The sequence below is a fragment of the Salvia miltiorrhiza genome, chromosome 1 (assembly GCF_028751815.1).
Source record: "Salvia miltiorrhiza cultivar Shanhuang (shh) chromosome 1, IMPLAD_Smil_shh, whole genome shotgun sequence".
NCBI classification, from domain to species: domain Eukaryota; kingdom Viridiplantae; phylum Streptophyta; class Magnoliopsida; order Lamiales; family Lamiaceae; genus Salvia; species Salvia miltiorrhiza.
In genome coordinates, this window is record NC_080387.1 from 58486686 (window position 1) to 58630864 (window position 144179).

Sequence of the window (144179 nt, forward strand, 5' to 3'; positions counted from 1 at the left end):
TCTCCCTATATATATATATATATATATATATATATATATATATATATATATATATATATATATATATAGGGGGCGGTTATTCAATAAACCATCCTTATTTTAAGAATTACGAACCAACAAAAATGCATGAATTTTATGTATAACACGCATGAATAAACTGTATAAAGGCATGAATTGCGAAAAATAATTTTTTGCTACCTTTGGGATTCGAACTCAGGACCATGAATTTATCCAACAAGGTGATGAAACAACCGTAGATCTTGATGATCTAAGGGCTGAAAATGGTTCCTAATTTATTATTTAAGAAGTGTTTTTACTGTAGCCCTCCCATATATATATATATATATATATATATATATATATATATAGTATATGGTTATTTTTAAGATAGGAAACAAAAGGCATCTTAGGCATGCATATTACCACAACGAATAGAGTAAGAGTTAAGTGGGAAAATATATAGGTAAAGATAGAGTTTATTTTAGTTTTGTCCTGTTCTGTTTTTTGTTTTTTGTTCCCTTCTCCTTAGTAGTTTCCAAAGCCATCAAATGGGGCGGCCAAGCTTCGGAGGTGTGAGTGAGTGTGATGGAACCTCAACACTTGTGAGGAAAACACTACTCCGATCCGTCACCAATCACCATCACTTTTATATATATATATATATATATGTATATATGTGTGAGAGAGAGAGAAAAAGAGAGATATATATAAAGAGTATATATGATCGATCGGCAATAGATGGTTAGGGTTTGAAGAGCACTGCCCTACAAATGCTCAGAAATACACACTTTCTGACCCACTTATATTATATTGTACCACTTTTACGACACCCATGCCTTTTCCAAATATCAAACTAGCTATATATACTCATTCTTCATAAAATTAATTATAATTGCAAAATAAGAAATTTAAAAGGTCTTGATTTGTTTTCTTGAATATTTAAAGGTCGAGTCGAATACTTATGTTAAGGTCGGGGGTTAATTTCTAAATTTCCTAAATAAAATCTATTCCTTTTTTCTTTTCTTTTTTTTTTCACTTTTTATATTCAATTTTTGGTATTTAGATTTCTAATTTAGATTTTATATATATAAGTGTTACTTAATGATAAAATAAAAAAAATGTTATGATTTTTTTATTTTTCAAAGTCTATATTTAGGAATAAATTCAGATTTTAGGATAAGTAATTTATTTGTTATTTTTAATATAATATAATACTCCCTCCGTCTCATGAAGCGTGACCCATTTCTTTTCGGCACGGGAATTAAGAAATTGATATTTTGTGTGTTAAGTGTGGTAAGTGAAAAAGTGAAAAGGTGAATAAAGGGTAAATTTTTTGCCATTTTTAGAAACAGGTCAAGCTTCGTGGGACAACCCAAAAAGGAAAGTGGGTCACGCTTCGCGGGACGGAGGGAGTATTATTTTTAAAAAATTAATAAAAAAAGTTATACATAACAGTTTTTATAGACGCTCATACATAACGGTTCAAAAATCGTTGTAAATGACTCTTATACATAACGGTTCTTTAACGTTATGAATAATCGTTATAAAAGATGGTCATAGATAACGGTGGCTTAACGGTTTTTTAATACCGTTATGTATGCAACTAATAGATATGCAAAAACATAACGGTTTTTGAAAAACCGTTATCTATGCATATAGACAACACTACATAGATAACAGATTTTTCCAACAAGAAGGCAGTAGTATGCTATATACTGGGGTGGCTTGCTCTAAAAACCCATCGAGGCCTCAGATAATAGCGGGTATCATAAATTTATAGGTTTTTTGCCCAAGCTGAAAGCGACCGACGTTGGCTCCATACTGGGAAGTACCTTGACTAGTTGCTTTGCTTAACTAGTCAAGCTACCCAGGAGGAAAAACAGAGGGAAGCGGAAGCCCTCGTAAGGGAAACCATCGCTTCTTGTTCCTTTAGTCGACGATCATGGAACCTATAAAGTAGATCGGCTGTGCGGACTCGATCGAAAAGCAGGTGTCAGATTAGAGTTCTTTTGTTGACGAATCTCGTAACTAGAAGGAGTTATCTTAGCGGAATCCATGATCGAAAGTAGAGCTAGTTGCCTTTTGTCGACGAATCGTGGAATCAATCAGTAGTAATGTCTTTGCTCTTCGCTGACCTGTCTCAAAGAGTAGGCTTTCGTGAAGCAACCCGGGAAAGAAGAAATCCAGAGTGAGGCTGCTCTTCTTTCCCTTGTCTTTTGTCAGATCGCTTACTTTTGCCACTAGGCGAGCCGTAACTTTATGGATTTGAATTGGCCTTCCCGAGTGAAAATGTAGTTGCTAGGTTTTGCCATTAAGGGAGGCGTATGAATTCTAGCTCCTGAGCTGTATCAAGTGTCAGTAGCGGAACGTTCTGTCAATCGGGGAAGGTTTTTGGTGACAAGACCTGGAGATATCAGAAGTGAGAATGCTGACATGAGTAACGAGAAATCCTCTTGAGTGTTTGTTTTCAAACTAAACTCATGGTTTTCATAGTTGTGTTATTAGCCAATATTCGAAGTATACCGGGCATCAGGCTCAGGTCAGTGAGGACTCATTCACTCACCTACTCCTTATCTATTTAATAGTCTCTTCTCTTCCATCTACTGAATTCAAAAGGCGTTATCTATTCCTAAAAGTGCACTCATACATAACGGTTTTTGAAAAAAACCGTTATCTATGCACTGTTATGTATGTAAACTTTTGTAGTAGTGATATGGTGCCGAAGATGAGTAATCGCTGAGTTTTTGGGCCCTTAATTTTATGACATCAATTAATTTTCACCCTTCAACGAAAATTAAATAAAATAAAGATGGATCTTGGCATGTTCAAATATATTTACAGCCTCTTAATTAAGTACAAGATCCAATATAGTATATTAGTTTCTTCTTAATTATATGTCTAATCGTTTGAGAGTTGTTAAAGATTTAGGGTTTAATTAATATATTTATTTGATTTTAGATCGACCCGTAGCAGTAGGATGTGGGTTCAATTTAATTATAAATTGAGTAATTTGTTGAATCCAATAATCTAACCTACTCCTTAGGATTGGTCGGATAATTCTAATGAGATAATATAGACAAAAAGTAGGTGATTAAAATAATTTTAGTGTGCATAAGATTGGGTTTCCCTTTACAGTTTTAAGGAGTTAATTAAAGATGAAGTCTTTGATTAACATAAAAATTAGGTATTGGATCTTGCGTTATACAGTTGTCTGGTGAGATTGTAATGGGCTATTCCGTATAGTATTGTGCCAAATTGGTATAATTAAGATTGTTCTGAATTTTTTGAGCAGTGAAATGGCATCTTCTTTTATTGTCATTGGCTTAATTAGTATCCGCATTGATGGATTAACAAACAAAACATTTCATTTAGTACTAACAATATGTTATTATATCCTCTTGGAAATTAGGCTTAATGGTAAAATGAGTATTCATGAGATCGAAAATCATAAGTTCAAACTCTACTAATGAGATCTGTCTTGAAATATATATATATATATGAAACAATGTAGTCAAATGGCCATAATGAAGGTTGAAAATCAATTTTTACCCCATAATCTTAAAACATCAAAATATGGCCATTAATTAGGTGGTATGCCTAATTTGCCCTTTTTACTCGGTCGCTGGAAGCTTATGGGTGAGTTGCGCGCTCGCGGGGAAAAGTCAGTGCCCGTTGCTCGTATGGTAATAGATAGTGCCATAAGTGCCATACACATCATTTTATTACTTGGTTTTATTTTGGATTTCCGTTGGCACTTATGACACTAATCTTATGGCACTACTAGTGCCATAAGTGTCAAAAGGACCATTTTAAACACTTCCCCGTAGGGTTTAGATGTTCCATTTAGGATTTAGATTATCCATTTAGGATTTAGATGTTGATTTAGGGTTTAGATTATCCATTTAGAGTTTAGATTATCCATTTATGATTTCTTGATTCTATTATTGTTGTTTCTGTTGCACGTATGCCACTATTAGTGCCATAAGTGCCAAAATGACCATTTTACTTGGTTTTATTTTGGATTTTCGTTGGCACCATAGGTGCCAACGAAAATCCAAAATAAAACCAAAGTAAAATCTTGGCACTTATGGCACTAATAGTGTCATAAGTGTCTAACCCGACCCGGCACGCGATCCGCGTGCCTGATCCTACCCGGTCCGCCTCATTAAGGGTAAAAACGTCCAAATTAATAAAAATGGCCAAATTTTATGTTTTTTCAATGTGTGGCCATAAATTGTGTTTTATGCTTCATTTTGGCTACTTCAAAATTTTACTATATATATATATATATATATATATATATATATTAAAAATTACTTGAAATAATTAAGTGTGGTTTAAGAGCATCCACAATGGTAAGCCCTAAGTGGGTGCACAATGGTGGTCCCCACTACTATTGCACCCACTCTCCACAATGGGAGAGCCCATCCTTGGCTCTCTAATTTAATTTTCATTTTCTATTTACTTTTATTCTTGTTTTTAATTAAAAAATTGACAACTTTTAAATTTAACATCTTAAATTTCATTAATATTAAAAACCTAAACATTACAAATTTAAAAAAAGCGAAAAATATTAAAATATTACATTATTTTCGAAATAATTAAATCTACGAGTTATGGGTCGACGGGACCAAAGCATGCCCATATATGCTCGACTAAATCACCGCGGAGACGAGCGTGTAGTCGATTATCCTTCAAGCTTGCACTCCGGGCCATATAGGCGGCGAATTCTGGTGGTGCTCTTGAATTGAACTGTGTTTGAGGAAGGGAACTTGATCCCTCACCGGCGTCTCCATCCCAATTTGCTGCAATATCTCCTTGATCCTCGATTATAATGTTGTGCAATATGATGCACGTAAAGGGAATGATTTGAAGAAGAATTTGAGGAAGAATGATTTGAAGAATTGTTGGATGATGACATTTTTTTGTAGAAAAAATGAAATGAAAAGAGAGAATTGAGTTGGATATATGAATGAATGTATGAATTGGGGTATATATAGATGGAAATTGAATTAGTAATTTTTAAAAAAAGGGGGAAAACAGCCAACGGCTGCCTCCAACGGTCATCTTCATTTTCATTTTTCAATTTTTTTTTTTAATTTCAGGGAGGTGGAGACACGCGCGGGCGACTGCACCGAGCGCGCAGGAGTGCGCCGACTATGCACACCGCGAGTGCGGCATTGGGGACGGGTGCGGAGGAGGGGGGCTCGCACCGGCTAGCGAGCCCCGATTGTGGATGCTCTAAGTGTCGTATGTGTATTTTTCAAGTGTGACATAACATTCCTTCCTCATATTATAATATTCTATCTTTTTTAAAATATTATAAAATTTATATTAATATCGAATTATCAGCACCACCACCACCACCTAATAATAATAATAATAATAATAATAATAATAATAATAATAATAATAATATTTATTATTATTATTATTATTATAGCTCAAATGTTGAAGTCTTTCTTTAAGAAACGATCGATACAAATTAAACTTTTGTTTATTTTGAAAAAATGCTCAAAATTTGCAATAATTAAGTTTCAATTTTGGTTATCAAAACTCCAATATCTAAAAGTTGAATCAACTCTTCAGGTTTCGTTTAGAGGCAGTACGATTAGAATCCATAGTGAAGTGGTAAAAGAAATTCCACCTCTTTTATTGTATATTCCTAGGGCTGTAATCAAACCAAGCCGCTCGCGAACTATTCGGAGCTCGGCTCGAAAAAAACTCGTTCAAGTTCGTTTAGAGAAGCTCGTAAAATAAACAAACCAAACTTGAGCTTAGTAGTATTCGGCTCGTTAGCTCGTGAACATGTTCGTCAAGTGATTCAGCTTGAAAAATATAAATTATTAGTAGACATAACTTATATTTATCCACTAAAATTAATAATAATTGTATTAAATCTCTAATTAATTTTGTTTGTTATAAGAAAATAATTCATATATTTATTATTTTAAATAAAATTATTTATTTTTAAAATAAAATAATCTATATTTTGAATATAAATATAAATTTAGAAAGTTCGTATAGGCTCGATTAGGCTCGTGAGCCGCTCGTGAGCCTCAAAGTATTCGGTAAGTAAAGTTCGGGATTCGATTCGATACTTAACAAACCAAACTTGAGCACACCATTATTCGGTTCGGCTCGGTTCGATTACATCACACAAGAAGCATCGACCTGATTCAACTTTCGTCACCATAACATTCTCGCAGTCGCGTGCCAATTTTTTTTTTTTTTCGAAATTCAAAGTTTTTAAAAATTAAAAGAAACTTCAAATAATTTTTTAGACAAAAGACACTCGAATTAGAAATATTTAACCTAAGATATTAACCAGTTATGATTGAACATGTTGGTATCAAGAATTAGCTAGGTACCATTATTACAACAAAAGGTGGTCTTGGATACGTACACTCGGGTGTACTTAAGACCACCATTTTTTTTTAATAAATTAACAATATTAAATAAAGAAATTTAAAAACCGTGCCTTGTGCACAGGCGATCACTCTTTACTTCTGTCCTAGGCGTCACATGCCCACCAACTTCCGCTTGGTTCGTCCTCGAATTACACCGTACTGCGAGAGGTTCAGCTTTGATACCACCTGTAACAACTCGGCTCCATATTTGACGGTTGTTCCCACAGACCAACACGAGTCTTTTTCAACGTGGTTTGTCCTCATTCGCACGCTTCCCGAAAAACATCCCACGGGGTCACCCATCATGAAATTGCTTCAAGCCAAGCAAGTTTAACTTTGGAATTTCTTCCACGTGGTCACCCGGGAAAGAAGATGCATCTTGTTGATATGAGTAGTGCACCTATCAAATCATTTAAGCTCTCATCGAATATGCAATCTCATACCTGCATATTCTTGGAATTTCTTTCTTTTTGGTGTGTTTCGATTCATTCATGTACCCCTCCACTTCGAAGCCTTAACATGAGCCGTTCTTTGTTCGTACCTTGTGCACCAACGATCACACCTTATTTCTGCCCCTAACGTCACACGCGAAATATTCAAATCTTATGATTAATATTCTATTTGGATGGACGAAAATATTTACTACATTAACTGAACATGGCTATTTGTGCATTACAAACTATTTATTCATAGGTTATATCAGCTAATTCATTATTCTCATTTTTCACGACTATTCTTAGTAGATCTCAATTACACACAGATAATATTATCATATTTTATTATTTAAATATTTTAAATAATTTAAAATTATATATTTAATATTTTTATCAATTACTTTTTCTGTGGGATAAATGATATTGTAATTGAGACACTGTAATTTCTTTTTTAATTTTTTAAATAAAAATTAATAATAAGATCATGATTTATTCCTTGTGATGACCAGAAAACCTTTAACAATCCCACGCGACGCTACAAATACGAATCAACTAAACTAACACCTTTTAAGGGAGTATATGTTTAAAAGACAAAGGAAAACAACTAAGAGGCTCGTTCTCACAAGTTCGGTCGGTCAAAAGGTTGAGTTGCAATTTTCCACAATCTTCGGATTAACAAATGACAACTTTGCCAAATCTCAAGAGAGTCGTTTCCCTAAAAAAATAAAACACTTCAACGTAATTGTTATAATCTTGAGATTGACTTGGTAATTCAACCACTTTTCAAAGACATCCATGTGGTTTATTTTCTATTCTATTCTCTTTTTCTTTAAAATAAATTATCTTGAATTAATTAGATTTCACCACTTTTATTTAATCAGAACACTGTCGAGTTTTGTTGCTTTTACGACTTAAGACATATTACAATAAAAGTCGTGATCTTATTTTATCAACGAGCTAACAGTATGATCTTTTTTTTTTATCAGAAAAAGGAAATTTATTAGAGAGGAACAAGGTACCAAAGGTACCGAAACGAAATTACAGGAGAGAGCTCACAAGATCGTTAGAGCACCAATCCGGGAACGGAAGCTAACAGTATGATCTTATATTCTTATTAAGTTACTTCTTCTATAACGAACGTCATACGAATAACGTTAATGATTTTTATTTTCAAATTGTTCTACTTTTATTTTTATTAAACTTTTATTATTCATTTTTCACCATTAATTGTTTCAAGCATTTTATAGTTATAAATAATTATTAATATTTTATACAAAATAAAAATAAAAACCATACAAACTTAAATGAGTTTTCATATAACAAATCTCGTTGGTCTACCATCAAAACAAAAGTAAGCCTAACTTCTCCTTCGCATAATGACATAATTGATACAATCAACAATATTCTATATGCAATAAAAACATCAAGAAAGTAATATGAAACAAAATCAAGAACTCAAACAAAGCGTGAGAGAGCATAATGAGAGAGAAGTGTGAGATGAGAGAGCAAAACATAAGAGACGAGCACAATGCAACTTTTTTTTAATGATCGATTCAACATTAATATATAATATTTTTTTTATCATTAATCAAAATATGTTATAGCTAGTGAATTTATTTTTAAAATTTGGGGCCCCTCAATTTTGAGACGGGCTTTAGGCCTTTGCCTCACTTGGTATATAGAAGGGATTGCTATGAGCCCGAGTTTTAATATATTGGTTGAGTATTCTAAGTTGAAATAAGACCGTATTTTTATAGTAATTTTAAATCAATTAATTTGATTATGTGATGAATCCACCAATGATAGTATTAATAAATATATAAGAGGCAACACCGAGGGTTATAATTAAATTGGTCGTGTGAATGAAACAAAAATTTTACTTCTATTGTAATTTTAAGTTGATTAATTAATTTGGTTTAATAGTGCATGGATCTAATAATGATAATATTGATAAATAAAGGGCAATATTGAGAATTATAATTGGTGGCTAAACTTACTAAAAATAAAATTTTGAAAAATGTATATTTTCTGTACAAACCAAAATGTATGAGCATTTTTTTTAATTTATTGAACGAAGGGAGTATTAAATTACTAAATCATATTAAAAAAATTAAAATAAGTAACAATATTGTGGAGTAATTCAATATTTATGAAAAACACATATTTTCATAGTAGCAAGAAATTAGTATATTACTGTAGTATATCATATTATACTAATACATTTAAATTGAACATAGGGTTAATTGCACCAAAATACACGAACTGTAGTCATTTTTTTTATTTTGCACACGAATTTTAAAAATTACACTTTAAATCATGAACTTTGCAACTCATTAAAATTTTCCTTAAAATTCAACTCTGGCGTCCTAAAATCTGACGTGTCATATAACATGCCACACGTATATACACATGTCTTAGTAAAAACAACGTTGTTTTGACATTGGGTAATTAAACCACATCGTATTGTTGTTAAAGATCGTTATTTTGACGTTTTTACTTAAATTATAATCTTCTAATTAGAGCATTATACTGAATTACTCTTTGTTCCTCCCTCTTGTTGTTCATGCACACCCTTATATACCAGTAGATGCAGATTTATGCATATTAGAAATTCTTCATCACCATTATGCAAAGCTTGGAATGAAAGTAGTAAGGACGATGAGACGATTAAGCCAAATTGTCGATGCTCTATTTCCCAACACACAAAACTTATTTAAAGATCCTGCCTTTCTTGGAATGTCTCTACTTGCGCAGCCGTAGCACAATGACCTTTCGCCACCAAACCCCAAAGAATTATCGGCCCAAGATGTCGTGTTCAATAGTTCTCATTTCGATGATATAAATCTCAATACCAGCGGTAGGAGTAGTGAAGGTACCCGCAATCAGGAGTCAACGTGGGTTGAGAAGTACATGAACAAAGTAAAAAATCAAATATTCAGGGATAATATTTCACATTTGAGAATATTGCAAGGGGAAGAGGAGAAGAAAAAGAAGGTTGTGAGGCTAGCCAATGAGTTGCTTGAGAAGGCGTTGGGTGAATGAGGAGAGCGAGGATGATGGGGAGATATAGTTGACGGAGGAGGAGCAGAAATATTTACCTGTTGGTATCACTAGAGCTTCAAAATGCTGGAAAGTCTGCTTGGATATTAGAGAATTCAAATGAAGATGAACCCTAATTCCAAATCATCACTAATTCAAAATGAAGAGGAATGAAGTCTTTCAAAATTGAACCTAAACGACGTCATATTAAGAATTATAAAACTACGTTGTTTATTAATGGGGGAAGAGGGAATTGAATTTTATGAAAAAAATTAAACGAGCTGCAAAGTTCATGATTTAAAATAGTATAAAGTTTTTTCTACTTGGGATTTAAAATATAATTTTTAAAATGCGTTATGAGTAAAAATGGGTATTCAATTTCAGTCAGTAAAATTAAAATCATACTACTAGGAGTATTTAATAAAAATAGAAAAAGGCTGGAGATCCAGAAAATAATTTAGCTTCTCTGCTTATGTATGTGAAGTGACGCCAAGATGGTCCAACCCACGTTCTTCTTTGACCAGTCATACTATATAATTGTAGCTGCAGTTAATAATCCATAACCCAATCAAATGACGCCACATATTTTCCTTTAGATAAACAGATAAATTATAAAATATACCAAATCGATGGCATTGTAGTCATCAAACACAGAAACATATATCTACATAAATATTTATCATAATGTTATTTGGACAAAATTTATTTGAACAAAAAAAAAATTAAATATTTTTAGAAATAATTAGTAAGTGATCCGTCAAAATTCGACGGATATATTAAAATATAAATTTATGAAATTATTAATGCATTTTTTGTTTCATAAATTATTTTTCACAGAAATAGAGAATTTAATAAAATTATTTTAAAGTAAAAAAGTTATAATATTTATTTGAAATTGACCTAATTTAAATGTCTTATAAAATTTATATGTAACCAAAGTTTCGATGCAAAAAATATTAGTAAAAGATAAATTGAAACAATTATTTGAAACGTATCTATATTAGATGTATGTAGTTGGAACCAATAATTAAAAAATAAGAAAAAAATTAAATATTATCATTAATGACTTAAACTTTAAAAGTTTGAATAAATTATTAAATTTGCAATTACCTCATAATTTATCGAAAAGTTCATCATATAACACGTTAGTTGTTGCGTCTTGCATATGACCTCTTTTTTTTAGTGACTTTTGAGATTGCCACATAGAATTGTCCATAACTAAGAATAGGTTTCGGCATGTATAATTCTACATTTAAAAAGGTTTCGGCATGTATAATTCTACATTTAAAAGATATTGTCCATGACTTTTATATATTGTCGACATAGCAAAACAAACACTCATAGAGAATTGCCTTCTCTGAAACCGAATTGAAAATTTAGAGAAATGCAATGAAATCGTAACCATTCTAACTATAGAAAACTTATTGCACTCATTTTTTTTCTGAAATGAGTTTATCTTCACTTACGTGTTCCCCGAGTTGAGTTACTATCAGCCTGGTACCATTGCAAACCTCATTAGATTGATCATATTTTTGAGAAGCATGATTATGCATTCATCTTTCAATCATGATTTGACAATCCTGAACACTTGATCGTGTCGAGATATTCAATCGAGAATACCTGTTCATCGAGCTCAATTTGTCCATCTTCTTTGCAAATACTGTCTGAACTTAGATAAACCGTTTCTTTGATAGACATTAGAGACATGACGTAATCATTTATCGTATCAATTATCTCATTAATTAGTGGGGGCCAAGATCGCTCTATTCTTAAACATTTCTGTATCAAATGCATTATTAATTATGTTATGGACATAAATAATTTTTTCTTGATTTGTGGAATATAATATAATACTCCCTCCGTCCCACTGTATCTGAGACTCTTTCTATTTTGGGCGTCCCACTGTAAGTGAGACTCTTTCCTTTTTGAGTAAAAGTTTTTCCCTTTAAACTCCTTTTCACTTTTTCACCTACACACAAAATACACCTTTCTTAATTTTCGTGCCAAAAAAAAGATCTCACTTACAGTGGGACGGAGGGAGTAATTTTTAGATATTTCGTAGTTTTCAGATAATTAATGGTTTTGTATATGGAAACTGATTAAAATTTAGAAAAATAAAAAGAATGAATGAGAATTGAGGAAAATTAGAATGAAGTGATTATACGACGTCACATAGAATATACTCCCTCCGTCCGCCAAAAGTATGGCACAATTACTATATTTGGCGTCCGCAAAAAGTATTCCACTTTCCTTTTTAAGCCATGGTCCCACCATCCACCTTTATATTTTATCCTTATAAACACTCTTTATTTACAAAAAACTCACCCCAAATTCAATCTCCACCACACATCTCAAAAAGTGGTGGGACCCTTTCTCCACTACATCAACATCATCACCAATTTTATTAATCTCCGTGCCCAGCCAAAGTGCCATACTTTTGGCGGACGGAGGGAGTAATTTATTTTGTTGAAATATTAATATAATAATTTTTAGTTATTTAATAGTTTTTAATATATCATAAAAAAAACATAGAAAAAAATCAGAATGAATTAGAATCGAGGAAAATTAGAATGAATGAGAATTTATAATCCGTCATCTTCATAAATGAATATTAGCGGATAGTGCATCGGAAGATAAAAAGGACTAAATTCATTCAACCGTATAAGTTCAGCAGTGCTCTTTTGAGCAATGGAATCAATTTATTTATATTTCAAGGAAAAAATGTTAACAATTGAATTTAATAGTTATTATACACACACACACACACACATATATATATATATATATATATATATATATATATATGTGTGTGTGTGTGTGGGGGGGGGGGGGGAGGGGGAGAGTTCAATTAAAAACCATTTTTATTGTAAGAACTTAGAACTAAATTAATTATTTTTCAATCTTAATGGATATGATTAAATCCTATTCCGAAGGTTGTTGTTTTTTTTTTTTTTTAGATTTAATAATTATGAATACTTATCTAATTTTGCATTTTGTGATCAACTTTGTTGCAAATTTTAAGGGATCTATAGTCTTTTTCTATAGTAGTTTTTTATTCCTAATATACAATAGGTGTTAGAGGCAAATTAAAATATATTAAGTATTATTGATCAAAGGTATATATTAGTTCTACATTCTTAACTTAAGGATGGTTTTTATTTTAACTCAATTGAAGTATTATATACGTTGAAACCTGAATTGGTCTGCCCATGAGGTCGAATATAATTTTTTTAGGAAATATAAATAGAATTAATAACATCAAAGTCATATATATATATTAAAGTAAATCATGTACGTTTTAAATTGAAATTGCAAAGTTGGATATCATAAAGTATAATATTACAATAATCATTACAACCTCAAAATTACAAATACTTATGTATTTTCTATTTTTTGTGTAAGAATATAAATAAAATTTTATTGATAAGTGGAATATCAGTATAATGTTTTTTAGATATTCAATAGTTTTTAGATGTATAATGATTTTTAGATATTTAATAGTTTTTGGATATAAAAATTGATTAAAAATTAAAAAAATAAGAATGAATGAGAATTGAGAATAATTAGAATGGAGAGTGATTATACGACGCCACGTATGATATAATTTATTTTGTTAAAATATTTATATAATAATTTTTGAGATATTTAGTTTTTAAATATATCAAGACTTTTAGATTTTTAATGGTTTTTAGATATAGAAATTGATTAAAATTTAGAAAAAAAAAATAAGAATGAATGATAATTGAGGAAAATTAGAATGAAGTGATTATGCGATGCCATGCAGGATAGGATTTATTTTGCTCAAAATTACAAATACTTATGTATTTTCTATTTTTCGTGTAAGGATATAAATAAAATTTTATTGATCAGTGGAATATTAATATAATGTTTTTTAGATATATAACGATTTTTTATATATTTAATAGTTTTTGGATATGAAAATTTATTAAAAATTAAAAAACAAGAATGAATGAGAATAGATGAAAATTGGAATGTGGAGATTATACGACGCACATAGGATATAATTTATTTTGTTGAAGTATTTAGTTTTTAAATATAGGGGAGGATGTTGTTGGTTCCCCATCCTTTGGGGTTGGATCTGCTCTGGCTGCACATAACAACCCCTTTGCTGCTCTGGAATCGTTAGACTTTTCTGACTCGGTCGGTGGGAATGAGGTCTCGTCGGGAATGCCAAACACACAGCCGGTTCAAAAAGCGGCGCCTCCTCATTCCTCGGACTTTCATCCTTCGAATGGTCCGACGGATACTGCTACTACTGTCACCTTGACGCACTGTAGCAATTCAGATTTGGCTTTGGTTGTGACACCAGGAAATGTGACGATGGAGGAGTCGCCCATACCTCGCGGCCGAGAGCGACCTAAGGGGTAAGGGGGCTACCAAGAAGGGGAAGGTTTCTGATTCCTCTATCAAGCACCCACTTCGGCGTATAATTAAGAATGGTATGTCTTCAGATTTCCAAAAAGCAGCAGGCCGTGCTGTTGGTGTCATTTTGCAGAACGCCGTTCTTGACGCTCCGTCGCCGATGAAGTTCTTGAATAAAGTGCAGCATGCTCGGGTTGGAGGGGCGATTCTGCAAAACTTTGTGGTTCACTCTTCTTCCGAAGCAGCCCGAGCCATGTCGGCTGTGGTCTCTACAAACAAGAAAAAATGGGGAGATATGTTGGATGACGACGATGTTGGGGACGGATGATTGTTTAAATTTCTCCTCATAGTTTTTGTTTTTTGTCCACCCGTGGTCCTTTGTGGTTTTTTGTGTGGTTTTGTCTTACTTTTAGACGGTTCCTTTTAGCCCGGCCCTTTGTTAGCGTCTGTGCTTTCAGGGGTTTTTCTATCTTTTTTTTTCTTTTTAATAAAATTTCTATTTCAGCAGCATGACTTTTAGATTTTTAATGGTTTTTAGATATAGAAATTGATTAAAATTTAGAAAAAAATAAAAATGAATGAGAATTGAGGAAAATTAGAATGAAGTGATTGTACGATGCAACATAGGATATGATTTATTTTGCTTTAATATATAGATTATATTTAAAAATTGTCATTTAAAATAAAAAAGAATTTAATTAATTTTATTATTTTCACCATATTGTAGTTTTTTTTATAATTTTTTGATAATCTTTTAAATTTTTATTATTTTCAAAGTACAAAAACTACAAAAAAGTGTTTAAAAATTACAATGCAGAGAAAATAATAAAATTAACTAAATCCTTTTTAAGTTTGAACTGTTGGATTTGTATACTGAAAGCAAGAACGTTTTATGCTTGTATACAATGATTCCTGTATTCACTATTTTATCTCCTATCAGTTTGGGTTCATGATTGCATATGTATGTTTTTTATCTCTATATAAGTAGATTATATGGTGTGTTGTAGATCACAGAAGACCGTATAATTGGAATAACCTTAAGAGATATAATATAATCACAGCCGAAATAACTCTAGGACAAGTTATTGGTTTAGGCTGCGGTATAGATGGAAGTAGTTTGTCTTGATTACTTATCTATACTGGTACGTCATAACGTATTGATAGGACCACAGTGAGATGTATTCTTCTATCTTACTTAAGTGAAGAATCAAGATCTCAGTAACTTATAAGATCTTAATACTAATAAGATTTCAGATATATATATTGATTTGCTTATCACTTTGACTTACTATGGGTGAGAGTTATATAGTTACTTGAGTACTCTGTATCTTGGGTGATAGCGGTTAATATATGATATTTGATTATCTGTATTAGTACTCGTATCCTTGACATCCCCTTAAGGAGCTCAATAATGTTTATTGCGTTAAACCCTGCAGGTTGATTAAGTTCAGGCGCAATAATAAGTTTTGAGTGGTACTGAGAAAGGATTACAAAGAGATTAATTAATTAAGGCTGTTAGAGCTATAATTAATTAATGGATGTCGGATATTTTAAATACGAGAATTTAATAAGTCTAAATACAAGCTCCGACTCATCACCGGCAATAAAGGGGTAAGTCAATATTTGTTCTCTAGTGGAATGAATTGATATTTATAAATTAATTATGGTCTGGGCGACCATAGATAAATTAATTTATTTGAGGCTCATCTTTATTCCTTGTATCTGGTCCCTGGACTGGCCCAATGTCTCCTAGCCCAAATAGGGCTAGAAATCGTCCCCTACTCAAAAGTGGCACCCCCCTCCCTTTTCTGTATTATAAAAATACAGCTGTCAACTCTCAGGAAACACACACTGATAATTATTAGGATTTGAGAGCTGTGAGGAGGCGCATGAAACAAGGGAGATTTCTAGCTTGGGAGTTTCATAGCTCGTTGTCCATCCAACGGTGAAAGCTGAGCGGGATACAGTCGAGAAGATCAGAACTGGAGTCTTTCGACGCGATCATCAACGACCTCTGCATCCGTTTTACAAGTAAGTAATTCCTAACACCTATGTGCAGCTATTAAATTCATAGGAGCATGTTAGGATTAATCGTTGTATGATAAATTAATAATAATCCAAGAAACGATCATCGGGCAAACGGAGTATTAATTCAGTTTAATATTCCTTCATGAACCAAAATTTTTAAATCAATCAATTTTTTAAAATATTTAACCTTTTTTTTGTTCTAATAAATTTTGTCTTAATAACACTACTCAAATATTTATATATAATCACGATAATTGTTTAATAGTAGCATAAAAATGCCCATATCATTAAGTTTCATGAATGATATAACTTTATCTAAGAAAATGATATTCACTAAACACGTATTAATTTATCATTTCATTCGATTTTGCAGACACCATGTTAAAAAACCCCTTATCAACATCCTTTATTTTGAGTGACGATATAGATATATAAAAATAATATTCTCTCCAACCTAACTAGTTTGAGTCATTTCTTTTGGAAATAAAATTTGAAAAGATGTTATTTTATGTTTTAATTAAGTGTAGTCTTAAATTTTTAGTTATTTTTTGTTTCTTTCTCAATGAGTCTCTCTTTCTCTCTCATTCGTACATCCCCTCTTCCAGACGATCGCCACAAAATACCATCACCATCCCCTTCCCCCTCCCCCGACCACCAACACCTCCTTTCTACTGGAGTGCAAAACACCTATAATTCATCCTAGAATTAACAAAAAATTTCCTTATGAAACACGAAAATTTAAGAATCAATTAATATAAGAAAGAGTAGAGGAAGTTCAGAGGCACGTGAAAACTTCCAATCATGGAAGTTCCGAGAACCTCTACTCTGTTGCAATTGTCACTACCAGAAAATGCAGCTTTAATGATTGTAGCGGTTCTTTGAACGATAGTAAAAAAAAAAATAAGGAGTTATGACAAAAAAATACATGAACTTTTAAAAAAGTTGTAATTTTCACCAGAAATTTCAATTAAGACAAAAAGTACATGAATTTATATTTTTGTTGCAATTTTCACATAAGTTTGACTTTCAACGAAATTAGAGCTTAACTGACACTCGAAATAAAGTTAAATATATTAACTTTTTCCTTCTTAGACCTCCGAGCTTCAAAATACTCCTTATCATCAGAAGTTAGACCAACATCATGTGAACTTTTGACTGCCAACTAAGCTCTAATTTCGCCGAAAGTCAAATTCAAGTGAAAATTACTTCGTGTATTTTTTTTTGCCATAACCCCTATGAATAATATTTTTTTAAAAAAAAATAATATTAACGACCAAAGTTCGGTTGTTAAAAAAATAAAATATTAATAACAAAATTTTTGGCCGTTAAATAATTAAAAAAATATAAAAATATTTAACGACTAATATTTCGTTCGTTAATTTTTTCTTTTTAAATCGATCGTGAAACAATTGTAAATAGGTCATTAGGACCGCCAATTTAACGACCGAAATTTTCGATCGTCATAAGCATTTTTTTTCTAGTAGTGTGTGTCGCCGCCCTCCCTCCAGGCCACCGCGCGCGCTTCCGTCCTTCCCCTTATGTCACTGCGCCTCTGCCTTTCCCTTGTACCGTCGCATCACCGCCCTTCTTTCGAGCCGTCACGCCTTCATCTCTCCCCTGTATCGCCGTTGTCGTTTTAACTCTCTTCCCCGTCGCCGTTGCATACCCTCATCTCTCGACCGAAAACCCTAGATCCCCAAATATGCCGACCTTATTCCCTTAACACCACCTCCATCTTGCCTCGCTCAGCTTGCACGTCCACCTCCCGTTGCCGCCACCTCCCTCCTTCACCGGATGTGTGCAACCTTCTCGAAGATAACATAGGCAGATTTGAGACAAAGAGAGTGGGAGAAAGATAAAGAGAGTGATTGAGTAATGAGTTTAGGAAGGGAAACCAAATGATTTATTGGCTAATTAAGAAAATATAAGGAGTTCAATTAGTGAGCGTAATTTTAGATTAAAATGTCTTTTTTTTATATAAATTAACATTATTAAATAAAAAAATTTAAAGGTTACGTCACAGGGGACTCGAACCCAAGACCTTTGGCCTTGAGTATTAATCCCTTACCGCTTGACTAACACACGCACAAAAAAAAAATACGATTCAAGATAGTTAAGACAAAGAGAGCATGTGTTATATTTATTATATATTTCAATTCTTCCAATTTGTTAGATCATACATCCTTCAAATGATCAATTTAATGCATTGTAAATCTAGTCATTCAAACAAATACACTTTAAGTGCAAGTTTGATCTTATGGATTATATAAATAAGTTTGATAGTAATATTAAATAGGATTAGAGGATGATAAGACGAAGGTATTTTACAAAGTTTATAAGTTTCTTTAAAGTGTTTGACAAAATAAGTTTACAAATAATTTATGAGCTATAAAAACTAAAAATAAGCTTCAAGAGCTTATAAGCTCCCCAAAAAACAAGTTACTCTACCCCAACTTATTTTCTCATTATCTTATAAACAACAGTCATTTTACAAAAATAATTGAACTATAATTTATTATTTTTATCATATATCATTTAAATTTCATCTCTCTAACAATGTTTTTTTTTTAATCTCTACCTCACAATTCACCCTATAACCTATAAAGCTCAATTATCCAAATATTTTGACAACTTATGAATTACTTAGGTTATATTAAAATATTAGATCACTTTGCAAATAATAAATTTGATATAAAATTAAATATTAAAATATTATATCACTTTGCAAATAATAAATTTGGTATAAATTTTTAATTTTATTAGTTTGTATTAATATTATAAAGGATATATATGCACAACTTACGTGATCAATGATGAAATTGGGCGCTTAAATATATTAAGATCTAACTTCAGCGAAAATACGAAACATGAAGATAAAGCTGCAGATCTGAGGCTAAAGGGGAATCAGAATAAAAGTGGGAAGCGAAAGATTTATATTCTGACTACAAAAATGCTGATTTTAAACACGCGGCAACCAACGATTTGCACTTATCAAATATTATTATTTGGGCATCGAAACGAGACTAAATGGACCTTAGTATTGTATCTCAATAATAGACTATAAATAGACCCCTTCAGATTAAATGTAAACAAGTCCTTCTATAAGAGGAAATCAAATAAACAAATGTTATCTTTTTTTCTACATTTTTTGCACACTCAATTTTTTTGTTCTTAGCTCTTAGCTCGATTTTCTTCACTTTTTCATAAATTTGCAGTTGAATCTAATACCCAACTCAATATTGCGCGAGTCTAAAATTATATTCGCCGCGCATAGCGCGGGAGATACTCTAATATAATTTAATTAAATTGTTTAATCAATCACATATTTATCACTGAAATCAAATAAATGCCTTATAAATGTGTTGGAAAAGTAGCATTCCTTCTGTATTTGTCTTACATTTTATCATAGCTAAGAAGAATCACATTAAAAGGACAAAATAAATTATGCTATAGAATTAATTGTGAGAAAGAATCAACAAAATGTGAGTTGTGGAGGTACAGTGAAATTGAAGTCTACATCATGTAGTTTGTAACATAAATTCAGAAAGGGCCCTTATCACGTAGTTTGTAACATAAATTCAGAAAAGGGCCCTTAGTAGAATCGAGTAGGGGTGATTGGCGAGTATTCTATTAATTCGATTGATTTTTTTCACAAAAACATTATTGAATCGAAATAATTGAACTATCAAAATTTTGATCAATGTAAAATCGAATTAGATTTGCTAACTAGGGAAGGGCTACCGTGAGAGCAGCTCTTAAAATAAGAAATAAGAACTATAAAAAATGTATGAATTTTATGTAGAACACACATGAATTCGCTGTATAAAGGTATATATAAATTGTGAAAATAAATTTTTGCTACCTTTGGCATTCGAACTCAGGACCATAAATTCATCCAACATGATGATGAATCAACTGTAGATCTTGATGATCCTCCCCTGCTAACCATACCAAAAAACTTAAAGAGCTTTTTCCAACTTTAGTAATAAAAATGATCATTATTAATAATACTCCATATATTACTATAAAGGAACATTAATTATATATATATATATATAGGGAGAGGTTCAAATAAGAACCACTAAATAAAATTAGAACAGAGAACCATTTTAAACCATTCGATCATCAAGATCTACGGTGGATGCATCATCTTGGTGGATGAATGCAGATCCTGGGTTCGAATCCTGAAGGGAGCAAAAAATTTATTATTTTCGGATGCATTAAATTTAATAGCGAATGCATTAATTTATATAGTAGATGCATTGATTTTAATGGTTCTTATGTTCTCACGATAAGTGTGGTTCTCACTATAACCGCACCCTATATATATATATTGCATATATATATACATATATATTAGTTACATTTCATTTTTTTGATTATACTCCCTTTGTCCCCAAATTTCATGTTCATTTAAAAATTATACGAGTTTTAATAAAATGGTTAAGTGTGTTGCGAGTGAAATATGAGTCTCACATTTCTGAGAATATTACAATTATTAGAGTGAAGAGTCTCACCTTTAATGGCGTTTTGTGAAATAATATTACTAAAAATTGAAAAAGACATGAAATTGGTGGATAAACTAAAACTAAAATGGTAAAAAATGCATGAAATTAGTAAATGGAGGGAGGGAGTAGCACATTAGACCAAATAAATGGTAAATAGATTTTTCAATTTTCTGTTAAAAAAAATCTAATCGAACCAAAAGCGAACAAATAAACAGTTTAAACCATAATCGCATCTGTACGGTTCAGTTCGATCTTTTAATTTTTCTCTGAAAATAAAAGAAATGAATTGAAGAATTTACAGCTTGCCCTACGAGTCCACGTGGTGAAACCCTATTGGTGCACGGTGGACTTGGTAAATCAGAGCCACCACGTAGTACTAATTTGTGAGCTCAATTTTCACTTGACTAAAAAGTAAAACCCTCTCTCTCTCCCACTTCACCACCACCACCACCCCACCACCAAATCGAAGCCACATTCCAAGATTGCTTGTGGATTTAGCAATCCATTTATTTCCCCATTAAATACAAAAATATTGTATTAACATTTTGATGCATAAAATAATGGTAGTTATGGTTCTCTCATCACATGCCTAATTAGAAGACACGACCACTATTATCAGATACCCGCTTGTTTTGGCGGCACAAATTTCTCCCACGCCATTCATACACATCCTAGATTCTCTCCCACTCTTTATTTAGATGCATATGATATAGAGTAAAAGAAAATTAACACACACATACACACACTGACACAAGAGAAGAACAATGGAGAGTACTTCTCAGTCTATGTCCTCTCCTAGTAGCCTTCTGCTCTGTCAAGAGGATTTGGGTAGTTTAGACTGTGAAGATGAAGAGATTGCAGTACATGACAATGACGACGATGATGCTTACATTCAAACTCTTCTTGATAGAGAAATCACAAATGGTGGGCCCCAAATCCAACACCTTCTCCAGAATTCTTGGATTGAAAGGGCTCGTTTGGAAGGAATTGATTACATTCTCAGAGTTTGTACCCAACCCCATTTTCTGTGTGTTTGTGTTTTATTTTCTTGATGATGATTGAGTGCCATCGATTGAAGCTTTTTTGGGATTTCTTTTGATGCAGAAAAGGGAAGTTCTTGGATTCGGAGTCCAAACTGCTTATGCATCAGTTACATATCTTGATAGATTTCTCTCAAGAAGATCTATTGAAGTAAGTTGAGTAATTTGGGTTTCTTTTTTCTTTCTTTTTTTAATCGCGAAAAGATTCAATTTTGATATTGTGGGCATCATTTTCTTGAATTGGAATCAATGTAGGCAGAGCAATCTTGGGCCATAAAACTTTTGTCCATGGCTTGTCTATCACTGGCTGCCAAAATGGAGGAAATCAGAGTGCCTGCATTATCAGAATTTTGTGTTGAAGATTACAATTTTGAGAGCAGTGTGATACAGAGGATGGAGCTTTTGGTTTTGAATTCATTGGGATGGAAAATGGGATCCCCCACCCCTTACAATTTCACCACATTCTTTGCAAACAAGTTCAGTGCAAACTCGTTTTCAACAATTATGAAACTCATTTTAAGCTCAGTGAGAGGTTAGTATTCTTTTCCCCTTCTTTTGTAAGTTTGGATTACTTTCGAATTTGATCATGATTGATAACCAAAATGTCAATGTAGATGCAAAAATAATGTGTCATGGGCCATCTGTGATAGCAGCAGCTGCCACATTGTTTGTATTGGATCAAGGATTGACAAAAGATGCCTTGCAGCTTAAAATCGATTGCTTGACAACTTCTCACTCTTTCAATATTGTGAGTCATTCATTCTTTTCCTACAAATTGATGATGAATTCATGCATTTTCTTCACACATCAAATTTGTTTTAGTTGAATGAGATTTATAATCTTTTTCTATTGCTTCTACTTGCAGGAGAGCATCATTTCCTGCTACAACTCATTCCAAGAAATGGATGAGAGCTTGAATTTAAGCAAAGGCATTGCATCTCCTGGTTTATCCCCTACCCAATTACAAACTTATGGATCTTCTTCTGCAAATTCTGCGAAAAGAAGGCGTCTAGATTTCAGTCAGATTGATGAATCCAGCAATGTGGATGACAAGAAGCCAAAGCCTTGAAAGCAAGCCATCACTTTCTTGGGTGAGAATCATGCTTATACACTACTGGCCTAATGAGCATGCTAATTTCTATGTTTGTATATGATTTTTGGAGTTGATTGGACACAAAGTAGAAGAGTAAGCAGAAAAATATTCATTTGGGAAAAGAAAAAAGAAGCAATAAAAAAGCAGAAGTTTGGCAGAAGAACATGAAAAGGTCTGAAAGCTCAGATGATAAGGAGGGGAAAAAGCAAAGGAAATGAAGCCCACAAAGATGACTTTCACACAGTTTTAACAACTATTGTTTTTCTTCATACCAATTTGTTTGATTATTTATTTTTAACTACATATTTCTTCCTCTTCTGTTTATAGCACATTATAGCCACATGCAGCCCTAGATTTTAGAGGGTGTGCTTTTCTCTTTCCTTTTGTTTTTTTTTTTCTTTTTTCTTTTTAGTTTTTGAAAAGGTGAGAAAAAAAATGTGATTGAAGAAGAGGGCTGTCTGCTGTCTCTTTGATTTGATACACTTGTGTTGCAAGATTTCCCATCAGAAATGAAGTTTTGTGTAAAGATTTGGTTTGAAATGTTTGATTGTGGGAGCTCATCTTTTTTCCTTGCCCATATTATGTTGAGGAATGAGGGGACCTCAGTTTTTGCTTTGTGAGAGAAGATTGTAAATCTTTCTACTTGATGGAACTCTATCAGGTTTTCCTTAGTGTTAATGGGCAAAAATGCCCTATCCCTTATGTGTTTTTTGAAAAATGCCCTCTCTTATCATAAAAAGCATTCTATGCCCTAAATATGTGAAGTGCCTAATTTACCCTTTGATGTTGATGGGTTTGCTTGGTTTTATGTGAAAGTCTTACACATTTGACCGATTTGACAGCTATCGGTCATAAAAGTCAACGATTTGACCGATAGCTGTCAAATCGTTGACTTTTATGACCGATAGCTGTCAAATCGGTCAAATGTGTAAGACTTTCACATAAAACCAAGCAAACCCATCAAATCAAGGGGTACTTAAAGAATAGGGCATGAAATGCTTTGTATAATAAGAGAGGGCATTTTTACAAAAAAAGATAAGGAAGTGGGCATTTTAAATTTTCACTCCTTTGCTTATGTCTAGTGTCCCATGAGGATTGTACTCTTAGCATTGCTTGTTGTACTTTCCTTTCTTTGCAAACACATAGTATGTTTCTAGTGTGTGTGTTTGTGATTGTGTGTTTAAATCACTTGTACCTAAGTACTTAGTGAAAGGGCAGACAGAGATGTGGCTTCTTATGTTCTGTCTTTGAAAGGGCCCACTTAGTAATTAGTAATACATGAAATGGAGTCCTCTATCTAAAGTGCTAGTGCTAGAGCATTATTTACTTGAATTATGAAACTTCAAAATTTAAGATCCTTCTATGTTCTACTATGCTATATATGGTCTAGTTCTGAGATGTAATATTAATGTGAATAGGAAGGCCAATTTGTATAGTATTTTAGTACAATTGATGGCATCAAATTCCTATAAACAGGGCAGAGTGGCGTGAATTGAGATGACATTTGAATTTCTCTTGGGCCAGTTTAGAATAGTGGTTAAATTTTATGATAAAAAAAGAATTGGGAGATAGTTAGATGGTAGTTAGAAGGTAATTAAGATTTAATTATAATTCATAATCCACAATTAACAAAAGCACTCGATTTCAAGAGAAATAAATGCACCTGTATATATTTTCTTAGTGCAATAGCATACATTATAATACGATATAAAATAATCAAATACATTTGATGGGGAGATCAAATAGCATTGGACTAGATTGGCCGGCCCAAATTAATTCGTTGCTTTTTGAAATGTAACGATTTGTTTTTAAGGTGCAGTCGTCTGTCAATGCAAGTATTATATGATCTATTGTTGATCTCTAACAACTTATAGTAATTAATTTGGGCATGAACGTGACCATATTGGAATCAGGAATTATGAAATATTATTATTAGCGAAAGGAGAAAAGGTGTATAAGTGCTTTAGTAGTCAAATTGAAAAATTATTTGATGGTACTTGTCTGATGCCTCCCACCTTTACTTTCTCATAAAACTAGTTAGCCCATACTCCTCATTCCACTCCCTTTATCTCATCTTCAAACTATTGAATTTTGTTTTCTTCCCCCTTTTTTTAACAGAGCACGGCTCTCTCTCTCTCTCTCTGAATAAAATAAGAACGAATAGTTAATATCAAACCTTCAATCGTGAAGATTTACGATAAATGCATACAACACTTGAGTTTAAATTTTGGGGTAATAATAGTAATAGTCGGCCTAACCAAAGTGTCACGAGGAATATCAATGAACTCTGATTACTACAATTGCTTCGCTAGGATACCTATTTTCCCATTTTTTGGCTTATAGAGTCTATTTCTTAGTTCAAGACTCCTTTTACTAACTGATTTTTTTTTGAAAAAATAAATACTATTTGTTCGGGATAAAACTGCAATGTGCTAGGGATATAAACTTATAATAATATGATAATTTGATGTTCAAATTGATTCCATAATTGTAAGTTGATCCTATATTGACGCAAGCCATAGCTATAACTTTATATAAGAAAATAAAAGGAGGATGTGAATTTGGGGGTATTTGAAGGGAAATGGATCAATTCGTAGCTTATGTGATGTTTGGTGAAAAATGAAATATAAAAGGACAGCGCATATTTTGGGCCCAAATAAATGAGCATCTCGTTCCTATCCTCACATGGGCACCAAGAAACAATTGCGAATAAATTGTGGCCAACAATTTCAACATCCACAATATAATTACTTCACCCCTACCCACCACGCTAGATGTCTTAAAACTCTTGTTTAAACTAATTGAATGGGTTTAATATCAGAAATTACCACAAAGTAATATTGTATAATTTGTAAGAATAATATTAATTAGAATGTTAATAAGTAGAATGTTGATGACATTCAAGTTAATTAACATGAAACGAAATTTAAATAACACACAATTTACTTTTTTCACGAATTATAGGTCGATGAAATGGTTGTGGTGAATGTTAGGTCGATGAAGAATCAGTGTCACGTTTGCAGCATGAAAAATGATGAAATGATTGTGGTGAATGTTATGTCGATGAAATCATACTCTCAAGTAGTACGCATGAGAAGACCATCTTGTAGCTTTTGTAGGTTGTCAATTTGTCATCTTGTGGTAAGTTTCCTCCACTTTTCCCACACTTTCATAAGCTTCATATAATCACTGCAATGCCTCTCTGAAAACTGCTAGTCAGTCAGATAATCATGGATGTTGGTTGAGAGATCATGCTTCTTGAAAAATAGGAATTGTTGTCCCACTAATTTGAATCATGATTTAACCACATCTCCACTTATTGATTTGTGATCAACTGCACATAATTCATTATTCCACAATCAAATAATATAAAAACATATAGAAGAGAAAGAGTAAATATATGTAATTACTAATAGAGAGTCAAAGTTCAACTTTAAAACTGGCTCCCGAATGTTGGCTGATTCTCATAAATGTTGACAACAAAATGTTATCAACATTCAATCCAACATTGACTCTAACACCAATGGAAAAGTTAGAAGGATTCATCAAATAAAAATCAAATGAAATATTTATTATATAAAAACATATATAAGGACTTATTAAAACTGAAAGCTGTAATGAAATAAAAAAAAAGTTCAAGAATCCATATATATGTGTGTTATGTCTAGAAATAATAATAATAATTATTCTAATAATTGACTTAAATAGATATAAATTAGAGTTAATGTCAACCCCCACAAGTCAAATTTACAACAAACTTGACAGTGACACCGTCCTTTTAATTTGTAGACAATGTTTTGATGATTGTATTTTTTTTCGCGGTTGGGGAATTTAGATTGAACTTGTAAAGATTAGAGAAGATAAGACATAATTAGAGTTAAAAGGTAGCTAATGATAGAATTTTAAGTGATGGAACTAGTCGCAATTTAATTTGTTGATTGTTTAAATATGTGGAGAGCATCATTGCAACCGATAACGCACTCCCCATTCCCCAATCCCCATTTTATGTTATATATATATATATATATATATATATATATATATATATATATATAGGGGAGGGATCCATGGAGAATACTACATTAATAGAGAATAGAGAATTCATCTCTAGCGTTAGATCTACAAAATCCAACGGCTACAAGAAATTCGAATAATTAAAAAATAAAACCATCAAAAACGCTGAAAATAAGAACGCTCCGAAATTTTACTGCCCAGAGGGTGTAATTGGGAATTTTACCCACATCAATAAATCCGGAAGATTTGATTACTCCGCCTTTCCCTCTTCCACATCTCCACGATTATTCGGTTGAATTTCTGCAGACACCATTTGTACAAAACTTTCTGCAGATTTGAAGAAAAAGAATTGAATTTGTTCATCGTTTCGGCATATTTTCGCGACATCGAAGGGGTAAGTTCGAATATTTGTTCATTCATGAACCAACCCACCAGCACACACAGTCACATACGCACATGGCGCTACCCCCTTATTCACGCCACAGGCGAAACCACGGCCATGGTCACCGCCTTCGTTCCACCCATCTCTCTCTCGAATTCACCTCCATCATCTCTCTCTTAAACCTTAAATTCCCAAGTTTTTTACCGACTCCACCTTCGATTTTAGGCAAAGATGTTGAAATTGACGAAGAACGTTGGGTTGAAATTGATTCTGAAACTATAAAAGTTTCATACAGAAGATTCCCATGCTTTGAGCCACCAACTGATACAGAGCTCAAATTTGACTCTTTCCACTACCCCTCAACAATCGATAGAGAGGGTTTTGTCTTCAATTGGGGATCCTTTGAAAAAATCAAATTTTTATTCAAAGGTAATTTGATTCTTTTTTTTTTCTTTTTACTTTTCAATTGGGGCATGCTCTTTAATTGGGGGTTCACCTAATTTATCATATTCAAAGTTACATTAGTTAGTCGTTGTTTTCATGGACAAGTGAATAGGTTATCATTTTTTTTTTTTTTGCTTTTCAATATGGGTCTGCTCTTTAATTGTTTGATGAAGAGTTTTAATATTATGTTTATTCATATGGAATTTGCTCCTGACTTCAAAGAACTGAAGTGATTATATGGCTTGAAGAATTTGTGTTGGAATGAAGCAGAGGACCTTGATTCTGGATTGCCGAGAATTTTTATCTGAGTTTCTGCTGATTGAAAAAATGTAGTTTGTTCATTGAAAATGTATAATTATTCGTTACATGAATTACTTTATTCAACAGAATATTTTCTTCATTCCTAGTTTATGGGTAGTAGATACATTATTCAGAAATTATTGTCTTCATTCGTACAAATATAATTTTTATTTGATACATCTTCAACAATATTAGAATAAGATGTATTTTATGAATAACAAGAATATATTGAACAATATTCGTGAATACTAGTAAATGAATATGTTTTGTTAATCTGATGGCAAAAATTCTACGTGGCCCATTGAGAGTTGAAAAATTGGCTAATATGTGGAACATATGGTGAGATGCTTTGCGTGTGGTAAGTTGTATTTTTCTACTTTACGTGTTTGCAAATTTTAAATCTTGAGCTCGTTTGTGTTTACGAACAAGCATAAAATAATTATGAATACCTAAGTAAATTATTTCGAACAAAGCGTAAAAAATTATGAATATCTAAATAAAATATTTGAATTTTTCTTGCATGAAGACATAAAATATTTAACATAAAAAATTTTGAACAAGCATAAAAAATTTACGAACACCTGAATAAAATATTCGAATTTTTTTTATGACATAAAATATCTAATATATAACTTTTCGAACAATCATAACAAAATTACGAACATATAAATAAAAATATTTGAATTTTTAAATAACTGAAGGAAAAAATATATAACATTTTTTGGAAATACTAAATACCGATATTCATGCATGTCTCTCTATGAATAAATATTTTCAATTGCAATTTTCTTTTTATTTTTTTCAATTTTGTGTTCGTGATGATTGTAAAAAATCTTTTAGTGTGATAAATTATCTAATGTGATATACAAGGAAAAAATAATTAAATTGTAAACCCATAAAGATATGGCTCTGATCTTCCGAAAATAACTACATTCAGTCAACTAAGTTATGGAGGAATACGGTTATAATAATAATTGATTTACCTATTTAACCTTTAGGATGTTTAACATATTTATTAAAGGCAATTATCACCACCGTTAGATTTCCAAGATCAAACGGATAATACTTATTCTTCATTCTCAATTTTTTTGTCATTCTCCATGGATCTTCTCCCTATATATATATATATATATATATATATATATATATATATATATAAATTAACAGCATTAAAATAAAGATATTTAAAGGCAACGCCATAAGAGACTCGAATCCAAGATCTTTAACTTTAAGTACTAATTTTTTACCGCTTGGCCAACACCTGCACACAACAAATTGGATTGGATTGTTGGCTATCTCTATATCATGGATGGGATTATTTGTACAAATTTCGAGTTTCATCATCTGTGTCTCACGGTTGATTTTAATAATTCAATAAAATAAAAATCATTATATATAATGAATTTTAAATTTTAATATTTATTACAAAAAATTAAAATAAAAAATAGTACTCCATATAATCTAATTTTGATATAATCAACAAAAAAAAATCATTTTGTAGCTAAAAAAATAAATTATAAACTATAATTGAATTAATGAGACTTAGTTAATGATGGTATGATTATATTAAATTACACATATTAAAATTGAAAAAAAAGTTTATATATATATATATTGAATGATTCCAATGAGATCCTACATATATGATGAGATCTTAAATTGATTTGTAGGTGTTGATTTAATGTATTCTATGACTGACATTTATCTGGAGGAGAATTTTTTACCTAGGTTCGAATCCTAGAGCAAGCGAAAATTTTACTATTTTTTTTAATATCGTTATTCAACACCATGTAGTGTTTTTTTCATCACTATATAATGTCTTATTCATTAGTCTCACATCTCATGAAAATAGAAATCTCACTAGAATATAACAATATATGTATTTATGTAAGAGTGGGCTAAAATAAAAATACCTCTTAAAATATAAAATAGAAACCATTTTCAGTCATTAGATCATCAAGATCTACGGTTAATCCATCACCTTGGCGGATGAATTCATGGTCGTGAGTTCGGATTTCCTAGGTAGGGAAAATTTTATTTTTCGCAATTCATACATATACACAACGAATTTATACGTGTTCTATATAAAATTCATGCATTTTAATTGGTTAGTATTTTATATTTTAAGAGCTGTTTTTATCCTAGCCCCTCCCCATATATATAAAACCCCAATTTTGAATGGTAAGATTTTTCTAACAAATTCTCTCTCTCTTCTTCAACTAGATTCTATCTCTTGCTCTAACAACATGTCTTAATTAATCACTTTCTTATGTTGATTTTTTCTTACTACTATCAAATTTTGTATATAATCAATTGCATGTGGCTATATCAAGAGTATGAGATTGCAATTAAAAATTTCAAATTTTGTGAATGATAGAAATAATGGTAGTATTACCACAAACATTGTATATAAGAAAATATTTTAAAATATACTCCTTGCGTCCCATTGATCTTGTCCCGTATTCCATTTTTGTTTGTCCCATTAACTAAACACTAAGAATTCTTAATTAACTTCTCTCTCCTACTTTATCACTTTATCACTTTATCACCCTCTCTCTCATACTTTATCACATTTTATCTCATACTTTATCACTTTATTACATTCTCTCTCCTACTTTATCACATTTCATTATCTCTCCTACTTTATCTAATAATACTCTACTTAATAACCGTGCCAAAACCAAATGGGACAAGCTCAATGGGACGGAGGGAGTACATGTTTTTTTTGTTGTTGTTGAATCGTTGATAATTTGAATTTGCTACTTATAAATTATGTTTAATATTTATATTTATTATTAAAAATGTCACTTAATTTCAATAATCTGTCACTGTACAGGTCATCCAACTTCAACGCTCTGTTTGACCCCTCAAACGACCTTCAATCGTATTTTTTTGCAGAAATACGACTTCTTCGTCTTCGAAAGAGCTTTCCATGGCCGCCCGTTTCACCTCAATCGGAGTTCTGTAGAGGAAGTTATGACTGTTTTTCAGAGACTGCCAGAACTTGGTTTCCTGCGAAAATCTGACTCCAGTTCAGATCTTCTGAACTGTATCCCGCTCAGTTCCCAACATTGGATGGACAACAAACTATGAGAACTGCCAGAGAATTCGACCCCTAAAGTTGGCGCCTCCTTATTGCTCTGCTCTTAAAATCCTAATTTTTGTGTATCTTATTCTGAGAGCAAATATCTTTATTTAAAGACAAAATACAGACCTAGGGCCTTAATAACTGTAGTAGACGACTCCTACTGGGCTCAGGAGACTTTGAGCCAGTCCAGGGATCAGATACAAGGAATAAATATAGGCCTCAAATGAATTAATTCTTATGATCAGCACAGATCACAATTAATTCATAAATATTAATTCATTCCATTAGGAAGTCAATATTGACTTACCCCTTTATTACCGATGATGAGTCGGGCTTGTATTTAGACTTATTAAACCTCCGTATTTAAAATATCCGACATCCATTAATTAATTAAAGCTCTGATAGTGTATATTAATTAATCTCTTTGTAATCCTTAAGTAGTACCACTCAACCCTTATTATTGCGTCTGAACTTAATCAACATGCAGGGTTTAACGCAATAAACATTTTGAGCTCCTTAAGGGGATGTCATTATCCTATACTGGATACGGGTACTAATACAGATAACCAAATATCATATATTAACCGCTATCACCCAAGATACAGAGTACTCAAGTTAATATATAACTCTCACCCATAGTAAATCAAAGTGATACACGAATCAACATATATATTTGAAACCTTATTAGTATTAAGATCTTATTAAGTCACCGAGATCTTGATCCTTCACATATGTCAGATAGAAGAATACATCTCACTGTGATCCTATCAATACGTTACGACGTACCAGTATAGACAAGTAGTCAAGACAAACTCCTTCCATCTATACTGCAGCATAAACCAACGAGACTCATCCTAAAGTCATCTCGACTGTGATCAGTTTATATCTCTTAAGGTTATTCCTATTATATGGTCTTCTGTTATCTACAACACACCATATAATCTACTTATATAGAGACAAAGGACATACATATGCAATCATGAACACAATCAGATAGGAGATTAAATAGTGAACTTAGGAAACATTGTATACAAGCATAAAATGTTCTTACTTTCAGTATACAAATCCAACAGTCCCGCATTCCTTTTTTGTTTGTCTCATTAACTAAACACTAAGAATTCTTAATTAACTTCTCTATGCTACTTTATCACCCTCTCTCTCCTACTTTATCACAACTTATCTCCTACTTTATCACTTTATTACATATTCTCTCCTACTTTATCACATTTCATTTTCTCTCCTACTTTATCTAATAATACTCTCTTTAATAACCATGCCGAAACCAAAGGGACAAGCTCAATGGGACAAAGGGAGTACATTTTTTTTTTGTTGAATCGTTGATAATTTGAATTTGCTACTTCTAAATTATGTTTAATAATTATATTTATTATTAAAAATATCACTTAATTTCAATAATTTACGTACATCGCACGAATAACTGTAGTAATTTATTGATGATAAAACACGGAGTAAGGTATCAAAGTTGAGATATATAATTCAAATGCATCTCCACTTGGATCTATTTTTGCATTTTCCTTCCACTCAAAAGATATTTATATAATTAGATTAGTAATTCAAATTTTGCTAACTAATTAGAAGAATCAATAGTCTAATAGTTGACAAAAATTAATGTATACTTCTTTGTCCATAAAAAATAGTTATTTCTTGTCATTTTAAGATGCCCATAAAAATTAGTAGTCACTTTCTATTTTTGGAAACTATCAATATTGTCTTATTCTTCACTCACAATACAATTAATAATTATTATAAATACTACTTTTTAAGTGAACCATTTTTCACTCACAATACAATAACTATTTTTATTAAAACATGTATAATTACATATTAGAACTATCTTTTTATAGACGAAAGGAGTATTTAATTTCTAATTATGCACTACATCACAAATCAATGGACAATACATAAAGCAAAACAAAAATATAAGCTCCTAACAATAATTTGTTTTAAACGGGGGGTCGTCTCTTATTTTAACAGTAAATTAAAGACTAGAAGTCGAATTTCATAGTTGCTCTTCCCAAATACTTCCTCCGTTCTAATAGTAGTGTCTCATAATTTTTTGACACATAAATTAAAAATATTAAAAAGTAGATAAAATGAATTGGTGGAAATTATTTAAATATTAGGTATAAAGAGATAATATATTATATAAAAAAAATAAGAAATTTATATTAAAACGTCTCAAAAATACTTTCTCCGTCCCATTGTATGTGAGACCTTTTTTTGGACACGAAAATTAAAAAAAATATATTTTATTTATAGATGAAAAAATAAAAATATGTTTAAAATGTAAAATCTTTACCAAAAAAAAAGAATCCTAATTACAGTAGAATGCTTTAAATAAAAAGAATTTCATATACGGAAGGAAGGAGGGAGTAAAAGTGGATATTAATTACTATCGAAATGGAGGTAGTAATAAAAAACAGGATATTCTGTTACACATCTTAATTCCACTACTAAAAAATGAAAATAGAGAGAGAGAGAGACGGGTGCAAATCGCTAAAATGGTGATTGGCCCCTACAAAAAGCTATACCAGCGGTTACTCCATTTCCACATTTTTGACGAGTATGTGTCCGACACGCAATAAAGAAATTTAATTTAAAGTAGAAAATGTACAAAAAACTAAAAATCCTTAGAGACCACAAGATGAAAATTCAAGTGCTGAGTCACATTAAAATATATGAAGAAAATTCAATTTATAGAAATACTTGATTCTTGTGATAATTAAGCCGTAATTTCCTCAACATCGAGTTTGTTTGTCTGAATTTATAAGTTCGTTAAGATAATTTATATACTCCCTCCGTCCACGAAATGAGTACCCATATTTCCTTTTTCGTCCGTCCACGAAATGAGTACCCATTTTCCTTTTTGGCAAGTGTACCCCACACATCTCTTTAATTAATACACTCAAAAAGTGGGACCCTTAAACTATTAACACTACCCTCCATACATTTCTTAAAACCCGTGCCGTCCACAAATGGGTACTCATTTCGTGGACGGAGGGAGTATTATTTAAACATTTATAAGTTATTTTAAAATATTTGACAAAATAAATTATTAAACAACTTAAAAGCTCTACAAATAAGATTTAAGAGCTTACAAGATGCCCAAAAAATAAATTATTCTACTCCAACATATTTTTGTTTGAATAAATGGCTTAATTTGAATGAGTAATTAAATGCCAATTGGAGAAATAAGGAGTCTGGCGCAGAGGAATCAAGTCTTCTCTGGCGAAACGATTCATCTGGCGCCTTGACTCCGCTGACGCCTCGACTCCGCTGGCGTCTCGATTCCTCTGGCGTCTCGACTCTTCTGGTCTGCTCTGCGGACTTCTCTGCTCTGGCACAAAGACATCAACTCTGGCGAGCTTAGCTCTGTTCTGGAGCGAATTTGGCTCTTTCATCGATCATCGTCGCGAGGAGTTTTGAGGAGCCTTTAGTTTTGATAAATGAAACGGTGGCACCGCGTGGAGAATTTAGGTGGATGAGGTTGCTAACGTGGCAGCGTTTGGATCAGACTGGTGAGGTGGGGGTGGTTGGTTCGCAACCCTTTGAACCGAATCAATGCGATGGTTCGGACCATTGCTTGGTTCGAACAGACACCCCCTGGCAGACACCTCTTCATAGCACCCTTCCTTCTCCTATAAATACAGCCCTGCAGAATGAGTTTATACACACCAAAATTAATTCAGATAATTAATTTTACTCATTTTCTCTTCTTGTTTCATACTCAAGTCCCGAGTATTCTGTAGTTCGCTGGAAGTTCGAGTTCCTAGTACAAGGTCTCGTACTCATTAAAACCGTTGTATCTTGGAGACATTTGCCATCGAACCGTGTGTACTGTGCGGGGCAATTTTGTCTTACGGAGAAAGAGTCCAACTCTTGCCTCGGTTCCTACATTCACGTCGTTATTCTGTCCGCATTTCTACACCCATCAATAACAATTTTTTTATATTATATATATATATATATAAATTATTTTATAAAATATTATAAAACTATAATTTGTTATTTTCATCATAGGCTACTCTGAAGTTCATATTTCTTCTCTTTTTTCTCTCTAACAAATATTTTTTCTCTCTAACTAAAATTTTCATCTCTAACTTGTAATCTCAATTATCCAAACATTTCTATAACCTATAAACCCTTGGAAATTATATCTTAAATAAGCTTAATCAAATACTCTCTTGTCCTTTTCAATTAATTGTGTCGAACTAGCCTGCCAATAACTATACTCAAACTTTGTACATTTTCTTACTTAATTATATTTTGTGTTCTCAATTTAAGCATTTTCAAAAGATATTTTTACTTTGTTTTCATTTTAAAAAGTTAAACTTATAAAAAAAATCAAATTATACCCTATATTACAGAATTCGACGATGAATAAAAGAAATTGTAAAACAATTCAAAGTTGTTTAATTAATACTCCCTCCATCCCACGAAGCATGACTTAGTTTCCTTTTTGGTTCGTCCCACGAAGCTTGACTTGTTTCCTTTTTTAGCAAAAAATTTACCCTTTATTAACCTTTTCACTTTTTCACCTACCACACTTAACACACAAAATATCAATTTCTTAATTTCTGTGTCGAAAAGAACTAGGTCATGCTTCATGGGACGGAGGAAGTAATTTATTATTGGAGCACAAATAATATATATTGACGAGATTGTATTAAAGATATGTTGTACGTTGATAATACGATAAAGAAAAGAATAATATGTAGAATATTTAGGGTAGAAAGAAAAGGTCCGGAGTGAGTAACGACCCCCCCACTACATACCCTACTTATATAGTTTGATTGAGAAGTTTATATATATAATATAGTACATGAGATGTACTTTGTGGATATGAGTTGAAAGTTTGTCCATCCATTCACCACAAACGCATGCCACACCACTTAAATTAAATCTAGTGGGAGCTCTCTCAAAGTTATCCTCCACATTCAAAATTAGCTTCATTATGAAAAGCATAAATTCTATAAATGTTGAGCAAAAGCTGTGTTCGCAATATATATAAAAAGAAGAAGAAGATTGAAATGAAGTAGTGGGGTGGGGTATTATATGGGATAATTTCAATCGCAATCCATGCGGCGACGTTTCCGTTCCATGGGAAATAATGGATTCCTTTTTAAGCTGAAAACAAACACACCCAAAAAGAAAAGAAATTGAAAACAAGAGTGGAAGACAAAATCCGATCACGTGCCTATTCCTTATCCAAAACCCAAACCCAAACCCAAAAGAAAGATGAATTATTCGCCAACTGTCCTCATTCATTATTCCTCAACCTCAACCTCAACCTGCCCGGGGCAGCGCCCGCCGGAGCTCCTGCGCCAGCAGATTCGGGGCGGAGAGGTGGGGCAGGTGCCCCTCGATGTTCAGCATGTGCACCGTGCTCCGTCCACCGAGGTGGTTCTTCACGTACGCCGCCACGGACGCCGGCACCGACACGTCCTTCGCCGTCTGGATTATGGAGCACGGCGCTCTCACCAGCCCCAGCACCCCGCGCAGGTCGCTGTTGAACACCGTCCGCGACACGAACAGCGTGATGTCCGGCCGCATGTTGAAGAGCGTCCGGCTGAACTCCCTCACCGCCTCTGGCACGTCCGCCCCCACCGCCAGCGGCGCGAACCCGTTCACCCACGCCTCGTAGTTCGCCTCCATCGCCGAGAACACCTGCTCGATTTCCCCCTGCTCGAAACCCCCGTGGTAATTGTGGTCGTTTAGGAATCTGCACACCACAAATCAGCCAATTTTTAAGGGGGAAATTGGTTATTGCTATCGAATAGGGAAATTAGGGTTTATTTTGACCTCGGGGAGAATCCGACGAGGATGAGCTTGGTGAAGAGCTGGGGGCGTTTGATGGAGGCGAGGATTCCGATGGTGGCGGAGACGGAGTGGCCGACGTAGGTGCAGCGGTCGATGCGGAGGGCGTCGAGGATGCAGAGGAGGTCGTCGACGTAGGCGTCGAGGGTGGTGTAGCGGCGGAAGTCAAAGTAATCGGGGTTGACCGTGCCGGCGCAGACGAGATCGAAGAGCACAATCCGGTGATCGTGGCGGAAGAAGGGGAGAATGCGCTGCCACGCCGATTGATCGGTGCCGAAGCCGTGGGCGAGGACGAGGATCTTCTCGCCGGAGCCCACCACTCGCACGTTCAACGCCTCCAGCAGACTGTGCCCCATATGCAAAAAACTAATCAATATTTTAAATACAATAATTATTGGTGAGAGATAAATAATTGTTTATGGGAGTGGAGAGGGTATTTATATCGGAGGAGAGGGAGAGCTAACAAAGTATGGTAATCATCTGGGGTTTTGTTTGGATGAGATTTTCAATTTTACTAGTGCCAAACTGACTTGGAATTTTATCCATAGCTGACAGACAGCTGAATCTAGAATGTGCAATTTTTGTGGTTACATTTGTTTGGATGTGGACCTTATAATATAATCCCAGTTTTGGACCCATTCACTTGTATATTATCAAAAACAAAACAAAATAAAAGAAAAGCAAAGCAAAGGTCCAGACAAAACGAATGGAAACATTAGTTGGCCTCGTAGGTTTTGTAACCTAGTCGTTTAAACGTTTTGTAGTTTCTCATATTTTAGTGGTACGTGTGTGAATTCTGATGCGTGGTTGAAAATCACATGAAGATTAGGTGATCAGACTCACAGTATAAGAGCATCAGCATACAAGAGAGGATCACGTTGAGTAAGGAGGTCGTATTGAAATTACTTGATTTTTTTAGTTTTGATTTTTCTATTTTTCATTTAAGTTTAATTACATAAATTTAAATCACACAATTTACTTTAAATTTAAATTGCATTAATTTTGAAATCCTAAAAATTACATAAAACTTAATCAAATAAAAATAAAACCTAAAAATAACTATTTCTGCTCTAGAGGTCCGAAACGTGCCCAAACATGCTAGATCAAATCACGTTGGAGCGCGGCGTGCATCTGCCTATCTCGGATAATAGTATCTCTTTGCACATATTCCTCGAAGGAAACCGGGGTTGCTCGAGCACTCTCCGTCGAATCACTGTTAGACGCCTCGTGTCCTGCATCGTCATCTCTCCAATTGGTTGCTCCTTCACCTTCGTGCTCCACAATCATGTTGTGGAGAATGATGCAACACGTACAATTGCGCGCCGACATTCAAATGATTCTCCACCGAGCTTGAAGAACTCCAAAGGCACGTTCGACATCCTTCCGTGCCGATTCTTGCATCTTCTTGAACCTTGCCTCCTTCAGATTAGTCGCCATCGGTGGACTCTTGACGAAGCAACGCCACTCCGGATATATGCCGTCGCACAAGTAGTAAGCCATCTGGTAGTAGCGATGGTTTGCCTGAAAGAGCACGGGCGACGTCGTTCCATCCAACACGTCGGTGAAGAGAGGCGACTGGTTGAGAACGTTGATATCGTTGTTCGAACCAGCGACACCGAAGAAGGCATGCCAAATCCACAGATCGTGGGATGCAACGGCCTTCAAGATCAAGGTTGGCTCCCCTTGATCACCGCGTGTATGTGCGTCGTGCCATGCCTTTGGACAATTCTTCCACCCCCAATGCATACAATCAAGACTCCCTAGCATCCGGAAAAATTTGTGTCGCGCCTCGTGCATCTGAGTAAGGCGTGTGATGTCCTTCATCATTGGACGGTGCAGATAATGGGCTCCAAAAGCTCGGATGACAGCCTTGCAGAACTTCTTGAGGCATATACGCCCGATCGAGTCGACAACTTTGAGATACTCGTCAAAATTATCCGCACTGACGTCGGTGGCTAATTGACGGATAGCCGCTGTGCATTTCTGCAAAGGTGAGAGAGAGAGAGTCCCTACCTATTGCATCAATGGTCATCTGGACGTAAGTATCTTCACCTTGAATAATCTCGACGATGCGCAAGAACAGCTCCTTCTACATTCGAAAACGATGTCGAAAAAATGTAGGTCCGTACGTCGGATTGTCATTGAAGTAGTCTTGCATAAGACGTAGATGGGCATCCTCACGATCACGGTGGACGTAAGACCGGGGACGTTTAACACGTCTTGGCTCCGGCGCCGATTGGGTGTAGATTTGAGCAAGCAATTGTTTCTGCAACACTATCTCCTCCATGATCACGTGAGCTACACCGTCGGATGAATCAGACGAAGAATCGTGTTGGGGTTCCGCCATTTTTTAAGAAAAAAGAAGGAAATATTGAAAGAAAAATATTGGAAGAGTGAAAGAGAAGAATTGTTGCTGTGTGAATGAAGAAGAAGTTTAGGAGTATTTATAAATAGAAAATTAAAAAAAAAAAAGGAAAATTGGTCAAAATAGCCGTTGAAGGCAAAAAAATAAAATAAAATAAGATAATATCGAACATAGCCGTTAGAGTTCAAAATTCGAATTATATATATATATATATATATATATATATATATATATATATATATATATATAAAGGTGCGTGTTGTACACGCGCCTAATATTAAAGCCCATCGTGCTTACCCATTCTATATCGGGTAGCACTCGAGTAAGGGGGGGCTGCATCGCCCTAATCGATCTCGGCCCTATTCGAGTAGGGCGTTGTGGGTGCTCTAAGACTCGACCATTCATGATTAATGTTATTCTTCTCTCTTGCAGACCCCAACTTACCCAATTCTCTATTAAAAAAAAATACTCCCTTCATTCTTCAAACTTTTGGCTCAAATAAAATGAAACGAATTTTGATAATGGTTCTATGTATAAAAATAATATTTAAAGTGTAATAATCATAAACTTGATGGTCGGATTATGTATTAAAAAAAATAAGGAGACTGGGAAAAAAATTTTAAAGATACTTCAAAAAGAAAATTAGGGCAAACTTTTTGGGGACAGATGGAGTAACAACTTTTATATCGGTAAATATCATATTAAATCATTGATTATATTTATTTATATTTTTAAAAATTCCAAATTATTAGATTTATATAAAGAAAATGGCTCCAATCTATTTTCTATTTTTCGTAATCATGATATGGCTCGTCGAATATCACCCGACAGAAATCGTCAAGGCCGCCGCCATCAACATCACAAGACGGTGAAGAAGATCTTCAACGCTAGCTGCTGTGGGGAACCCCCACCGACGGCGGCGATCCCAGCCATGGTGGCGGCAGCGGCGAGAGTCATGGAATTGATCGAAGTCAGAAGAAAGGTGTTCCAATTGTCGCGCTGCTCCCCGACATTCATGTGCATCTTGACTCGATCCACCACTGCTTCTATGATAGCGTAAAACTTCGCCATTACCGTCAGATTTTTCTAATTAGGGTTTTCGTTTTTGATGATAGTGTTGATTTTGAGAGGTTTCTCCATTTACTCACCGAATCCTCCAGTTCGGAGCTTCAGAGCCCCAGAATCTGGATTCTAGCAACCCACCTAAGAATGTTGATGACGGCATTGATGATTTCTTTTTGGTTCAGACCGCCGGGGGAGGGGGGTGAGGGGAAATTAGGGTTTGGAAGTGGGGGGAGGGGAACGATAGGTTTGGGGGAGATAAGAGGGATTTTTTTTATTTGTTTTATTACTATTATTTTACAATTGTCATTTTTAGTCTAAGTGTCACTTTTTAAGTTCAACTGTAATTTTCGGTGGCCACAATATCGTTTCCGATGGTCATGTCAGAGAAAATTGATGATCAGAGATACATTAGAAGAAAACAAAAGGTTATGGATTCTGAGGTAAATTTTAAAGAATATGTGCAATTTCAGAATTCGTGTAAAATTTTTAAATTTACATGCAATTACCCCTTTAATATAATTACGGGGACCAAAAAATGGATGTCGGACATTTTTTATACAAATTTATTGGTTTGTGATTTTTAAAAAATATTTCTTATAGTTCAAAATATGTTTGATAAAGTAAATATAATTTGGATTTAATTCCTTTGTAAAAGGTCTTGGTTTTAATCCCACCTGCGTGCGGTGATGTTTTTCCACTTTAGGTGGTATTCTATTCTCGCCTGCGTAGATGTTGTATTGTTTGGTGTTGAGGTCCCACACACAGGGCATTTATCACCTGCGCGTGCGGTGATATTTCCCTACCATTTAGGTGATGGTAAGTTTCTGTCTGCGCGCGAGTTGCATAATTGATTATATTCAGATACCTTTTGTAATTAAAAAAAAATACTATATTTTATATATATATAATAATGTTATTATTCCAGCTAGCTTCAAACGTTTTTTTTTTTAGAGGAAAGAAGACTATATAATAAGATCGGAGTGAACAATATCTAGAAGCCACGACGGAAAGTCGGACTTCCAGATCATTACATCCTGAAAGAACTTAGCCCTAGCAGCTAATTCATGAGCAGCCGTATTAGCTTCACGGCGCATATGACAAAAATCCACGACGATAAACTTCTTCGCGTGTTCAAAAGGTCGTCCGTCAAAGAGTCATTTCCTTTGTAGGAATCAAGGAGGACATGGATCGCCAAAATAGAATCTGAGAAGAGGAGAACAGGACCAACGTCGTTCTGTATGCAGCACCCAATGCCGATCATCATGGCGTGGAGGTCCGCCATAAGAACCGTTTCAGTAGAGCCCACAGTCTGGCAAGACGCTAACACCACTTCCCCGCAGAAGTTTCTCAAAATGAAGCCAACCCCCACTCTCTGATCAACACCAGTGAAAGAAGCATCAACATCCAGCCTGAGCAGCCTCTGATCCGGTGGTCGCCAAACACCTTCTCCTTTAGGTGGCAGAACACGCTGGGAGATAGCCAACAAGCTGCGAGCTTCTTTGAAATGAGTGAGCATGGTTGCAGCTCCCGTGAAGCAATCTGTCAGTCTCCCCGTTCTGGACTCGTGCTTAATCCCACAAAGAAACCTCCAAGCACTCCACAAAAAAACAATCCAGCACTCGAGTCCCTCAGTTCCCTATTCAGCCTGAACAACCCGGCCCAAAACAGCAAGGGAAGAGTGTTTGTGACGTTTAATAGTCAGCCAAAAATCAGTACACTTCCACGCTTGACAGACCACCTTGCAGAAGAAGAGACAATGAGAAGAAGATCCCTACGCCAAATTGCACCAAGAGCAAATGCCGTTGGTTGGGACATGATGAGAGAACAAGTTGGCGTCGACAGCAATCAAATCATTAAACGTCCGCCATGCAAAATGCTTCACCTTCGGGGGAATGTTAAGAGCCCAGATGGTCTTCCACCAATAATCAAAGTTAGATCCCGAAGATGACTCATGTTGGGTGAAGAAACCCGTCGCACATAAGTAACCCGATTTAACAGCATATCTTCCTCGTTCGTCAAACTTCCAAAACCGAGAATCAGCACGACCAATCTCAGGGATATCGATAGAGAGGATTCCATCGACCAAATGAGGGGAGAAAAGTTGCTTCACCAGATCACTCTTCCACTGCTTGTCATCGTTGATGAGCTGAGAGACCAATAACTGACCATTGTGTGGTTCCCCAGCAGAAGAGTCAATTGAATTGGACCCAGGGATCCAGGAATTCGTGAAAGACCGCACGCTCTGTCCATCCCCGATTTTCCACCTAACTCCCGATTTTAAGAGATCTCGTCCCCAACAAAACGATCTCCAAATGAACGAACTATTAGACGTAACTCTAGCACGGAGATGTAATCACGTAGCACGTGTCACTCTTGTACTGATAAATAGGGTAATACACCCCCTCTCCATAGTTAAAAGAGAGAAAAAAGAATGTAATACACTTCTCTATGCCATCTCTAGCTATTTCCTTTGTTTTACTACAATTATTGAAAATTTTCATTAATATATCTTGTTTATAAAAAAAATTAATATTTTTACTATTTTAAAGCGGTTATTTTCATATCCACTCTAAATATTTAATGAAACACTAGAATTTGTGAAAATTCAACTTAATCGTGCCAAAAAAAAAACCCTCACACGTGTCTCTAACTCTAAGTAGAGAAAGAAAACAATGATGGAAGGAAAACCTAAACATCTTTTTTATACTCCCCCTATTCATAATATATGTCGTCCTAACCTTTTGCACATAAATTAATAATACAATTTTTTTTTTATCAAAATTAACCTTAATTAATGCTAATTACAAATCATTAATAAGAGGAATCACAATCTCATTTACAATTCTGCCAGCATACATTTTTTTTTCTTTTTTCTTTTGAGAGGTCCACTATACCTCTTCTTGTTCTAAAAAAATTGCAAAAGTGAATAAATATACTTAATTTAATAAGGTTATCTTTGGAATAGAAATCTAAAACGTCATATAATTTGCAAAGAAATGAATGGTGTAAAACGACATATATAATGAATAGGGGGGAGTATTACTAAGCGCTATAAAAATCAAGCAACTTGTAGTTTGAGGTCTAACCTGAGCCACAAATTTGCTTAGCATTCTTTGCAAGACACTTATCACATTATCTCAATTTACAAAATTCAGAAACTCTCACTATCTCAACATTTAATGCAATGGAATGAAAACACCTCTTCCGCGACTTGGTTCGTGGAATTGGTTAGCTTATGAATCTAATACGAGTAGAATTTTATTTAGAACATATCATTAATAGTTGGGATTCTTTACTTAATTATTAAAAAACATAGACGTATATATATTCGTTTTTCACTACATAAAATCTCTGTACATTTGTAAGACACGAAGGTATAATCACACGATTTGAACAAAACAAAATAAAACAATCAGTAGTAGAAATACATTAAAAGAAAGAAAGAAAGTTGTGTTTTCTAAGATGCCAAACAAGCCTCCCAAAATAGCCTATCCGTCTCCGTTTCACTCATAAGCTTCATCTGGGAACATTGATCAACCACTCCATCCTCCATCTCAGACCCACAGCCGCCGTCGTCATCAATCTCACGAGCCGATGCAGTGCAGGACTGGGCGTCGTCCTCCGCCAGCTCGGCCACTGCATCGTAGTAGTCGGACTCGGAATCGCCAGTCGCCTCAACTAACATGTATGAATATGCATCAAGATCTCTCTCACCCCCCATTCTTGGAGACCTGCTGCTATGTCTCTCTCTCTCTCTATAAATATGTGATGTGAGGAGTTGGACAATCCGGTGTGATACTGCATTAGCTATGTGCGTAAACTGTATGCTTTAAGGGAATGCTGTGGGCCGACAAATGCATGTGTATGTATTTTATAATTTGGGCTCCTCGTACAAAATTGGTGTTTCTGGCAATTATTTGTAATGGCCGCCTTCAATATCCACACGCTACCCTATCTTCTAGAAGGAATCATGGGACCCCCATAATGGACTCGCAACTCAAACCTAGCACAATAATTTCAATTTCACAATTTTGATCCATTTACAATCACATGATCTAACACAAATTAATATCTCCACCGTCTCTTAACCTCTCTCTCATTCACAATATGACTCTTACAAAGCCCACAAAGCAATTTTTTATTTTTTTAATCTCATAAAATTGTCAAATTATTAAATTTCTTTATGATTTTTTTATGGAATACCCCCTATCATCAAATCAACTTATAAGAAAATTATCTTCTAAAAGTCTTGAACTGTTAATTTAAAACTACAGCCACTATGAAAAACAAAAAATAAAATCTGCGCCTGCGCCTGCCCCTGCATACACACAGATAGGGAGTGTTAAGTCGAGCCGGTCAAAAACGACTAGACCCAGAGACAAATGATATTGACTTTGACTTTGATTTGTATATATACATAATTACATAGCTTTATAAGTTTGTGTTAAGTACTGGAATTTGAAAATTATCTAATCCTTTTTTATCATGTACGAATAGGCTAAGTTGAAGTCAAACCGTCTAGAGATAAACGAGTTTTTTATCATGTTTGTGTGCAAATTTGAAAGTTTTCATGTGACAAGTGCTAGTACGTCTACACACGACTTTCGGCCGTTGGTGAGCAATCTAGAATCCATTCGTAAAATACTCCAACTCAACAAAAAATTAGTCGAATTGAGCTCGAGTTACTTGAGTATTTATCGAGCTCGAGTTTAGTTACAAAATTTTACCAAGTAGAGTTATATTTTGTACAAAATGCCAAAACATTTTGTTTCGAAGTTCGATACTATAAAATACTCCCTCCGTTTCACTCCAAAAGGCTCATTTTTCTTTCTGAGATATCCCACTTTAATAGGCTCATTTTTCTTTTTAGGTAAAAAAATTGTACTTAATTTATGTGGACTACACCACTTTAATATCACTTTCCTGTTAAAAAGTAAGTTTTCTTAATTTCCTTGTCCAAAAGAAGTATTGGAATGGGACGGAGGGATGAGTAATTTCAATGGTCGAGTCCGTTTGTTTCGCATCGGCTCAACTTGAGCTCCAACCTAACACTATTCGACTTAACAAAATTCTAATATTAAAATCAAATTCGAATTCGCATACGCATTTTTCTGATACACAATTCAAATAGCAAAAGACGACTACAAATATTCACATAAATTCAAACTGTTCGGGTTCATCGAATTTCGAAAGCAATTCCTCATGTAACATCTGAAATAGAAACATTTATACTTCTACAGTTCTACATTTCATAAATCATAAAAACCAAAAAAAAAAGACAACAGCAGCAATTATAAATAAAAAGAAAGATTGGGGGCAAATACGTACAGAATTCATGTCGATTTAATCTTATCTGGTAGCGGAGGCAATCGCAACACGGCTTCCTCGGTCTCAATCGGGTCGGATCTCAAAATCTATGGAGCATCAAATCCCCCAAACAAAACCCTAATTAGGAGGCTTGAATTTGAATTAATGTACGGGTGAAAGTGGTTGGGCGATTCTTACGGGATCTCGAAGCGGCGGTTTGGTATCGTCTTTGGCCGGCCGGAAATGGGGTTTCCGAGTTTCTTCTCTCTTTAGTTCTGCTCCGCCGCCGTCGGCGCCGCTGGGCTTCGCTGGAGTAGCTGAGGTCTTCATTTTTCCGAGTTAAGAATTTTTACGAGTGTCGTAAATTTTTGAGAAATGCGGCGAGAGAAAATAGAAAAGTTAAGACTGGTTACCGAATATTTGGATGTTTTCGAAAGGGGTTATTGCCGTAAAATACATCAAGTTTGCTAATTTTCTGGTTTATATCATCACCTTTTTTCTTGGCCAAAAAATACATGAATTTATAATTTATTCGCAAAAATTCCACGATGAGTAACTCCGACGAAATCGAAACTTATGTGTCATTTACGTGGCTTATATGGCACCAACGTGGCATTTAAGAGTGATGATGTGTTGCCACATCCCCTCCCCCACCCCCACCCCCACGCCCACCCGACAGTCCCCTCCCTCACTCCACCCCACCAACAGACCGTCTTCCTCCTCCTCCCACTCCCCCAACCCCCGTTGCCACCCTTTCTCCAGCCCGGCGGAGCCTTCCCCTTCCCCCAACCCTGCTGCAACAACTTCCTCCTCATCCTCTACAATTGGCTGTTCTCTACAATCTTCAATTTCGATTTCTCCAAAATCGGCGCAGGATTTGATTTCCTCAAACGATAGCCCTACAGCTTTGTTTTTGGAAGCGAAGAAGATGGATATGATAGCCACGGCGGATTTCGAGGGTTTCGGGGATAAATGTGGCGAATTTCAGGGGCGGAGGCTGTGGCGCTGTTGGGTCTGCGACGGAGATGGGACTCTGTTCGCGGAGGAGGGGCGGTCGCAGTTAAACAAGGACCGCAGCGGTTGCTGTTGCGGTGGCGGAGGTAGGGATGGCAATGGGCCGGATCTGGACCGGATCTTGCTTGGTCCAGATCCAGATCCGAATTTTTTTACTTAGGCCCAGATCCGATCCAGATCCATTGGATCCAAAAAATGAGATCCAGGTCCAGATCCATAAGATCCACAGGGTCTCGGGTCCAGACCCGGATCCATACTTTTTGTCTTTTAAAATAAATTTGTAAATCTTAAATTAATCCCAAATAAAATTATAATTATTGTCTAGATTTTCAACAATTATTCAAAATAAATGAATTAACCATATTCTACAAAAATATTATCAAAGTTTAATAACAATAAGAATATAATAATCAAGTACTAAATAACAGTGGAACAATGTGTCTTCTATTTTACATAGAAAAAAGAAAATTAATATTATCAATAATAATAATAATAATAATAATGATAACTAAAATTTAAATTAAAATAAAAGTAAAATATTATCTTTAATTGCATTATATATTATTTATGAAAAGAGATACGATTAGTCATAGATATTAGATTAGAGTTAGATAAAAATAAATAACATTATATTTTTATATATAAATGGATCCATGGACCGGATCTGGGTCTCAGATTTTTTGCTCCAGATCCAGATCCGAAAATTATAGAAATAATCCAGATCCGGTCCAGATCCATTGGGTCCATTTTTCCTAAGGTCCAGATCCTAAAAAAAGGATCTAGATCCGCGGATCTGGACCGGGTCCAAGATCCATTGCCATCCCTAGGCGGAGGCGGTGGCGTTGTTGGGCCTGCGGTGAAGGGAGGGCTTTGTTGGTGGAGCGAGAGGTGGCCGCCGGTGCCTGCGCGGCGACTGGTTGAATTGAAGATAATGAAGCCATAGCGGCTGATTTGAGCTCGTTTTTACGGTTTCTGCGATTGGTGAGAGAGAGAGAGAGAGAGAGAGAGAGAGGCTGTGAGAGTGAGAGAGAGACAGGGGATGGTTAAGGGATGAGAGGACGGCAGTAGCGGCGATGCTACCGTCGCCGGAGAAGGAAGAAGGGGAAGGGGCTGTGCGTGTGTGCGCGTGTTTGTGTGTGTGTGTGTGTGTGTATGTGAGAGAGGGAGAAATGTGTGTATGTGTGATTTGGCAATTCCAGCAGCTACATTGGCAATTCGACTGCCACCTCAGATTAATTTGGGCAAAATTATAAATGATGGGACAATTAAGAACAAATTATAAATTCATGTATTTTTTTACCAAAATAAAAAGTGATGATATAAACCAGGAAATTGATAAACTTGGTGTATTTTACGGCAATAACCCATTTTCGAAAATAGGTAAAAGTGAGCATTTCTAATTTTCATGGAAATAGTGCTACATAAAAAATAAAAATTTCAAATTTCGTCTTCGATTTTATCCTCTCCAAATTATTACTATATTTTTTGTTTTTTCGGAAATATTGATTACTAAAATTTTGCTCGTTCGCAAAAGTACACTAATTACAGTTATTTATTTCACATAACTTATACGAAAATATGAAGGACGTTGTCTACATCCAAATTTAAAAATATATGTGGGTTTTGTTTGTGTGTGTCAAATTGATCTTAACGAGTGAGATGATCGTATACAATACTCCCTTCATATTTTCTTGCATTGATAATTTTTTGCACAAAATACAACTCTACATGGTATTTATTTTCTACTATTATATTAAGCAATTGAGAAAACTATTGTATTGTGTGTAGTTTCTTCGTTTCCTAGTATTTTAATTAAATCTTGTTATATATGAAAAGGAAAATGGACTAAAGTATACATGCAAGAATAAGGGAGTATTCATTTTTTGAAATATTAATATCTTTGTATAGTAGTATATTTTTTAATGATATTTATATAATAAGTAGACATAAATATTTATCATTGAGGATAAATGAGAGCTTTGTTTCAAATGACAGTAAAAATTTCTGAGCAAGTAGTGTAAAACTATAAAGATTGATTATTTTCACAAAAAAGAAGAGAATGCATATATTTTCATCATTTTTTCACTATTTTTATATGTTTACTATGATATAAAAAAAAACAATAAAATAAAATAAAATAAAATCTAGACAAGGTGAAATATTTTCTTCAACAATTCCTTTCATTCATTTTCTTTTTAATATTAGATAATATTTCATCCATCTCAACTTTTAGAACCTTTATTCCACTTTAATTATTTTAGGGTTAAGGTGCAGATAGACCCCTCAAGTGAAGGCCCTTAGAGCATTTCAGTCCTCTTACTAACTGTGTGTGCAGATTGGCCCTCGAACTCAAAAAAATGGTGCAGATCGCCCCCTCTGACTTAACACCGTTATGGGCCGTTAGTCAGAGGGCGCGATCTGCACCGTTTTTTTGGAGTTCAGGGGCTAATCTGCACATTTTCCCTTTTTGGAGTTCGGAGGCTAATCTGCACACACCGTTCATTAAAAAAAAAATCACATCTCATCTTCTCCGACCAACTTTTCCGGCGTCAATCGCCGTCAGATGAGGAAAATCACGAAATCAAGTTCCCAAGCCCCAAATCGGGAATTCCAAATTGGCGTCATTGCTCCCGAAAATCACATAATTGAAATGGAAACTCCAATTCCCCCTCGAACGTCACCGCCCCCAATTGCAGAATCACCCCCAACGAATCGAACTTCGCCTCGCCGTAGGCGGTGATCGTGACCCCAATCAAGATCGAGATCATGTTGGCCATGGTCTCTAATTTGAAGGCGTCCTTCTTCAACAGCACGCCGATAGTGTAGATGGCGACGGGCATCGTCGGCCTTTTTCACCGGATTTCACCTGATTTGAGAGAAAGAGGCGACTCCTTATTGAGAAAAGCTAGGCGACTCCTCATCGAGAAAATCCAGGCGGCGGGTTCACCGGATATTGCGGCGGTGATTTTCGACGAAATGGGAGAATTAAGACTCGTCCTTGACGCTAAGCGTGTGCAGTCGAGCGAGCTTCGAGGTTTAGGGCCCAAGAGAGAAAGAAAGGGGCGGCGCCCTCCGCCGGCCTCGCCGGAGCTTGAATCAGCGACAACGACGATCAAATTTTGAGCGAGAGAGATGAATTAATTAAAAAGTTAAAAGGTGCAGATTAGCCCCTGAACTTCGAAAAAACGGTGCAGATCGCCCCCTTGACTAACGGCCCATAACGGTGTTAAGTCAGAGGGGCCGATCTGCACCGTTTTTTTGAGTTCGGGGGCCAATTTGCACACACAGTTAGTAAGGGGACTGAAACGCTCTAAGGGCCTCCACTTGAGGGGCCTATCTGCACCTTAACCCATTATTTTAACATTCACATAAAAAATGAAACTCTTATTCCACTCACAATACACTCAATCACTTTATTAAAACCCGTGTCACTCTCAATTGAATATTAAAAGCTGAGATTGAGGGAGTATTATCTTTTGAATAGTAGTGTAAAAATATTTTTCAAACATTTTATTTTTCTTAGTTTTCCACCTTTACCCCTAAAAATGTCTGGATAAATGTAGTATGTACATATGATAAAACGAGAGGAAACATAATATTTTCTCATTTTTTTTATTCATTATTTTCCAATGAAATTTTTACAAAGTGAACGCAAATAAACACATACTAATATATATGAATATGCAGAATCCACCAAAAAAAAAAAAAGTCAGATTCCTATATTTCAAAAGGTAATATTTATGATATTGTCAATAAAACCACAGGTCATATAGGAATAAAAAATAGACTACAATTCAATATAGGAAAATCACACCGTATAGAACTGCCACAGCCTCCACCCCTAAATCGAGTTCGCATCATCAACGGTAGTTCCCTCCTTTAAGCTATTCTTTGTCGTCACACTGCTTTCTTCTTAGACCTCGAATGCTTGTTGCTCTAATCTTGTTTTCATCATCAAAATCTCAATAAAATATATGCCTGAGTATTTGAAAGAGCCAAAGAGGAGATGATCGAACAAGTTTAGAATTCATTAATTAATCTATCTATCTATCTATCCTCTACACAAGTAAAACACCCTATGATACTAAAATCCGATAGCAATAGAGATGACGCACCGGAGTCCCCCATTTCAACTGATATGGCTTAAAGTGTGCTAGCGCGGCCAAAGTTCCTCTTTCCCAGAAGCCTAAAGGCATAAACCAGATATTAATATCTAAATCTCAACATCACGTGCAAGGTCAATCCATATTCTTACTCTAGTTGAAAGTGAAGATGCATCATGCATATAGTTTCAAGTTCACTCTCGCCAAAACAAACATGTCCCTCACTCACATGGTAAATGTCTCTAACCAACAAAAATATCGGTTTCTGAAATAATTGAGGAAATGTAGTAACCTGGAATCGGTCATAACAGAAAACTGAAGTCTACTCAAGCAGACCAATCATATACGCAGGAAACCTGAAAGAAAAAGAAAAAAAACCCACAAAAAATAGGTTTTCAATCGAAGTAAGATTACCTTTGCTCGTAATGGATCATAAACAGGAAGAATCAGTGATTTCTATAGAGAATGATTGCCATTCAACTGAACTTTAAAACTGGACCACATTCGTGAGAAACATCAGAAGATATATTTGAGAACCTGAAATCAAATAAAACATATTTCAGTTTGGAAGTACTCGATGCAGTAAGTAAGTTGGAGAAACCACCGGAATACTTAATTAGAGAGCAAAATAAGGTTTCAACAAGTCAAGATGAGAATATTGGTCATTAACTAATGCAAACACCAAATGCAATGACATGACACTGGGCAGTAATAGAGTAATATTTGAATTAACGCGAATTCACCTGAAAAACTAAGGTAAGCAATAGGCATAGGAAGATAGAAACACTGAATATGTGTATTGAAAAGATAGATTCTTACAGAATAATGCTGACCCAGATAGACGTATAACACGCTCATAGAAAGACTTGTATGAAATATTCAAAGCAAACAACAGCTCCAGGTGATTGCAGGGCACTTTGTAAGCTCCATGCTGGCATGAGAGAACATTTCCAAAGCTTTCAGTGCAGTAGAATCTTACATAATTGGGGAACTTCAAAAGGTCAAAAATTTAGAAGACAATATTTTTAAAATATAAAATAAATTCAGAAACAATCTAGTTACTTCTCATAAATATACAAACAATTATGCAACAAGACATAAAAATTAATTAAATAAATAAATTCAATGTGTAATGGGTATCTGTTTTACAAACTACAAGTACAATATACAAATTCAATGAAGAAATTACAAGTTTCTTGGACTTAACCCGAATGAGGATAAGATTGGGCACAACTGTTGTATCCACCCCATTTGCTCAATCACAGCATTTTCCACATTCGAGATCTTGAATCATGTCAACATTAACGCTTCATGAATTTAGCTGTCTTCATCGCTTACCTCAAAGTTCAGGTTTTTTTTGTTACTCTCTCTTTTAAGTTGAACCTTCAATTTTTTACCACCTAACTGGAAGCCATTCATTGCATTAATTGCATTTTGTGCTGCTGCTGGTGAATCATAACTAACAAATCCTGCAGATAGCTGCTCATTAGAAGGAAAAACATGAAATATTACTTGCTTCAGATAGAAAAGTTTAAGAGATTTTATACCAAAACACTTGCTGACATTAGTTGCTTTGTCAACAAACACCTTTGCACTCAATACCCTACCAAAACGCTGAAATAGATCTGCAAGCTGTACATCACCATATTGTTGGGGAATGTGGAAGATAAATAGATTTGCTCCGCGAGGACCTGCTCTCCAAGACATTAGCCACACATAAGATATTCGCAAAGCCAGATATGCATCAAGCGCATAGACATACAGAAGGCACATTGTACGTGTTAATATTTACAGAACACAACAACTGGGGAAAAGATAACAGAAACAGGGTGAAGATTCAATGACCTTCAATGTGAACCTCAGAGCTCGCTCTAACACTTGAAGCAGCTACAACTTGGCTACTAGAATTAGATGATAATAAAGGGGAAGAAGCTCCAAATTGCTGATTACTCATGATTCCTCCAGGATATGTCCGGGGATAATGAACCCCTGGCGTGGCTGGGTAAGCAGAACCTATGTAGTTTGCAGGTGGCGCTGCATAATTACTTGGCACAGTTCCAGATGAAGGATCAGGTATGGCTCCCCGTATAGCATGTCCGTGGTTTGTAGATGGCATCAAACTAGGGAAGTTTGGTCGATTCTGCAATTCAGGTAGGCGATAGCGCACAAATCCGTAAGGACCTGGTGTCTACACAAAATGAGAAATTGATATAAATGTACCTTCAGCATTGAGTAGCAGTACCAAAGGAGAACATTACTCTAGCTACAAAACTGCAATGTATAATTAAAAAACTTCTGAAGAGGACGCTTTCCTATTAAAAATCCAACAAACCTGATAACCGTAGCCATTATATGCAGGCACATAACTCATTGGTAGAGCGCCATATACGGATTGTTGTGCGGAAGCAATTTGCAAAGTGGATGCTTGCAAGAGAGCTTTTCGAACCTTCCGAGTCTGTCTTTCCTTCTCTGTATCAGCCCACTTGACCACCAAAGGAATAGAAGAACCCTATCGTGGTAAGACCAAAATTTCAGCAGGGAGAATGTTTTTACTTGAAAAGACGAGATGCATTCTTCTACTTGAGACCATAGGAGAAACTTAACTTTGCTCAAAACTTCAAAATGATATAGAGGAATGGTTTCAGAAGCCCAATAAATAAATAAAACAAACCCATAATCATATGGATTCTTGAGTTTCCTGCACATGCTCAAGAGTAACTGAATGAAAGTTGCTAGAAAAACAGCAGTTAAAATTTGTAGTGCATAAGAAAAATACAAAGTTTTCCAAGGAGAATTAATGCAACCTTGTATGCCAAAAATATGAGTATAAGCTTGATATCATGAGTAAACAGATCCCCTTTTAAGACATGACATTGTACTAGATCACTGCGAACAGCATACTTATGTCACATAAAAGGTTTGCAGCACTTCTACTCTTGAACAAGTTCATAGATGCATCAGAGCATGCCGAATGAATACTGAAGAATTCATATTGCAGCGGGATGTCGTCAACCATTTTTTTTTTCTTTCTAATCTTCTACATATAAACATGAACTGCTAAATTGACACACACCTCCATCTTATGCTTTCCATTTAGTGCCTCAATTGCTGCAAGTGCTTGTTCTTTTGTCTCAAATTTCATAAAAGCACAACCTACAAGAACAAAGGTTGTGTGTTAGCTTAGAAATACAAGTGCATAAAATAAGATTCCATTGCTTCAATATATATCGCAAACAAAGCTCATAAGCCAAGCCAAAGGGGGCATAAGAAAGGAGGATTTGAGCCATTAACCTTTGCTAGTTTGACCAGACCCCCTGAGAATTTGCAAGTCTTTTATTGTTCCATATTCCGAAAATAGAGCTGACACCTCAGCATCAGAAACAGTTTTTGGAAGCATGCCAACAAACAATTTATGCTCTGATATTTTGTTTGGAAACAAAAATACGATTAGAAGATGAGAACATTCATACATAAATAAGAGAGAAACCCAATAGGAAACTTATAATAAGTCAAGGTAATTAGTGTTATACTATATGAACCATCGCATGTGATAGAACAGTAGATCAAAAACCTAGTACAAAACTGAAAGCCACATATACCTAGTCTTTCCAATTCTCCATCAGCATACTTCATTTGCAAAAGCCTAGATGCCTGAATCGGACAATTGAACATGTCACGTTAAGTCCAACAAGAGAACGAACACCAATCAAGCTATAACAAATACAACACGGAAATCTGAAAAGTATTAGTTTTTCATTAGCTCGTACTATTTTTTCCTCTATATAAAATTACACGGTTATATGTGCCAATCTTTCACCCTGCTTTCCCTCACATTTTGGTCGAGATAAAAGAAAAACCAGTAGCTCAGCCATGTCTAATTGTTTATCAAATCCTAGAAATAAACCATTGTAGCAACATAAAAAAAATTAGTTCACTTTACTGAATTAGTGATTACACTACTATGAACTCCAAAAATAAACTACATTGCTTAACTTCTGAAGCAAACAAAAATTCGAAAAACGCAATTATACTAACCCCAGGCAGCGTAATCTTCTCATGGCACGCGTTTACAGCCTTGTCTGCTTCCTCTCTCGACGGACATATGACGAAACAACATCCTAAAATATCGAAAACGGGGATTGGAACCAAAAATCTCAGACTTTTAATCAAAAATATAATAACAAAAATGGTTTAATAGCACATTTTCGATCACTCGAAACAGACATGCAAATGAGCTCCGAATCAGACCTCTCGACGCGCGCGTCTCCTTGTCTCTGATTATTTTGACCTCGTCGACGAGCGCGAACTCTCTGAACACTGCGAGGAGCTGCACCTCCGTCATCTGCTTTGGTACTTGGCCTACGAACAGCTTCACGCTCTCTCCTTCCGCCATTACCACCACAAAATAAGTACTTTCTCTCTCTAAAAGTCTCTCTCTCTTCCAGTTTGAGAAAATGCTTAACGGTGATCTGTGATTATTTTCCAAGTGTTTTCCTTTTTTGTTCTGAGTTGTCTTGGAAGGAAAATCTTCTCTGAATTTACGTCGCGACACAGCCCTCGTATGTGTTGATATTTACAAGGTCCTGCCATTCAACGCTTCATCCTCTTTTTTCTTCTTTTTGATGAACATGTTTCACTATTGTCGTAAGGAACAAAATGTTGATGTGACCAAAACAATTATTATGAAAAATATCGGATTTTGAAAAAATTCATATACTACTATTTTCTTTAAAACCGTGACTGTCCCCAATATGGAAACAATACAATTGATTTTGAAGTTAAAATTTTGATCTCTCTAAAATGCTAGTTATTCTATTTTCTACTATAGAATTACTATGTTTCAAACAAATTCCACTTCTTCATTTATGGTGTCATTTCTTATAAAATATATTGGTTGTTCTAAATTTATGGTGTCATTTAATAATTTTGGAGTATGTTATCGTGATATCAATTTAGTGGCATAATTTTTTTAGAGATTTTATTTTACCTACCCACCCCAAAAAAAAGTTATCCAATACATTTTCAACTATTATCGATCATGTTTTAAAATCGACCTTCATTATGTATACATCTTATGTTTCTTTTCAAAAACGATGAATGAGGATCAATGCATCAATGACAAATATGATACTACATTCCTCTCATTAGATATAGCACAAAATTCATTTTTAACTGACTCATTTATAATGGTTCATTCGTAAATAAAAATAAATTAGGGCTATAATTAAATGGGTTCATCTACTTTATTCTCTAATAAAGTGGATTCATTTATTTTAATCAAACTCTCTTTAATATGCGTGTCCAAAAGTATGTAGTCATACTTATTCGGACGAATGAAATAATTAGTATAACCGTATAATAATTTAGTTTATGTTCTATAAATGAACTTTAAGTATATCAAATATAAGGATTATAATGTGTATGTGTTGGTTAAATATGAGGATTATTATGTGTATGTATTGATCAGATGATAGTATGACTAATGTATATGATCGAATGTTTCAAATTCGATTTCAACATCGTACATTTTTATAAAGTACTCCCTCCGTCCCAGCTGAAATGTCTTGTTTCTTTTCGGCACGGAGATTAAGAAATGTGTATAAAGTAGATAAAGTGGGTTGGTGGAAATGATTTAAATATTAAGTATAGAGAGAGAGTGTATTGCCAAAAAAGGAAACATGACATTTCAAGTGGAACAACCCAAAAAGGAAAACATGACATTTCAGCTGGGACGGAGGGAGTATTGTTTCTCATACTAAAAAAATGATATATAAAATAAATGAGGATTATACTTGAAATATAAGACATTTTTGTATTTAGTATAATTATACAATTTATATGATAACAATAATAAAACAATATTGTTTATGTTATACGATTTAAATGATAACAACAATAGGATTTAGAGTCAGACTGATCATTTTTTCAAATAAGACTTTCTTACAGCTATTCTCAATTCAAATCATGCAGTGTCAAATTTGTAAATAAACGTAAATATGTGGGCAAAACACTAACGTGACAGACTGTCCCGCAAGCCACGTAGGCAAGAATACAAAAAAATGCATTCAGTTCCCCTGCCAACTGTGACATGTATTAGTCCTATTCCAATTTTGCCTTTTCCTTTTTATAATTCGAGTGTTTTTATCGAAAAATAAATAAAAGTGAGTTTTTTTGGGATAATTTATTTAAAGATTATTTTACGAATTAAAATTTACAGTAAGTTTTAAAAATATTCAATTTGAAATAGTAAAATAAAAATTACCTATTAAAATAAATAAAGAATAAAATTTAATCACACTTACAAAAAATTAATTATTTTTTGGAGTACTATTTTATCTTCCATATAAAAAAAATTAAAATTTATTTATTACTTTTTTAGTTGTAAATTTGAATTTTTTGAGCTTGAATTTATAACCAAGACTATTTCTAACTGTGATTCTGTAGAACTTGGATTCACAATCAAGGTTATTCCTAGTTGTGAATCGTAGATTTAAAACTCAAATTGACAATCATTCTATATTATAGTTGTGAGTTCTAGTTTTAACTCGTCTTTACAATTAAGACAACTAGTTATGAATTCGAGTTTTGTCTTGGTTGTAAAACTCAAATTCACAGCTAACACTAGCGATTTCTTTGTGAATTATCGAACTGATTGTGAATTCAAAAACATTAACAACATAAACTCACCTCGTAACGATTTTCATAAATTCCCCTAGTTTTTACTACTTATCTCTCTTACCTTCTCGAACACTGTTAAACCGACCGTCATCCAATTTATGCTCCAATTTAAAAACTCCTCGAATATGCAATTCTCATCTTTTTTTTTTCAAATCACTGATAAAAAATTCTCTAAATCACGAATTGCACCCAAGTAAACAATTCCAATAGTTTGTTATAATCGGCCATCAACATTCCCAATAATTAATCACAAATTAGTCTTATTTGATTCGAATGAAATGAGCGACAAAGATTGTGACAAGCTGGAATGAACAATGATGGTATAGATTTTGTAAGGGACGGTGGCGCCGTTGTTGATGGTGGGGATGACGAGCCTGTAATTAGTACCAGCAATCACCTGCAATGTTCCCTTGAATACAAACACCAACAATTCTTTTTTCTCCTTGTTGTGTTCCGCCACCGTGAATTTTGCAATTGCAGCCGCCTTTGGAGCGTTCGAATTTGAGATCGGCTTCCAACCGTCGACTTTGAAGCCTCGTGAAGCATCGACAACAATGGGAACCGCCATTGAGGATGTGTCGCTGCTGGCGGTCAACCTCAAAACTAGCGTCATTGCCATTACCGCCATCGTAGCTGTGCTGCTGCTAATGATGTTGTTTGTGCTTCTGTCGCCACTGGCTCTGCAATTTGTTCGTTCAAGTTCATGATCGAGATAGGGAGAGAGAGAAAAAGTAATAAAAAATTAATGGTAGATGTGAATTTGTCTTCTTATATAAAAATTGGTTAATTTTTAAGTTTTAATTTTAGTGAATAGTTTTTATTTTTGTTACACAAAAATGGATAATTTTATATATTAAGTCTAAAATTTATGTAGAGGAGTCTTGTTTTAGATTGCTTTATGATTATTTTTTTTTTTTTTAGGGCATATTGCTTTATGAATTTTGATATGGATCTTAGTCCACTTTTTTTGAGAGGGGTCTTAGTCCACTTTAGCATTAGACAATTCGTAAAATTACAAATATGTTAATGCATATGAGTTATTGAGTTTGGAGTTAATTTCAATATGTATCACGAATTTTAATTTGTGAGATGAGTATATGCAAAATGTGAATTTTATTCTAAAATTAAGTACTCCCTCTGTCCCACTGTATCTTAGACTCTTTTTATTTTGGACACTTTTTTTTTAGGCAAAAGTTTTTTCCTTTAAACACATTTTCACTTTTTTACCTACACATAAAATACATCTTTTTTAATTTTCGTGCCCAAAAAAAGGTCTTACTTACAGTGGGACGGAGGGAATATTTAATTAAAAAGTATATATACATGTTGAGAAATGGGAAGGACCCATCTCATTTAAGATGGACTAAAATTTGCTACACCAAAACTTGTCTGATAAAATGAATGTTGTATTTATTGAAACAAATAATGCTTATGTATACATGAGAATTGACTGCTATTGTTTCTTGAAGAAATAAAAAGGAAAAGACTATTATTGAGCTGGGTTTTTTTTTTTTTTTGACTTGACTTTGGGGGAGAATAGCTGGGTTTTTTTTAGTGATAAGAAAAAGTACACAGCCATATTTTTAAATGTTTTTTAATAATAATAACAATTAATTTCTATCAATAATAACATGTAAGAGACACGTGGACATTAAAATCTATATATATATATATATGAAACACCAATTTTTTCTCTTTCCTTCCACTATGCATTTTTCACATTTTCTCTCTCCTCTCTCTATAACACATTTTTTCACTATTTTTTTCATACAATTTCTCTCTCTTCTACTCTCTTTCATACTTTAGTGATCTTCTTAAAAAAAAAATTAAAATTGATATATGAAAAGATATTCTATATGTATCTTAAATTAAAAATAATGACAAGATCTTTAATTTTGTATAAAAATCATAAAATATGAATTCGAAACAAATAAGTTATTGTAATTAAAAAAATTTATGGTAATTATTTTTCTCTCTCCTATTTCTTTTTCTCTATTCTTTTATATTTTTATTTCTTCCTTTTTTTGCACTATTATTATTGTTGTTATTAATATTATATCGAAATTATTTTATTGTAATTTAATAATTGCTGTTATATATTTTTGTTTTCTCTGTCTCTCTCTCTCTCTACTACAAAATTTATCTCTTATCTTTCATCTTTTGATAAAAAAATTAATTTAGAATGAATAAGTTATGATAATTTAAAGTTTTAAAATATTAGTGGTTTGTTCTTTCCTCACTACTTTAATGAGTGTTAATTTTCTCTTTAATGACGTGTTTACTTTTTTCTATTATATTAATTAATTTTTTTTTTGTATTTTTAGATAAAAATAAGTAAATATCATGTGTTTGTGTTTACATATATTTTTTTTAATTATAATAGTTTAAATGTAATAGAGGTGAAGGAATATATATTGGTTCATTTATAACTCTTTTTTAAAAATAATTTTTTTGTATTAATGTTAATTTAACTTTGTAGATGAAATTAGTATATATATTAAAAAAATATAATTTCAAATTATTTTTTTTATATTTGTGAATTATTTATTTATTATGATGCATCATACTTTATAATTATAATAAAATATAATGCTAATTTTCATTATCAAATGATTATTAATTATTTAATAATTATAATTGTCATTACACTTTATACAAAGTTGAAAATTTACGTTTTCAAATCCAAAATTTTATTGAGTAATTGATGTCGTTTAATTTCGATACTCGCCGTGCATAGCACGAGAGATCGTTCTAGTTCGATAAATTTAACACTATCAACACAGAGCTTACAAACTCTTTTGATAATGCAAAATTTTATATACTATTTAATTTCGACTTAAAACATTACAAACTTTGGACCTAACATTGCTAGTTTCAAATACTTAGGCACGAGAATGTTAAAAGACAAATTACATTATTATAGACTTTCAGGCCCTATATATTTATTTAATCAAAGATGAGGTTAGAACATCAATTATCAAATGCAAATTTCTATGGTCATCACAAAATAAATAAATGGTTCATTGATTTGGTGTATAAGGTAGAGGTCAAGGTAGCTGTGCACAATGTTTATCAATATAAAACTCAACCATAGGCAGGCTGGATAGGATCTCATCATTGAGTGAGCAAAAATAATTGTAAGATAATCTTATTATAAATGAACTTTAGTTATACTACTTTAATTAATACTAATACACATTAACCATTGGCGATCGACGACAAGATGAATGACTCTATTCATCAAACACCATCTTCTTGTGAATTGTTAACTCTTAAATTACCTATGGATTTCGAACCAAATACAATCTGATATTTAAATCAAAACCCATTATAGTCAATGTATATAAAACATTGTTGTAGAAATTAACTACTCCATTCATTCCGTTATAAATATCCCAAATTCCCAATTTCCATAATGGAATATCCCATTTTTGCTACAATAATTAAGAGACCAATTTTTTTTTTTTTTTTTTATCGGGCAAAGTCATGTTAGATGTTAGTAGTTAGTTCCCCCCATTCACTCCAAGAACCACCTTATCTCTCCATTCACCAAATCCACCTTATATCTCCAATCTCCAATTCGCTCCCAAGAGGGATCGAACCCGGGTCACTTCACTTAAGTGAGGACCTGGTGGCCAGTGGGCTAAGCCCCCTGGTTAATTAAGAGACCAATTAACTAATGGGTTCACCACCTATTCTCTTTATACCTACTTTTATAAATCACAATTTATTTTTCTATTTCGCCAACTCATTTTATCCACAAATTACACATTTCATAATTTTCGTGCATAAAAGTAATGGAATATTTGTAATGTGATGAATGAAGTATTTTTTAAGCATTTCCGAGCCAAATTCTTTTACCATTACACTTTCTTTTGTACATAATTCAACATCACAAAATATTTCCAGCGTAAAGTAAAATGTGCTATAAAAGATAATGTGTAATTTGTTACAAAAAAAAACAAAGTATTGGTATTATTTGAAACGTCTTTAAAATGACAGCAAAATTTCAAAAGACATTGATTTATTCAATATTAATTTTTTTCGCAAATGTATCATAAATCTTCACCGACAAAAAGAATCATAATTGGGAGGAAAGTGGGGTATATTCAATATTGTGATAGGAATAGGAGGCGAGCTGCGAGCAAGGTCAACAATTTAAATTATAGTAGAATCTATTGAGAGTTTAGATTGTTTTTTGATAATTTAACTAGTACACCCACGCGACCCACGCGACTCGTGCGATGCACGATAATTATAAAATCAATGGATACTATTTTTAGTAATTACATATAAATATTAAATATAATTTAACTAATACTTCCTCCGTCCCAAAATAAGTTTCTCTTTGGGGACGACACGAGTTTTAAGGAAAATGGTAAAGTGTATTGATAGTGGAGAAAAATATGTTATAATTAGTATTGAGAGTGGTGAAAAGGTGAAAAAGTGGTATAATTAGTATTGGGAGTGGTGAAAAAGTGAAAAGTAAAAATAAATAAAGTATTATTAGTGGTGGGGTAGTTGTCCAAAAATAGAAAGAAAGAAAGAGGAACTTATTTGGGGGACGTCCCAAAATGGAAAAAGAGGAACTTATTTCAGGGACGGAGGGAGTATATTTTACTTCTCCTTAATTGTATTAAAATTAAAATTATATTTTTAAAAGTTTATTTTTAACCAATATTTTTTTTCTCCTTAATTGCATTAAAATCTATTTATAAATAAAAAATACAAAAACATATTTTTAGCAAAAGAGTAGAAAATAAAATAAAATAAATATAGAAAAAAAAAATCAAAGAAAAAGTAATGTACTCCAACTTTAAGAAGATAGGAGAGAGGAATAGAAGAAAAAATTATTTTAAAATTTTAAATAATTAAAACTTATTAATTTTAAAAGTATTTATAATATTTTTCACACTAAATTAAAGATGTTAATATCTTTTTTTTTTTTTTTTTTTTTTTTTAGAAAAATTCTCCTTTGGACGCATGAGCCTTTCTATTGAACAGTAAACACGCATGCTCTCTCTCGTGAGTCAAAGTGGGTGGCCGCCCACCAGCTTTGATATTTCCGTTTCGCGCCGCTGACCGGCGCTGCACCACCACCGCCCGCGCGCAGTCGGATCCCGGCCACCATCCAGCTGACACCGAAGACCGGCGAAGATTCGGCGCGACTTGCAGATCGGCAGCAGCGGCGAACGGCAGAACGAGCAGCAGCGGCGACCGGCAGCGCGGCGACTTGCAGTCCAGCAGCAGCGGCGACCAGCGATCCAGCAGCAGCAGCGACTTGCAGAGCGGCGACCAGCAGTCCAGCCACAGCGGCGACTTGCAGCGCGGCGACCGGCAGATCCAGCAGCAGCGGCGACTTGCAGAGCGGCGACCGGTGCAGAGCAGCAGCGCGGCGACCGGTGCTCCAGCAGCACCAGCGCGGCGAACCCGGCGTTGACTACGCCACCACCCCGACGCTGCTCGCCGCACGCCGGAACCGGTTAGGCAGGTGCTCATCTATCGACGCCGGCGCCAGTCCGCCTCCGATCTGCCGGAAGACCTTCTGCGTCGGAGATCAGCCATGGTTCTTTCGCCGACGCCGCTCTCCGGCGCCGCTAAGAGAACTGCTTCCTCTCTGTCGCCGACTGCTTCAGGAGCCCGTGGATTTCCTGAGAAACCTGATAGCCTTCGCCTGCCACAAATCTCAAACAACTTTTATCAACAGCCGGGGGATTTGGAGCATGGGAATTTGAAACTTGTTGAGGTTTGTTTATCGGATAATCCATCAGGATCTGGAACTACCTCTACAATTCCGTCTAAAGGAACAGCTTCGGTGCCTAACTTCACAAAGCAGCCGCCACCAGAGGGTAGGGTTTCATACGCCTCGATCATGCAACAACGGGTTGATCGACCTCCAGATTTACCAGCACATAAATTCTCAGCTCTTAAGGCTGAGAAACTCGCCGATGGGTTCTCTCTCACCATTCCGAAACAGATGTATCAAAAACATATTGCTGAATTCGAATTCTCTGTTATTGGAAGGGTATTACTACGGAAAGGAAGCAAGCCACAGGCGACACATCAGTTGAAGCTTGAACTCAACAATTTGTGGGGTATCCAATCAGAGTGGAAGCTTCTCACTCTGGGTAAGGGTTTTTTCACCATGAAATTCTCTAATCTTGAAGATAAAAAACTTGCGAAAGCTAAAATTGTTTGGGATTTGGCTGCGGGTTCCATTCGCCTCCGCGATTGGGTTCCATGTTTCAATCCCTACAAGGAAGTCTCTTCTATTTGTCAAGTTTGGGTTCGGATTTATTACCTTCCGAATGAGTTTTGGGATCCTGAGGTAATAACAGCAATTGCTAGAATTATTGGTTTTCCAATAAAAATTGATGGTGTATCAGCTCATGGAGAGGTCGGCCATTTCATTCGTGTGCTAATTGAAGTGGATCTCGCTCAGCCATTGCAGGAATCGATGCTTATAGATTGTGAACATCCTTTCTATGTCGAGTTTAGCTATGAACAATTGCCTTTCTTTTGCTCGAATTGCCGCATCACTGGACATCAGGTGGAAAAGTGTACAAAGCTTAAGCGGAAGGACATCCAGGACAGTAAAGAAGCTCTGATCGAGTCTGCTACTGATTATGAAAACAAGAGCAAGAAGGTTAAGCCTAAAGCTCAACTAGCTGCTAAACCTGCTGCGGCTTGGTCAAAGGTTACCGAACAGGCGGTAAAAAAACAGATTGTTGTTCAGGTTCTTGAGAAAGAGGCTGTTGAGACGCGGAACGCATTTCAGGCTCTTGACTTGGAGAATAATGCGGAGACTGTTTTGGATATAGGCGTTGATCCTATTTCTGGAACGTCTTTCGGGGTTCATTTATCTGGCCCGGATTTGTTGGATAAAATCCTGGTTCCGGTTCAGGGGGTTAAAGATGTGATTATTAAAGATAGTGACTTAGTCATTAACGAGGAGGACTCGGATGTGGAGGAAACTTTGGAGATGGAGGCTCCGAATGGCGCGGGTTTGAACAGCCCGATTATGGACGACACAGTTGTTGATCTCGAATGTGACCCAACTTTGGACAAAAGAGGGGGTGTTTCGCATGAAGGTAACAAGGATTTGTCCGCTCTTGGCCCGGACAATATTGCTAGTCGCATTAGTCGGTTAGAAGAGCAGGTTAATCAGGGGATGCAAATGCTCTCGGACAAGACGACCAAGCGGGGACGTGGCCGCCCAAAGGGCACGGGAAAGGGCATGGGAAAGGAGCCGATGCAAGCGGTTCCGGAAGGTAGCATAAAAGGTCGTCTCAGGAATGCGGGTGAAATGAGCTACAAGCCGAGGGACTTTGTAGTTGATTGTAGCAATAGTGATAGCATGAGGGCAATGAATAATATAGTAAATAGACGTTGGTCAGATGAGATGGACGACTATCCTGAGTTATGGGATTGCTAGTGTCTTCAGGATTCTTAGCTTAACGATCTCTTTTCGAGTTTCGTGCCCTTAGTCTGCATTTTGTGCTCTCAAGGGATTTTTTTCTTTTTCTTTTATAATAAATCTCAATTTAATAAGTTAAGATCTTTTTTTTAATTGATCTTGTTGTGATCTTTAATTTAAAATGCATATTGAATATTTTTTTATGAATTAAATTTAATGATTTTAAGGAAAGATTTAAAATGAAAATAAAAAGAATAGAAGAGAGATAAAAAGGATAAGAAAAGAAAGAGAAATTAAATGGAAAAGGTTACACTTATTTTTTTTTTATTATGTATTATTAAAGTATATTAAATATACCATTTAATATTAGAACAATAGAGGATAAGAAAAGAAAGAGAAATTAAATGGAAAAGGTTACACTTATTTTTTTATATATTATGTATAAATAAAGTATAATATACCATTTAATATTAGAATAATTGTATGCTATCTTCTTAAATTAAGAAACGTGAGCCATAATTTTGTTTTAATAATATTTTAGTATTATATAACAATTAAAAAATAGTAGTATTTAGTAGTGGGTGAGTTAGTGCGTGGACATGTGATAGAAAACTGTATAATTATTTGTTTATAAATTGCCCTTATTTTATGATTATAATTGCAAATTTAACACTAATTTGACGGTAAAATATTAGTTGTAAAACTGATGTTTTATATATTATATAGATTAGGTCTGTAAATTCATGAAAGCCTTTAATTATATGGAAAGCTTAATAATTAAGTTTAAAATATAAATAATGTATATAAAGAAGCACTCAAATTTTTTTCATCAAATTAAATATTTATCTCGTACTTTAATTTGGAAATGCTTCATTAAAAAATAAAGTAAATTAAAAATAAAGGTGGAGTCCCAAAAGTCCGACCTAACCAAATGAACAATTAAGGATGAATTTGGCCTAGTTAATTCAAACTCTACGAACCATCTCATCTCATGAGGAACACTAGTCTCATCTTAAACTTTTTTACTAGGTTCTCCACATCTAGCGTCGCGCGTCCCTCCATTTCAATTGGTATTGAACACAATTCTATAATTTTAATAATCTTTGGTCCTTTACAACATAATCGCACTCTTGATCGTTGTCATTTATATACGAAATTTTACACAATTTTTTATCATCTTCCAAATTGACATTGAAAAGATATGTGACTAACAATTTCAAATTTCAAAGAGGATCCAATAGAAAATGTAATTTATTCATAGAAATAATTATTTTAAAATATATGAATTTTTTATCGATTTAATTTTACACACAACTAGTAAGAGCTAACTTCACTTATTTTGCAATATAACTCAGCAATGCAATGTGCGGGTTTTTCCCCTTAGAAACAATGAAGAGAAAATAGTGAAAAAAGGGGGGATGTCGTGGTGACTGACGAGTCACGACGGTAGATGATCTCCAAAAAAAGATGAAAATAAGAGGTTGATATATTTTCTGCAGGGTATATGCATGCATGTTTGCCTGTTGAGAGAGAGAGGTTAGAATATTTTTTAAAAAGTGTCATGTATCATTGATCTCCACATTCAATTATGTTTTAGAGCATCCACGTCGCTCTACACGATGCGGTCTACTCGAGTAGAGGCGGCATCGTGTAGGGCGATGCAGCCCCTTCCTACTCGAGGGATGCACGATAGAACGGGTAGGGGGAATTGCGGCTTTATGCGGAGCACGCGCCGAATAAAAAAAATTATAATAAATTTTAAATTTAAAAAATTTGACGGTTTTTGGCATTTTCCAATTTTTTTTTTGAAAATCGGTCCATTTGACTGTTTGACATTTTCCTTTGTTTCTCTTCATTAAATTATGTAATTTTAATTATGTTTTTAAGTTTTTTTTAATGTAATTTTTAGGATTTTTATTTTAATGAAATTTAATTATTAGTGAAATGTGTTATTTAAATTTGAGCAATTAAAATTAAATGAAAAGCATAAAAATCAAAGCTAAAAAAATCAAGTAGGCTATCATTTAATACCAATGCAGCCTCCTTATTCAATGTGGTCATCTCCTATCAAGTAGGCTATTATGTAATTCCAATGCGGATGCTCTTAGTCCTTCGATGAGATTAAGAAAATTGATTGAAATTAGTTAGAGTTTATTTATAATATAATTGATCCTTATTGGTCTGCTCTATTTCGTCCATAGGAGGAGTGAGCATTGGCTCCATCAGTGTTAGGGGTGAGAGCATTTGGATTTCAGCTAGGATTTTTGCTTAATCTGATCCGATCTGAAAATTCGAAATTTCCCTAAAATTCAATCTAATCCGAACCATATTATCTGAAAATCCAAATCTGAAATTTTTTGGATAAAATTTGATCCGAATTGAAAAATTCAAAATGTGAAAAAATAATATCTCAAAGCTAAAAAAAATCGAAAAATTCAAAACACATATCAACTTAGCAAATTAAATAATTATGATCGAATTAAGTAATTAACAAACCATCGATTATTACAATCAACCAAGATATAAGAGTGTAAGGTTAAAATTTAGAAATATTTAACTATTTAAGAACTAATCTATATATATTTATATACTAATATTGCAATATTATTTATATTATAAATATAATTCGACCAAATTTCAAATAAGGATTTAACTATGTTAGTTTCGTACATTGACGAGGTTTTGGTGAGAGAAATGAATGCATCATATTTTACCCTACTACACTCAATTTACATTTATGGCCAATTAAACATGGTGTAAGATTTGTACCAAAATTATCAACCTACTTAGATAATAAAAGCAATTAAACATGGTATAAGATTACCGTTTAAAAAAAAAACATGGTGTAAGATCTGTACCAAAATTATCAACCTACTATTAGATAATAAAAGTGAAATTAAATGATAAAAAATAATTATATATCATAAATTGATGGAATAAATCCTAGTTAATAATTGCAAAATTAAACTAAAACATATAAAATTAAAATTGAAGAAAATATATGAAGTATAAAAAATTAAATAAAATTAAAATGAAACACAAAGCGAGAGTATATTAAATTTCATTCCCAAAAACATGGTGCAAGATCAAATATGCACATACATTCATGTGCACCCCACCACAAACAACCCAAATATCATGGATATTTATCCTCTTCATCTTCGCGCTGCCTATAATGTAAATTATGTTTTTATGTTTTTTTCCCCTCCTTTTGAGAACATGCAAACTAAGCTGTAATTGGAACAGAAAAATACTGAGACTTTGCGTATTTGAAGATAAACATTTTTTTATTTATAACATATATTAATATAGTACTTCTTCCGTTACGAAATATTTTTTTATTTTTTCTTTTCGAAACGTTAACAAAAGAACTTCCTTCTTATTTTTGAATTATACCCTCACCACTTATAAATATCTCATTACTCTTCTTTTCACTATTCTCAATATTAATTAAAACATTTTCTTTATTATTTTCAATGCATTTAATGATATTTTTCTTAAAATCCATGTCACTTGTTCATAAAAAGTTTTTTCATGGAACGAATGAGCATATGATAATCATAATAAATAGGAAGTTAAAAAAATTTCACTTGACACATGTGAGTCATGACACGTAATAACTGAAGTTACTGAACCAAATCACACCGAATTGATCGGTTCACCGTTCACGAGTCGATCTGCCTCTGAATCGCGAACGAAGTTGACCCGAACCGAAACATAACATACTTGTTTTACTAATTTGCTAGAAATAAGTGTTTCCTCGTTTACATGTAAATGATGCGTTCTCTTTGGTTGTAAATTTATCATGGAAAAATAAAGGATAAATAAAATTTCACCCTTTAAATCATTCCTTTCTTTTCTCACATTTCCTACTGGACCCTTATTGATTCCTCATTTACATTACAAATGCGGGATAATATTATTCCTTCAAAAATGGTATGATGAGTAGGGACCAAGTAAAAAATATGGAAAAAGAAATGAAAGATTTAATGAGAGAAATTTTGTTTATCCTTCCTTTTTTCATGATAAATTTAGAACAAAAGAGAAAGCAAACAATAAACGTTTGTAATCTTTACCGTCTATAAAGGTTGAAAGTTGAGAGCTTCCTCTCTCTCATCTAGGGTTCTACTTTTATTAGTTCTTACCGATCTGCAACAAGCTCAAATTTTGATTGGAAGCTTCGCGAATTACGATTTCGCTCAGCTCCAATTCCGCGATGCCGAGGTATTGTTTTGTTTCCTTCTTCGATTTAGCGAGCATTGATTTTTTTCAATGCTAAGATTTTCTTTTTTGCGTCTGAATTATGCTTGATTTCCCCCGTTGGTTTCTTCTTCAGGTACTACTGCGATTACTGCGACACTTACCTCACGCACGATTCCGTAAGTTTCTGTAACTTTTTGTAACCCAATTCATTTCTGTTTGTGATTATTTGTTTGTGTTTATGTTTATTAGTTGAGGTTTAGTAAGCTGCATTTATTGGGTGGATAATTTCTGTGCTGTTTTTTGAACATAAAGTGGAATTGAAAATGTTTGGAAATCAGTACATTATGTGCGGTATTGCTAAATATATTGTTGTTCGATTACTTTTGAAGCTCCTTCGCTCGGGATTTGGACTTTTGAGTAAAAGAGTCCTTTTTTATTTGATCTATTTCCATCAGGGTTATTGAATTATATCTGTGATAGTGTTATTGGTGGTACTGTTGTTATGATGCACGCTTTATTTTGCATCATTTTTGCGAATCCTGATTGTGAAATTGTTGGTTGTTATTGCAGCCTTCTGTTAGAAAACAACATAATGCAGGGTACAAGCACAAGGTATAATCTGCGCCCAACCCTCGCTTCTTTATTACTACTATTATTGTTGTTATTATTATTTTCGTTCAGCAATTTTATGTTATATGACGGGCATATGGTTCTATATTCTACCTGGAGCAGGCAAATGTACGAAGTTATTATCAACAATACGAAGCACAACTAAATCAAAGTTTGATAGACCAAAAAGTTAAGGAGCATCTCGGGGCTTTCAGGCCTCCCGTTGCTCCTTATCCAAGGCCTGGTCTTCCAGTTCTGCCTACGCCACTTCCAGGACAATTCCTGCCTGGTGCGCCTTTTAGACCTCCAGTATTGCCAAGACCGATGCCTGGACCTCCTGGTATGCTATTTTCCTTTAGGATTCTTTCTGATTATATTTTGTCATGGTAGAACTTGCTAGCATCTCAATCATGAATGTTTGTGTTGATATGCGTGCTGTGGGGTTATGTGTTCATATGCATGTACGTGTGTGACCATACAGCCCTATATTTCCCAACACGTAACAGGAAACCTTGTTCATACATATATGTGCGACTAGACAGTTCTAAGTTAGCTAACGCCCAACAGAAACACTGGTTCTTGCCTGTACTGGTGTGGCTTGATAATTAGCGTGAAATATGGTTTGATTTTTCCCTTTCAACTGCCAACAGGATATGCACCAATCCCACCACACATGGTGCCTCCACCGGGTGCGCCTCATCCAGGTCAAATGAACGGACTCCAAAGACCCGTGGCAGCTCCTCCTCCTCCTCCAATGGTTCCGGGGAGTGGTGGAATCCCCACGAGTGGTGGGGCCCCGGCGATGTTTCCTCCTCCACCCTACCAAGGTAACATGTCATTACCTACGAGCGGAGGTAGCGATGGTTCAGCGCCTAGCGCTCCGGCTCCCGAGGCTAATCAGTAGTCTTGAGTTTGTCCTTGTATTCCTCATTGGTAACTTTGTGACGTTAAGGAAGATGATGAGAATTTGTACAAAGAATTTTTTATTTGTAGAAGAAAGGCTGTTTTCGCGTCGGAGGAGCTTGGGCTTCAAATGTATTAGGAGCATTGATAAAGAAAAAAAAAAACACACTCCAATTTCTTGGGTCTTGGACAGTTGGACTGCTTGAAATGTACTTGTAGAAAATTGAACCAACCAATTTGTTGCGGATGAACATTTTTTTTATCTGATGAGTTAACATTCGCCTTTGTAATAGTTTGCAAATAAACAAAGTATTGTAGAACTTTACTGTCCAAAGAGGAGAGATTTCTAGTTTGATCGTACTGCACTTCTTCCCAACCCCAAAAGAGAAGGGAGTAACTAAAAAGATAAATAGAAAATCAGTGATGCCAACTCAAATTCTAAAGATGCAAAGAAATGGGATGTTTTTTTTTTTTTTGAGAGTGAAACCAAATTCCGTTCAACCCAAATCGGAAGAAGCTAATCACAAGTCCAGGAGATTGACTTCGGATAGGACCTAACACACTGAGCTAAGCAATGTGCTGCCATAGTTTTTTGAAAAGAAATGGGATGTTTTTGAAAATGATCACTCACACGACATTAGTTTTTTTTTTTTTTTTTCTTTGAAAGGTTTTTTACAAAGATTCGTGAGATGTTGTATCGATGAGCGGCATGAGCCTAAAGAACTCTTTGGTTAATCCATAGTTATCATATAAAAATAAATACAATTCACAACAGAAAACAGCACTGGGCATTTGGTCTAGTGGTATGATTCTCGCTTAGGGTGCGAGAGGTCCCGAGTTCAATTCTCGGAATGCCCCTACTTTTCTTATTCTTTTTTAGACCACGCAAAAATATTTCCCAGATTTCAGGCGGAGTTTTTCCAGAAGTGTCGTGTCACTCGATCTTGTACGAAATTTGTTTGCAGTTTTCTCCTTGTAAATTAACCAATTGGCCTAATGTTGTCAAAAGTAGGCACTACTTTTCCAGTTTCCGAAATTTTGCTTAGTTGGAGGAAAATGAAGTGCATATTTATGAACAAGGCAAGTTTGAAAGTAGAAAGGAACATGAAGGGGTTTGGTGCAAGAGTAGTGAATCTGTGGAGTCCTTTTCCCAGCCTGGTTCAATACACAAGAGAAGCATTGATCATCAACTAAGAATAAAAACAGAGCTACTCCGTCTAAAAATACTATAGTTTCTATCCTACACTAGCAATCCAAGGTAATTTTTTTGAATGATCATCGCTTTCCTCATCAGTCATAAGAAATACGGCATCCCAGCCTTGAACAAAGTGATTTGATTAGTCGTGCAATATTCGTTGAACAATGAGATTGACAGCTGCATTTGCTGAGGAGAATGCTCCATGGAAGCTATCTTGGTAAGATATGGATTCCAATTCTACAGCCATTTTCAACAGAATATCCCCTAAATCACTTCGTTTTTCCACTAACGATTTGTACAAGGAATCAGCAGCAATCTTGCTTATTTCTACGTTGGTCGCCTCTGGGCAATACTCCTCGTCCAACCATTTCTGTAGCGTGCTTCTTAGCCATGCCGATTCCTGCAAATTTCTCACCACTCTATTTAGCCTTGAAGAAAGAATGTGTTACTCCAATACTTGACAAATTGCAAAAAAGACATGAATTATACTCCTTGTTATTCTCAAAATTATACTCAATTGACCCCTAAAAAATATTCCTGCTTCCGTCGCTAACACTAACTGTTGCAGCGGCATTGCTTGAACAAGAATTCCAACAAATTAATAAAGTAAAAAATTTGATTTACCTCTGCGGCTCTAGAAGGCTCCAACCAATGGCTAGGAACCCTGAGTTCTTGAGGCGAATCCAGCTGTTCTTCGTCGCCATTGCTCCGAGAAATCGAACAATGAAGTCTTCTTCCGGCGCCGATTTGCCGCCGCCGCCGCCGGGGGAGCTGGAGATTGTTGCTTGAAGATTCAATCTTGGCGAATTTATGCATCCCGTCAGCACCTTTGTTGATGACTGGGTTTACTATTGTTGGGAAACTGAAGAGCATAATTCCCATTTTCAGAGCGCCGATTTTAGGATTTTTGTTTGAGGAATTGGGCTTATGATGCGGGAGAGATGAGTTTCAGCGGCTTTTGTTTCGGATAAGAAATGTCGAAATATCCTCATCGACTCGAACTACGTCGTTTACACCTACTTGGAAGTTGGAACAACCAAATGCTTTACACAACTCGTTTCAATTACATAGTTTAATCGCATACTAAAAATGCTTTCACATACAATCAAGTACTCCATATTTGTAATTAGGAGTATTTTTTATTTTTAATGATGACAAACCTTTTTTGAAGTGATAGTGAGCAGGGGCGGATCCAGGATTCAATGTTAGGGGGGGGCTGAATCTATTGGACTACGGTGCTTGAAAATATTTACACGGGGGTTCGGGGGCGGGAGCCCCCGAAGCAAATTTTTTTGAGCATTCCGTACACTTCATTTTCATACATTTTTTCAACAATCACTTAATATAATAAGATAATTGTTCGCAATTCAATTAATTCAACATCAAGTAGATTGAAAGCATATAAAGACGTACTTTTATTCATTTTTCTTAAAAAAAAATTGTTTCATCTTCTAAACAAATAAACTAATTTTCATTGTTAGTAATTAGTAATTTTACTTTTACCTTTAGAATTGACTCAAATTTAACATTAAAAATTAACTAAGAAAGAAAAAATGATAAAAATAATATAAATGTAACAACTCAATGTGTTGAGCAATTAATATGGATAGTTGGATACTATAAATAATGTATTACTATATTTTTTCTTGTATTTTTTTTATTTATATACACATATATATAGATATAAAACAAAATAATAAATATATATATCTATAATTAAAAAAAAAAAAAAACTCAAAAATTGGGAGGGGGCTGAAGCCCCCCCTAGCCCCCCCCTGGATCCGCCACTGATAGTGAGTATTGAGTAAGAAGAGTAGCGCCAAAATAAGTTGGGCAAATCAGGTTAATCACGTTACCCAAAAAAACTTGAAACCAGGATAAGGAAAGGAAAGCCCAGTCTCTCTCTCTCTCTCTCCCCGCGCCAGCGCCTCCAAATGTCACTCGCAGCTCCAAGCTGCTGGTTCTCTGCCCTCTCCTCCCGCGCCTCCAGTCACTCCTTAACATCCCACACACGCAAACCTCATTCATTTATCGCTTTTAAATCATCCGAGCATCCGAATCATTATCCGACAAGAGGGAAAACCAGAAAATCCGCCCCCGAGGTAATGTCACGTTTCATTTGGTTATTTTATGTACTCTTCTAGTGTCAAACATTGTTTTTTAATGCAATTGACCGGAAAAGCAGCAAAATTTGTCTGAGTAACGACGGTGGGAACTTGGAAACCAAAGTTACTGGCTCAAGTCTTGCTAACTTGAATTATGATTCTTATTAATGTAATTAAGGGATTAAGTGTTAAATTTATCAAGTTAATGAAGATTAAATTGTTGGTCGGGGGAGGAGGTATTGCGATGTTTGATTTTTATTCAATGTGCTCCTATTTTTTGAATGGGAAGTATTGCTTATTAAATGCAAGTACGTAGGTAACACTCATGAATTTCCTAAGAAGCGAGCATGGAAGAAAGAATTATGGGGAACAGACAGTGATCGGTATTTTCTGTTTGAAGAGGTGTATCCTAATATAAGCTGCTTGTTTTAGAAAACATTACTGTAGTTAAAACGCAAGTATACTAAGCTATCTTCTATCTTCGTTCTTGTAGAGGCTATTCACAAAACAAATGTTCACATTACTATTGGATACTTATCTTTCAAAGAGGCAAAGCTTATCACAATCTATCCCCCTAACCCATTAAAAAGAGGAGAGTAGTGCCAATGTAGCATTTTCACATCCTTCTCTTGAATTCAGAATGAAGCTAAGATACAGAAATCTCGACGAAGTCCAAGTGATGAATATCCTCCTTCAAATGCTGAAGGAAGAAGTACTAGGGTTACAACAGGACAAACCCAGCCGTCATCCCTCAAGTCATTCGGCCTACAGAAGAAAGGGAAAAAGGGAAATGTGATTGACTCAGTGGAAGAACAGGTAAATAGACAGATATCCAGTCCCAGAATCCTCTTCCAAGTGAAACCTATTGACTGTATGCATGTTTAAATCAGAAGTTTCTTTTCTGAATTATCAAACCTAAAGATGCCCTGATACAAGGAATCATTTTTCAGCAGCTGGTTAAAATTATAAATTGGAGATACGAGATCTGGGCACACTTTTCATACTTTTGACAGAAATAGTGATAAATGGATTGCAAGAAAAATATAATAAAATCCAGTATTGTTTTTCATTTTTAAACCCCTGGCATAATTAACACTCTTTATGATGAAGTTAGTAATGCGTATGTACATTTTCCATTCAGACATACATAAAAACCTGACTACTACATAGTCATTTGTATCTTTAGTCATATTATTGTGTGGTATTTACAAAATTGCACCTTCTGTTTAGCTTGAATCTATCATAAATATGTTGATATTTTTAATATTCTCTGCCAGTTATTTCATTTAAGTTCTATTTCTGATTATCATGTAATAATTGGAAACTACGGGCCTATGGTTTCATGTTGTTCATTTTTTAAATTAATTCCTTGTTCAGTTTTTCACTGTGACTGTTTGTACCATTGCATTTTTTACTTAGCTTTACTGGTTCAGTTCCTTAAGCCTACTCAGTTATCTGTCCCAGGTAGAGACAGGAAATCTTCAAGGTGCTGCTTTCCTCAATGCTGTTGTCAAGGTAAATATCTTGTATTTTCTGTCTTAGTTAGAATGGTGTGACTTCTAGGATGTGCTCGCTTTTATAGGATTAAAGTCCATGTTTTGTCTTGCAGAAGAGTCAATCAGGGTTTGAATGAGCTTCTATATCTGATTGCATTGCGTTTCACAGAATTTTCCTAAAAGAACATGGTTAAAAGTGGGCCGATCCTGAGATCTGTCATGATGACACTTCTATTAACCAAATATGTGCTACAATGATTAGTTCTATATTTTTATTCAGCATGTATATGACTGTTGAATGCCATGTGTGAGTATTTATTTACGTAAACAATGAGTTATCCAAATTATATGTAAAATGGCCAATGGTAAGAATCATTTTCCTTCGCCAATGTCTCATCTCAACAATAAATTGCAATTTTCCAGAAATATCATGATTATACTTGACCAATTGTTTTGTAAGTCTAATATGTTTTGAGCTCTTGCTAATTTATTCCTTCATTCAGGTTTACTGCACTCACACAGCACCAGACTATTCCCTACCATGGCAGAAGCAAAGACAGTATGCAAGTACTGGAAGGTATCTACGAGTCTGCATCTTACACATATTTTTTCTTTCCAGAATCATTACAGTTTAATATTAATTTTGCGTCTAAGTTCAATGTTCTTTTCTCCCCTCCTAAACAAAATTTGATCAGTGCTTTTATGATTGGGGAACGGAAGATTTTGACAAATGCTCACTGCGTGGAACATGATACACAGGTAATCACTGAAAATCTTTCCAATGCAATAGTTTTAATGCTTATGTAAGAATCAGTTAGCACGGCAAGCTTGGTTTTAATTGAGGGAAATGACTAATTTGCATATGGCTCCTATTTAATTAACCTAGAAAAGGGAATCACCAATTCTGATGCTGGAACTTAACTTCAATCTGCCACTATATGTGTTTTTGAATATTTTTGGTTGACTTCATCAAATTGAGAATGATGCCTGGTGGAATCTTGCTAGATATACAGTAGAGCAAATAAAGTACATAAGTTGAAATGCATGGTTCTTTGGATGGATGCATAATTTTCTCAAGTAGACTGAATTGAAACCTTTTAATGGCTTTGATTGGAATCCCTTGCCTAATTTATTGAATAGGTGGTCCCTACATCACTAACTTTCTGTATATCCTCATTTGCAAACAGATGTGTTCATTATTTGTTGTGTTATTTTACAATTGCAGGTGAAAGTGAAAAGAAGAGGAGACGACACAAAATATGTTGCAAAGGTAGCTGTCTTTAAGATTGAATTTATATCTACCACTAAGCCTTCTGTTCTTTTATTACCTAGAATGTCATTTTACCTACACCACACTCCTTTATTTCCTAAGTGTAAAATCGCTCATGTACATATCGTTTCTATAACGGCTAAAGGCACACAAATGTTATTTACAACTACCTTTGCCAACCAAAAGGCGTAGGTCCTTTATATCGTTCTCAAAAGACTAATTTTGAGCAAACACAAGCTTCTCTTGCATCACCCTGTTCCCTCTGATAATGATATCAGTGGAACTCATGCTGAATCTTTGATGGGAGCTTACCCTGAAGCAAGTGATTATTGCAGGTTCTCGCAAGAGGAGTTGAATGTGACTTAGCTCTGCTTTCTGTTGAAAGCAAGGAATTCTGGGAAGGGGCTGAACCAATTCATCTTGGAAACTTGCCTAATTTGCAGGTTATGGTTGATTTGTCTTTTGTCTACTTTAACTTGATGCCTTTGGGCTTATTTTTTTATCATTTGTTCTTCATATATGAATATCAAATTTAGTGGGTGGCCCTGTCCTCTCCCCAAATCAAGTCTCATGTTCTGTGCCTGCAACTGCAAGCGAGAGGACATATATTAAGACTTTCTGCCATGTCAGATATAAGGGAGAATTAATGGTTTATATATATCTAATAGTAGTTTGGTTGTTAGGACTCTGCAATTCTGGCTCACAAAGAGGCAGAAGAAAGTTATTTTTTTTTAATCCTCAGCAGGAGTTTACTTCTATTCACTTGTAGACAGTTAGTCTCCGAGATCTATTTCTCACTTATCTCTATGTATTTTCCCTTTTTTTCTCATCGATTTTTCAGGATGCCGTAACTGTTGTCGGATATCCACTTGGAGGAGAAACGATATCTGTGTCTAAGGGTGTGATATCAAGAATTGAGGTTTGTTTAACAATATCTGATGTAACATGAGTTGGTATTTATCCAAGATTTTGTAGCTGTGGCAACTGCAAGTATTATATAATATGCTAGTGATTGTTCTATTGGAGGATTCATTGCAAACTTTTATAGCAAATGTTTCCTTTTACTTGTTGACTACAGATTTAGTTCTCGAAAAATTTAATCTGTGCATCTATATTGCTATTTCTGTACTTTTTAGCTATCCAATGTGATACTATACAGCTCATGCAGCCAATCTACTTATTTGCATAGCCGCACAAGAAATTTACTGTCTCTGGTAGTGGATTGTCGTAGATAGTGTTGCTGTACTTCAGCTGTGCACTGGTACTTCAATCTATTGTCTCATATGTATGGGCCAATCTTGCCATAAATCCCAGGTGACATCATATGCTCATGGGTCTTCAGAGTTACTTGGTATTCAAATTGATGCAGCTATAAATCCTGGTGAGTATAACTAGGCAATGATCAGCTTGTTGCTTGCATATGTTAATGAGTGATGAATTATTTGTTTCTATTGCTAACGTCTTGAAAATGTATATATCTACAGTTATATTTGATTAGTAAGTCGTACTTCTTAATCGCTTTTTCTAATCATTTTTAGGTAATAGTGGTGGTCCTGCATTCAATGACCAAGGAGAATGCATTGGAGTCGCGTTTCAGGTAGGTTTTTAGTTAAATTTTGAATGTAAGAGCATATAGGTTAAATATTTTATGCTTCTTATCTTTTGCAAAGTCACCATGCCTTGTGACTTCTTACATTTTTTCCTTAAATTATTCTTGGCCCTGATTTGCACTGCCAGCTGTTTTTTTTGGGCCATCATCAGCCGTTTTCTTATGAGTATCATATTCTCAGTGGATCTTTCCTTTAGGTATACAGATCTAATGACGTTGAGAATATTGGCTATGTGATTCCAACGACAGTCGTGTCACATTTTCTTGAAGACTATGAGAAAAATGGAAAATACACCGGTGAGGCTTCCTTCTTCTGAAGAAATTATTGCGGTGTTCACAATTTAATTCCAAGAATTGCTACATGTGTTAGTTTGGAATGATTAATACTACATGGTTGCTTAAAATTGAGTGATTGCTTAAAATTAAATAGTGTGTCAAACATTTTAGTCCCTTAGACAGCTAATCATTGAATTGAGATGTTCAATGAGAAAGGGTTGTGTACTTTAGCTTGTATAATATTAATTTTTAGGATTAACTAAGCAAAGATATTGAGAAAGAAGCAGAAAGATGACTGTGAACAACTTTTTGGAACTCTTTAAGCTATCAAACATTGTTAGATATTTGTGTACCAAAGCCTTTTTGGGGCCTTTTTAATCTTTCTTGTAAATTTCCTTAAAGTATGTGAAGTGCTAATTCTACGTATACTTGCTTGACATATGGTATTTTTATCATTAAAGAAACTGGATACTTGTCAAATTGTCAGGGACATGCTCGTGAGACCATAATGACTCTCAATACTGATGTCCATGACCTCTAGCTTGTTAGGGCATAATTGTGCCGATGTGGGTATATGTGGCAGGCTTGAGATCTAATCTTCTGAAATACTATGAGTCTATGAAGCTTGCACTCGACTTGAATTTGATCTAGAACCCGTGGCAATAGAGAATAGTTCAGAAATAGCGTGAGGAAATAGAAAGGACATGTCAAAGTGATCTGTACTTGCAATCAATTGCCGGTGTCCGATGAATGCAGGAACGTCTATCTGTTTCTTTGGGAATAATATTTGTAGCCTCTCTGATCTTACCAAAAGGGCCAGTGCCTCTTTGAGCTGATTCCTTACAACTGAGTTATAGGTATCGAAGTGTTGAAACAAATACACCAACAGTCTATTGGTATGGTTACTTTAGTTTGATGCAGTACTAAGTGATATGCTTTTGGGACTTGTGTATGAAGTCGTGATCCATGAACGCGTATCATGTGCTGTCAACTTTTTCCTTTATTTTCTCACGGCCAGATCTTCTGATAAAGTATTGTACCTAGGCTATTCTTGTCCTTTTTTCTGTTTCCTTCTCTCTCTTTTTGGCTCAAGACAACAATTTATGTTACATGCGTTAGGTGTTATATGTTTACCTCTCAAGACAAGGCATTTCACACAAAATTAGTTTGGGTTGCAGTAGTGATTGATCTTACAACAATCACAAAAGAAAAAACTTTTGCAATCTGAGTAGTTAGTTGATGATTTAAAGTGGCTAGTTAGTAGGGATTATTAGTTAGCAGACTGATATCATGGAGATGTTTCATGTGTTCTCTTCATACAATTTAATTTGATTGTTTTGATATATTTTATTGATTTTCATGTAATATATCTCTATCTCCGTTAGAGCCAACAAATGTTAAAACCTAAAGAATATATTTTATGCTATTGATGGAAGTATATTAATAAACATCTCTTCATACACTTAGGTTTCCCTTGTCTTGGAGTGCTGTTGCAAAAATTGGAGAATCCAGCTCTAAGGGCATGCTTAAATGTTCCAACCAATGAGGTTTCTCTCAAACTTATGTGTTCTCGTTTGATCCAAATTTTGTGCCCTCTGAGTAGTCATTATATGCTGATATTGCTATGCTTAAATGTTGTAGTCTGTGCCTGTGGATCATTGTTTGAAAGATCATAATTATCATTGGCATTTTTGCAAAAGTTGCGTACTCGAAGTACCTGTGGACCAGATTGGTCAGCTGCAAAATACCATTTCCTTTGTCCAAACTTTATTAGAAATAAAATCACATATAGGTGCAGGTCAGGTCCAATACTCAGAAAGCACTTACAATGGCGACTGGTACAGATAGCATAAAATTATTTATTTAAATTCTCATAGTATAAGTTTTCAAACTTTACATGGTCAAATAAGGCTGAACATAGATTGTTAAATATTGTGATAGACATTGAGTTGAGGCAGATTTTCATAAAATATTGATTTGATCCAGATATAGTAGACAACACTAGTGCAGAACAATTCATCTGGAGATCCTGCTCGTGCACCAATGCCTATGCGATCTAATGCCCATATTGAAAATAAATTTTCCTGATTACATTTATATCACCTAGTAGTACAAAAACATCTTGGGCCGGTTTATCTATAGAGAAAGAAAGTAATTAATTTTTAACATGGTGTTTTCAATTGCCAAGTCATTAACACACGGCTGGACGGCTGCTTCTTTTTTCTTTTTTTTAATCGACTCCTTCGTGTCTTTTAACATTGGTCTGACCTTACATCTCAGGGTGTACTTGTGAGGAAAGTTGAGCCTACTTCCCCTGCCAGTCATGTGCTGAAGGAGGTATCTCTAATTTAATGAGTTCAGAGAATTATTTATTATTTGAATTTGGCCTAGTTACCAACCTTAGATAATCACACATGTGTCCTTACATCAGTTTATTGGTTTGTATTCATACTTTGAATGGTTTTCTGGAGTTATATCTCTTCCAGTTATTCTCAATGTGACTGGTTGATTGTCAACAAATGCATCTGGATCTGCCTGTGTATCTGTGCTCATCAATTTTTTTTTTTTTTTTTGTTCCAATAAAGAATGTTGACCCATAAATCTAGGTTTTGGTCCTCTTATTATTCCTTGACTATTTTTCCCTACCAAAATTGGAAGAAAATGTTAAGCAGGTGTTTTCATTGCAACTACTGGAGCATTGTTATCTCCAAGAAAGTGATATATTCTTTGCAGTAAGCTGGAAAAAAGCTTGCGTGTCATCTTCTACACTGGATTGATTTGTTGCTATAAGATTTATATTAATAAACCCGTGGAGTATTTTCTTTATTGAGAGTTAATTTTTCCTCATCAGATTTTATTTAATGGATACTGGTTTTTTGCATGATCAGGTATAATTAGAAGATAGCTTTGTTGTACAGCACATGATCATTATTTTTCTGACTACCTCTTCAGGGCGACGTCATTGTGAGCTTTGGTAATATCCGTGTTGGATGTGAGGGGACAGTACCTTTCCGGTCAACTGAGCGCATTGCATTTCGCTATCTTATCAGTCAAAAGTAATAATTTCTTTGACGAGGAAAATGTATTTCATGTAGAACACTTTCTTGATTCCTCCTCAGTACTCTATTGTATTGGATGTTTTCAATTTTTAATATTCCACTTCTTTTTGCTTTTCTCTCTCACTTTTGCTATCCAACATCAATAACGCAAATGCACAATGGGCTTGTGGCTCATTGACATCTTTACAGTCTCAAGTTTAGGTTTTCACCTAATTTATGCTGTTATAATGAAAACAACTGCGGTCGAAAAAGAGCATGCATCCCTAAGTTCGGATTAGAGTGCCTTGAGTTTTAAGTAAGCTGATGGCCATATCTCTGATACTGATGTTCAATGTCAGGTTTACTGGTGACAAAACCGAACTTGGCATTATCAGGGGAGGACAATCTATGAAAGTTCAAGTTGTTTTGAATCCACGAGTGCATCTGGTAACTAGAAGCATTTTAGTGTGGGGATTAACTGTTTACTATTCGTAAGTATGATTTAAATCTTTGTTATCAACTCTTATTTTACTCCCTGAAGGTCCCATATCACATTGAAGGAGATCAGCCGTCATACTTAATCATAGCTGGTTTGGTGTTTACATCCCTTTCAGAGCCTCTGATAGAGTATGCAATAACTTGTTTATTTGACTCCATTTATCCCTGCATTCATTTTGGTAATGTTTGATACTAACCATGGTCTAATTTGCTCCTATTTTAAAGGGAAGAATGTGAAGATGATAGCATCGGGGTAATAGTTTTTCCTTCTTTTTTGTTCGTTGACCTTCACCAGATCATTCTGCTTAATTATGTGGTTGATTGCTTGTTTTCATGATCAGATGAAATTGTTGGCTAAAGCACGATACTCTATGGCGAAGTTCAAAGGAGAACAGATCGTGATTCTATCACAGGTATGTACGTGTTTATATTAGTTCAAGATGCAAATTATCTTATTCAGATTGGTAGATTGCTACTCCCTATAAACTACAATAGTGTAATTCTTTCTATTGTCGCTCCCATCTGTGATTTTTTACTATTCACAGGTATTTGCAAATGAAGAAAACATTGGATATGAAGAAATATGCAACGAGCAGGCAAGTCAAACGCATCTAAATTTGAAGTCCCTCTCATTCTGCAGTTTACTGATATGAAATCTGAAACAGGTTTTGAAGTTGAACGGCACTTGGATTAGAAATATTCACCACCTGGCTCATCTAGTTGACTGTAAGTTGTAGCATCTCAAGCGATGTATTTCCTTGTAAAAAATATCAACTTTTGAACGTTTCCTAATAATGTCGCAATGTATAATAAATTACAAATTGATACCCAGCTTTTCAATATTTTCACAATTATGTCCCGATACATTATGTTGAAAAGGTTGAGTATCAATTTATGATTTATCAAATGTTGATACATTAGTAAAGAATGTCTCAGAAGTTGAAACTATATATGCTCATTTCCTTACAAACGGAATAGTTCTAGGAATCACAACTGTGGCCTGCATGTCATTTGTATCAGCTTGCAAGGACAAATATCTAGTCTTTGAATTCGAAGACAACTTTTTGGTCGTTTTGGAGCGCGAATCAGCTCAAGCGGCCTCTACCAGCATCCTCAAAGGCTATGGAATTCCATCCGAAAGATCTCCTGATCTAATGGAACCATATTTGGACTCTGTAGGACAGAATGAAGCTGCAGATCAACGCGAGTTTGGTGACGGTCCCATTTCAAGTTCAGAGTTCGGGTATGACGGCCTTCTATGGGTGTAAACTTTCTACTCTGCTCACCATCATTTCGAATTTATATGACTTATTATTCATGTTCTTACCACGATTGTTGCATTATTATGGGGAACTATTCTTTTGGAGAGTGTAGGTATCTATAGTCACACCCTCTAACCATTTGATAGAACATTAGGTTTTTCCCCTCTTTTTCTATTTGTATCTTGTTTATAATTGTGCTCTGGCTTGCACAATATTAGTTTGAATAGGATAATGTATTCAATTCTTCTGTTCTGTACTACCAAATAAAATTTCCAAAATTTTGAAACGTAGATTTTGCCTGGCTACGGTGATTTTGCAGTGCCAAATAAGAAAATTGCAGTTTTGTGTGAGCTTTTTGAAGAATTTTAAGGACTAGGCTGATTAGTAACATGTCACGACCTGAATGGTGTGAAATTATCTCAAAGTGAGATTGGTTAAAATTTGGGTTAAACCAATATCTAATGGCATATTGTAATTAAATACCAAGAAAATTATAAATATGCCATTAAGATATATGATTGAATTCGAACTTAGACCAATCTCAGGCATGAGATTGTGTGTTACACGGATACTAATGAGCTCAGTTCCTTAAAGTTGTCGTTTCTCCATGAATCTCATTTTGTGCACACTGAATTACACACTTCTTAATAAACTTCTCACACTGGTAAACCAAAATTATTGATGTGTTCATTTATTTTACATTCTAATTAATATCTTGTGACTTTGAAAAATGTGGCAGTATCATGAGACATCATAATTTCACGGGGTAGTGACTGAATGTCAGAAACAGCCAATTTAGAAAACGATAGGACCAACCAATTCACATTCATATGTTTCCACAACATCATCCTATTTACTATTCAAGCTGTCTCTCAAGAAAGTAGGTAAAAATTTACTCTTTATACTCTCATTGCATCGACAACCGAATAATTAAAGAATTTTACGTTGAAGACAAAGGCTAAATTGAAAAGTTTGATCTCGTTTATCTACAGAATTCTGAAATATGACACTTATTTGAGAATTAAAAGAAATATAGGTTAAATCATTGTATGTAGATGCTATTTAATGTATTTCACAAGATGCAGCACTTACATACCCCACCCCTCAACCCCAACCCCTTATAGATACAACCATTCACACCTCACACCCAAAAAAAGCAGCATTTATTTCTAGATCAAAAAGTCTTCTCTTTTTAGCAAACAATAAACAGTGTCATTGATGGCTCACTCCATATCAGCATTCTTGATTCTTCTTACAACAATCTCTCTAACATTCTCATGGACATCAGCTTCAGCTTCAGACAGCAATATCAATCTGCCTGCCTCCACCATCTCTGCTGCACCTTCTTCTTCTCTTTCTCTCTCATCTTCACTACCCCCTGATATCTCTCCTCTTTTCCCCACACCTCAGCTCTCTCCAACTGAATCATCACTCCCCATAATCCCCTCAACTCCCAGCCCTCCAAAACCTGATGATGATGCAATGGCAGCTCAAGGGCCAGTTTTGGCCGCCGCGCCGTCTCGATTCTTGCCGGATTCTTCCTCTCTCAGCCTGGTGAGTGGTGGGGGATTCCTGAGCTCACTGCTGCTTTCTGGTTTGGTGGCATTTGGTTTGCTGCACCTTTCTCATTAGTGTTGTGTGGTTTACATATATTTGCATAGCTGTGGTTGCTGATTTTTTAAACTGTGGTTGCTACATTGCGTGGAATGTGAATGAATTTGTTGTATTCATGTTTAGTGATTAGTAAGTATATAGTATAGATATATTTGAGGTAGAGGGGTCGGAAAAGAGGGGTGTGGAACATGTAACTAATTCTGGTAGTGCAATAATGGCCTTCAAGGAAAAGTGTGATTTTCATTCTCTCTCTCTCTCTCTCTCACACACACACACACACTTGTTTGAGTTCTCTCGTCTCATGATTACACGACCACAAATTACATCATGATTAATGGAACAAAAGTGCCATGAACTAAGATTCTTCTTGTTGGGTTAGAATTCTGCTCAATAAAGAACATATATTATCTTTAGGAAGACTAGTCTGAATAGTTGAATGTTGAAACCATCAATTTTAAAAGTTGGAAAGTAATATATTTTGCTTCTTTTTATTTTAGTCATTTTACGAATTCCCAATTTTTTTTTTTTTTTAAAAAAAAAGTCAAAGGGAAAAAACAATCGAAAAGCACAAGTTTTAAATTCTTAAATTGTCAGTTGTTTTTCTTGTACAATGCTAAATTAAGTGATGACATATATTTTTATACTCTAAATCAATAGAACATACAAATTAAAGTAGAGAATTCTCCATGCATGGTACAACAATTTCATTGTAGTATGACGTCACAATATCACATGTCCTTGTAAAATTTTAACATACAAAGACTGCACAATAGAAAATCGATAGGGGTATGCATGGTCACACTAGTGAGGTACTAGATTATGACAATGATATATAGTGTAATAAATTTGGTTTGAAGAAAATTTATTAGAGACACCTCTCCAAATTTAAATTCTCTTCCATCAACAATTCCATGGCCAAACTCAGCTGTCTAATAACATCTCTCTTCTCTTCATCCTTGTGCATCAATTCCTCCCTTTGAACCTTGTTTTCTTCTCTAAATCTTCCTCGTTGCCTTGTTCGACTACTACTTGCTCCTCCGGATCATCAAACTCTACCAACTTACAGCCATGGGAGTAGCTATGCAACACATTTTCTTGCAAGCTCAACAGATTGATGAATTGACCATAACTCTCAGCTAATGCAGTATGCATTCGATAAAAATCATGAAGCATGTTGATTAGCTTAGGCCTCTTGTTGCTGCACGAGTGTGCATCTTGGTCGATGAGCTTCCGCATCGAATTAGTCTTCTCGTCTGCCTCTGTCTGCGAGAGTTGAATGAAGCAAAGGGGGCCTGTTGTTTATGTGTGATGATCTCAACTTGTCTTCTCCCTCCAGCATCCTTAATCTATACAATCAATCTTGCATCAACTAAAATAAATCACATAGTGTATCAATTAGAGACAATCTAGCAAATACAAATAACTTTTGGGTCTTTAGTTGGTGCAGTAAATGCCTTTTTTTGACAGAATGGGGCAACTCAAATCCCCACCAAAGATTTTAGCATTAACTATACCAAACATGGAAATCTTATCTTTTTAAAAAAATAAAAAATAATAAGAAGAAGAAAGAGGCACAAGTGATACTCTTGGTTGTTTTAGCTGGCCGGGATAATGAGTCCTTGAGTGCTCACGCGGAACGGCGCCGTACGGTAATTTTTCTCTATCGCAAAAACACGCACTTTGCTCTTAGTTTGTCGATTTAAAAGCAAAGAAAATTCTGAAACTGTATAAAATGTACCCAATCATAATATTCCACGTGTCATGCAGAGGAGCGGCACTTTTTTTTAGGAGCGGCACTGTTAATGTTAATGATTACTAGTGTATAACTCGACGGGTAATTATTTTATATTATTATTTAAATTATATGATATTATTTTTATATAAAAAAATATTTATATATAAATTATTTTTAAATTTATTTAATTTGAAATTATGTTAATTTGAATCATATTCTTTAATTAAGTGTTAACTTTTCGTTAGAATAATAAATATTATTTTTATATAAATTTTTATATAATAATGTTTTGAAAAAGGTCGATATAAGATTGAAGATTTTCTTCATCTGAGCATCATCTCGTCTAAACTATGTAGGATCATATCATCATCTAACGCCTGAAAGACGATATCTAACGTTTGAATACCAGACTTTTTTAGCATCATCTTATGTAGACCTTAAAATACAAAAATTGAGTTTTTATGCGTCAATTTTTAACACCACTATTTGGAGCTTTAAAACTCAAAGTTGACTTGTGAGATTGTATGATTTGGAGCTTCCAACATTATAACTAACTTGTAAACATCATTTTTTATGGAAGTTGAAAAAATCTTAACAAATTTTTATGCATTATTAGCTTCAAATATTATAATTGGGTTTTGAGAATCATCTCATTTGGAGTTTGAAATAACAAATTTAACTTGTAAGCATCATCTCATTTGAACTTTTAATTACCACAACTAAGTTACAAAAACTATCTCGTGTGCAACTTTAAAGATCATTATCATCTTAAGCTTGTAGGATCATAACTACTTCTAAACCTATATATTGTATGCAACTTGAAAAATCTTGACAAATGCTTTTGCATTATTTCATGTGGAGTTTGAAATATCATAAATGAGTTTCGAGCACCACCCCATTTGAAATTTGAAAAAACAAAATTAACTCGTGAACATTATCTCATATAAAGTTTGAAAGATCATAACTAAGAGTACCCACAGTGGGGTACTCGCACCTACTCGAGTAAGTGGGAGATCGAGTACCCCACTGCAACTCTTCCTTACTCGAGGGAGACCCGATAGATCGGGTATGCCCTGATAGCTTTAAGAATTGGCGCGTGTGACACACGCGCCTATTTTTAAAAAAAATTGAATTTTGAAAATTCAAACGGCTATAGCAGATTTCCATTTTTTTTTCTTCTCCTTTTGATTCCCAAGAATCCCAACGGCTTTCTAGTCGTTTTCACTCTTTCTTTCATTTTTTATATTTTTTTTATTTCCCTCACTATAAATATCCCTCACTTCTCCACTTCATTTACACATTTAATCTTTCCCTCTTTCTCTACTACATTTTCATTCTTTACCTTTGAAAATGACCGAAGGATTCGATGATACTTCATCGTCTTCGTCCGACGGGGTAGCGCAAGAGATCATCAATGAGATCGAGTTGCACAAACAATTGATTGCTCAAATGTACTTCCAACCGGAGCCGGAATAGTTATTTTAGGATACATTTTTAAATTTTTAAGATTTATGTAATTAATGCAATTTAAATTTGAAGTAAATTGTGTTATTTAAATTTGTGCAAATAATTTAAATGAAAAATACAAAAATCAAAACTAAAAAAATCAAGTAAGCTATCAAGTCACCCCACCGTGGCCTCCTTACTCATTGTGATCACTCTTCTATCAAGTAAGCTTTCAAGTCACCGCCACTGTGGATGCTCTAAGTTCTGAAAATCATCTCATGTGAAGCTTAAGAAACTTCATTCGAGATTCAAATTGTATTCATTTATTTAGTAATTTGATTGCTAAATTTTCATAAAAATCAATGTGTATTCAAATTTTATTTTTAGAAATGTATACAAATATATTATTTTATAACTAAATGAAATTGAATAAATAATTTACTTAGTCACACCAATTTATTTTTTAAAATTAAATTAATTAAATTATGTATTTAATTAAATAAATTTGGTCAAATTGAATTGACAAAGCAATTCGAATTCTATTAATCTCAATCATACAACTAATTAAATGTAAATTTTAATTTGGAGAGCAAGAGCTTCTTCATGTATATGATTTATTTTGGTGAAATCTTATTAAAAAAAATCAATGTGAAATGAGGTGATTTATATGAATTCTTCATCCGATTGAGATTATAATAAATTTGATAGAGGATTAAAGATTTCAAATACTATATTTTAACATCATATCATTTATTGTTATATATCTTAATTCTTTATTTATGCATTACTAATTTCATACTTTATTATTATTATTATTATTATTATTATTATTATTATTATTATTATTATTATTATTATTATTATTATGGACGATACAAAAACAAATAACGTTTTTGGATATGAAAAAAATATTTTTATTCACGATACAGATAAAATGTATGGATATATTTTGTAAAAAATTAAAAATAAAATTTTAATTATTTTGATAGACGTAAAATAAGATTTAATTTTAAAGTATTCATTTTATAGAATTTGTGCTTATTATAAAAACATGTAAATCAATGATCGGACCCATTTATAATTTAAATACACGTGCATGTCTCAATTCAAACCCAATTTAAAATTTATTTTATTGAAAATTAAGAAGATAAATATTATAAATATATATATAAATTAAATTAAATCATACAATATAATATATTGCAAAATATACATCTAATTACTAACATTTAATTAAAATAATTTATCGTATATAAATTATAATTTTTTTTTCTTGTCAGACATGTAAATCTAATTTTTATTGAGATAAAATAAATAATAAAATTTATTAACTTAGATTATATGTAATGTTAATATTATATATATATATATACATCTACAATTAATTATATTTATTAAGATTAATGATCTTTATATGGAATTGAATAGTTAATTAATTAATAAATAATGAAGAATATATTTGGTAAGTGTTTGAAATGGAGCAATTCTAAGCATGCCATGTAGGTTAAGGCCTGATAGTATTATAAAGAAGATTATTATGGACGATACAAAAACAAATAACGTTTTTGGATATGAAAAAAATATTTTTATTCACGATACAGATAAAATGTATGGATATATTTTGTAAAAAATTAAAAATAAAATTTTAATTATTTTGATAGACGTAAAATAAGATTTAATTTTAAAGTATTCATTTTATAGAATTTGTGCTTATTATAAAAACATGTAAATCAATGATCGGACCCATTTATAATTTAAACACACGTGCATGTCTCAATTCAAACCCAATTTAAAATTTATTTTATTGAAAATTAAGAAGATAAATATTATAAATATATATATAAATTAAATTAAATCATACAATATAATATATTGCAAAATATACATCTAATTACTAACATTTAATTAAAATAATTTATCGTATATAAATTATAATTTTTTTTTCTTGTCAGACATGTAAATCTAATTTTTATTGAGATAAAATAAATAATAAAATTTATTAACTTAGATTATATGTAATGTTAATATTATATATATATATATATACATCTACAATTAATTATATTTATTAAGATTAATGATCTTTATATGGAATTGAATAGTTAATTAATTAATAAATAATGAAGAATATATTTGGTAAGTGTTTGAAATGGAGCAATTCTAAGCATGTCATGTAGGTTAAGGCCTAATAGTATTATAAAGAAGATGTTGTGTATCTGGAATTCGAATTCGAATTAAATACCGCTCCTCCGCCTCCTGCCACGCGACGCTATATTTTTATTGTTAAATAGTACTCCTCCGTCCACTAATTCATGATCTAGGGAAGGAAACACGGGTTTTAAGAAAAAATGTACTCCCTCTGTCGCGATCCAATAGTCCCATTTCATTTGGGCACAGAGATTAAGAAACTTGCTTTTTTAGTGTAAAAATGAGTAGATGTGTGGAACCACATTGTTTGTAGTGTAAAATCATTACCAAAAATAGAAATGGAGCTATTGGAGTGGGACATCCCAAAAAGAAAAATGAGACTATTGGAATGGGACGGAGAGAGTATTGTTTATTAGTTGATGGAGAAAAAATGTATGATTTATTGGAACCCACCAATTAAAAAATACTCCCTCCGTCCACGAAAGAACTTCCTATATTTCATTTTTGGGTTGTCCATAAAAGAACTTTCTACCTATTTTTGGACTATACCCCACCACTTATAATAACTTTTACTTTCACTTTTTCACAACTCCCAATATTAATTATAATACTTTTTCACCACTCCCAATACACTCAACAACTTTTTCTCCACTTTTAATACACTCAATAATATTTTTCTTAAAACACGTGCCACTCCCTCCTAGGAAGTTCTTTCGTGGATGGAGGGAGTATATAAATAATTACTAAAAATGAGTAGGATATAAATTAGTGAACGGACCAAAAAATAAAGTATGACATGAATTGGTGGACGGATAGAGTACTAAACTTTTGTTTTTAGGGAACTAATACTAAACTATTACTACTGTTTTTTAATTGACTTTGATCAACTAGAAACTATACAAATTTATTCATAAAAATATCAAAGAGCAATTATATTATGGCAGTATATCGCATCCCCAAGTTCTTGTCACATTATATCACTCTCCCTCTGAAGAAAAACCCAAAATTAGCAAATATTTTTCTATTAAAATAAACTTAAATTTAGAATAACGAAATTAATTCCAATTGAATCGTGATTTGGGTTGCTTAATTGATTGCTCCAAGTTTTTTTGTAAAAATAAAATTGTAATTTCATATAATTATAATAAAATATTACTATATGATTAATTGCAAGATAACTCTGTTATAAAAATACTGAAAAACTCACTAACGGTATCCTAACCATTCGCAAGAGAAATATAATAGAGAGAGAGAGAGAGAGGAGATAGGAAGCTCAACTGTATAGATATCCACATATTTACAAACTCGGCAGAATCTATATAGATATCCACTCTCAATATCAAGAATCTACCCCTCCAGAAATTTAACGAATTTACATCAAACCTAAGTCGATAAATTGCTGCTATATATATATTAAATAAAATTAGCCCAGTATATCATTCTCTAGCTGCTATATATATATTAAATAAAATTAGCCCAGTATATCATTCTCTAGCATGAGTTAGCAGTCAACAACTATACAGAAAGATGGCCAAAAACTCATTGTTTCATCTCATACTAAATGGCTGTCACTATCTTCTCTTGGTGTGCCCGGTACGAACTCCGCAAATCCCCGACCTCCGAACACCGGCCGCATGAACGCATCGTCAAACTTTCTCCAGTAATAGTGGACTGTGTTGGTTGGAGCACTTAGAAGCATCTGCAAACTACACGGACGTCGAACATTCCTCTCCACTCCATTCGCTTCCCCATTGCTCAGAAGGGGCAACATCGGAGACGTCGGGCTAGAAGGTTCTGAAACATCTCTGTCGTTGATATGGTCCGATGGAGGAAACATAAACCTCACAAAATGCTTTGTCAATAATCCGAACACCTACAAGAACCAAAAATAGAGGTACTCATCAGTCATCACAGGAAGTCAGTAAGTGGTGGATTAAGCTTATTAGGGGCCGTTTACTTTTGAGGATTAGCCTTGATAGATAAAAATAGTAAGGATGAGACTGGAGAAATCTTATTCTTGAGGATAAAAATACTCAATCATGCATCTTATCAATCATGTAAAATAAACACCCTCTTAGTGTCTTACCACAGTAGTGAAGAGGACCACAGTTATGGTACAGGTGATCATGATCGCATTCCCCGGCTGCTTGGTATGGCCAGATTTAGCAAACTGCAAATTGTACCAACAAGGTCCAACATAAAGTAACGCGTTAAATAAGATTCAGATACTGCAAACAACTTACAAAAATCTACACAACTGCTACATGTCAGAATAATACATGAATCAGACTTACAATGCAATGGCCAAAAGTATAAAATATTTAATACCATGGAAAAGTTTATCTTTTACTTTTTACCTGATTATAAGCCAGTGCCATCGAGACAGCACCTCGCATCAGACCAGCCCACCAAATTGTGACCTGTGTAAGTCATAATCCGTATATATTTATAGTGACAGGAAAAAGCAAAAAAGAAGTAGAAGCTCTTCAACAAGTTCACCTGCTGCTTGAGGTTGAGTTTGTCGCTCTTAGATTTCTTTGTAAAGTTGAATAGGAAGGACAGCGGAAAAATAAAAGCAGCTCTCCCAACAACAACTAAACCAAATAAAGCTGCGCTAGCTCCAACAGATTTTCCAGGGCTGCAAAGAATGAATCATCTCAAACATGAAACGAAGAGCGCAAGTCCCTCGATAGAAGTAAGATTGGGAATAAATACTTCATTCATTTGAAATCAAGCAATACTGCAGCACGGTTCACTTCTTCAGCAGTCTATAATTAGATACCTGCTGCTTGCGAATTTCCATTTTTCAAGATCCAATGCATCCATACCAACGTACAGGAAGATAAATGTCTCCGCAATGAACGACAAAGTTGCAAAAGCATGCCTGCAAAGAAGCAAGTAAATAAGACAGTGTTTAGAGAGAACAAGAGAGCAGCATGGAAGTTTCTTGAAGGAGTTGCTTACTTGGTCGTGACTCTAGAACTTTCTGTCACGTTATGCCAGGTATAGTGCGACATAACAATGCCGCAGAAGAACACTGTCAGAATCCCACTCAGATCAAAGAGCTGCAAGATGGATGTGGATAATACGATTAGCAATCACAGCACCTAATAACTTGTCTGGCATAAGAACATCATTGCAGAAGAAGAGGCCAAACTGAGAGTACCTCGGCCATTATATAAGATAGGTAAGCCATGAGAATCATTAAAGCAACCTCACGATCAGTTGAATGCCTGAAATTTGGAACAGATATCTTCAACAATTTGTCGCAGAAACAACATGCATATCTATTTTCAACATACATGTTAGGATGAATAAGAACTAAGAAAGCAAATCCACGGTGATACCCATATTCAATGTCTGTGCCATTAATTATTTCCTATCAAGAAAACTGACATTTGAATATTAATTTCATGTGACTTGGAATTTGAGTCTGTAAATACAGCTCCATATTTCACACGGATTGTGGAACTTAAAACATTTACCAGTACTATAAACCATTTACGTAGATACTGAAACAATGGCATAGATATCGAATAGCTTGTAGATGAGAACTAAAAGTTGTTTATTACGTATTTTCTTATAAACTCAAAATATGTAGTAACCAAAAGTAAATAACTACAAAAAGAATCAGAATTATTTCAACCACAGACCTTATTTTGACCCTCAGCACCAAAAACAGAGACCATAATAACCATGATAAGTTTCATTCCTATCGATCCTGATTCTAATATTGGTGTTATGCTTCAATGGTGAATGAGAAATTGTGACACTCCAAAATGTGTCAGTAGCAATGAAAGATGAGCTGAAAAAGATTGGCTTGAATTACATACCTTCCAAAGTACAACTTTCTAATAATATAAGCACTCAGCAGTCCCATCTGCAATTGAACAATTAGAAAATCTAAATGGTTAGGAAAAAACAAAATCTTCGTAAAGAATCAATGATGAATGTCGTGAAAGAAATCCAGAACAAGTGATGCTTAAAACTAACTTTTGCCTCTGAGTGTGAAGTTAACTTCCTGCTTTTCCCGCCGATAATTTCACCATAAGGAAGAGTATATGGTTATAGTCAACATATTTCTTTTTCTCTAGCTGGTTTAGAACCTTACAAGGTGCAACTAAATCATTTTTATTTCACTGTCACTCCTACTGCAGCTCAAGGTTGCCATAACTCACACTATACACATCTCGACTAAAATTTGTGAATCTGAAAATCTTCTTATCCATCGCAAAGATGCATTATTTAGTGACTGTATTTTGGCCAAGTTCAAAAAAAAAAAAAAAAAAAAGTGACTGTATTTTGGAAAAAACTAAGTCCTAATTAATTGGAAGTCCACAAATATAAAATCATAAATTCCTACATCATACCGGTGCCAATTCTTTCTATTAAAGCCTTACCCAATAGTTAATCAATTATGACGCAAAACCAACGAAAGGAAATAGTGATAAACCATGTTGAACGAATCAGATCAAAACTCACCAAGACACCAAGCAGAGTACTGGTTATGAACAAATAGAAGAAGTTTCCAATGAACGTAAAGGCCATTGTGGAATCAATCTCCGAGAGATCAAATTTCTGAATTGCGTTAAATAGCACCACAGATGTGGCGTCATTGACCACACCTTCCCCAAACACTAGACTGTGGAGAAATGGTGTCTCATCCTGATTAAGAACCTGCCAGCCAAGCCACACAAAAAAATGTCAGTCATTAATCACTAGGTCTGCATTTATCCTCATTTTTACCCGGAAATCTTTGCTTCCGCTTCTTGAAAAAGGAACCAAAATAAGTTGTGTATCGATACCTGCAGTGTGCATACAGAATCTGTAGCTGAAAAGATGGCTCCAATAGCTGCACAAACGGTGTATGGAAATTATTAGCTGTCCAGACTCAAACCCATGCCTTCGGACACAACACAGTATGCAGAATGACACTGAATTAAACTATTGACTAAAATATATAACACGTCGTGTTCGCTAAATAGGCAGATTATTTGAACTTTGTTTGTGAGAAATCAATTACAAAATGGAACCCAGTCTATCATGAGAAAACTTACAGACTAAACACATGCAGAGTATGAGGAGAATAAACTAAAACGTGAAACTGCATTAACTTAAAGGTTTCAAGTTCAACTTATCTTATTGATCAGTAGCAAGTAAACATGTGCATCAAGGACAGATAATTAAAGTTAGTAGCATCATTCTGGTATCTATGTTTTTGGCAGTCAATGGGATAGATAAATGGAAGAGAAACAGATAGTGGTATTTTGGAATATCAAACAAGTAATATGTGGAACACGAGGACTGTGGACAGTGAAATACTAGACAAGTGTAAAGCAAAGAGGATGAAGCTAACCAAGATAGTCCTGAAGTTCCAAATAGCCGAAATTCAATTGGTCAAACAGCAATTTTGCACCTGATACAGTTTAAAAGTTAGCAATATGCCACATCAGACACACCATAGATGAGATATAAGAACAAATAGCTCGATTAAACGCAACAGACAAAGAGAGACTGTAATGCATAGAATTGAAACGTTCAATAAAATTTATAGTGAATACTATTTACAGTTCCTTGAGTTACATAGGATAAAACTCGTCCATGTAATCATGCTATAAACTAAAACAAAAGGTCAAATAAACCATCAAAATTGTTTAAAGAGCCTGTTCCGGAAAAGTTACGGTTAAGTAGCAATACTAGATGAGATTCCACAAGTGGTCAAAAAATAATCATGATGATGAATACTCGACTCTTAAAAAGGAAGATCTCGCGGAACTGTATACTGTTATAGGCTCTGAAAACCATGCCTTTCGAACCGAACGCAACGCCCGTCTTCCAAATCAAAAGAGAAGGGACACCTTTTCCCAACTTACATCGTAGATCCAATAACACTTGCAACTTACGAGGCGGGGAAATTCTTGGTCTCACATCTAGCCTATTTGTTCCATGATCTATGGGTCTACTGGAGCTACCCAATTCAAACATTATTCAATAATATAGATTATGAACGACACATCCATGAAATGTATATAATTGGAATTCTAATAACTTCGAGCATGAAATGGATTCGTTATTAGATAATTCAAACGTTAAGAGCATCAACATTGGTTGAGCCTCTAGTTGGCTCAACCATGCTCCGGGCCCACTTATGAGTCAACTGCAGCATCGGTTTGGCTCATCATGCTGACTCGTACGAATTAGTTATAGGAAGGTTTTTTTAATACAGGCACGTGCATTGCACGTGCCATTCAAAATTCCCTATTGAGCCAGGCGTGATAGGATGAGCCGCAGCTCGCACCACCATCGTCCGCATCGGGGGGCTCATTGCTAAGGCCAGCGATGAGCCACCACCGATGTTGATGCTCTAAAAGCACATTTGATTAAGTTTATTTCAATTCAATAGTTCAGAGTGAAACGAGTACCGAATGAGATGATGCAGAAGGATATCATCGTCCCAACTGCACCAAACAATGTGATGGTCATGAAGTTCCGGAAAAATTGTTTCTTTTTCACCTGGAACCTGGTAAAAACATAAAACGATGCTAAACTCTGAACATCTCGATCGTCCAAGGTTTGACATTTCAACTCATAAATTAAACAGTCATATTCATTGATCTTGAACTCTCAAAGTTTGACCATATCTTACCCAGCATTAAATATAATAGGCGGTAAGAGGTAAATGAAAAAGAGCTCCTCGTTGAATTCCAAGATCCGCGAGCTCACTCCATTAGTAGCAAGCAATAGAATGGTACCAGTACCCAAACCCTGCCATCAAACCATCAATTTAATCTACACCAGTAAATCAAAAAAAAAAAAAAAGGAAATGAACGCAACATGAACAATTTCATCACTCTCTAAATTCAAAGGAGTGTAACTCACAATGAAAAGAGCATTAACAGACTCATTAATCCATTTATTTTCTTCGAGTAGATGGCCGAGCACAACGGAGATACAGAGGAGGGTGACGAACAGTGTAATGGAACTAACTGAAACCTGATCAGGATCACTGGAGGCGAATCCCCCTAATTTGTTCATCAACACAGAACCTAAACCAACACTCATAGCTTTTCCCTTTTGAGTTTTCTGCTTCAGAAGTAAACAAAACAATGCACCAATTTTCCCTTGTGAGGTTTCTGCTTCAGAAAAATACAATATTATGCACAAATTTACAGGGAGAGATTCGCATAAACTGCAAAATGCAAAACTTAACTCACAAGCTTTACTATACTAAAACAACCTACTAGTCAAACTCGAATTGGAAATTAAAAAACACAAGAAACGTGGAAAATTCAGCGAAGAAGTTTCACGTGCATTCTGTATTAATCAAATAAAAAATTAAATAAATAAATAGATAACTAAGATTGAATTAATAGTTAGGAATTTCAAGTTCTACAGTTGCACGAAAAACTCAACACATCGAACATTAACATAAAATCTGCAAACATGTGCAGCTAAGAATTGCCAAAAAAAAAAAAAAAAGAATTGGAAAACATTGGCGTCAACCAAGAATTTACCCCCCAAAAACCGCTTTAGAATTTTAAAAAAAAAAAAAAAAAAAAGGTACCTCAGCCGATAATGCCTGAAATTTGAAGCCTAATGAAGTCTAAGGTTTTTATAGCAATTTGTGTTGTATTACGATTTCTTATGGTGTAAGAGATTGAATTGGAGAAGAACTCCAGTTAAAGCAAAATATCATGGAGTTGAAAGTAAAACCTCAGCTCCCCCGCTTTTTCTAATATTAATATTAAATAAAATCTAAAAAATAATTAAACAACGAAATAAACAGCCATAGGACTTTTTTTTTTTTTTTTTCGTCCCTCCACGATATCATTTCCACATTTACTATTTTGATTAGTCCATAATATTATTTTCACTTCTAGTTACTATAATAGGTTCTATAAACTCCACCAACAAAAATAATGACATTCAAACTTCACTCATAATACTACTTATTATTATCAACTAGGGGGCCTTCGGTTGCCGAGATTAAATTAGCCCGATATTACCTAAGATTGAGTTGGCCCAAGACTAATTTTGTCATAAGGGATAAGCCAAGACTCATACACCAAGATTAATCTTGTGTGGTACTCTCCCAAGATTGAATCACGGGCCGTATCCGCCCAACCGAACAAGATATAATAAGATTAATCTAATCTAGTCCTATCTAATCCTTCAAACCGAACGACCTCATTACTTTCTTAAAACTCGTGACGTCCACAAAGTAAAAATGATATCGTGGATGAAGGAAGTATACACTTTTTTTAGTTTGGAAGTTTACGGGTGAGTAAAACAAAAACATAAACTTAATTAGTATATTCCCCTAAAGAAAATTCAAACAAAAATTAAAATAATCAGAAAATACTAATGCAGAGATTAATTGATCTTACTTGCGGTTATTAACAAACAATGCAAATCATAATAATATGAACCAATTCTACTTTTAGAAAGAAAAAGATTGAATACAAAATATTGTTCAATTTCTAACGGATTAAAAATACAAATATGTATTTATAACATATGAAAAAGATGGTTAGTGTTTTTTATACATACATAAATATTGGGTGTGAATGAAGTTTAAAATATAAATGATAGTTTCAAAAGAAATAAAAAAAAATGTATAATTTCTATGGACGGGTGAAATTAGTAATAAAACTATAATTTTTATGGACGAAGAAAATACTAAAGTATGTACAACGTCGTTATTTTACTAATAAAAAAAAATATCGCTTCGAAAAAGCAGGAGTAAAAATATTGTGGTGTTTGTAATTTTTGAAGTTTTTCAAATGGAACTATAATTTTAAATTATAAATATATATTATTCATGATAATGATTATTAATTTTTTTTTTTTTTACAAAGAAAATGACTATTAAATGAATATGGATACCCGCTTATTATAGTTATGTCGTATTCCTCCCTTTTAATATAGCGAATGACTATGTCAATGAAGTATAACTTAAGTGGTAAAGCTAATTAAGGCAGTCAAAGGTTCTCAGATGTCTCCGTGCAGTTACTTTTTCAATTTTATGTGATGTAGAGATTCACCTGTATACAAATGACTTGTTTAATTAATTATAATTATATAATAGATACCACTTCTAATTTAAAATATATATATAGTGAATGACTCCAAATCTCAATACACGTAGATGATTGCAAGAAATAATATAAATATAGTATAGTAATATATAACTAACACAATCCAAAACAGAATAGTGAATATCTATATATTAAGACGTTCAATTATATACACCATTATGTCTCTTAAAATTTAAAAAATGACAAATAAAATATACATATTTGTCATTTTTTACCGTTTCACAAAAATAATCATTACAGTTTCTTTATTTTCTATACATTCTTTTCATATTTATTATTCACCAAAAAACAATCATGACCTACCGTAATACACTCTCATTTAACACAATCTATCTATACTATAATTAAAAGGAAGTTTCCAATTTGAATTAATTTCAAATTAATTTGAAAATTGAATGGTAATTTTGTAGTTATAGTAAAATTGAAGGTTTATGTTTAAACTATATATTTTTCATTTTATTTATATTTTCTTTAATTAACTTCTCATTTGTTGTTACATTTATTTCCAAAATTGTGAAATTCAATTAATTATCAAAATATTTAATATACATATCAAATTAAAGATCATAATAAAAGCTTTAATATTATAGATTTTATGAAAATATTTTATTTAAAATGTAAAAATTAAATTTATTTAAATATTAAAGTCTTATAAATTTCTCTGTCCTCTCTCATCTTTTTTGAATAAATATATTCTTAATTCTTTTTAATTAGTATTTTTTAAAAAAACTTATTTTTTTTGTTTTTGTTTTTCATAATATCAAATTTTGTAATTGTGTATTCTTTTTTATTTTTTCAATATTCAATTCAAATATATTCAATTAAAATTAATTTTTTATTATATTTATAAGTATAATAACTGAATTAGTATTAATTTTATATAAATAAAAAATTTAAAATATTATCTCGTGCATTGCACGGGATGCAAATGCTAGTAGTTTATAAAATGCAACTTTTTTATTGCTCACAATACACTTTCATTTAATATTTGTTAAAATTTGTGTAATTCTCTCCTCCCCATATTTTATGAGACATAATGCAATGTTAACATATGATGTCATCACATTATCAATCAATTTATTACATTAAGTAGGTGTACAGTTTAGGGAGTTTTTGTTTTTGTTTGTTTTGCTCGATCTTTTGTTTTTTAATATGAATATTTTGGTTTTGGGTATTTCGGAAACAAACAAAAAAAATTGTCGGTGGCCGCTGAGTCCACACGTGCACCTGCAGTCACTAGGCTTAAAAGAATTTAAATTGATTGATATATTATTGCCCCATAAAGTCATACTGTATTTATTTCTTTTAATGCTAAAAGTATGAAGCATGTCTCGGAAAATCAAGTTTCAAATTCAGTATTTATTACTATCAACAGAAAAACTGCTGAAAAGAATAAGAAAATTGCCCACCAACATTTTGAGTTTTTGTACCGTAGAAAATAATCGGCTCCATATTCATATCTTTTTTACAATAAAAAAATGATATTCTCATTTTCACTCACATAAAATCTAACATGTACTCACTTGTTATAAACTAGAGAGAAGCGAGATGTTATAAACTTGAGAGAAGCGAGAGAATAGATTAGAGAATCAAATGAAGTTCACAATACACCCATATTTATAGGTGTTAAACCAAGTGTGAACGTCCGGTGTGAACGTCCGGTGTGAACGGAGGACAGTCAACTCCGGCGGCTTGAAGATGTCAAGTATTATTCTCCCTCTAGGTTTCTTGGTCAACACACATAAGATATATCTAGAAGATATATTTACAACACTTCCCCTTGATTGACCAATCCCTAAAATAAAAGATGTTGCCTCATTAAAACCTTGCTAGGAAAACCCAATGGGACAAAACCTAGTCGAAGGAAAAAGAGTACAACTGCTTCCCCTGAACTTGAAATCATTGAATATCTTTGAGTCGACGCATGCCGATCTCGTGTACCAACTTTCTGAATGTCGATGCTGGTAATGCCTTGGTGAATAAGTCCGCAAGATTTTCACTTGAGCGAATTTGTTGCACGTCGATATCGCCACCCTTTTGAAGGTCGTGTGTGTAGAAGAATTTGGGAGAAATATGCTTCGTCCTATCTCCTTTTATGTATCCTTCCTTGAGTTGCGCGATGCAAGCAGCATTATCTTCATATAAAACAGTTGGTTTGGCCTTTGATAAAGCTAACCCGCATGACTCTTGGATATGACTCGTCACATTTCTCAACCATACACATTCTCGACTTGTTTCGTGGATTGCAATGATTTCAGAATGATTTGAGGATGTTGCAGTCAATGTTTGTTTCACAGACTTCCATGATATAGCAGTTCCACCATATGTGAAAATATATCCAGTTTGTGACTTAGCTTCATGTGGATCGGATAAAAATCCTGCATCCGAATACCCCACTAGAGTATTATCAGAATTTTCTTGATAATATAATCCAAGGTCAATGGTACCCTTTAGATAACGTAGAATGTGCTTAACACCATTCCAATGTCTCAAAGTGGGTGTAGAGCTAAATCTTGCTAGAAGATTAACAGAAAAAGCTATATCTGGTCTAGTATTATTAGCCAGATAAGTCAATGCTCCAATTGCACTTAGATATGGTACTTCAGGACCAAGTATCATTTCACCTTCTTCAATTGGTCGAAATGGATCTTTCTTAGTATCAAGAGATCTAACGACCATTGGTGATGCTAATGGATGTGCATTATCCATATAGAAGCGTTTTAACACTTTTTCTGTATATGTGGATTGATGGATAAACGTTCCTCCACGGATACGTTCCATTTGCAAACCAAGACAAAACTTTGTCTTTCCCAAATCTTTCATCTCAAATTCTTTCTTCAAATATTCAGCAGTTTTATTTAGCTCTTCAGGAGTCCCAATTAAATTTAAATCATCAACATAAACTGCTATGATTGCAAATCCACTTTCGGTTTTCTTAATGAAAACACAAGGGCATATTTCATCATTCTTGTATCCTTCTTTCAAAAGATACTCGCTCAGTCTATTGTACCACATACGACCAGACTGTTTCAACCCATACAACGATTTTTGCAGTTTAATTGAATACATGCTTTTGGGTTTTGACTGAAATCCTTCAGGCATTTTAAAGCCTTCAGGAATTTTCATATATATGTCAGTATCTAATGACCCATATAGATAAGCAGTCACTACATCCATAAGGCGCATATCAAGCCTTTGTGACACAGCCAGACTAATCAAAAATCTAAAAGTAATAGCGTCCATTACTGGAGAGTATGTTTCCTCATAATCAATTCCTGGTTTTTGTGAGAAACCTTGTGCTACAAGTCTTGCTCTATATCTCGTAACTTCATTTTTCTCGTTTCTCTTTCTAACAAAAATCCATCTATATCCAACAGGGATTTTAGATTCCGGAGTTAAGGCTATAGGCCCAAATACTTTCCGGTTATCACAGGAATTTAATTCCCTTTCTATAGCTTCTTTCCACTTTGGCCAATCAAGTCTCTGTTTGCATTGTGCAACAGATTTTGGTTCAGGATCCTCATTTAAAACTTGAAGAGCTATATGAAAGGCAAATATATCATCAACGATGATATTTTCTCTCTCTAGTATCTGATTTGAATGTAAATAATTTATTGAGATCTCATGATTTTCAGATACTGGTAATTCTTCAGGAATTACATCACTTTCATTTGATTGATTAGTCGTTTTCGTCATTGTTTGGTTTCCATCTTGCCCCTTTCTTCTTCTAGGCATAGAATCTTTGGAACCAACTGGTCGACCACGTTTTTGACGAATTTTGGACTCATTTGCTGCCAAAGCTATTTGTCCTTCAGGGACATCAATTTTAGCTGGAGTATTTGCAGCATGTATGTGAGATTGTGTCACTTTTCTTGTATCTACAAAAGCATCAGGAATTTGATTTGCAATCTTTTGCAAATGAATGATCTTTTCAATTTCTTGTTCACATTGATTTGTTCTAGAATCAAAATGTGATAAGTTTTTCTCATTCCAAGAGATTTCCTTGTGCTTTTCTGGATGTAGATTTATTCCTCCTAATGTTGGAAATGTCATTTCATCAAAATGACAATCTGCAAAACGTGCAGTAAATAGATCACCTGTTAAAGGTTCTATATACCTTATAATCGATGGTGAATCAAATCCAACATATATCCCAAGTCTTCGTTGGGGACCCATTTTTGTTCGTTGTGGGGGTGCAATTGGGACTTGAACCGCGCAACCAAAAGTTCGTAAGTGAGAAACATCGGGTTCTCGGCCAAAGATAATTTGCATTGGGGAGTATTCATGATTAGCTGATGGCCTTAGTCGAACTAATGTTGCAGCATGTAATATGGCATGACCCCAAGCAGTAGTTGGGAGTTTTGATTTCATAAGTAATGGTCTAGCAATAATTTGAAGACGTTTAATAAATGATTCCGCTAAACCATTTTGAGTATGGACATGAGCTACTGGATGTTCAATCTCAATTCCAATAGCCATACAATAGTTATCAAATGCCTGAGATGTAAACTCACCAGCATTATCAAGACGAATTCTTTTAATTGAATTGTCTGGGAATTGAGCTCTTAATTTTATGATTTGAGCAAGTAGTCTAGCAAATGCTGCATTTCTAGTAGAAAGCAAGCATACATGTGACCATCTAGAAGAAGCATCAATCAATACCATAAAGTATCGAAAAGGTCCACAAGGTGGATGTATAGGTCCACAAATGTCTCCCTGAATTCTTTCTAGGAAAGATGGAGATTCAGTATTAACCTTCGTATATGAAGGTCTAATAACTAACTTGCCTTGCGCACAAGCATCACATGGGAATTCCTTTGTAGAAAGAATCTTTTGATTCTTTATGTTGTGCCCATATGAATTATTGATTATTCGACGCATCATAGTCGCTCCAGGATGTCCAAACCTATCATGCCAAAGCTTAAAGCTTTTTGTATCATTGAACTTTATGTTCATGACATGGTTTGTCTCAATTGTTTTTATGAATGTGTAATATATTCCAGAAGGTAGTGTTGCTAATTTTTCTTTTGTCAGCTTATAGCCTGAAACAAAAGAATTTATGTAAAGATATTCATTGCTACCTTCTGCAATTGTCTCTATGTGGTATCCATTATTGCGGATATCCTTGAAACTTAGTAAGTTCCTTTTAGACTTACTAGAGTACAGGGCATTTTCAATATCTAATTTAGTATCATTTGGCAAAATGATACAAGCTCTTCCGGAGCCTTCAATGATGTTTGATGCACCTGATATTGTGTTGACATTATCCTTGGCTAATGTCAACTTAAGGAAATAATTCTTCTTTTGAAGAATAGTGTGTGTGGTGGCACTATCGGCAAGACAAATATCACAAGATTCCATTTGATTTTCTGAGATATTTTGGAAAAAAATCAATTATTATTGAGTAAGCATTTGATTTTTATTATTGTAATAAAAAAAATAAAAACAACATCTTGAAATTAAAAATAAGCAATGTCATCTTAACAACTAGAAAAGAAAAAAAAAAGATAAAATTAAGGACTAAACGGTGTCCATATTATTATCTTCAAGCACACCACCACCGATCAATTGATCTATATTATCTCCTTTTGGGTCATCAAAGAAGTCGGAGACATCTAAATGAGTAGTATCAATTGGACCGTCAAAGTCAACATTATTGGACTCCTTCTTGCCTTTTCCCTTGATTGAATCTTGATATAGATCTGCAAGGTGTTTTGCTGTTCGGCAAGTACGTGCCCAATGTCCTGTCATACCACACCTTTGGCATTCACCTTCCTTTTTGTATGAATTGTGCTCGTTGGATGCTTTATGCTTTTTGTTGCTAAAGGTTGCATCATGTGGTTTACCGCGTCCACGACCACGAGCATATCCACGTCCACGCCCACGTCCACGTTGGTTCCCACGACCACGTCCATTATCATGGTTGAAAGTTGCATTGGCTTCAGGCAATGCAGCGGAACCGGTGGGGCGGAGTGCGTGATTTTTCAAGAGCAATTCATTATTTTGCTCGGCAACCAACAAACAAGCTATTAATTCTGAATACTTTTTGAAACCCCGCTCTCTATATTGTTGCTGTAACAGCACATTAGAAGCATGCAAAGTGGAGAATGTTTTCTCAAGCATATCAGTATCACTAATTTTTTCTCCACAAAGTTTCAATTTAGAAACAATTCTAAATAATTCAGAATTATAAGCACTCACAGACTTAAAGTCTTGCAGTCTTAGATGCATCCACTCGTAACGAGCTTTAGGAAGGACGACAGTCTTTTGATGATCAAACCTGTCTTTGAGGTTCATCCACAATTCTTGTGGATCTTTGACAGTCAGATACTCTGTCTTAAGGTCATCATGAAGGTGATGACGAAGGAATATTAGTGCCTTAGCGCGATCCTGGTCGGACGCTTTGTTTCCTTCTTTGATAGTTTCTCCTAGACCCCTTGAGATCAGGTGAATATCAGCATCAAGAGTCCATGACATGTAATTCTTGCCCGAGATGTCAAGGGCGACGAACTCAAGTTTGGCTATGTTTGCCATCCGTGCAATTCTGCACAAAATAATCAAGGATATATTATCCAAATGTTTAATTTATTTGCTCAGAGAGCTTGTAATATTCTTCAGGAATATTACTTGTGCTACTTTAATAGCATCAATTTAAGATCTTGAATATAATATTCTTCAGGAATATTACTTGTGCTATTTAAATAGCATCAATTAATTTTCAAGATCATTTTGAAAAGAAAAAAAAATTGTATATATATATATATAGTATATTTCATAATATAACATATCAAATTTCAAAAATAAGAGCATAAGATTTAAATCTCTTTCAACTTCAATAGATTTAAATGTATATATAGATCATCAAAGAACACGAAACAAAATAATAATTTGAAGAAAGAAACAAATAGCAACATGATTCTTTGCCTAAATCCCAAAACATTCATATACGTTGACTAAGTATACCAAATCAATCTAAAAACACATACATAATTACAATGGCTCTCAATTCCCAATTGATTCGTTTTTTTTTTAGTAATCAATTCAAATACGTCAATACATGGAATGCAATTTAAACAATAGTATCAACAACAACCAATAAAGAGAAATAGAATTCGAAAATTGGACCTTTTACGATCGAAGGGAGATGATGAGATAACTAGAACTTTCGTGCTGATAACGTGTTATAAACTAGAGAGAAGCGAGATGTTATAAACTTGAGAGAAGCGAGAGAATAGATTAGAGAATCAAATGAAGTTCACAATACACCCATATTTATAGGTGTTAAACCAAGTGTGAACGTCCGGTGTGAACGTTCACACACGTCCGGTGTGAACGTCCGGTGTGAACGGAGGACAGTCAACTCCGGCGGCTTGAAGATGTCAAGTATTATTCTCCCTCTAAGTTTCTTGGTCAACACACATAAGATATATCTAGAAGATATATTTACAACATCAATTAATACTTCTAATATACTAATCCAAACATCCACATTTTGGTCACTATCTATACAACTGTACCGTGGGAGATATCTAATGAGTACACATTTATTTCCCCATCAACATGAATAAAAATGGTCATATATTTTTTTTGAATTGGAATTACAAAAGATCATCTAAGGCCATGTTTGATTGGGTGCTTTTAGAGGTTGGAAAGAAAATCAATTAATTGAATCCATTACTCATTGTTTGATTTGGGTAATGAATTAACCATTATACTTACTTGAGGGTAACTCAATCACTCAATTTGTTACCCCTCAAAATAGAGGGAAAACAAAAGGAAAATGAATCCATTACTAATGATTCATTTCCATTGTTAAATCAAACACTCAATAAAAATAATGGTTATTATTACCATTCCACTCATCTATTTGATTCAATTCCCTTTCCATTCTCATACTTGAATCAAACGAGCACTAAATATAATTAAATAAGCAATCCACGCGCAATCGGGACTTCTACATTACACAAAAATAAAAAAATAATCACATGCAGACGGGACCACTATCACACAGAAGTGGGAAAATTACACCGCGCACAAGCGGAATTAAATCCAAGACCTCTCACAAAAAGAGTCTTCGAGTGCCTCAATTTTACCACTTGAGTTAGGTTTCATTGACATTGTCACAGTATTTTTTTGATCATCGAAAAAATATTAATGTTTTGATTTTATTGCATTATCGAAAATGTGTGTGATTATTACAAAAATATTTTTAAAATGTGAATTATTTAGCAATTATCCATTTTCTTTTTCTACTATGTCCCACGACCCAAATATGACCTAATATGTGAAATGACAGTTTCGTGATTGAAAAATTAAGCACTCTAAATTTTACCGCATTGTGTCCACTCACATGATAGTAATTGTATATTGGCACGTAAATATTCGAAATTTTCTCATTTTTCAGTTTGCACTCTAAATTTAAAGTCTACCTCTGATTTTGCACCCAACGAATTTTTACCTCTAAATCGTAGCTGACGTAACAACCGAATTGAAAGGGAAGTTTGAAATGCATAATGAAGTAGATTAGTTTGCTGTCAATGTGAGATTTAGAACATGTAATTATAGGATTTGAGTTGTCAACGCGACTGTCATGTCATCAACGATTTGTGGATAAAAATTCGTTGGATGCAAAATCATTAAGAATACAAAATTCATGTATTTATAGGCAGATTTTAAAATTGGGTGCAAAATCAAAAAGTGAAAAAAAAAAATCGAGTATTTACAGGCTAATACCCCATTCTAAATTTTACTACATTGTGTCAACTCACGTAATTATCTACAATTTCAACAATCATTCCAAAATCTGATCACCATTGCACAAATTTAATGGAATCAAAACTAAAAAAGGAAAAGGCGTGGAAAAAAGAAGAGCGGCGGAAAAAGAAATATCAAATTCTCAATAGCTTTAGAATGGCATTAGGATTTAGGGTTGGATAATAATAAAAAATAAATATATATATATATATATATATATATATATATATGGGAGGGCTACAGTGAAAACACTTCTTAAAATATAAATATAAACGTTTTTTAATGTACGAATTTTATCCAACATGGTTACGAATTCATCCAACATGATTACGAATTGTGAAAAATAAATTTTTGCTACCTTTGTGATTCGAACCCAGGACCACGAATTCATCCAAAAGGGTTACGAATCAACCGTAGATCTTGATGATCTAAGGGCTGAAAATTGTTTATATTTTATATTTTAAGAAGTGTTTTTATTTTAGCCCTCCCATATATATATATATATATATATATATATATATCCAGGTCCACGAATTGAATCTGGATCGGATCTGAACTTTAAATCTATTACTCTAGATTCGGATCAGAAAATTTAAAGAGTGGTCCAGATTTATCGGGTTCAATTTTTACAAGGTTTAAATACAAAAAAAAATGGTATAGATCTGCGGATCTGGACTGGGTCCTGAATCCATTGTCATCCCTAACAACAAATTTTTGTGATAGCCTTAGATAGGAGTGGGAAGATAGGGGTCGGGTATCGGGTATACCCGATACCAACCCGAATCCGATTGGGTATAGGGGGTATCGGGTTGGTATCAGATATTAGGGTATAGGAAAAATCGGGTATCGGGTATACCCGAAAAATAATGTAGATTTTAAAATTATTTAATTAAATTTAATAATATAATATTAGAAGTCAAATTGAATTCAGCCTGAGCACTATCTGATCTCCCTCCCGCGCCGCGCCTCCCACTCCCAGACTTCCAGATTTTCAGTTCGAGAATCCCTCCGCACCTTCCACTCTCAACGGCGACCCGTTGGTGTTCCCCGTCGAATCCGCACCTAGTGACGACCCCGTCGCCGTTCCCGTCCCGCCTCCTGTTCTATTCTCCCCTCTGCACACACCGACGGCCACCACCCAGAATCAACCCTTAGTGTTCGATTTTCAGTTACAAAATCTGTATATTTTAAATATAACAAAATTTACGTACATTTTTATGTGTAACTAAAATATATAAATATATATGTAGGTGTAGCTAAAATTTTATTACACTTCAAAATGTAGTAATAAATTTTGTGACATATTTCTTTATGTATCTAAAATTATGTGGCTACTAGATAATTTTGTTGTAATGTCAATTTATTTAATCAATATTTTACTGTACCTGATCCATAGTGAATATATATAAAAGTAATATACAAAATTTTATCAGGTGAGATCGTAGTGAAATATTATTGAAATATAACGACAATATTAGGTGTATAAACCCAATTCCACTTGTTTGAGTATATAATAAAATTACAATATTTGATTAGGTGAAATCGTATTGAGAAGGTTTGTTATTGAAATAGGATGACAATTAGGTGCAAATAAACCCAATTCCACTTGTTTAAATTTCCCACTGTCCACCGATTTATATCCTAATTTTCATTTTAGTTCGTTCACCAATTAGTATTCAACCCATTTTCAATAACTATTTTCTTAACAAATAAATTATTTTTTCTTAAAAGTTTACTTCTTTTTTCACTCAACAAATAAACAATATATTTTTTCTTAAAACCTGTACCCCTCTCCCTAGGACACGAATTGATGGACGAAAGGAGTAATTTATAAAATATTATATACCAAAATCAAATATAATTATATATAACTATCACTATCTTTTATAATAAGCATTTGCACCACGTGGAATACACGGAAAAACGATTTTATATTGTGTGTGTGTTGGCCTAGCGGTGGGAGGTTAATGCCCAAGACCTGAGATCTTGGGTTCGAGTCCTCCGTCGCGCGGTCTTTCAATTTATTTATTTAATTATGTAATTTATCAAAAAATAATAATTTTATATTTTTATATTTACATAAAATTGATATACCGACTCAATTATGATATTTATAAATATAATAAAAAATAATTTTAACTAAATATATTGGAGTTGAATATTAAAAAAATAAAAAAATAAAGAATAATTCACAATAATAAAATTTGATATTATGAATAGGCAAAAAAGTTATAAAATGAAAATAAAAAGAATTGAAAAATAAATTTATTCAAAAAAATATGAGAGGCGAGAGATAAATTTTTAAAATTTTAATCTTTAAACAAATATAACTTCCACATTATAACTCAAGTGGTTACATAAAATATTAAATTAAGGGGTAATTGCCTGTAAATTCCTAACGTTTACACGGAATTGGTTTTTGCACCTATTTTTATTTTTCTTCTTTTCGTTTTTGTCTCAAATTTGTCCGATCACCGGTTTTTTCTTACGCCGGCGCCGAAAATGCCACTGTGGCAGCCGGAATCGCTGATTTGGCAGCCGGAATTGACACCTAAGTATATATTTGACATGTGGAATAAAATTAAACGAAAAAAAGAAAAATAATTGACATGTGGAAATAACCCCCCCCCCCCAAATCGTCTTCTTCCTCCTCTCCTTCCCCCATCCGGCGCCCGCCGCCCCCTCTCTTTCCTTCCCCCACCATCTGCCGCCGCCTCCTCTCCTTCCTTCCCCCACCATCTGCCGCCGCCACCTCCCCCATCTACACCTCGGCGCCACCAGTTTACCCCTCCTCGAAACTTCGTCGCCTTCCTCCAAATCTATATCACTGCAGTGAGAATTAGGGATCTGTTGGAATTGAAGGGAGGTTTCTGAGGGAGATAATAAGGTTGAAGTCGGTGGTGGGTTTGTGGCGGCGGGAGGTTTCAGATCTATATCGCTACGGTGGAGGTTTCAAATCTATTGTCGCTGTGAGCACTGTAGGGGAAGGAGGAGAGATGCAGCTGGCTGAAGGGGGCGGCGGTAGGGTGTGCATTGCGGCGAAATTGACACAGTTTTTGAAGCTTCGAATTCGGCTGTAGCAATTTCAGTAGCTTCTTGCTACCATGTTTCACCTGTGTCATTGTGTGCGTGTGTGATTGTGTGAGAGGGTCGCAGGGGCAGCGGCGATGGGCCACGGCAGGGGCATCGGCGGCGAGTGTGGGAGGGGGTGCCGGGATCTGGGAATGAGGGATGGGCAGACGGGGCGGTGGTGGCGGCAGCAGCGGCGGCAGAGGTGGGAGCTATGTTTCATAGAGGTGAGGGAATCGCCGGTGGAGGGTGCGGCTGAGACTGAGCTCGCCGGTGGTGTGTGGCTGGGGACGGTGGTGGCGGCAGAGGGTGGCAGAGCCGGGTGGGGGAAGGGGAAGACTATGGGTGGGGTGGGGAAGATGATGACATAGATTTTTTTTTATTTTTTATTTTTTTTAATTCCACATGTCATGAATAGGCTATGTGTTAATTTCCGGCTGCCAAATCAGCGATTCCGGCTGCCACAGTGGCATTTCCGGCGCCGGCGTAAGAAAAAACCGATGATCGGACAAATTTGAGACAAAAACGAAAGGTTAGGAATTTAAAAGAAGAAAAATAAAAATAGGTGCAAAAACCAATTCCGTGTAAACGTTAGGAATTTACAGGCAATTACCCCTTAAATTAAAGCTTTTATCGCGATCTTTAATTTGATATGTATATTGAAATATTTTATAATAAGTCAAATTTTACAATTTTGGAAAGTAATCAGGAAAGAAGATAAATAAAAATAAAAAATATTATTTACGAACAAACCTTCAATTATATTATAACTACAAAATTATCACTCAATTTTAAAATTTATTTCAAATTAAAATCTTGAGTATAAATTACTGATTTAATAAGTATACAAAAAACTATATTAAAATTGTAGCACGAGATAAAGAAGTCTACCAATAAAATTATACTATAACTTATAAGCATATTGCAACACTTTTTATAGGTATTTAAATTTGCTTTGACACGTTATATAAATCATTCAATAATAACACATCTTGCGATTCATTGGAAAATATACATGCACAAATTTTTGTGGTAATTGAAAAAGCAGATTTTCTTTAATGCACAAATTTTTAAAATCGTGTACTAGAAATATCGTGTTTTTTTTTGCTGCACTCTATATCCATCTTAATATTTTTAATGGGTATTTATTTGTTAAAAAAGATGAATTGATTGTGACATCAAAGACAATTATTGTGATTGAAATTATGATTAGTACTATAATTTCTAATTTCTCTTCTTTTGTCATATAGTAATACATGCATGTGAGCATAAATGCCTTCAAAATTTTCCTATCTCTGAAGTTTTCGCTCGAGAAGTTTCTGCCTTTTTTTTCTTTTTCTTTTAATCACGTTATAGAGTTTTCAACAATTTAAGTTTCTGCCTAATCCTTCTTAAGCATATTAAAGTTTTTGCCTTCGAAACTCGATCAAAAGAGTTTTCGATCATAACTAAATTATAGATACACTATATTGTGTATACATGTAACCGATTGTATCACAGCTCTATATATATGAGCTCAGCTGCTTAATGAAGTTGGTTTTTGCAGTTATCAAAATATCTTTGCATTTGTGAATTTTGTATTTTGATATGGTATCGAGCTGGGTTTTTTTCTCTCGATCCTCTGCTTCCGCTCAATCGTCTTTTTTTTTTCAACCCTAGTTTCTATGGATCCTTCCATATCTACCATATCTCCTACAAATCTACCATCTATCCATCCGATCAGTGTAAAACTTGATCGATCCAACTATAGCTTCTGGAAAACGCAGGTTCAAGCCACTGCTCGTGCCTACGGATTCGATGATATATTGCTATCAAATTCTGCACCGCAACAATTTTCTTCTGAAACTGGAGATTCAACTCCAACCGATGAGTATTTGATCTGGCTACGCCGTGATCAATTCGTCTTCAGCTGGCTCCTGGCATCCATTTCTCCTTCTATGATTGGTTATGTCGGACGCTGCACTACATCGGTGCAACTGTGGATGACATTTGAAAAACTTTTCCACTCTCAATCGAAGGCTCGATTAGCACAACTTCGATTTCAACTTCAGACTTTGAAGAAAGGAGATCTCACCATTGAAGATTATATCCTCAAATTCAGAGGAATCTCTGATCAGCTGTTCAGTATTGGTCAACAGATCTCTGAGGCTGATTTAGTTACTTACATCCTTGGAGGTCTTGGTCCAGAATTTGAGAGTATAAGCGTGTTCCTTCAATCATGCTGTGAAGAAATATCCTTAGATGAAGTTCAATTTGCTTTGCAAACACATGAGATTCGAATTCTCAATCAAGCATCATCTATACTATCTGGTGGTTTTTCTGGTTCTAATTCACAGGTAGCAGCTCAAGCTAATATAGCATACAATAAGAAATCCAACAACAAAGGAAAAGGTGGTGGTGGTGGTTACTCAAATGCGAACAATAATTCAAGAGGCTACAGCAATCGTGGAAGAGGTGGTGGCAAGTAGAATGGTGGTAATAGTGGTAATAAACCTATTTGCCAACTATGTGGTAAACCAAATCATGTAGCCATTAAATGCTTTAAGAGATTTGATGTGAGCTTCACTGGTGTTGAACCTAATACCTACTCTACTCCTACTCCACCACAAGCACACTTCACCAACATTGACACCACCAACCAATCTTCTCAATTTTCCTTCTCAAACATTGTTCCTCCGCCTCACACTCATCCATCTGCAGCCTATACTATATCTCCATCACAAAACACTACCTCTGGCTTTGATTGGTACCTAGATACAGGTGCCTCAGCCCATGTTACCTTTGATCCAGGAAATCTTCATCATCAATCACCCTATCTTGGCCAAGACACTCTCACAGTAGGTAATGGCTTTAAACTCTGCATCACTCACATAGGTTCAGCCACTTTATCTTCTAAAAAGGGTTCACAAACTCATTCTGCACTTTCACTGAACAATATTATCCTGGTTCCACACATCACAAAGAGTCTACTGAGTATTTCAAAACTCACCTCTGATAACAATATATTTCTGGAATTTCACTCCAATTTTTGTTGTGTTAAGGACAAGGTTACCAACCAAATCCTGTTGGAGGGCACTCTTAAAGACGGCTTGTACCATCTGGACACCTATCCGTGTCAACAATCATCGACTCCTCCTGCTTGCTATAAAACAACTGTTCATCCTTCAGGTTCTGTCCAATCTAGTATAGATATTTGGCACTCTCGGTTAGATCATCCATGAAAGAATGTACTTCATTTAGTTCTCAAACATATTCAGCCCACTCTCACAAAACAAGTACCGAGATTCTGTGATGCTTGTACTGTAGGAAAGATGCATTGTATGCACTTTAATTCAGTACCTATTAAGACTACTGCACCATTTCAAATTGTTCATTCTGATGTTTGGGGCCCAAGTTCCTTTATGTCTGTAGATGGCTTTAAATACTATGTTCATTTTGTTGACGATTATACTAGATTTACATGGCTCTTTCCTTTACACTCCAAATCTGAAGTATACCAAAAATTTGTCCAGTTTAACATGTTTGTAGAGAGGCAATTCAATACCAAAATCAAGGTCTTACAATCTGATTGGGGAGGTGAGTATAGAGGTCTTCAGCCACTTCTTGCTAGTCTTGGGATCATATTTAGACACCCATGTCCATATACACATCAACAAAATGAGAGGGCTGAGAGAAAACATCAACATATAACAGAACTAGGCCTCACTCTTCTTGCATCTGCCCATATTCCAATGATGTTTTGGTGGGATGCTTTCTCTACGGCCATTCATCTCATAAATAGATTGCCTTCTCCATCGTTAAATAATGTCTCTCCATTTCAGTTACTATATAACAATTCTCCTGACTACTCTCTTCTCAAATGTTTTGGGTGCAGTAGCTTTCCTTTTCTTAGGCCATACAACAACTCCAAACTCCAGTTTAGATCAGCCAAGTGTGTATTCCTTGGCTACAGCTCATCTCACAAAGGCTATAAGTGTCTTCATCCATCTGGGAGGGTTTATATAGCTAGAACCGTGATGTTTAATTAATTAGAATATCCATATTCTGATTTGTTCCCATCTCATGTACCAGATAATTCCCTTTAGTCTAGTTCTCTTGGTCCAATCACCTATCCAGTACTTGTCCCAACTATTACTCAGTCTGTTCCTACTCATAATCCTAGCCCATCTCCAAATAATCAGTCTCCCTCTCATGCTTCTCCCTCATCAAACTTCTCCAATCTTCCTCATGCATCTCCTCCATCTTCCCAACCCTCACAAGTACCCACTGTCACAAATACATCCTCCTCATCTGCTCCTTCTCATCACAATTTTCATCCCATGCGCACTAGAGCTAAGGCTGGCATCATTAAACCTAAAGTGTTTATGGCTCACACTGATAACATTGACACTACTACATTTACTGTTATTGAACCTGTTACCACTTCCTCTGCCCTTGCTCAGCCTGCTTGGCAGAAGGCTATGGAACAAGAGTTCAATGTCATTATATCAAAATCCACGTGGGAGTTAGTTCCTTACTCTGCTGATATGAACTTAATACAGTGTAAGTGGGTGTTTAAAGTGAAAAAGAAGGCCGATGGTTCATTGGATCGTCTTAAAGCAAGACTTGTGGCTAAGGGTTTTCAACAAAGGGCTGGTTTAGACTTCTTAGAAACGTTTAGTCCAGTGGTTAAACCAGTTTCTATTAGACTAATGTTTTCTCTTGCAGCCATATTCCACTGGGATGTTCAACATATTGATGTGAACAACGCATTTTTAAATGGTGACTTGGATACTCCTGTATACATGGAACAACCCGAAGGCTTTGTGGATACTGCTCGACCACATCATGTATGTAAACTAAAGAAGTCACTTTATGGGCTCAAACAAGCACCCCGGGTGTGGTATGATAAACTGAAAACTCATCTACTGCAGTATGGTTTTAAATTTTCTGCTTCAGACCATTCTTTTTTCTACATGAGGAAGAATGGCAAACTCTTATTGGTTCTGGTTTACGTGGATGATATTCTCATCACCGGCGAAGAATCCTCAGCTGTCACTGCTCTTATCAACACTCTTTCAGCTGTTTTTGCTCTTAAATCGCTTAGCACTGTCAACTACTTCCTTGGTATTCAAGTTACTAAGACTGAGACTAATTCATACCAGTTGAATCAGTCTAAGTATATCAGCGATCTACCCACAAAGACAAATCTTCTCAACAGCAAACCTCAGCCATCACCATATGATTTGGGCACCAAACTTCATGCCACATACAGTCCACAGTTCTCTGATCCTACCTTGTTCAGAAGCATCATTGGGGCACTACAATATCTTACACTTTCTAGACCTGACATCTCCTTCAGCGTCAACAAACTAAGTCAATTTCTCCATCAACCAACTGAGCTTCATTGGAAAGCTTGCGCGTTTTCTGCGATACCTTAAAGGAACTATTGATTATAGTCTTATATTTCACTCCTCCTCACAGTATCTTCATCTCACGGCCTTTACTGATGCTGATTGGGCCGGCTCATTAGATGATCGTAAGTCAACCGGTGGCTATTGTGTGTTTCTTGGCCCCAATCTCCTATCTTGGAGTTCCAAGAAGCAGAATGTTGTGTCTCGCAGCTCCACCGAATCCGAGTACAGGGCTCTCGCTGACTCTGCTGTTGAAGTTATATGGATTACATCTCTTCTTTCTGAATTAGGGATTGCACTTCCTCAGAAACCTGTCATATGGTGTGATAATAAAAGCGCTGCGGCCATAGCTACAAATCCAGTCCTCCATGCTCGGACTAAGCATATTGAAATTGATACGCATTTTGTGCGAGATAAAGTCCTCAAGAAAGAATTAGATGTTCGTTATGTTTCTACCACTGATCAAGTCGCAGACATCTTTACCAAGCCCGCCACTGCGATTCGTTTTCGGCAACTCCTTGACAAATTTCCCATGGAAAAAGGATAGCTCCGTTTCAATAGGGGTTGTATTAGATATAAAAGAAGAAATCTCATTTACTGTTGCTGAATACTGTTATGCCTACATGGCGCTTAGATGGTAGGTTGTTATAACTAAATTATAGATACACTATATTGTGTATACATGTAACCGATTGTATCACAGCTCTATATATATGAGCTCAGCTGCTTAATGAAGTTGGTTTTTGCAGTTACCAAAATATCTTTGCATTTGTGAATTTTGTATTTTGATATTGATCCATAATCATCTATGTTTGTGTCAGTAGGATTGGTGACAAAATCGTAAGTGTATTATTGTACTTGAAAATTTTGAACTGGCATAACTTAAAAAAAATAAATTATATTTTAATGTTATCAGGTATGTTACATATAAAAATAAATTAAAGTGGACATATAGTGTATCAATTCTTATAAAATTGTATAGTTTGAAGTAATTCCATATTAAAAAAAAATGACGCAAACTTACATAAAATGTGACGAGTACTTAAACGTTGGTTTACAAAGTCAAAAGACTCGAAACATGTACTCCCTCCGTCCCACGAATTTTGACATGTTTGGATTCGGCACGGGAATTAAGGAGTTGTAGATTAGTGTTTTAAGTGTGTAGTTAATAAAATATAAAAGTGATAAAGTAGGAGAGAGAAGGTAATAAAAGTGATAAAGTAGGAGAGATAAGATAATAATTATTACCCAAAATGAAAACGTGTCAAGATTCGTGGGACGGCCCAAAAAGGAAAACGTGTCAAGATTCGTGGGACGGAGGGAATATTCCATCCATCTATGTTATAATTTATTAGGAGGGACGCGAGATTTAAGATCAGATTTTTGAGTGATAAGTGATGAAAATGTGTTGTAATTAGTATCAAGGGTGATGAAAATACGAAAAATAAGGATAAATGAAGTAGTATTGTAAATGGTGGGCTATGATCCAAAAATAGAACAAGAAGTTTTTGACATCCCAAAAAGTAAAAATATGAAATTTAATAAGGAACGGAGGAAGTTTTTTCTTTTTATTATTCCTAATTTTTTTTAATGAGTCAACGTTGCTTGAAAATTGATAAAATTATTATTTCATCTGTCTCATTAATAATGACTCATTCTTTTCTTATGAATCTGTTCTGTCCCATTGATAATGACCTATTATAAAAAAGAAAGCCACATTCTCCCATAAAAAATTATAAGCTCTACCACTTTTTAGTACTCCCTCCGTCCCAAACGAAATGGCCTACTTCTTTTCGGCACGGAGATTAAGAAATGTGTATAAAGTGGGTTGGTGGAAATTATTTAAATATTAAGTATAGAGAGAGAGTGTATTGCCAAAAAAGGAAACAAGACATTTCGTTTGGGACAGCCCAAAAAGGAAAACATGACATTTCGTTTGGGACGGAGGGAGTACATCACTTTTATACTTTAATCATTATTATTATTTTTAATTATCGTGCCAAATAATAATGAGTCATTATCAATGAGATGAAGAGAGTATTATTATTTGGTAAAAAAAGAAAGATTTTCAATTTAAATTCAAATTATATCTACAATTCCTTAATTCCCGTGCCGAAACCAAACGTGTCAAGATTCGTGGGACGGAGGGAATACATTACTTTCTCTAATTATGAAAAATGTGGTTCATTTGTCATTTTAATTTTTAATTAGTCCATAATAAATATGATGTTTCTATTTTAGTACATATGCATTTATATTTTCAATCACATTCTCATTTAATATTCATAGAAATTATTTTTACAAATTATTTATTAATTATATAATAAATTAATTTTGATAGATTTCTTTCTTTACTTTATATAATAATTACTTATTAATTTTGGGTGTTCACAAAAATAGTGCTATTTATGTACATTACCCCATAATAGATTACTCTTCACATATTAACTAATTTACTTATTCTACCATACGATGGAACATTTTTTTTCACTCACAATATAATTAATTATTATTATTAGTATTATTTTTATGGTGATTTTTTTCATTAATAATATACTTAATTATTTTTATTAAAATTTGTATCCTTTAAAACTACTTTTTTTTTGAGAATCTACCTAAGATTATTTTTATCGGGGACTCGTATTTTTTAAATATCACTACACTTTACTTTAGTCCCTTGGTGCGAACTCTTATTTGTGAACAGTGAGGTTCCGAGTTCAAACCCCAATGCTCCCCCTCCCCAACTCCCCCCAAGTAAAAAAAACCGAGTCACTACCCTTTTTGATGTAGCGAGTAATTATTATGCAAAACGACATTAACATCATCAGTCTCGCGGAAAAACCCAAGTCAGTAATTCATAATCATAAAGCAGCAAAAAGGGGGTTCACAACATTCACAAAAACACACACGCGCACACACTCACCAACCCTAATCTCTTCAATCTTCACTTTCACTCCAGTTTTCTTCTCACTCTATCATGTAAACTGTTCATCAAGCTCTAATTAAGCCTCAAATGGGTCTCCTGTAACCGTTTCTTTCTTGCGCGAAACCCCCTTCTGTGTAATTATTTCTGTGAAATCAGCCATGTACAAAAAGATCGAGCTTTTGAAGGAATAGTTTTTGTACAGATCTGTGTGGCTCTTGCTCGTTGGAGGATTCTGCGCCTAAATGCTGATATTTTTGTGATTTGGGCTTGTTTTGCATTTACTTTAATGTGTAAATTTTGGATTTTTATCTTATGCCGAACCTAATTTTGTCTCGATTTGAAGCTCTAGGTTTGGAATTGTGTGCAGGATTTTCTTGTTAGTTGCCGTTGTTGGAATATTTTTGATTTGTTATAAAGATTGCTTTTGTCGGGGTTTTAGTAGAAATACTTTTTTAGCATGTTTTATGGGGCCAGACGGCTTTGTTAATTATAACATTTCTGGAGTAATTTTAGTGGGTTTTGATGATATTTTTCATCAAAAGGTGAGAGTTTTGGGCGTTAGGTTTAGAGGGTTATGAGATTTGATATCAACTGATTGCTCTAGGTGGAGAGAGAATCAGTTTTCGGAGTTGTTATATCATTTTTGTTAATTATGTCATTAAAGAGTATACTTCAGGATATGAAGGGTGAATTTGGGAGCATATCTAGGAAGGGGTTTGAAGGGAGGTTTGGGAGGTCCAGGTCTCACCGGGTAGTCGAGGAGTCTATGGCGACTGCTGTGGATGCTCTGAGGCAGAGCTGCTGGGCGAATATGCCGCCAGAGCTCTTGAGGGACGTGCTTATGCGCATTGAGGAATCTGATTGTGATTGGCCCTCGAGGCAGAATGTTGTTGCTTGTGCTGGTGTTTGTAGGAGCTGGAGGGAAATCATGAAGGAAATTGTTAAAAATTTAGAAGTTTCTGGAAAGGTTACCTTTCCCATTTCTGTGAAGCAGGTTCGTGTTGTGGATGCTTCATGTCCTTTTTAATGTGGTGTGCTTAGATGTTTTGTTCGTCTTTCATTCTCATTTATGTGATGTTTAGAGACTGCCTCAACATTTAGAGCTCCCCCTTTAGTTCCCCTCAATCATTGAGTTCATAATATTGATCAGAGCCTTCTCAATTAGGCCAGGTGCAATGTAGCTGCCATGTGAATTTTGTGATCATGTGATAGTTTTTTCTTATCGTTGGGATAAGAAGTCAATCTTGAATCATTACATACTCTCTAGAGATGCACTTGCTAATTATTTTAAATTTTTGAGAAGTGAAATACATTCAGAATGAGGAAGGAAGGTCTTGTGGCTTGGTACAACTTGTTGGGATTTAGGATTGGTGTTCGGTCCTCATTCAAAAACCATGTCGGCCTCTTGTTTGATGTGAAATGGTTCTAATATGGCTGCTACTATGCATTGTCATATTTCACTTTTAAAATTTGTATGGATGAAAAGTGCCCCGGTAATTTAAAGAATAAAGTGTTACTCGAATATGATATATCTAAGCCTATTTTTTTCCAAATGTTTTATTGATCAAAGATGTTCAATGGCCTTGGCGGGCCTATATTTAGCCCTTTCTGATGGAGATAACATGTAATATTATTATTTTGAATAATCACAAACTAAGAGAAATCCAGACTTAGCTGAGTGGTTTCTAATGTTGAAATCGAAAGATAACTAATCCAGCTGATCTTCTGTAATGAGAATTTACATAGATTTGAAATTTTTAGTATGTATAGGCAGCGTAGGCTTTCTGAGAAAGTCTTATAGTTGATGCTAATTGAAATTGACTGTCTCTGTTTGACTTATTACTTACCAGTTTTGGTAACCTGGATCCTTGTTAACTTTGTACTCCTCTCTTAGCGAGTGCTGAAATAATTTATTTGCTGTTCTTTTTCCACAGCCTGGTCCAAGAAACACACTAGTTCAGTGTTTCATCAAGCGGAATCGAAGCTCTCAAACATACCACCTATACCTTAATTATAGTCAAGGTAACCTGCTTAAATTGATTTCCCTCCTCCTTGTTCCTATCCACCCTTGTTCATTGGACAATGATACCTATATCAATCTATGGTTTATTCCCATAAAATAATTAGTAACAATTTTATTTTTTTTCATAATTCTTATTCCGATGTTCCAAAAAATCTATATTTACTGAGTCGGTTTTTGTTTTTTAAGTCTTATCAACTATTCATATCTTCATCTTGCAACAGCTTCTAATGATAATGGGAAGTTTCTTCTTGCCGCTCGAAGATGTCGACGACCAACATACACTGATTACATAATATCTCTGAATGCTGGAGATGTATCTAAGACCAGCAGCAACTACATTGGGAAGTTGAGGTAAATCTTTAAGACGAGGGTCTTTTGCTTCCAAACCTTTAAAAGATTAAGCTTTCTCTCATTCCGGTCATGGCAGGTCTAATTTTTTGGGAACCAAGTTCACAATCTTTGATGCTCAGCCCCCAAATGCTGGAGCTAAAGTTACTAAATCTCGTTCAACGAGGTTAGTAGGAATGAGACAAATCTCTCCTAGGGTACCTGCTGGCAACTTTCCGGTGGCCCATATTTCCTACGAGTTGAATGTCTTGGGTTCGAGGTGAGGAACTAATCCCCCAGTCAGAATTTTCATATTAAAGTAATAGTATGTTGGATTGATCGTAACCTGTTATGGATAATGCTTCCAAGAATGGTGTACTTTTTTTGAATCTCAAAGTAGTATCACTATAATCAGGTGGCAATTCTTGACTCAATATAATATAATGGATTAGTGTTAGTCTTATTGAGTCTGCCATTATCGTGTCGACATGATTAGGACACCAAGGTATCATTTTGTGTAGTTATCGTGTCGGAACAATAGTGATTTCCTCTCTAACCTGTATGAAAATTATGTGTGTTTTACATTTATTGGAGGCTTTTATGATTATCTTGTTGTATAATACCGTGACTCATCATGTATTAATATATATTACTATTATTTAAGATAATTTTATTTTGTGGTTAGTGTTTGTGTTGTTATCGTGCAGACACAAAACATGCCTATAATTGAAATATAATGTTCACTCATTGCTAATTTACATAAGCTTCATCATATAGGGGACCAAGGCGGATGCAATGTGTCATGGATGCTATCCCCATCTCTGCAATCGAACCAGGAGGTGTTGCTCCAACGCAAACGGCATTCGTACCAGGAAACTTCGATTCGTTTCCCTCTCTCCCCTTTTTTAGGTCAAAATCGACGCGCTCGGATAGCTTCCAATCCGGACCCCTCTCAACACCCAAAGACGAAATGCTAGTACTTAAAAACAAGACTCCTAGATGGCATGACCAACTCCAATGCTGGTGCCTCAACTTCAATGGGCGTGTCACAGTTGCCTCGGTGAAGAACTTCCAGCTAGTTGCATCCCTCGAGAATGTAGTTGGTGGGCAAGAGCAGCAGCAGGAGAATGTTATCCTCCAATTCGGGAAGGTTGGAAAGGACATATTCACCATGGACTACCAGTATCCGGTCTCTGCTTTTCAGGCGTTCGCCATCTGCCTCAGCAGCTTCGACACCAAGATTGCGTGCGAATGACGAATCAGGTGTGAGTTTGCTAGTCTTTTGACATAACAAAGGATGTGTGAATCTATCTGACCACAGTGAAAAATGTTTGAATTGTTCCTTAATTTAGCAGAAGAAACAGAAAAGAAAAAGGAAAAAAAGAAATGTTTGTTGTTTGCATGAATTTGAATTTGAGCATCATCAACTTGAATCTTGTTTATAGATGTGGAGCCAATCTTGTTACTTTGCAGCAACAACTGATAATTGATATGTTGAATCCTGTTTATAGACGTGGAGCCAATCTTGTTACTTTGAAGCAACAACTGATAATTATTGATATGTTGTTGATATTGAGTTTATTTCTTTTTGTCTGAAGTCTATGGAATTGATATGATGATATTGAGTTTATTTCTTTTTGTCTAAGTACTATGGAATTATAGAAGTTTATGTTGTACAAGCCTACTTTAGTATTTTCTTGATTACTGACATGTTTTAATTAATAAATATTAAAAAAATGCATTTGGGATTTTGAAATGAAGGTCAAATTTTCTGTCAAATTTTGTGTGTTCATAAATCATAGTGAGTGATTATTGTGAGGGGCAATTCTAAACACAGCCCTCAAATTGCTGATTATAGCCCTATTATAGCCCCTAATTTAATAAAATAATAAATATAATAATGAATGTACAATTTTACCCTATAACCCCTAAATTAAATTCTAATCATATTTTTACTTTTCAGTATTCTCATAGCCACAATTTTCATCGAAACTTATTGTTGAATTATGATTTAGGTTAGATTTCAGAGGCCGACGTCGTTGGATGTCTTTCCGGATCTAGATCCGCAATCCTCATCTTAAAAAGTATCCAATTCCCCTTCTTTCGATCCAATAAATTGAGTCAACTAGATCCTTAGAGGGAGCCGATGGATCAAACAAAAATTTTCGATCTTATTCTAAAAAATAAATTGAGTCAACTTGAAAAATCGCATGTTTGTGATCAACGCAAACAATTATACTTATTTCGTAGTTTAGCCGATAAAACTTGGGGACCATATTTCTTTGGTGAATTGTGTATCATATTTCTTTGTTGAAGGTTTTGAAGTCGGCGGCTATAAATTAAAAAAGTTTGATTTTGCAGGTTTTGAAGTAGGTAATAAAAATATTTATTTAGATAAAATTATAATTAAGAACGTAATTTGGGGTTATAAGGACAAAGTTGTACATTTTATAATTCTTTTTATTATTTTTAAAACAAGGGGCTATAATGAGCAAATTGAATGCTATGAATAGAATCACTTAAGAAAACAAATATTTTATTCGGGTTGTGGCCCAGTTCACTTCATATATAAGTGGCTGCTCCCATTTTTTAAAATCATTAACTTTAATTTCAAATTCAAAGTCTAAATTTTTGGTGTACCAAAATTTGTTTGGAAGAGTTTGTATCGTCTAGCTTTTTTTTCATTATAAAATAGATGTCATTAATACCGTAAAGATTCAAATAAATAAATATGATTTTTTTATAATTGTACGTGAATCAAATTATGAAATTAATGATCAGTATCTTAACAATATATTTTTATCAACTATTATTATTGGCTAGTTAAAATATCCATAAAATATTCAAATATTTTTTATTTCAGGTTTTTACTAAACAAGAAAAAAATTCTAAAACTTTTCTTTATGCATGTTAGCAATAAAAGTGAAGTCTCAATTGCAAACCAATACATGAAATTAGGAGAGAGGGTGTTTGGCTAAGCTTATTTCAAAGAGTTTATAAGATGTTTTAAGAGCTTATAAGATGTAATTTTTAAAAGCTTATAAGTTGTCAAAGTGCTTGGATAATTGAGCTTATAAGTTAGAGAGAGATTTTTTTTGCTAGAGAGAGAAAATCGAAGAAAAATAAATTTGATTGATATATGATGAAAATAATAAATTATAGTTGAAAAATATTTGTAAAAGATTGTTGCATATGAGATTATAAAAAAATAAGTTGGGGTGGAGAAACTTATTTTTTGGGGAGGCTGTTTAAGAGCTTATTTTGCCGAACACTCTGAAAGAGCTTATAAGCTCAGCCAAACACCCTCTAATTACAACAAATCGAAATGTTAGGACATTATTTCTTCAAGAACGAAGTTTAGAATCGACATTACAACTTTGACATTCTGTACTCAAGTTGTGGGAAATATTTTAAAGGTTGAGTCTAATGTATAAACAAGATTGAAGGATCATGTATTAACATATTATATATATATATATATATATATATATTATTTTAGATAAATTTTATTTAAATATTCATTTTAATTTTATTTTATATAACTCAACAACCCTCCCCACAATCAAACTCCAAAGAACCCTAAGTTTTTGCTTAGTGGGCAACCTCATCTCTAATTCTCTATACAAACTCCAAATCCATCTCCACTAGAATTAATTCACCTACTATATAAAGAGTACTAGAGTAGCACATTTCTTTCTCCTTTTCCCCTCTCTTTTGAACTTAGTAAATTTATTGCTATAGCTTTTATGACCCATTTATTATTTTCTTTTACCACTTTGTATTACATGAGTGGTCCACCATAATATGATTTAAGAGTTGGGCAATAAATTGTCAAATGAATATCAATCATTGAATTTAAGGGTGTGGATATTGTGGTTGAGGACCACATTCCTAATTGGTGGAAGGGAAAACATACTTAGGGCCCCCTCTCTTGATAATGACCCCCCACATTCATTTTTTCACCTATTTTCCCTTATTGTCTCTATAAATACTTACTTATCATTGCAACCCAATTATAGAATAATTTTTTTCGCACTTTGTAGAATTGATCTAGATTTCTACTCTATTTGAAGATGATATTGCGTACTGGCCAGGTTTAATTCTTTGCCATGTCACTTCATCATCAGCTATTAAATCTTTTTGTTAGATTGTTTATGTATGTTATGGACAAATTTATTTATTTTTTAAATATTTTGTTAGTACAATGTTTTATGTTTATTGATCAATGAATATTGTAGTGGACAAATTTCGTATAGCCCATTCAAGTAAATATTTGCGGCTCAAACGTCAAGTCCAATCCAAAAAAACTGAATTAGTTTCAATTAATTCAACCCGTACTCTAGGTCATCAAGGCCCATCGATCAAAATCCTAGATAGGGCAGCGACTTGGGGAAGAAGGCAGGAAACGAATCAGAGATATCGACCCCACAAATATCAGAACAACTATGATTTAAGGGGACATGTCAGCAAAACCCTAGCCGTCAGACCATCACGGTATAAATACAGACCAATTAGGTCAATAGACGGACACAATCATTCGCACTCCAACACGTTCTCCACCTTCTCTCCCCACTCGCACTATTCTGCCTCTACGCTCTCAGCCTTAGGTTTTTCGGTGACCAGGTCAACCGGGACGACCCGACGACCCTCGTTCATTGCTCAATTGCTTCTCAACTCCGTCGACCAGATCGACCCGATCTACTTTTTTCTTCACTTTCAGTTACTTTCAATACGGTTTCTCTTAATACTATTATTTACTGACTTGAGCGTCGGAGGTCCTTCCATCGACACCCCTAGCGGTGCTCTAAGAAGGGCTCTAACGTTGTTCGTGTTTCAGGTTGCTAGTGCCCATCGTACCGGACAATCTCGACGTCCTTATCCGTAGTTGTTGGATTCATCCCCAACAAATATCATGTGTGCATTTAAACTATGTTAGTCATCCATATTTCAATATGCATTTATTACAATTACAATATAATACAAATTATTACAGAAAAATTAAATGAATAATCTTATACTAAAGGTTGAAACTCATTGAAACTTTGGACCGATTGAAATTGACCAAGGGCTGTTGTTTTAAAATGCAATTAATAGTTAGAGTTAATTGCCTATAAATACACAAACTATACCCAAAATTTGGTTTTTAACCAAATCTATCTTTTTGGTCAAAAAATACATAAACTTTTAAATTTTTGGAATTTGACATGACCCCAAAAGTTCGTTGGCCAATAACTTGATTGTCTGAATTCTGATGGCCAATCTGAAGGTACAATTGGAAAGCTATTGACATTGTCTTTCTAATGATACTTATATTGTTGGGTTTTGGTAGCCGGAAGTGGTTGAAAAAAGAAAAAAATGTAGAGTTTCGTGACCTCGACATTCATGCCATTTTTTTTACTACTTCCGATTATCAAAACCCAACAATATAAGTATTATTACAAAGATAACATTAAGAGCTTTCCAACGGTACCTTCGGATTGCCCATCAGAATTCAGACAATCAATTTATTAGCCGACGAACTTTCGGCTCCGGTCAAATTCCAAAAATATAAAAGTTTATGTATTTTTTGACCAAAAAAAGAAATTTGGTCAAAAATCAAAATTTGAGTATAGTTCGTGTATTTATAGGCAATTAACTCTAATAGGTATTCGGTACATGTGTATATAAATGGAAGCTTTAAGAAAAACTAAATATATTCTTATTTCGTCTCATGAAATTAGTTCTTTATATGTAGAGCAATATATAATTTATTTGTTCGAAATGAAGTTGAATTAAATTCTTTGCTTTACAATCTATAATTTTTTTATTGTTATTATTAAACACTAGTGTATTACCCGTCGAAATTCGACGGGTACATATTTTCTTGTAATTTATATATTTTATGTTATTCTTATGATAATTATATAAAATAAGTTTTTATGTAAATTATATAATTAATTAAATTAAATTAGTAATACATTTTAAATTATATTAATCTCAACAACTTTTAGCAATTAAATTATTAATTTTGTTGAGATCATAAAATACCCATTAGTTTTCATATGAAATTTTATAAAAAGTGACGCGTAAGAAAAAAAAAAGAGTAGAAATACATATAAATTTGACATAGGTATGATGGAGGATTGATTTGTTGCATTTGTTGTTACAAGATTTATTAATTTTGTTCAATTTTTTTTTTTTTTTTTGCCTTTTGACCATAATTTTATATGGAGTTTGAAAAATCATAATTGAATTGTGAGTATCATATAATTCCGAGCTTCTAAAAGCATAACTAATTATGAAAATAATCTTGCATGATATTTAAAAGACCATAACTGATTTATCAAACATCGTATCATTTGGAGTTTTAAGACCAACCAAGTTGTGGGCATCATCTCGTCGCAAACTTGACAAATCACCTCTAACTTTTGAGCATCATCTTGTCTGAAACTTGAAAGAGAATCATCTCAACTAAAACTTGAAAGAGCATCATCTCGTCTGGAGTTTTGAGCATCATCTCATCTAAAGTTTGAGAGAGTATCATCAAATATGAAATTATATTCAACCATGACTCCAATTGTCAACTATCTAACAAACATAACTCTAACAATTTAGATATTTTATTTATATATGTAATTTTATTAGTTCAAACTCTAGAGTGAAATGAAATAGAAGAGTTCTTAAAGTAGTAAAAGAGAGAGCGTGTGCTTTATTTCATCATCGGAGATATTTACAGTCGGGGTAAAGTAGTAAATTCGTCTCGTCATCTATTTCGCATGCTCGCCATTAAACTAATTAAGGCTATTATTAGATTATAACTTGTCAGGTCGTTGTCCCCTAATTACAGAGCTGGATTATGTCATCATCATCCCGCTCTGTCTAGTAGCTCTGGATTTCCTTCCTTGGGACAGACTTCTACTCTTTGGCTCCGCTATGCTAAGTAGCTCTGCCTTCTGGCGAATTGTCTTTTGCGTGTGGCTCCGCGCTCTGGCTCCAATAGCTTAGCTCTGACTCTGGATCTGGCGATTTGGCTCTGGCTCTGACTCTAATGACTTAGCTCTGACTCTGGATCTGGCGAATTGGCTCTGGCTCCGGCAGCTCTGCTCTGGAAGCTCTACTCTGGCAGCTGTGCTCTAAAAGCTTTGCTCTGGCAACTCTGCTCTGGTTAGCTCTGGCTCTGGCATCTCTGCTCTGGCAACTTGGCTCTGGCCCTCTGCTCTGGAAGCTCTGCTCTGGTTAGCTCTGGCTCTGGCAGCTCTGCTCTGGAAGCTCTGCTCTAGCAACTCTGCTCTGGCAGCTCTGCTCTGGAAGCTTTGCCCTGGCAACTCTGCTCTGGAAGCTTTGCTCTGGCAACTCTGCCCTGGTTAGCTCTGCTCTGGACTTTTCCCTCTGTTATTTCTCACAGCTTCTTTGCTCCCTGCTACTCATCTTTGGTATTCCACTTTGGTATTCCAAGCAAAGCCACATGTCGTGATCTTAGGACCTTGCATATTTCACCCCTCATCAGATGTGTTATGAATCAAATTTAATTAATTAAGATTAAGAGCATGAACGTGATGGTGATGATGATGATGATGTTGATGAATGGACTTGCCAAAACTCAGACCTTCTTTCTGTAAGGTTTGCTCTGCTCCCTAAACACAGCAAAAGAAGAAGAAATCACTATGAAATATATGGACCCAATCAACTGTAATTTACATATTCCGTCGAAAGGCTTATAACATATCTTTCGCAAGTCAGAAACAAATTTTATTCAAATACGACACACTAAAATTACACAGCAAAAGGTTTGCTTTGCTCCCTAAACACAGCAAAAGAAGAACAAAAGTACCTTGTGTTGGCTGAAAAAACACGATGCAGCGTAAATCATTATTAACTAAGGAATTTATAGCTAAAAATCTAGGTTATAAGTTTCCATTGTTAAAATTCTTTCTAAAATTTGTTCTTTCTAAAATAATAATCATTCTATATTTAAAATAGTGAAACACGTTATTAAATTAGGAAACTAATTTAATACTTACCATAGGTGTGTAGGAAGAATCACGACAGATCCGGAAATGGAGGTATCAAAACAGAGAAGTCGTCGGTGTGGTGGGGGTCGACGGCACGGTGGGCGAACTCCAGGGCTCAGCGGTGACTCGGCGGCGGACGAACCACAAGCTCAGCGGCCCCTTCATTTTCTAGTTTTTATTTTAGTCTTTGCTTTACAATCTATAATTTTTTTATTGTTATTATTAAACATACTTAATTAGTATTATACAAACTCATTAACTTTAATATTGTACTCATTAAAATGATAATATTGTTAGGTATTAATTGTCTAAATATATGTACTTATAGTAACGTACGATTTGTAGGTCCAAAACATTTACTCTTGGGGTCTCTGTATTTATTAGAGTGTTTGTTAATTTCCTAACAATAATTATCTTCGGCCCCTTCATTTTCTAGTTTTTATTTTAGTCATATAGTATAAGATTTTTTTTTTCCACTTAAATTATTTTTCAAAAATACTAACACGTTCATGATTTATATATATATATATATATATATATATATAATTTTAGGATTACTTATTTATTATGCATGATAAAAGTGTGATATCTTCTTGGAGTGTTATCTTCTTCTTCCGTTTGCATGGTTTTTCTTCGTCTGCTGATTTTCCTTTTAGTTTCGCTAGTTGTGGCTGGTGTCGTGCTGTTTCTGGTTTTCAGTTTGGTTCCTTTTTGGTTGGTCGTGTTTTTGCTTCTTCTTTGCTTGTTCTCTTTTGTTGGTTTGCTTTGATGTGTTCGGGAACCGAGCTGCTTAGGGGTGATGGTTCGGCCGGAATCTCTGAAGTTGTCTCACTTCCGTTCCCACACAGCTCCTTTTTAGACGAGTACTCTTTTTCCCTTTTAAGGATTTTCCGACCAGGTTTGCCTTAAAAGGGTTTTAATGAGGCTCGGCCCTTAGTTTGTTGTTTGTGCACTCAAGGGTTCTTGGTTCGTTTTTTCACTTTCTCTTTTTAATAAAATTTAATTTAATAAAAGTGTGATAGATCGATCCATCTCACATTAACGTTGAAAATCTACGAGAATTTGAAGTTCCCAAAGCCTCAAACCAAACAGGGAACAAACAAATCCTACTTTTTACGTATTGTTTGAGTTAGATTTAGACTTTCCATATTTTCTTGTATTTTTCAATCAATTAATCTTTCACCAGATCATAATATGTTATATGTATTCTTCATGCTTCACTTATTTTCACGGTGTTCTAACTTCTACCGTTTGTTTGACACGGATTCTAGCCTGGAAAAGTAATCTGATTTCAAAATATTAAATTCTTGTGTTTGGTTAACTTTTTATCAATTAAGGAAAGTAATAAGAATCCTGAAAATAAGGAAAATAGTACAACTTTCTAGAATTCTTATTCCCTAACTTTTTTTTTTTTGAAAGCCAAGACGTGCCCTTTATACTAAGGAAAATCAGCAGAAAACAACTCGCAAAGCCAGCGAGGAAAGTCAGCAACCCAACAGACTGGGCTCTGACAAGAACGCGCAAGACTATGAGCTACCATGTTCGCCTCTCTATACATATGACTAACACCAACAAGCATAGAAGAATGAGCTATCATAAGAATATCCAAAATATCCTCTGGTAAGAAACGACCCTCCTACTCCGGACAAGCCATCCCGTATAAATCTCAATAGGATAGATGTCATGCTCAATGCACCACGTAATACCTGCTACCACGGCCATAATCTCCATTATCAACGGATTAGAACTCACCTGAGCAGATTTTGCAGCTGCAAGCCGGACATGCCCCAAATGATCGCGCACCACAACCCTCATTCCATATTTCCGGCTTTGTGGATCAAAGAGGCCATCCACATCACATCTAAAACAGCCAGCCCGCGGAGGAAACCAGTAGTGTCGGCCAAGTTTCAGGCCCAACAAATTCTCCACCGAAAACAAAGGTAGTGCAGCCTGGTAGCTTTCACGCGCCACTTGACAATCATCAATGGTTGGCAATTTTTGTGGTTTAATTTTGTCATGCTTAACCTCACAAACAAAGCACCATAATTTGTGAAGAATCATGCACCAAAGCGCATACTCATCCACCGTAAAATGTTGTCGTATAATTTCCGCTAAATCAAGCAAAGAAAGCCCCTCTGCATGTTTCATCATCCTCCAAAAGATGGAGGTTTTCCACACCGATTTCAATGACTGACAATATATAAGTCCATGCTCAGTAGAATCTCATCGGCTATGACATTGTTCACACACACCATCCACTGGAACTCTATGATGTCTCAAATTAACCCCCGTAGGAATGATATTGTTGAGAGCTCGCCACATGAAAACCCTTACTTTCGGCGGAATAGAAATATTCCAAACAAGTCTCGACCAGCTCTTATTCTTTTTCCTCATTCTCAGGATTCTTACTTATTTTTATTATTTTATAAAATGTAAATTATAATTTTTATTTAGTAGGTATTTAATGTTTTATTATTATTGTTATTAATATTATTATTATTATTAGTTCACAATATATTGTAAGCAAATTATAATTTAATTCTCATAGCTGTGAATAAACTTTATATTATTAATTTTATTATTATTATTATTATTATTATTATTATTATTATTAGTATTATTATTATTTTACTTTAAGAAATTCTTAATTTATTTCTTTTTAAACTATAAATCATATTTTATGTTGTTGTTGTTGTTATTATTATTATTATTATTATTATTATTATTATTATTATTATTATTATTATTATTATTATTATTGTTATTATTATTATTATTATTATTATGTAAGAAAATTTGAATTTAAATTTAGAATTATAAATCATATAATTAACCTTAATAATGTAGTTTGTTGTTACTAAAAAAATTAATTAGTGAAATTTATTATAAAGATTAAATTACAATTTAATTCTTATATATATAATGATAAATTATATTTATTTAATGTACAAATTCGGAATCCTAACAATTATTTTTGGTATTTTCAAACACTAGAGAATGAATCTATTAGGATTCATTTTCCATGGAATCATTTTTCTGAGAATAACAATTCCAATTCACATTACTTTCCTGACAAACAAATATAAATATAAAAAAAAAAATTGATCGTTTACTCAAAAATCTCAACATCATGTATTTTCACTTTTAAATTTTGTTCTTCATCTTAACTTATGTATGACTTGATCCCTAAGATTATACTCATATTTGTACCCAATTGTAAGTTTTATAACCACATATTGACAAAAATTATCGCTAGACATGAATTTGAAGCCCCCCTCCTCCACCCCCAACGCGCGCGTGCACACACACACACACGTATATATAAGGTTAGATTATAATGAGAATATTATTTTTCGTGAGAAATGATAATATTGCATAAGTCGGTACATAGTGTTGCAAAAGTCGTTTGTAGTGACTGAATAGATATATTCAATTCATTAATAAAATTTTCACTCTCTCCAAGATTTGAACCTAAATAAATTTTCGCTTCCATTAAGTAAATATCAGTCATAGAATTTGAAAATCTAATGTTACAGATTCATTCTCATTTCTCACCACATTTATCTATGTTCATTTGATATTATCCCTATATATATGTGTGCGTTATATTGGAAATAATGATATGTAAAATATATAGTCTTATGCAAATTTTTGTGTTTAAATTTTGGTATGATCTTTGATTCTTCGTCTTAAATTTTTGAAAGTTACAAATTTCGATAAAATTGTAATTTGTGAAGAAAATTGACCCTTCAATATTATAAATTAAATAATTTCTTTGAGCAAAAATATTATGAATGCAAGATGATTAAAAATGTACCATTGAGATGACTAAACCAAATAAATAAAGAAATAAAATAAAACTAGAGTTATTACATGTAGAAAATTAGGAATTACTAATACCAAAAAGGTTGGGTAGCTGAAGATTATTTTCGCCTTATTTATTGATTCACTCGTAACTCATGATGGGGCCATGCCTCATAATTTAACTTCTTTTTCTTTCCCTTTCGATTATTTAATTTCCTTGTTTACATCTCTATAGTAAACTTACATAACGCAGTTTGGTAGGACCAACCATTTCCTCCCTACCAAAATCTTGTTACTCTTTTTCTTCTATATTTTTTTTTTCACTGAAAAAACTTACGGATACAGTCAGAAAGCACGTTATGAACAGATTAATATTTCGCAATAGTTTGTAAATTGTACAAAATGCAAATTAATTAAAGAAAAAACTTATTGTGTTTTATAATATTTTGACTAGAAATTCACTGACTTTACCAATTACCACTAAGGTTCCCCGAAGAATGGTCTCGTCACTCTTCATCTTATTAATGTTATCACAATACTGGATGTGTATGAGAAATACTTGATGCAGTATTTAATAATTATTCTTATAGATTAAGTAGTAAATGAAATTTATCATCTCATAGTATTTTTTAAAAAAATCCAATTTGATCTTTACTTTTTATTCAGTACCTTGTTTAATTTAATAATTGGAGAACGGCGGAGACTTGTAGGTTATAAAAGTACAATGATTTCAGCATATATAATAAAGATTAGTATTCACTTGCACTCGTTGAATTAAGCCGTTTTATATAACTTGAAAACTAGTTTAGTATTAAAATAAATAAATAAAGAGCCATAATAATTCAGTATCAGCATGCCTACTCGTTGGGTTAAGGAGAGTTGGGATTAGACTTTTTGTTGCAAATCCAATAATACTAAACTCTTAACCACCCTACCCTACTAATCCAGCTGCATGCTCAAAATGGAATTAATCATAAAAACTAAGAATAGGATTCTAGGTCCTAAATTAAATTAATTAATCTTTACTTTAGAAAGAGACATGTTTTGTCTCAATGAGTGAAAAATGAAGCTAGTATTTTAGTGGGGTTGTTATTAATAGCTCAATGCTCCCAAAAACCATCAGACGATGAAGAATTCCTTCAAGCAAGGCATCAATTAATAGATTTTCAGTGCCACCGGACAGCTTTAAACTGCGAGAAAAGATTTTTTATATAGGGTGGATTAATTTGAAGAGAAAAAAATGATAAATGGAGTATATTTTAGTGTAATTTTTAATATTATATATATATATATATATATATATATATATATGTGTGTGTGTGTGTGTGTGTGTGTAAAATAGAATGTTGGATTACGAAATGGTATTTTCCGTAATTCAATGGTAAATATCATATTAAATCCCCAATTATATTCATTTTATCAAAAATACATTGAACTAAATGTGCTCTGAACCCTCAAACTATCAGGTGTATATCAAATAATCTCGCGTTTATTTTTCGGTCACCTAAAACGTGACGTGGCTCGCCGGATGTCGTTGTAATTTATATTCTATTTTTAAAAATGACATGTCATAAAACGACGTCGTTTCGCACCATATCATTTAAAAAAAATTTAATCCATGCTAAATTTTGAACTAAATTGTGACTTTAATTTGGTTTGCAACGACATCGTTTATGCCATGTCATTTAAAAAATAAAATATAAATTACACTGTGTCCAGCAAATCACGTTATATTTTTGGTGACCGGAAAATAAATGCGAGATATATCTGATACAAAATTGATAGTTTGAGAGTTTAGAACACATTTCTTATAATTTAAGATATTTTTAATAAAATGAATATAGTTTGGAGTTTAATATGGTATTTAGCCGTAATTCAAATATAGTGTTTGACAATTAATTTAAATTATGGCGTTAACCAAGTTATTTTCGTACAACTTTCCTTGATTTGTCGTATATGAGTGATGGAATTAAATACTTTCTGACACCTACGCTTCAACCTAATAGTGTCTGAATCTTGTTTCTTCAACTCTTGTCTAATTATATTAACATGCTAATACAATTTCATATTTTATTAGTATATATTTTATGTCAATTAAATAAAATACGAAATTAAATCAATGTCGACGGGTATTAATTGATTGTACATCAATAAAGTTAATAAAAGCACACAAAAATTTATACTCCAGTAAACAAAGAGTGATAATGTTATTTGTCTTTGGAGTGAAAAAATGAGAATGAGAAATGATGAAATTCTCTTTTGTAGAAATAAGAAAAGAAATGGGGCATTTGAAGGTTTTATTATTATTATTATTATTATTATTATTATTATTATTATTATTATTATTATTATTATTATTATTATTCCATAATAAATTTATCAACCACGGAAAATACACCCTAACAATTTTCAATTAATTTAATTACAATTAATTCAATCACAGGTATAGAAATCAGAGGACAAAACTATGTAGCATTGAGTTTCTCAATAGAATATGCAAAATTGCCTATCCTTCAAATATCTTTTCAAAGTTCTTGCATATTCTCAATTCACATACTCGATTAAATGTCTGTAAATTATGATCTCAGGCTCCTAGCAATCAATATGATTTTATTCTAATTATTCCAGAAAATATCCGTTAATATATATAGAATCATTTAATATGATATACTATAAGTTTGTTACATGTAATAGTATAAAGCCAATTTAAAATATTTGTTGAACGTATTTTCATTTATTCAATCATGTGCGAGATGTGCAATGTACGAAAGAATCATAAACAAAACCAACAATAAAATCAAAATAATTAAAGGCAAGATAAACATTATAAAAAAAAAACTCAAAATTAAAGACGGAAATTAACGACAAAAACGAATTTATAGTTAAAAATGCAGTGTTAATGACGGATTACTGATCGATCCGTTTTTTTATTTCCAAATTGAATTCCGTCACTAATCCATTATTAAAAAAATACTAATTTAATTTAAAATTAATTTTATTTTTATTATTTCAATCCTTAATCCACCATTAATTTAAAACTAACTTTTTTTTTATTATTTTCATCGTTAAATAATGACATAATTTAAAATTAATTTATTTTTATTATTTTCATCGCTAGTCCGTTATTAAATAATAATTTTAATTTAAAAATAATTTATTTTTCATTATTTTTTATATTTATTCTTATTTTAAAATCGACAATAATTTCTTAAACTTTTTTTAATGATAATAATTAACTTAAAAAAACAACAACAATAATATTAATTTTTTATTATTTTAAAATAATAGTATTAATTTATGTTGACATTCTTCTACCGGCACCACAAGTCTTAGATATCTTTCTCTATATATTTTATGGATACACGAAGGCGACTGTATATTGAAGAAGAGTTTGAATATGCATTAATTTCAATTGACATATTTTTCAATCCGTCGTTAATTAATCATTAACTATTATTCTCAACGGAAAGTAAAGTTTTAATGTCGGTATTTTTCATCGTCCACGACGCTTTTTTTTTTTTTTGTAGAGGAAATATTACAAATCCAATTATCTATATAAATTTGAAATTAGAAACCAAATCCTTGTTTGAATCATATGAACTAATAAAAAGACATGAAGTGAGTTTTTTTTTTTTTTTTTTAAGAATTACAAGAGGTATTTGTTATCTAATTATATAAGTAACTCGTATGCACGTGAGACCTCTAGACTATACAAACGTGGAAAAATAATCGCACGTAGATGGAACCACTACCCATACAAAGGTGCGTGCGGAACCTTTATACCACACAAAGGTGAGAAGATACCGCACGCAGACGGAACCACTATCCAGACAAAGGTGGAAAAATTACCCACACAAAAATGAAAAAATTACATCGTGAGAAGATACCGTACGCAGACGGAACCACTATCCAGACAAAGGTGGAAAAATTACCCACACAAAAATGAAAAAATTACATCGTACGCAGGTGAGATTGAACCCAAAACCTCTCATAAATGAGAATTTTTTGGTGCATCAACTTTGCCATTTGAGCTAGACCTTACTGAGTTACCGACATATGAATTGAGTTTCTAGCCGCATCTATTTTAAAGTAAAATTTTAAGGTTTAAGATAGCCTAACAAAACATAAAAAATCCATGTTTAAGCGATCATGTTACTTACAAGTTTGAAAATAAATATAGTACGACAAACAAGTACAAGTTATCGTAACATGTAGTCCATGTGCATAAAACAACAATGGACCTCCAAGAATGGGCAAATAGTCCATAATAAAATAACCGCATAATACAATGGCATTTAATATGCCCAATTAAAATAATGCATACAAAAGTCAGTAATGTTTTAGCATTTAATTATTATTACTAAAAAAACCCAATTGTTGATTTCCCAGAAACATGAATGCATTTGCTAAGAAATAGAATGTAGCAATAGTCCGATCTACTCGGAGTAGAACTTTACCATATCTTTATTTCGTCGATATTCGTTATAATAATAATAATAATAACAATAATAATAAATTATCATGATATTAATTTTTATCATTTTATGTTGTTTCAAATGCCAATGGGATCCTCTGTCCCAGAAAGTAGTGTGTACCACCATGTACCATTCTTAATTTATTTATTTTGTAATTATTTTTTATAAAAATAAAAATTATTATTATATTATGAACTCTAATAAATATTTATCATTAAAAAAATTAGAATTTAAAAAAATATATACCCTGACTTTGAATTAATGAACCCAAATAATCTATTATTAATTCAAATAAATATAAAAAAATAATTATAAACTCTAATTAGATGGCTGAACCCTTGTTAATTATCTTTATTTTATTTTAAAGCATAATAAATTAAAAGTAATAAAAAAATTATTTAAAAATTATAACATAATAAGAGTGGTATATAGTGGCACACACTATACTGTGAAACTGAGGATCCCATGTGGTCAAATGCGAGAGGTTAGGTTATGTTGTATTGAAGTGTCCCACATTGGATTGGAGATAGTGGCATGAGCCACTTTATATGGTGAGGCAACTCTCTCCCTTATAAGGCCTTTTAAGGGATGAATGAGCTCAATATCCATTTTTAACATGTTGTATCATGAGTATTAATTTTTATCATTTTATGGATCAATGGCTGCTCCGCGACTTACTTTTTGGCTGGCGTTGAGATTTTTGGTCTGCTATTTTTTCGAGTTTCTCAAGTTCATAGCAGATCGCGCGAGGTTGGTTCACGGCCTTCATGGGGGGGGTGCTCAGATCAGTGTTGCGCTACTCTTGCGCAATCATTTGGTCTTTAGGGGTTGCATGTCGACTCTTTTCTCATCGGACTTATTAGTGGTTGGCTGGATTTGCTTAGGCGGCTTCTTTTGTAGCAATCTCTTTGCTACGATTTCTTGCTTGTCGGCGGGGGATACTGTGATTTCCTGGCGGGGCGATGGTCCGGCCAGAGCTCCTCAGGTGATTGCATATCCCTTTGCCGGTTTGGACAATGAGGTGTGGGTGATGATTAGTTCGGAGTTCATGACCTCATTGTTCATTTTCTTCTTTTTTTGGTTTCTCTCTTAGACGGATACTCTTTTTTTTTTTCTACAAGGTTTTTTTGTGTTTTTAAGGGTTTTTTAAGTTTTTTTTTTCTCCTTTATATATAATTGCATTTCATCAGGTTAGGTTTCGTGAAATAAATGTCGGTAAATTCAAGAAAGTGTTTTACTCCATAATTTTCAATCGAGTTATAATGTGTAAAAATAAATGAGAGATAATTACTTATTATTTATACTATTAGATAAATTTATGTATCCATCAATTCATTGTAACTGATGATGATCAAGCTTAAGATGATTCAACACCACTTGAAGCAATCACAAAAAAAGTAACCATTGAAAGAGACAACAACTCTTCACAACTTTTTATTGCAGCCGAGAGAACTCGACGTCATAACTTTAGTTGCAATTAGCAAAGTTAGAGATGAAATCCACCTAAATTTCAATTTTTAAAAAAATATAATCAAATAATAATAGGCTTGTGTTTTAACAAATTATCACATTATTCATAATTTGTCATATTTTAAGAATGATTAATTTATATCTTGTCTTATATATTTATAAATGAGTTATATAAAAAATATTATTTAATTATTTTATTAAAATTGATATTTTTTGAAATGGCCCAATGATCGAAGAAATTTATTAGTTTCTAAGTTATTTTTTAAAAGTTTCTAAGTTAAATTAATCACACAAAATTTATTCAATATAATTACATCTATGATGTAATTTGTTGATATTATATAATAGCAAATCGTAACATGTAACCACAAAAAATGGCCGTTTGATCAGAATTTTTATTCCTCATATTTTTGGTTGATTGAACATTCAAATTATATACTATATATTAATCCGGCTAAAAATTCGACGACACCATTGACCATAAATCATATTAGAACATCAAGGGAGAATGAAAATTTGAAAAAAAAGAAAAAAAATGTTGGATCCTTTAATGAATCGTTAATTAAGTACTATTATACCACGTAAAGTCTTAGCATATTCTCTCGTATACTTAACTCAAACAACTATATATATGGAGTACTATTATATGTCGAAGTACTAGTTGCTATTTATTCACATCGCAGATAAAACTATATATTAAAAAAATTGACAGCTCGAAACAAATTAATATTTAAAAAATTTGGACTTTGTTTTATGCATACAACAAGTTTATCTTAATTGAGCCACTCGAGGGGAAAGAGAGATTCCCGGAGAGCCATGCGTGGGCTTAATAATCAAATATTGGATTATTTTTTCGTAATCTTAATATTTTAATGCTAAATATTCAACTTTACGTGCATTACAGCTCACCATACTGTACTTAGTTAAAATTAAACAAAAAAGTATTCCCAATTTTAATGCTGAGTTTAACCTTAATACCTTACCACATAATTACAATAATATCGTATAATATCTTTGCATGTAATAGATAAACGGGCAAAGTACAAAATTTTAAGCATTGGGTACTTTTCTTCTTTTTTCTTTTTTGAAAATTGGGTTCTGTTTAAATCGTTTAAAAATAGAGATATTGATCAAATGACTACATTGTAATTTTAATTTTATAATTTTGTTAAATGGTATTTCGTCTTAGTAAATTTGAGAGCCTTAACGAATAGCACAAATTAGCAAAAATAAAAAGAAAATAAAAAAATTAAAGTTTAATCTAACCATATAACTACAAGCTATAGTCTACAACATTTTAATGTATTTTAAAGTTTAATGTTTCTCTTTCCCTTTAATTCCTTGCATTGATTTTTTTCCCATTTCAAGAGCAGCATTGGAGTGAGATTAAACTTTAAATTATTTTACAAATATTATCTTGAAATATTGGACACATGTAATCAGCTTTTAGACATAAAAGGGACAGCTCTATGGAGTCCATACTGAGACAGTGCCAACCCATTATACCATGTCGCTTTCACGGACTTCCAATTTTGCCCCTCATTTATTACAACATATGGAATTTGTATCGGAATGTATCTAAGGCTCATTTCGTCAATATAACCTAAACAAAATTTTAATGCCGAATATAGAATGTCGTTTTTGTGTTTATTAAGGAGGAACTGCAACTCCATAGGTAAAAGCTTTCTTCCCTAATTAAAAGAGTCATCTGATGTGCGTGAGGATGGGATGCATGTTGTGACTACAAAAAATATACACATTGCTCAATTAGAAATAAATAAAAAGGAAAATTTAAAATTTTCACATCCAAATTTTCAATCAGTCTTAGATTTAGAACACACTTTTTATTGTGGATATTCAACTAAAATTGCATTTTAAAATATAGAATGGCTCGAATTGATTTTCCGTTACAATAAAATCAGGCTGGCGGCCTAACTTGGATTTAATTAACGTGGAATTCAGGCCACCTACCGAAAATGGGTTATTTTGGATTTTGAAAGTAGAACATTATTTGTGTATCAATATGTAATATGTTGATATCGAAAGTATGTTCTAGTAAAAGATAGTACGAAGTTCCTTAAAAAAATACTAGAATTGAAGTTTTTTTTTGTATGTGTGTGTGTGGAGGGACAAAGATAGTATTGGAGTTTTGACGATGCAGTTACAACAAATGTTGGGGCACTGCATTTTAATTTAATTGTACTTATAAAAAGATTCATATCTCGATTCTATTTTGATCGACTTATTTCGTACATGATCGTATAGTTTTCCTTCTAAAAAAATTGCATAAAGTGTTCATATATAATCACATAAGTCACTACATCACATGCGGCAGGATTTCTACATCATATATAAAGGTGGACAACTACTTTGTACGTAGATGAGATTGAACTCAAAACCTCTTTTGAATGTCTTAACTTTGCTGTTTGAGTTAGGTCTCATTGGCTATGATCGTAATCGTATAGATTTAATTATGGTAACTGGTAAGTGTCTGTATAACTATAAATGTATGTAATAAGCACCTATAAAAACACTAATAGAATTCATGTTCGTGGACTTTTATCGATTACGTGATTATCTAATTCAATCTTTGTCTTTTCATTATAAATTATTTATAGTCTTTGTCAAAAAAAAAAAAAAAAAAGTAAGGAATTTTTCAGTGACTATCATTTATCATGTGCCGACTTCAATTTTTCTTCCTTCATATTTTGCAAATATTTTCACCAATAGTCAATAATTAGCTTGTATTCCAAACACTATACAAAGTACTTCAATTATTTATTAACTATTCACAGTTGTTTCTCATGAATATATTTCAAGTAATTCAACTTAGAAAAGCTAACAAATTTTATCACAAACTCGTTCGTTCCACCAACTACACTATCCAAATTAATAATTATCCAAATATTTCCCTTTCACTATAGATGATTGACTGATGACCCATCTCCAAAGAGACCTCAAATGGAAAAGTAGCTTTCCTTTCAATTAAGGATCACAAATAAACATTCAATTATATATACGCCATAAAAATAAAAATTGAAGTAATTGATGGCCTATTGCAAATTATGAAAATGGGACTCGTTACAATTCATCAGGATCCACTCCATTAATTACCTCTCTCATCAAGCCCCTTTTCATTATCTACCAATCTACCATTAACAAAGCAATTATTAGTTTTTGGAGTTTAAGTATATTTATTTTCTCTTGTATTTTTCAACATTTTGAGTTCTTGTCTATGAATACCAATAATCCTATAATGTATTAGTAGAAATCATGCAATACTAGCTATCTGCATGGAACTATTAATTTCAAAGTGAGATTGGATTGTTGAATATCAATTTAGTTGGTTGATGGAAAACAAAAAATAATAATGAAAACAGCAGATATAGTATTGCATGATCAACAATAACATTTCAATAAATTTTCAATGATATCACAACTCACAAGATTCAAATTCAGCTGACAACAAAAATTTTACGCGACACATCGAAAATTATGTGACCCGTAATTTTTTCTATAATATACACTTACATTTTCCACATCAAATTAAATTCGTCGTGCCACATAAACTTTCGACGCCATAATTTGGCATAGTGAGATTGTTAAAAAAAGTATTATCATGGTATATACAGAATTTGTCGAAAAATGAAAATAATCTCGTTATTGAAATCAGATTATTTTAAATTGCTACAATACAGGATACTTTACCCCAAATTAAAATCAGACACATCAAACTCATGATGAAGAGAAATTTGAGCTTATCTGACATTTTGTAAGCAGTAATACCAAATACTCCCTATTTATTACTCCATGCAACACAATTATTTGAATACGTGTACGTATATTTATGTAAGTCGGGTATTAATTTTGACTTTATTTCATGCAATATTGTATAGTACATTATATACAAGGAGAATAAATTATAGTAGTATGTGATTTCCATCATGGTCCCTCAGCAATCAAATCCGTCAGATCCAGTCCTGATTTTAGAATCATGAGATTCGCTTACTCCTTTTAACCGTATCATTTGTATCCGTTCTATAAAAATATAAAAACATGAACGTTAATATTTAAAATATATGGAGTAGTATATATTTGAGTCACAAAAAGAGAGATTTTCATTTATTTTTATAAATTACATGTATGTACAAAATCGAATTCTATAAAATTAGTAAATTAGTTTGCGATATGTGTGTAATAAAATCTCCATAAATCAATAATACTGAGACGTAAGAATTTTGTCAATTGAGGGCAATATTAATATATCAAGAAGTAGTAGTAATTTATTAAGTTATAAGTGTTTTTTTAATTTCAGGAATTTAAATTTTAAATCAAATTATAATGTGCTAAAACAAATGGAAGATAACATATTAATGTATTTAAATTAAATAAATACATGCATGTTTAATTAAAAAATTTCATGTATCGATCACTTCATTGTAAAATGTAACTAAGGATATTCAAATTGAACATGATCCAACACTAATAA

The 144179-nt window shown here is 33.9% G+C and overlaps 11 protein-coding genes, 1 long non-coding RNA gene, 1 other non-coding gene and 1 pseudogene across 20 annotated transcripts; 7 read left to right on the plus strand and 7 right to left on the minus strand.

The window, feature by feature from the left end:
- The first annotated feature begins 21261 nt into the window (after positions 1-21261).
- LOC130998669 (cyclin-D5-3-like) lies at positions 21262-23475 on the plus strand. Its single transcript, XM_057924085.1, has 5 exons — positions 21262-21806; positions 21907-21993; positions 22098-22374; positions 22457-22590; positions 22708-23475. Exons 1-5 carry the CDS (start codon positions 21567-21569, stop codon positions 22909-22911), a joined length of 942 nt encoding a protein of 313 aa, XP_057780068.1. The 5' UTR covers positions 21262-21566; the 3' UTR covers positions 22912-23475.
- A 3509-nt stretch (positions 23476-26984) lies between these two features.
- LOC130998678 (uncharacterized) lies at positions 26985-28212 on the plus strand. The gene is made up of 2 exons (XR_009093289.1): positions 26985-27343; positions 27557-28212. It is a non-coding gene; the product is annotated as an uncharacterized LOC130998678 (long non-coding RNA).
- Positions 28213-36163: 7951 nt separating this feature from the next.
- On the minus strand, positions 36164-37717 carry LOC130998685 (probable strigolactone esterase DAD2). The gene is made up of 2 exons (XM_057924097.1): positions 36987-37717; positions 36164-36906 (listed from the first exon to the last, which is right to left on the minus strand). Exons 1-2 carry the CDS (start codon positions 37355-37357, stop codon positions 36471-36473), a joined length of 807 nt encoding a protein of 268 aa, XP_057780080.1. The 5' UTR covers positions 37358-37717; the 3' UTR covers positions 36164-36470.
- A 12735-nt stretch (positions 37718-50452) lies between these two features.
- Positions 50453-55456, minus strand: LOC130998690 (RNA-binding protein BRN1-like). 6 transcript variants are annotated; one of them, XR_009093293.1, is made up of 13 exons: positions 55104-55384; positions 54891-54973; positions 54455-54506; positions 54147-54272; positions 53929-54008; positions 53188-53364; positions 52701-53043; positions 52403-52546; positions 52063-52324; positions 51675-51786; positions 51148-51211; positions 50868-50938; positions 50453-50730 (listed from the first exon to the last, which is right to left on the minus strand). XR_009093293.1 is itself a non-coding variant. In XM_057924110.1 (9 exons), exons 1-9 carry the CDS (start codon positions 55246-55248, stop codon positions 52173-52175), a joined length of 1302 nt encoding a protein of 433 aa, XP_057780093.1. In that variant the 5' UTR covers positions 55249-55456; the 3' UTR covers positions 51954-52172. The 6 variants fall into 6 exon arrangements, 2 of the variants coding, with proteins under 2 accessions (XP_057780093.1, XP_057780085.1); XR_009093291.1 differs by having other exon boundaries at positions 51148-51392; XR_009093292.1 differs by having other exon boundaries at positions 50868-51211.
- Positions 55457-57780: 2324 nt separating this feature from the next.
- On the minus strand, positions 57781-58161 carry LOC131010738 (cysteine proteinase inhibitor 1-like). The gene has a single exon (XM_057938402.1). The coding sequence runs from the start codon at positions 58159-58161 to the stop codon at positions 57781-57783; it is 381 nt and encodes a 126-aa protein (XP_057794385.1).
- Positions 58162-69025: 10864 nt separating this feature from the next.
- Positions 69026-70985, plus strand: LOC130998713 (U1 small nuclear ribonucleoprotein C-like). Its single transcript, XM_057924124.1, has 5 exons — positions 69026-69174; positions 69287-69329; positions 69724-69765; positions 69886-70102; positions 70413-70985. The coding sequence occupies exons 1-5, from the start codon at positions 69167-69169 to the stop codon at positions 70664-70666; spliced, it is 564 nt and encodes a 187-aa protein (XP_057780107.1). The 5' UTR covers positions 69026-69166; the 3' UTR covers positions 70667-70985.
- Positions 70986-71451: 466 nt separating this feature from the next.
- Positions 71452-71523, plus strand: TRNAP-AGG (transfer RNA proline (anticodon AGG)). Its single transcript has one exon. It is a non-coding gene; the product is annotated as a tRNA-Pro (tRNA).
- A 227-nt stretch (positions 71524-71750) lies between these two features.
- On the minus strand, positions 71751-73041 carry LOC130998722 (uncharacterized). The gene is made up of 2 exons (XM_057924134.1): positions 72488-73041; positions 71751-72263 (listed from the first exon to the last, which is right to left on the minus strand). The coding sequence occupies exons 1-2, from the start codon at positions 72743-72745 to the stop codon at positions 72003-72005; spliced, it is 519 nt and encodes a 172-aa protein (XP_057780117.1). The 5' UTR covers positions 72746-73041; the 3' UTR covers positions 71751-72002.
- A 619-nt stretch (positions 73042-73660) lies between these two features.
- LOC130998729 (protease Do-like 2, chloroplastic) lies at positions 73661-83707 on the plus strand. 2 transcript variants are annotated; one of them, XM_057924139.1, is made up of 21 exons: positions 73661-73965; positions 74608-74784; positions 75433-75483; positions 75968-76041; positions 76160-76223; positions 76690-76734; positions 77070-77177; positions 77576-77653; positions 78049-78115; positions 78273-78331; positions 78541-78640; positions 80087-80166; positions 80900-80956; positions 81572-81675; positions 82017-82104; positions 82199-82284; positions 82381-82408; positions 82497-82568; positions 82701-82751; positions 82821-82881; positions 83134-83707. In XM_057924139.1, exons 1-21 carry the CDS (start codon positions 73798-73800, stop codon positions 83421-83423), a joined length of 1908 nt encoding a protein of 635 aa, XP_057780122.1. In that variant the 5' UTR covers positions 73661-73797; the 3' UTR covers positions 83424-83707. The 2 variants fall into 2 exon arrangements, with proteins under 2 accessions (XP_057780122.1, XP_057780127.1); XM_057924144.1 differs by having other exon boundaries at positions 83176-83707.
- A 158-nt stretch (positions 83708-83865) lies between these two features.
- On the plus strand, positions 83866-85262 carry LOC130998742 (classical arabinogalactan protein 26-like). The gene has a single exon (XM_057924154.1). It carries the CDS (start codon positions 84636-84638, stop codon positions 85047-85049), a length of 414 nt encoding a protein of 137 aa, XP_057780137.1. The 5' UTR covers positions 83866-84635; the 3' UTR covers positions 85050-85262.
- Positions 85263-85649: 387 nt separating this feature from the next.
- Positions 85650-86713, minus strand: LOC130998752 (protein NETWORKED 3C-like; annotated as a pseudogene).
- A 4910-nt stretch (positions 86714-91623) lies between these two features.
- Positions 91624-98080, minus strand: LOC130998762 (sodium/hydrogen exchanger 1-like). 2 transcript variants are annotated; one of them, XM_057924171.1, is made up of 15 exons: positions 97925-98080; positions 97240-97443; positions 97007-97125; positions 96783-96880; positions 95717-95776; positions 95166-95212; positions 94843-95037; positions 94194-94240; positions 93527-93593; positions 93325-93425; positions 93143-93244; positions 92860-92998; positions 92718-92780; positions 92447-92530; positions 91624-92233 (listed from the first exon to the last, which is right to left on the minus strand). In XM_057924171.1, exons 2-15 carry the CDS (start codon positions 97420-97422, stop codon positions 91913-91915), a joined length of 1626 nt encoding a protein of 541 aa, XP_057780154.1. In that variant the 5' UTR covers positions 97423-97443; positions 97925-98080; the 3' UTR covers positions 91624-91912. The 2 variants fall into 2 exon arrangements, with proteins under 2 accessions (XP_057780154.1, XP_057780159.1); XM_057924176.1 differs by having other exon boundaries at positions 97240-97493; positions 97925-98071.
- Positions 98081-104963: 6883 nt separating this feature from the next.
- LOC130998775 (uncharacterized) lies at positions 104964-106895 on the minus strand. The gene is made up of 2 exons (XM_057924185.1): positions 105660-106895; positions 104964-105530 (listed from the first exon to the last, which is right to left on the minus strand). Exons 1-2 carry the CDS (start codon positions 105990-105992, stop codon positions 104979-104981), a joined length of 885 nt encoding a protein of 294 aa, XP_057780168.1. The 5' UTR covers positions 105993-106895; the 3' UTR covers positions 104964-104978.
- Positions 106896-119490: 12595 nt separating this feature from the next.
- Positions 119491-123462, plus strand: LOC130998781 (tubby-like F-box protein 3). The gene is made up of 5 exons (XM_057924191.1): positions 119491-120594; positions 121535-121622; positions 121845-121974; positions 122051-122230; positions 122728-123462. Exons 1-5 carry the CDS (start codon positions 120253-120255, stop codon positions 123203-123205), a joined length of 1218 nt encoding a protein of 405 aa, XP_057780174.1. The 5' UTR covers positions 119491-120252; the 3' UTR covers positions 123206-123462.
- Positions 123463-144179: the final 20717 nt, after the last annotated feature.

Coding starts and splice junctions, on each gene's coding strand:
- LOC130998669 (XM_057924085.1), top strand. CDS start 21,567: ATGGAGAGTACTTCTCAGTCTATGTCCTCTCCTAGTAGCCTTCTGCTC. Junction 21,807..21,906: donor GAATTGATTACATTCTCAGA/GTTTGTACCCAA, acceptor CTTTTGATGCAG/AAAAGGGAAGTTCTTGGATT. Junction 22,591..22,707: donor CTTCTCACTCTTTCAATATT/GTGAGTCATTCA, acceptor TTCTACTTGCAG/GAGAGCATCATTTCCTGCTA.
- LOC130998685 (XM_057924097.1), bottom strand. CDS start 37,357: ATGGGGCACAGTCTGCTGGAGGCGTTGAACGTGCGAGTGGTGGGCTCC. Junction 36,907..36,986: donor CTCGTCGGATTCTCCCCGAG/GTCAAAATAAAC, acceptor TGTGGTGTGCAG/ATTCCTAAACGACCACAATT.
- LOC130998690 (XM_057924102.1), bottom strand. CDS start 55,248: ATGGCGGAAGGAGAGAGCGTGAAGCTGTTCGTAGGCCAAGTACCAAAG. Junction 54,507..54,890: donor AGAAGATTACGCTGCCTGGG/GTTAGTATAATT, acceptor TGTCCGATTCAG/GCATCTAGGCTTTTGCAAAT. Junction 54,273..54,454: donor TGGAGAATTGGAAAGACTAG/GTATATGTGGCT, acceptor ACAAAATATCAG/AGCATAAATTGTTTGTTGGC.
- LOC131010738 (XM_057938402.1), bottom strand. CDS start 58,161: ATGGCGGTAATGGCAATGACGCTAGTTTTGAGGTTGACCGCCAGCAGC.
- LOC130998713 (XM_057924124.1), top strand. Junction 69,766..69,885: donor ATGCAGGGTACAAGCACAAG/GTATAATCTGCG, acceptor TACCTGGAGCAG/GCAAATGTACGAAGTTATTA. Junction 70,103..70,412: donor ACCGATGCCTGGACCTCCTG/GTATGCTATTTT, acceptor AACTGCCAACAG/GATATGCACCAATCCCACCA.
- LOC130998722 (XM_057924134.1), bottom strand. CDS start 72,745: ATGGGAATTATGCTCTTCAGTTTCCCAACAATAGTAAACCCAGTCATC. Junction 72,264..72,487: donor AGCCTTCTAGAGCCGCAGAG/GTAAATCAAATT, acceptor AGAAATTTGCAG/GAATCGGCATGGCTAAGAAG.
- LOC130998729 (XM_057924139.1), top strand. CDS start 73,798: ATGTCACTCGCAGCTCCAAGCTGCTGGTTCTCTGCCCTCTCCTCCCGC. Junction 82,409..82,496: donor GTGAAGATGATAGCATCGGG/GTAATAGTTTTT, acceptor TTTCATGATCAG/ATGAAATTGTTGGCTAAAGC. Junction 82,569..82,700: donor AGATCGTGATTCTATCACAG/GTATGTACGTGT, acceptor TACTATTCACAG/GTATTTGCAAATGAAGAAAA.
- LOC130998742 (XM_057924154.1), top strand. CDS start 84,636: ATGGCTCACTCCATATCAGCATTCTTGATTCTTCTTACAACAATCTCT.
- LOC130998762 (XM_057924171.1), bottom strand. CDS start 97,422: ATGAGTGTTGGTTTAGGTTCTGTGTTGATGAACAAATTAGGGGGATTC. Junction 97,126..97,239: donor CTGTTAATGCTCTTTTCATT/GTGAGTTACACT, acceptor GTTTGATGGCAG/GGTTTGGGTACTGGTACCAT. Junction 92,531..92,717: donor TGGCACTGGCTTATAATCAG/GTAAAAAGTAAA, acceptor TACAATTTGCAG/TTTGCTAAATCTGGCCATAC.
- LOC130998775 (XM_057924185.1), bottom strand. CDS start 105,992: ATGGCAAACATAGCCAAACTTGAGTTCGTCGCCCTTGACATCTCGGGC. Junction 105,531..105,659: donor GACTGCAAGACTTTAAGTCT/GTGAGTGCTTAT, acceptor GTGCTGTTACAG/CAACAATATAGAGAGCGGGG.
- LOC130998781 (XM_057924191.1), top strand. CDS start 120,253: ATGTCATTAAAGAGTATACTTCAGGATATGAAGGGTGAATTTGGGAGC. Junction 121,975..122,050: donor AACTACATTGGGAAGTTGAG/GTAAATCTTTAA, acceptor CGGTCATGGCAG/GTCTAATTTTTTGGGAACCA. Junction 122,231..122,727: donor TTGAATGTCTTGGGTTCGAG/GTGAGGAACTAA, acceptor TTCATCATATAG/GGGACCAAGGCGGATGCAAT.